This window comes from Lissotriton vulgaris, chromosome 6 (assembly GCF_964263255.1).
Source record: "Lissotriton vulgaris chromosome 6, aLisVul1.2, whole genome shotgun sequence".
NCBI classification, from domain to species: domain Eukaryota; kingdom Metazoa; phylum Chordata; class Amphibia; order Caudata; family Salamandridae; genus Lissotriton; species Lissotriton vulgaris.
This window is the reverse complement of record NC_141694.1, coordinates 1,507,176,976-1,507,321,154: the sequence shown is the minus strand read 5'-3', so window position 1 is coordinate 1,507,321,154 and position 144,179 is coordinate 1,507,176,976.

The window sequence follows — 144,179 nt, the reverse complement described above, 5'->3', positions numbered from 1 at the left end:
TGTATTCACTAATATACACTTAATAAGCCAGTTAACCAATCAATTTTTTTTTAAAACATCCATTTACACACTTATTTAACCATTTATTCTTCCATCGACCTTTACAAATACAAATAAAAAGCATATTTATTTTTCAGAAAGACACACTTTCACTGGATGGTGTCATCAGTGATGTCATGAGTGATGTCTCTGACCATGTCATGAGTGATGTAATATGTGATGTCAGCAGCAGTGCATTGCAGGCGCGCAAGTGGGAATTTCAATGGTTTTATGTCAGTAAAATTTCCAGCTAACTATAACTGGTGTGAAACCTATGGTTTCTTCAGTGAATTTAATAGGTTTTTTAAATGCTAATTCCTAACTATAACTGGTGTGAAACCTATGGTTTTTTCAGTGAATATATATATATATTTCCGCCACTCCACTTCGCAAGCAGGACGCAGGCGCTCTCTTCTCCCGAAGAGACACATGGAGCACAGACCCAAGTTAGTAGAAAAATCGTTGGTTTATTGAGCTGTTACTCAGTCGGCCATTACGCGTTTCGGTACTGACGTACCTTGATCACATGACACAGTAAATGGTCACCTGGTTTCTTATATACCAACATTTACGTTTTTTTCTCTTTTGTTGGTGATGCAATTTAAAGTGACAGTGCTCTAATTACAATAACAAATCTGTACATTCGCTATGAAAGCATTTTTGGCTCCATATTGCATTTTGGCATACATTTCATATCGGTATAAATACCATAAGACACATTTACATAGTAATATGTACATCTTCAATTTATCTATCTGTGCAAATTTCGCAATAAAGTGCATTGTATCTCGGTATAAATACCCTAGAGCAGATTTCTAAAAGAGTATAATAAATATATAAATAAATAAATATATATACATTTGATTAAAAAGACTCATTTCTTTTCTAGCTCTGTGCAAATTCGCATGTGCAAGATAATACCTCTACCGGTTTTTATATTACATATGTTTAGTATCCATGAAATTGATTTGTTTGGGCCACTTTGTATGTTCTGGACAGATTTTAATGCGGTTTAAAAAGTCCTATTCAGAAGCCTCTGATAAGGACGGTGTTACAAAAGAAAAGAAAAAGAAACGTGTTGTCGTGTAAACCCTGATGACAGAAAAAGAAAAGAAAACACCCTAGAAAAAGTGTGGCAACATACAATTCACGATTTTTTATCTATGAGTTGTTGTGATAAAAATCAGTTGCTAGTAAAAACCTTATATATATACATATATATATATATATATATTCCATATATAGTTAGTTGCACTAACTATATATCGCGGACCCGCAATCCACTGCTAATGATGTCACATATTACATCATTCATGACATGGTCAGTGACATCACTGATGACATCACTGATGACATCTCAAATGACATCACTGATGACATCACTGATGACATCTCAAATGACATCACTGATGACATCACTGACATCTCATTTGACATTACTGATTACATCACTGATGATATCATTTATGTGATAATACATCTTCAGACTCTAATATAACCTTTGATACACTCAGTGTAAACAGGCACTCACAGACTGTCACACATCCATGGAGTTACTCACACACCTATTCAGTCATGCAAAGAGTCAATCACATCTCCATTTCCTTAACTATACAGTTATACACACCTTACTTATTCAAACATATACTAACACATATTTACTCTCTTATACAATCCTTGATACAACTTCACAATGATTCATACAGCCACTCTCACATTCACTGACTCTTATGTTCAGTTATTTATATATGTCAACTCTCACATGGAGTGTGTTTTACATATGTACTTACTTTGACATGTAGAACTGAGATATCCATTCACTCACCAATATACTCATGCACACAGTCAACTGTCCATACAGCTGTTTCTACATGCACTTTGAACCCATACACCTAGGGAATCAACCGCTCACACATCTATGCACAGAGTTATACACCTCCCAGCCACCCACACACACACTCAGTCTCCCATACAAATACTTGGGCAACCATTCAATAACCCATATAGTTACTGATATAGCTACTGATTTAAACATGCAGCAGTTTACAGAAGAACATAAATATTGATTGCCAAATTAAGACACTTTAATCACTAACCCATGCACTCAGTGAGACACATTTAATCATTCTCTCATACAGTCATTCATGCACCTACTAAATCCTTCATCCAGACACTTATACATCCACTCATTCTTCAATATGTAAGACATATTTTAACTTTACAGAAACATACAGTCACTGGGTGTTGTCATCAGTGATGTCATCAGTGATGTCATTTGAGATGTCATCAGTGATGTCATCAGTGATGTCACTGACCATGTCATGAATGATGTAATATGTGACATCATTAGCAGTGGATTGCGGGTCCGCGATATATAGTTAGTGCAACTAACTATATATGGAATTTCAATGGTTTTGTGCAAATAAAATAAGGTTTTTTAAATGCTAATCCCTAACTATATATGGTCTATAACCTATGGTTTTTTCAGTGAATTTTCAAGGTTTTGTAAATGCAAATTCCTAACTATATATGGTCTATAACCTATGGTTTTTTCTGTGAATTTCATTGGTTTTTTAAAAGCTAATATCTATAGCTGTAAAATATATTCTTTATTAAGTGACGTATCACGTAGCCCGTGAGACGCCTCATGATGCATCGCATAACCGTGACGTATCGTCTCTGCAGCGCAAACCAAACCCAAAACGTAAGCGCGCCAGAACACGCTTAAAGATATATATATATTTTTTTAACCTTAATTAGACAAAATCCACACGTGCACATATCACAAACGTTCAAAAAACACAATATGTCGCACTACCGTTACGCTGCCGGTTAGCTGCCCGGTTAACGTACCAGGAAGCACCTTTACCGCGAAAATCGCAATTTTTTTTTTTTCACCCCCCAGGGAACTTTAATAGCCCCCTCATCAATCCTAGGGGTTCAGGAGGGGTCTGCCTTACCCCTTTCATTCATTTACACCTTTTTTTTTTCCACCTCTTGTCTCTCGATCCCACAGAGAGACAAGATGGCGGCCGCTCCAGACTGTTTACAATGATAACAGCCAATCAGCTTCTCCTCAGACTCCCGTTACACTGCCGATTAGCTTCCCGGTAGCTGCCCGGTTAGCTGCCCAGTTCGCGTACCAAGACGCGTCTCTACGGCGTTTGTTTTTTTTTGGCCCCACGTGGCTTTATAATATCCCCCTCATAAATCCTAGGGGGTCAGAAGGGGTCTACCTTGCCCTGTTTCCTTCATTTCCCCCTTTGTTTTGGCCTCCTCTTGTCTCTCGATCCTACCGAGAGACAAGATGGCGGCCGCTCCGGACTGTTTACAATATTGACAGCCAATCAGCTACTCCTCAGACTCCCGTTACACTGCCGGTTAGCTTCCCGGTTAGCTGCCCGGTTAGCTGCCCGGTTCGCGTACCAAGACGCGTCTCTACGGCGAAAAAATCTGATTTTTTTTTTTTTTTTTGGTTACACTGCCGGTTAGCTTCCCGGTTAGCTGCCCGGTTAGCTGCCCGGTTCGCGAACCAAGACGCGTCTCTACGGCGAAAAAATCGGATTTTTTTTTTTTTTTTTTTGGGCCCGGCGTGGCTCTATAATATCCCCCTCATCAATCCTAGGGGGTCAGGAGGGGTCTACCTTGCCCCCTTTCCTTCATTTCCCCCTTTGTTTTGGCCTCCTCTTGTCTCTCGATCCTACCGAGAGACAAGATGGCGGCCGCACCGGACTGTTTAGAATGTTGACAGACACCGGAGAGCCAATCAGCTTCGCTTTGCAAAGTTCCGATACGCGAAAAGTTCGCGAACCGGTTAGCTGCCCGGAGCGCTGTTACAGATATATATCTTGATTTAAACGTTAATTTCTCAAAATCCACTGAAGCACATATATTGAGACCTAGCAAAGGCACATCGGGGTACCAGTCCCTACAATTTTGCCAAGTTTCGTGGAAATCCATTCAGCCGTTCGGGCTAAAAGTGAGTCCAACCGCCCTATGGAAATTAACATGGGAAAAACGCGTTTTGGGACCCCCCTTTTTTCTCGGCCCCCCCTTGACGAACCCCCCCCAAATTTTCAGGAGCTGCTCAGAAACAAAATGTGCCATTTTCCTGAAAATTTCAGCCGATTCCGTCCACAAACGCCAAAGTTATTAGACATAGAATTTTCAAAAGTCCCATAGGAAAAAAATCCTAACTATATATACCTACTGGCTATCGCCAGTAGGTAATATATATATATATATATATATATATATATATATATATATATATATATATATATATATATATATATATATATATATATATATATTACCTACTGGCGGTCGCCAGTAGGTATATATAGTTAGGATTTTTTCTCTATGGGATTTTTGAAAATTCTATGTCTAATAACTTTGGCGTTTGTAGACGGAATTGGCTGAAATTCTCAGGAAAATTGAACAATTTGTTTCTGAGCAGCTCCTGAAAATTTGGGGGGGGTTTCGTCAAGGGGGGGCCGAGAAAAAAGGGGGGTCCCAAAACACGTTTTTTCCATGTTAATTTCCATAGGGCGGTTGGCCTCACTTTTAGCTCGAACGGCTGAATGGATTTGCACGAAACTTGGCAAAATTGTAGGGACTGTTAGCCCGATGTGCCTTTGCTAGGTCTCAATATATGTGCTTCAGTGGATTTTGATAAATTAACGTTTAAAAAAATATATATATCTGTGGCAGCGCTCCGGGTAGCGCTCCGGTTCGCGTACTTGACGCGTAACGGAACTTTGCGAAGCGAAGCTGATTGGCTCTCCGGTGTCTGTCAACATTCTAAACAGTCAGGAGCGGCCGCCATCTTGTCTCTCGGTAGGATCGAGAGACAAGAGGAGGCCAAAACAAAGGGGGAAATGACCATAAGGGGGCATAGTAGATCCTCCCTGACCCCCTAGGTTTGATGTGGAGGCTTTAAAAGGGCCCGCGGGGCAAAAAAAACCCCCCAAAAATATTGGGTTTTTTGCGTGGGGAGCGCCCGGTACGCTTATGTGCAATGGGTGGTGGTAATCTAAATGATGAGGAGGGGGGGGGGCAGCGTTTAAAGCACATCAGCATGCATAAACACGAAAATGTTTTTATCTACCACGTACTTGACTTATCTCTCTGAGATGCATTCCCTTGTGTTTCAGCAATGGTAGTCTGTTCATTACATAGATCTCCTGAGGGCGGTAGTACAGACCGCGCGTAGGAAAGGGTCAAAAGCCAGGGGTATAGGAGTATGTAACAAGCTAGCCATTTAATTGAAAAAACTAAACGTGACAAACGGTTGCAGGATCAGTGAAGGTTGATTTTATAATATATCTGTAACAGCGCTCCGGGTAGCGCTCCGGTTCGCGTACTTGACGCGCAACGGAACTTCGCGAAGCGAAGCTGATTGGCTCTCCGGTGTCTGTCAACATTCTAAACAGTCCGGAGCGGCCGCCATCTTGTCTCACGGTAGGATCGAGAGACAAGAGGAGGCCAAAACAAAGGGGGAAATGACCATAAGGGGGCATAGTAGATCCTCCCTGACCCCCTAGGTTTGATGTGGAGGCTTTAAAAGGGCCCCGCAGGGCAAAAAAAAATAAAAAATCAAAATCGTTTTTTTTTGCGTGAGGAGCGCCCGGTACGCTTTTGTGCAATGGGCGGTGGTAATCTAAATGATGAGGAGGGGGGGGCAGCGTTCAAAGCACATCAGCGTGCATAAACACGAAAATGTTTTTATCTACCACGTACTTGACTTATCTCTCTGAGATGCATTGCCTTGTGTTTCAGCAATGGTAGTCTGTTCATTACATAGATCGCCCGAGGGCGGTAGTACAGACCGCGCGTAGGAAAGGGTCAAAAGCCAGGGGTATAGGAGTATGTAACAAGCGAGCCATTTAATTGAAAAAACTAAACGTGACAAACGGTTGCAGGATCAGTGAAGGTTGATTGTTTAATTGAAAGTATAACAGGATCAGTTACAATAAAATCGTCAATACGCACACCATGGGCGAGTATCATGGGTAACATTACTTCGAAGCTTTATTAATACAATAATCAATAATGAAAAATCGACATCAATAGGGTTGTCCGTATTCCCAGTCAGTACCCTTCCCCGCCCGCCATGTGCACAAAGACCGCATACATCCCCCATAACGTCAAGGCTAAGTAACTAGAACGTCATAAGAAGTTGCAAGTCGCTCCCATACTGGCGCCATTTTGGTCGAGGCCAGGCAGGTCCAGAGTATAGTTCAATGTCTCCAATAAGTAGCGGCAGGACCAGAATCCCTTTCAGCAGTTCTGGCTTCGTCATTACGAGCACTAGAAAACAAGACATTCTGGGCAATACCACCCTTGACGCAGCCCTTTATGCTACAAGATGGTGTCTTCCATTCAGAAAATATTGTTGGCAGCATTTTGAAAGGAAAGATAAACGGCCGTTCTCCTAGTGAGTCTCACATTGTTACATTTATGAAGAATGTTGAAGAGTAGTATGTTGAAAATCTGAAGCCATCGTTCTACAAACTCTCAACCAGCCTTGGAATGGAAGAGTCACCAAAAGGCAAAAAGTTCCGCCGGACACCGGGAGCCGGCCGCCTATGTCGGGGGCGATCTCAGGCCACACCAGGGCAACAAGACTTGGGGAGGGGGCAGGAGCCAAGCACCCCCTCCCAGTCCGCGCTACCACACCGCCCCTCGGGGGCCTCCGTCAAGCGGTTCAGGGAGGCACCGCAGGCGGCGGTTCTTCAGATCAGTGGCTCTCACCGGCAAGGCTCCCCTCCGTTAGCAGCGATCGTTGGCGCTGTGGTTGCGGCCGGAGGCCCCGCCTAGTTAACGCCCCGGCCTCTCCATGTCGTAGGCCGCAAGAGTGGGCGCAACTCAGCTGGCCGAGCTAGGAATACCGTCCCCCTGCACACATTCAGGGACCAGGCCTCATTGCGAGGGCACCGCAGGACGTGTCTTCAGGTCAAACGGATTGTGGGACAAGGTCCAGAATGGAAGAGTCACCAAAAGGCAACAAGTTCCGCCTGACGCCGGGAGCCGGCCGCCTATGTCGGGGGCGATCTCAGGCCACACCAGGGCAACAAGACTTGGGGAGGGGGCAGGAGGCAAGCGCCCCCTCCGAGTCCGCGCCACCACACCGCCCCTCGGGGGCCTCCGTCAAGCGGCTCAGGGAGGCACCGCAGGCAGCTGTTCTTCAGATCAGTGTCTCTCACCGGCAAGGCTCCCCTCCGTCAGCAGCGATCGTTGGCGCTGTGGTTGTGGCCGGAGGCCCCGCCTAGTCAACGCCCCGGCCTCTCCATCTCGTAGGCCGCAGAGTAGTTGGGGAGAAATCCCGGGAACGGCGCCATGCATTTGGATCGATGTTGCAGCAGGCTGCCATGTAAATAGTTATTTAATAAAATGTTTTACCCTGTTACTTTGCTGGTGTGTTGTATCTATTTATAATATTTGCATAGGGTTTGTCGTTATTTTGGGTGGGGTGGGCGGCGGAGCCGAGCTGTCTTGCAGCCATCATGGCATCAAGCTCAGTTCCTCTCACTAGTTTCATATTTCTCATGAGGGGTTGTTCCTAATGTTTCTATTTTAGCGAGGTCAAAAAGAGATCCCATTAGTGGCCTACTGATTTTGCTTGATTTCTTTTTTTTTTTCTAACGATTTTTCACTATCTGTAAAGACTAAACAGAGTATTGCGACTCTGTGCTTATTTGTAAATAGAGAATGAACCAAAGAGAACCAATTCCAAAACAGTAAATGCTTGGATAACAATCAATCAAATGGAGAGGGAAGCAGGCACGGCAGATTACAACGGGGCAAAGGCCTGCGTTACCTACCCTTCACTATCCGCAAAGAGAGAATACTCCTAAAAGAAAAGAGGGGGGGCAGCGTTCAAAGCACATCAGCGTGCATAAACACGAAAATGTTTTTACCTACCACGTACTTGACATTTTAAAGCTTTTGATATTTGCTAATAAAAAAACATTGAAATTCACTGAAAAAACCATAGGTTTTAGACCATATATAGTTAGGAATTAGCATTTACAAAACCTTGAAAATTCACTGAAAAAAACCATGGGTAATAGACCATATATAGTTAGGAATTAGCATTTACAAAACCTAATTTTACGCACACAAAACCATTGACATTCCATATATAGTTAGTTGCACTAACTATATATCGCGCACCCGCAATCCACTGCTGATGATGTCACATATTACATCATTCATGACATGGTCAGTGACATCACTGATGACATCACTGATGACATCTCAAATGGCATCACTGATGACATCACTGATGACATCATCCAGTGACTGTGTGTTCCTGTAAAGTTTAAATATGTTTTACATATTGAAGAATGAGTAGATGTAGAAGTGTCTGGATGAAGGATTTAGTAGGTGCGTGACTGATGTATGAGTGAGTGATTAAATGTGTCTCACTGAGTGCATGGGTTAGTGACTAAACTGTCTTAATTTGTGCATCATTATGTCTGTTGTTCTGTAAACTGCTGCATGTGTTGATCAGGAGCTATATGAGTGGCTATATGTGTTATTGATCGGTTGCCCAAGAATTTCAAAGGTTTTTTAAAAGCTAATTCCTTACTATAACGAGTTTGTAACCTACGATTTTTAAAGTGTATTATTAAGTTTTTTTAATAGCTGTTTTTTATAACTATTAATTATTATATTTTTTATAAAATTATTTAAATAATGTATGTTTTTCTAAAATTAAATTTTCAATGTACTTTTCTGTGTTTTTTTTAATCATTTTACCTCTGAGTGCTCAGGTTACGTGCACTAGTAAACGCACCCGTAAACTTAGTGTAAGCACTATTGCCGCGCGCGAAAAAAAAATATAAGTATGTTTTTAAAGTAAATAATAATGCAAGACATTCAGTGGCATACTTATAAAAGTAGTATTTTTGATTGTAAATAACCGTATTTCAACTTTAAAAGCATTTCTGAAATTCTAGCAAAACGTCATTCAGACGCGCTGCGTAAGCGCACCCGGAAGCGCCTACGTGCGTGCCGCGTAAGCGCTCCGGAGCACGTAGCATAAGCGCGTCAAGTCATGTGACCTCAAAATAACACTTTTCATTGGTTGTTAACAGTTTATTTTTACAACTAATGAAAACCCCACACATTTCCTTCACTACCTCTTTCACTTTGGAGAGAGCAAGACCTGTTCCCTGTTTCTCCTCTTGAATTCTTTGAAAAGAATTGCTGGAAGAGCACCAAACAGCAGTGACTCTGATGAGTTTCAACATGAGGACCCTCCTCAGCCAAAAATTAAGGAGCACTTCATCTGGAAGTTTTTCACCATTCCAGAAGGTGAGAAAAAAGTCAATGCAGCAAAGATGGATTGCAAAATATGTCACACAATTCTATCACGTGGTGACCCAAGAAAGAAATATAGTTTTGGCAACGGCACTATGATTCGACATGTACAAAGAAGGCACCCCCAGAACTATGCCCGGGAGAGTGTCGGGGACCTGGCACGCAATCCCCCAAGAGATGGCAGCAGTACTTCGACTGGAGGACCAACACCTTCTGGAAGTCAAGGTGCAAGATTAATACCTGTTGCGCAGGCAGACTTGCAGACCTGAAAATTGTGTGCAAGTACTGCGATGAATTGCTTTGTTATGGGGAGCAAAGCATAGAATTAATTATTAGGAAGGAAAAGGATCACCGCTGCGCCCCTCATCCCTAATTTTTCCCTTTTTGTTTGCTCCTGTTGAGCAATTTTGCATTCCCTAGTTTTGTTTTTGTTCTGTAAAGAAAACTAAAAAATATAAAAACGTTCATTACATATTGTGTCGTTCTTTTTTTCAATTAATGTGTACTGCATAATTGTTTGGATGAAATGACTAAATGAAGGGGAGAAAGTGGCTCATGGAACAAATGATAGAAGGGGAGTAAGTAAAGGTGAGTTGATGACAGAGAGAAATGCAGGGTGAGTGAAGGGGGAGTGACAGAGTGAGGGGATGGAGAGAGTGAGGGTAAGACAGAGGGAGTGAGGGAAGGGGTGTGAGGAGGTGAAAGGACAGAGAGAGTGAGAGAAGGAGTGAGTGAGGTGGAGTAAGGTGAGTAAGGAAAGGGGAATTACTGAGGGAGCAAATGATAGAAAGAAGGGGAAGGGGACTGAAGTCGAGTGACTGAGAGCTGGTAAGTGGTGGGGGGGAGAGAGGGGAAGAGGAGTGAAGGAATGGGGAATGAGAGGTAGTGAGGGAAGTGGAGTAAAGAAACGGGGGTGAAGGAGAGTGAGAGAAGGGCAGAGAGGGTGAGTAAAGAGGGGTGATAGAGGGTGGATAAAGGCAAGTGTGCATGAGACAAGGGGAGTGAGGGAGTGAGGATACAGAGGCACTGAAGGCAAGAGTAAGAGAAGGGGACTGAGTGAGGGAGCATAGAAAGCTAAGTGAGGGAATGTAGGAGAGTTATAGGGGGTGAGTGTGACGGAAGAGGTGTGAGAGAGTGAGGGGACCGAGGTAGTAAAGCTAAGAGAGAGGGAGAGAGGAAAGGAGAATGAGGATGTGACAGGACACAGGGAGTGAGAGAAAGAGTGACTAAAGTGGAGTAAGGTGAGTGAGGGAAGGGGAATGAGTGAGTGAGCGAAGGAAGAGAATAGAGGGGAAGAGGACTGAAGCATAGGTACTGAGAGAAGGTGAGTGGGGGATGAAAGTAAAGGGAAAGGGAGAGAAAGATAGGGAATGAGGGGTAGTGAAGGAAACAGACTAAGGGAACGGGGTTGAAGGTGGTGAAAGAATGGCAGAGAGCATGAGTAAAGAGGGATGAAAGAGGGTGGATAAAAGTGAGTGAGGGTAAGACAAGGGGAGTGAGGAAGTGAGGGGATAGAGGTAGTGAAGGAAAGAGTGACAGAAAGGGACTGAGTGAGGGGGCAAAGAAATATAAGTGAGGGAGTGTGGCTGAGTTATAGGGAGTGAGCGTGACAGAAGAGGAGTGAGAGACTAAGAGGACGGAGAGAATGAGGCTAAGAGAGAGAGAGTGAGGAAAGGGGGGTGAGGAAGTAAGAGGACAGAGGGAGTGAGAGAAGGAGTTAGTGAAGTGGAGTAAGGAGAGTAAGGGAAGGGAAAATAGTGAAGGAGCGGAGGAAGGGAAGATAGAGGAAGGAAAGTAAAGCAGGAGGTCTGAAAGAAGGTGAGTGTGGGAGGGGGGTGAGGGAAAGGGAGTAAACATGCGGATTGAGAATAAGTGAGGGAAGCGCAGTAAGGGAACAGGGGTGTGGGTGGGTGAGAGAAGAGTTGTAAGGTTAAGGAAAAGAGTGATGAGAAAGTGCTTTTTGTATGTCAAACTTACCTTATAAGTAATGTAAACTTAATTACATATTTTTACTAAATGTATTATCTGTGGAAGGGGAGAAAAAGTAAGTTATAATATTTACAATATATATTTCACAATACAAGAGACAAGGCAGGAGATTAAAAGTCATAAAAGGGTAGTAAGAGATAAAGTAGGAGTGAAGGACACAGAAAGGAAAACAAAGGAATGGCGAAGGTTAGAAAGAGTGAAAAAGAAATAGAGGGAGAGCAAATTACTAAGAGTTTAATCAGATGGATACGTTCAGTGATAGAGAGGAAGAGAAGGAGAGAGAAATGAAGTGAAGGTGAGTAAGATACTATAAGAATGTGAGTTAGGAAAACTAAAGGAAGAAAGGGGACTAAGGAAAGGTGGGTAAGTGACAGGGAAGGGGGAGTGAGTGAGGGTGCATTCACAACAATGAGGGATGGAAGGTGAGTAAGGGTGAGTAAAGGGGCATGAGAGAGTGAGGGGATAGAGGGAGTGAGAGTAACAGAGAAGGAGTGAGGGAAGAGGAATGAAGAAGTGAGAGGACAGAGGGAGTGAGAGAAGGAGTGAGTAAAGTGGAGTAAGTTGGGTAAGGGAAGGAGAATGACTAAGGGAGCAAAGGAAGGAAAGAAGGGAAGGGGAGTGAAGCAGAGGGACTGTGAAAAGGTGACTGCGGGAGCAGAGTGAGAAGAAGGGCAGTTAAGGATGGGGAATGAGGATAAGTGAGGGAAGTGGAGTAAGGGAACAGGGGTGAGGGAGGGTGAGAGAAGGGCAGTGAGATTGAGGAATGAGGGGTGAAGGAGGGTGTATAAAAGTGAGTGAGGATAAGACAAGGGGAGTGAGGGAGTGAGGGGACAGAGGTAGTGAAGGAAAGAGTGAGAGAGAAGGGCTGAGTAAGAGAGCAAAGAAAGGTAAGTGAAGGAGTGGGTGAGTTATAGGGAGTGAGCGTGACGGAAGAGGAGTGAGAGACTGAGAGGACGGAGAGAGTGAAACTAAGAGTGACAGAATGAGGGAAGGGGAGTGAGGGTGTGAGAGGACAGAAGGAGTGAGAGAAGGAGTGAGTGAATTGGAATAAGGTGAGTAAGGGAAGGGGAATTACTGAGGGAGCAAAGGAAGGAAAGAAGGGGAAGGGGAGTGAAGTAGAGTGACTGACAGCTGGAAAGTGGTGGATGGGACAGAGGGAAAGGGCAGTGAGGGAATGGGGAATGAGGGGCAGTGAGGGAAGTGGAGAAAGGGAACAGGGGTGAGGGAGGGTGAGAGAAGGGCAGTGACGGTAAGTTAAGAGGGGTGATAGAGGGTGGAAAAAGGTGACTAGTGTGAGACAAGGGGAGTATAATATATATTTCATAATACAAAATATAAAATAACTTGTACAACATGTTATATGGTTTATTTTTGCTGTTCTCAGAATATATTGATTTCACTTAAAACAGTGAGTTCAATACTACTCATCATATGACAGCGGGCAAAAACAAAAACACAATCAAAAAGATTGTGTTTAAAAAACCCATACAACGTTTCAATAAATAATGTTAAACTTAGAAAAAACATATCTTAACGCATTTCTGATCCACTTACTTTTCCACAAGGCCAAATAGTATATGGAAAGTCCTTTTCTTTGGAAATTACTCAATAGTACTCTTAAACTTCAATTCCCTCGACTTTCTGAAAGAAAAGCTCAAACATCTTTTTCATCATGTAACAATGGTTATATTTCCACCTCTGGCTCACTCATGATCAACATATCCTATAATACTGATATCACTCACTATGGAATACACTTACACTACCGCTATGACAACTACACGTTTTTTATTATCTTCATCACTCTCACTCACAAAGTAATTTTGAGCAGCAGACTAAGTTTTATTAACTGCTCCAATCTTCATAGGCCAATTACCTTTCCTAAAATTTCGGTTGTAAGAACACTAGGTAAGAATTTTCTAAGTCAGAAGGCAAGCGTTGTTTGAAAGTCAATTGAGTATCATTACAATTAGTCCAGCCTTTTTGACATTTTAAATAAGCTGTGTAATGTCCTGATCTTGTTGAAGGACCAGCATGGTAAATAATTGCTGCAGTTGCAAAGGTTCTTCCTGAAATTTATAATTGAGAAGCCACAATTTTTTTTAATTAAAGTTGTCAATTTAGTTCCAACAGGTCTACATCGTTGGAATGTTAATATTACATACTGTCCATATCTTTGTATAAATAATGTTGATAGCATTGCAGATTTACATTGAGTACAGACCATGTTTTGATTTGCTTCTCTAACTAGATTATTAAAAAGACACTGATTTGCAGTCTGGTAAAGTCAAATATATAAATCTTTCAGTGTCTATTGTAGTAGTACTTGAAAAGGAACAATTGTCGCAGTTATGCTGCCATTTATAAGAAAGGCCAAAAAGATTGTCTACATCTACACCTTCATCTTGCAGTACAACAAGCATATACATTAGAAATTCCTGACAATCTTGCTGAATATTCTGTGAAAATTGATTTAGACCAGAACATATGTCTAAAACATTTCGAATTTCAGTAACACTTTGTATTTTTGTTCTATCACTGCTACATTTCTCAAACACAGAATTCAACAAACAACAAAATCTTTGATCACGATTTTCAATAATCTGTTCTTGTACAGTTTGGAGAAAAAAAAACATTTACCACTACATTAGCATAGCAGTTGACACCAGAACTGTTTTCAAACTGAAATCCAACATCTTTAACTGAATCCTTTTCCTTTTTACATACAATAACTGGTTCATCTACTTTTTTCTTTTTGCTCCAACTTCACTACAATTTTTCTCATTTCTTCTTTTTCGGCCTACCACACGCTTTTCAAATAGAGGATATTGAGGTAAATTTGGAGCATACTCTCTTCTTAACCTATTACATTCTTTTACACAATTTAGATCAGCATTAATCTTTGTTTCATCAAAATCAATCAAGTACAATTCAGATAAAGTTCTGACTCGAGATAAAGCAACATATGCCATACCCTCCTTGAACACAGAACTTCCAATATTCACCAAAGCACTATCTACACTTAAACCTTGAGATTTATGAATAGTCACCGCATATGCCAAAGAAACAGGAAACTGTTTTCGGCATGCATATAAATCTTTCACAAGCAAAAATCAAGCAGAACAACGACTGATTTGTTGTACTTCTTCAATTCCATCAAATTTAATTTTTTAAAATTCAATTCCATCTCTATTTCGGTAATTCACAAAATCAACAACATAACCCATTGCTCCACTTACTAAACCTCTTTCCATATGTAAATTCTGTCGTAAAATTATACGACAATTTAAACATGCATACAGAGTCTTTTCAAAACCAGCACTTTTAGATATTGTCTTCTCTAAAGAATCCAATTTTGATTTCAACTTTTCTGACAAAATAATAGTTGCAAATTCATGCTCTATTTTATCAATAGCTTCCAGTTTCACAATCTCTTGATTTTCGAACTGTAACATTTTGTTGTTGAAGATTGAACATTCTTGCAGAGTTGGCATCAAGCATAGCACATCACCTGTTTTGTTTGCAAATTCGCCATAAGTGCGCTGGGGATGCTCAGACGTGGGTCCCAGGCACTCCACACCACTGGAGTCAAGCTAGCCGGGCTGATGAGAGGTGTTACCTCGAAACCGGTCCGGTCCTCGGATGCTTGATTCCGTTCTGGGAAGGACATGGCTTTTGTAGTTCAGACTGGACTGTTCCCATGGGGCACAGGGTCAGAGCTGATTTGCATATCGCCATTGTCTAACCCAGGGTGGTGTGGAGTGCAGAAAAACGATGGATTTGGGCCCAGATCTTTGGACTGGGGTGAATGTGTGACATTGATCTACATTCGGTCCATCACCTGTTTTGTTTGCAAATTCGCCATAAGTGCGCTGGGGATGCTCAGACGTGGGTCCCAGGCACTCCACACCACTGGAGTCAAGCTAGCCGGGCTGATGAGAGGTGTTACCTCGAAACCGGTCCGGTCCTCGGATGCTTGATTCCGTTCTGGGAAGGACATGGCTTTTGTAGTTCGGACTGGACTGTTCCCATGGGGCACAGGGTCAGAGCTGATTTGCATATCGCCATTGTCTAACCCAGGGTGGTGTGGAGTGCAAAAAAACGATGGATTTGGGCCCAGATCTTTGGACGGGGGTGAATGTGTGACATTGATCTACATTCGGTCCATCACCTGTTTTGTTTGCAAATTCGCCATAAGTGCGCTGGGGATGCTCAGACGTGGGTCCCAGGCACTCCACACCACTGGAGTCAAGCTAGCCGGGCTGATGAGAGGTGTTACCTCGAAACCGGTCCGGTCCTCGGATGCTTGATTCCGTTCTGGGAAGGACATGGCTTTTGTAGTTTGGACTGGACTGTTCCCATGGGGCACAGGGTCAGAGCTGATTTGCATATCGCCATTGTCTAACCCAGGGTGGTGTGGAGTGCAAAAAAACGATGGATTTGGGCCCAGATCTTTGGACTGGGGTGAATGTGTGACATTGATCTACATTCGGTCCATCACCTGTTTTGTTTGCAAATTCGCCATAAGTGCGCTGGGGATGCTCAGACGTGGGTCCCAGTCACTCCACACCACTGGAGTCAAGCTAGCCGGGCTGATTAAAGGTGTTACCTCGAAACCGGTCCGGTCCTCGGATGCTTGATTCCGTTCTGGGAAGGACATGGCTTTTGTAGTTCGGACTGGACTGTTCCCATGGGGCACAGGGTCAGAGCTGATTTGCATATCGCCATTGTCTAACCCAGGGTAGTGTGGAGTGCAAAAAAACGATGGATTTGGGCCCAGATCTTTGGACTGGGGTGAATGTGTGACATTGATCTACATTCGGTCCATCACCTGTTTTGTTTGCAAATTCGCCATAAGTGCGCTGGGGATGCTCAGACGTGGGTCCCAGGCACTCCACACCACTGGAGTCAAGCTAGCCGGGCTGATGAGAGGTGTTACCTCGAAACCGGTCCGGTCCTCGGATGCTTGATTCTGTTCTGGGAAGGACATGGCTTGTGTAGTTCGGACTGGACTGTTCCCATGGGGCACAGGGTCAGAGCTGATTTGCATATCGCCATTGTCTAACCCAGGGTGGTGTGGAGTGCAAAAAAACGATGGATTTGGGCCCAGATCTTTGGACTGGGGTGAATGTGTGACATTGATCTACATTCGGTCCATCACCTGTTTTGTTTGCAAATTCGCCATAAGTGCGCTGGGGATGCTCAGACGTGGGTCCCAGGCACTCCACACCACTGGAGTCAAGCTAGCCGGGCTGATGAGAGGTGTTACCTCGAAACCGGTCCGGTCCTCGGATGCTTGATTCCGTTCTGGGAAGGACATGGCTTTTTTAGTTCGGACTGGACTGTTCCCATGGGGCACAGGGTCAGAGCTGATTTGCATATCGCCATTGTCTAACCCAGGGTGGTGTGGAGTGCAAAAAAACGATGGATTTGGGCCCAGATCTTTGGACTGGGGTGAATGTGTGACATTGATCTACATTCGGTCCATCACCTGTTTTGTTTGCAAATTCGCCATAAGTGCGCTGGGGATGCTCAGACGTGGGTCCCAGGCACGCCACACCACTGGAGTCAAGCTAGCCGGGCTGATGAGAGGTGTTACCTCGAAACCGGTCCGGTCCTCGGATGCTTGATTCCGTTCTGGGAAGGACATGGCTTTTGTAGTTCGGACTGGACTGTTCCCATGGGGCACAGGGTCAGAGCTGATTTGCATATCGCCATTGTCTAACCCAGGGTGGTGTGGAGTGCAAAAAAACGATGGATTTGGGCCCAGATCTTTGGACTGGGGTGAATGTGTGACATTGATCTACATTCGGTCCATCACCTGTTTTGTTATCACAGATTTGTGTTCAGGAATTTTCTTAAAAATATTCTCTGGGAGAAAATTTTTGTTTGGAAACAAATTTGAAATGAATCGTGCATGTAAAGCTTCTTTGCCATGCTCACTTACTTTTCCAATTCCTACATCTTGTAGAATCATTTTATAATCTTCATCCTTTTCCTGTCGCCTATTTTGAAGCAGTTCTGCATATTTGTTTCTTTCACTGTTTTACCCTCTGGTACGCTCTGGGTACGCGTACATGGAAACGCACCCAGCGCTTACCCCACAACATTTTTTTTTTAAATAGTTTTTTTGCCCTTCGTGGTACTTCTAGTCCCCCCTCAGAAAATCTAGGGGGTCAGGGAGTGTCTACCCTGCCCCCTTTTAATCATTTCCCCCTTTTGTATCACCTCTTGTGTCTCGAGACACAAGATGGCAGACTCTCCAGACTGTTTGGAATGTTGACAGACATCCGAGAGCCAATAAACTTTCCGCTTGTGCATCTCCGTGGCACGCCGGGTGCGCTCCCCGGTACGCATACCGGTAAGCGCTCGAAACACGTAAAGTGATATATATGTGTTTTTGAAGTTGCTTTTCATAAAAACCACTGGAGCTATTTTAAACAAATATGGAAAAGGCCCTACTACCTACCAGTCCCTACCATTTTGCCAAGTTTGGTATAATTCCGTTCAGCCGTTCGGGCTGTAGCAATGTCTAAATGTCCTATGGAAAATTGCATGGGGAAAACTCATTTGAAAGTGTTAAAATTTAGAACCAATTAAAATGTTACTTTGGTTTTGAATTTATGTGTGATGAAGTTTGATTGGTTATGTATATATCTTAAATGAGAGGAAAACACGGCCATTTTGTGATACTACTGTTTGAGGTACATTTGTGAGGAATTTTTGGTATTCAATTTCTGGTGTTTGATTTAGACAGTACTAACTCTTCTACTTTCAAAAAGGTGAGTTGTTAATTTGTAAGAGGAGCTATGTTATACAATTTAAGATAATTTGAAAAATGTTTTCACTTAGTAATTTACAGTCATTCTGTTATAATTATGGATTAGGATAGGCTTCATCACATGCAATGCTTTATATTTCTAGTTCCTGCCTGATACTATACAATGCCCAATTAATTTTAAAGAACTAAATACTTGATTAAGCTAGTTTTATATTATGCATCACTAAAAACGATAAATGAAAGTGATTACTTTTTTCAGTAATTCACAGCAAGAAATTTGAAAATAAAATGGATCAGAATGAGGAGACCAAAGAAATTTCCTTTGAATTTTCAACTACATTTATTGAAATTCTAAATGTCATGGATATTGACAGCACCAATAATGACATTTTTTCACAAGGAAGAGATGACATAAATGATTTTTTTGATCAATCACTTGACGAAGAATTTATCGAATGTTTGGATACCATAGAATTCCAACAATCATCATTGCAGACTTTTCATGAGGAGATGCCTGATGATATGATGGAAGAGGAAATTCCTGATGTGGACATGCTACAAGTTCTTTTAAATTATGAGCAATAAATTAATATTTTGAAATTAAAACTTGGTTGACATATTCATGTTTATTTCTAATTTATGAGGTAGTAGCGAAGTGATTGTAGTATACTGTGAGACTTATAGTATAGAGTGCAACATTTTTACATTACATAGTAAGTTTACTCATATTTACTTCCCTTCTCCCACTATATTTGTTCCAATGTGTATTTGATATCTCTTCTTCATCATCTGCCTCCTTTCTCTCACTGTCTGTCTCTGATGCACCCTATCGCCGCCCTTTTGTGTAGTTACAGAAGAGAGTGAAACATAATAGTTCAGAACATGAAAATGGGGCAGGGTAGAGTGCCCTCACCCCCTAGACCTTCTCAGGGGTCCCAAAAGGATCTGTTTCTGCTTTCCTGAGAGACTATGGTATGAGTTCCATATACCACAATAACTTGCATTACAACATGCAAGATATCTACAGAGGAGACGGTGTACATTTCGCAGATATGGGGAACAGAGTCTTTCACTTGAATTTTAGACTTTGCATCGGTACCTACTTGTAGGTACTTAAATCACCCACATAACACAACAGCTCTTTTTAGAGCTAATCTACCTCTAAACAATCCAAATTCTTATTTTACACTATTTTCTTTCACTGTTTTACCCTCTGGTACGCTCTGGGTACGCGTACATGGAAACACACCCATCGCTTACCCCGCGAATTGTTTTTAAAAAAAAAAAAGTTTTTTTGCCCTTCATGGTCCTTCTAGGCCCCCCTCAGAAAACCTAGGTGGTCAGGGAGTGTCTACCCTGCCCCCTTTTAATCATTTCCCCCTTTTTTTTCACTTCTTGTGTCTCGATTCTACCGAGACACAAGATGGCGGACTCCCCGGACTGTTTGGAATGTTGACCGACACCCGAGAGCCAATCAGCTTTCGCCTCGCGCACTTCCGTGTCGCGCCGGGTGCGCTCCCCGGTACACGTACCTGTAAACACTCGAAGCGCGCATATAGATATATATGTGATTTCGAAGTTAATTTTCGTAGAAACCACTGGAGCAATTTTCATCAAATATAGAAAAGGCACTTCTGCGTACCAGTCCCTACACTTTTGCCAAATTTGGTGTAATTCCGTTCAGCCGTTCGGGCTGTAGCCGTGTCTAATCGTCCTATGGAAATTAACATGGGGAAAACACGTTTTGGGACCCCCCTTTTTTCTTGGCCCCTGCATGACGAATCCCCCCAAAACTTCCAGGGAGGAGCGGAGCAGAACTGGCCTAAATTTTAGAAAATTACACACAAATTCCTCAACCGGCGCTAAAGTTATTGCCAATAGAATGTTGCGGATTTCCTATGGTAGCTAGGTCCTAACTATAACTACCTAATGGCGACCGCTAGTAGGTAATATATATATTAATATATATATTACCTACTGGCGGTCGCCAGTCAGGTCCTAACTATAACTACCTAATGGCGATCGCCAGTAGGTAATATATATATTCATATACATATTACCTACTGGCGGTCGCCAGTAGGTAGTTATAGTTAGGACCTAGCTACCATAGGAAATCCGCAACATTCTATTGGCAATTCTGTATTTTTACCGATTCTGTAATTACCGAATCGGTATTTGCCATTGATTCCTATGGGCTTCAAGGCCCATAGGAATCAATAAATACCGAATCCTACTGATTCGGTATTTGTTACCGAATAATTACCTTCATCAGATTAAACCGATTCATGAATACCGAATCGGTAAAATTCGGTATTTATGAATCGGTAAATCTGATTTACCTACATCTAGCCCTAGATCTGCTCACCTCAAATGTCTGTTTTTCTTTCAAAGTCTTTCAGGATAGGATTAGCACAGTGCTATCCACAACGAGATAGAAAAGGACAAAGTCTTTTGGCATTTCTGCAGCAAAGTCTTTAAGCATAGGACTAGCACAGTGCTGTCCTTGCCGAGCTGAAAATGACAAAAGCCATTTATCATTCCAGGCACAATATTACAGCTTTGAATTGGTAAAATACCAACTCAAGCCAACCTGAAATGAATGAAAGCAACCCCTGACACAGTGTTTCGCTCTGATTAGAGCTCTTCAGAGAGGTATAGCTTTGTCCAGACATAAGGGAGCACCCAGTATAAGTCAAAACAAAACCCTTTCAGGCATTGAGTGAAGGATAGGTTATGCAAAAAAGAAGGAGAAAACTCTGGGTAGTTCTCAAGTTTAGTTGGAAAGCAACTCCTGTTAGAGCACTCTCAACAACAGCGACACTCTTGATCTGCTCACCTCAAATGTCTGTTTTTCTATCAAAGTCTTTAAGCATAGGACTAGCACAGTGCTGTCCTTGCCGAGCTGCAAAATGACAAAAGCCATTCATCACTCCAGGCACAATATTACAGCTTCGAATTGGTAAAATACCAACTCAAGCCAACCTGAAATGAGTAAAAGCAACCCCTGACACAGTGTTTCGCTCTAGTTAGAGCTCTTCAGAGAGGTATAGCTTTGTTCAGACACAAGAGTGCACCCAGTATAAGTCGAAACAAAACCCTTTCAGGCATAGAGTGATGCATAAATTATGCAAAAAAGAAGGAGAGAACTCTGGGTAGTTCTCAAGTTTAGGTAGAAAGCAGCCCCTGTTAAAGCACTCTCAACACCAGTGACACTCTAGATCTGCTCACCTCAAATGTCTGTTTTTCTATCAAAGTCTTTAAGCATAGGATTAGCACAGTGCTATCCACGCCGAGATAGAAAAGGACAAAGTATTTTGCCATTTCTACAGCAAAGTCTTTAAGCATAGGACTAGCACAGTGCTGTCCTTGCCAAGCTGCAAAATGACAAAAGCCATTTATCACTCCAGGTACAATATTACAGCTTTGCATTGGTAAAATACCAACTCAAGCCAACCTGAAATGAATAAAAGCAACCACTGGAGTGATAAATGGCTTTTGTCATATTGCAGCTCGGCAAGGACAGCACTGTGCTAGTCCTGTGGCTATATGATTGTATGAAGGGATATGTCAGTGGCTGTATTAGTGAGTGAGTTGGTGTGTGAGTGGCTGTATGGGTGAGTGAGTAGATGTGTATGTTGATCTATGAATCATCCCCCAACCACATCTGCACCAGGAGGTGCGTTTTTAGAGTAGTGGTGGTGATGTCATTTGAGATATCTTCAGTGATGTCACTGACCATGTCATGAATGATGTAATATTTGACATCATCAGCAGTGGATTGCGTGCGCGCGAGATATAGTTAGTACAACTAACTATATCGGAGGAATTTCAATAGTTTTGTACGAGTGAAATGTCCAGCTAACTATAACACCCCTAAAACCTACAGTTTTTTCAGTGAATTTCTAAGGTTTTTTAAATGCTAATTCCTAACTATATCAGGCCTGAAACCTATGTTTTTTTCAGTGAATTACAAAGGTTTTTTAAATGCTAATTCCTAACTATATCAGGCCTGAAACCTATGGTTTTTTCAATGAATTTCAAAGGTTTTTTAAATGCTAATTCCTAACTATATCAGGCCTGAAACCTTTGGTTTTTTCAGTGCATTTCGAAGGTTTTGTAAATGACAATTTTTAAATGTATTAATTGATATTTTTTTTATACTGATTTACTACATTTTGTAAACTATTTATTTTTAGATATTTTATTTTTTAAATTACATTGTAATTACATTATACATTACATTACAACATATACTTTCTCAGAATGAATTACTTTAGTTTAAATACTTTGCAAATAGGCAATAGACTTTTAAGTACAGTAGTTACAACAGTTGTTGCAATGGGCAACACTATCTCAAACACAATGCAACATTGACCTCAATGTGTTTTTCTAGCTAAATGCAATTAGTTACTTTGTGGATTACTTTTCTAACCACAGGATTGGATCCTAGATTCAGTCCTTGGACATCTCCTGTAAACGGTTGAGTAAAAGTGTTTTAGTTACAGTAGTGATTTTTAAGGAATATTATTGAATTTTAAAAGTTGACAGAATTTTTTTCACATAGAATCACCAATGTTATCCTATGGGAGGAAATTCACTTAGCAGGTAAGTAGTGTTATCATTACTTTTTCTTACTCAGTGGTGGATCCTGGTTCCAGCCCTGGTGCATATCCTGTAAACAGTTGAAAGAATGTGTTTAAGTCATACAGGCAATTTTTAAGGTATAATTTTAGTTTGTGAAAATAGACACATACACTTTTCTGGTGAAAACCAGACAATGGATTCCTATGGAAGGAAATTCAAGTTACTGGTAAGTATGTTTAGAATTACTTTTCAGGATCAGTACTGGGCTCAAAGATGTAGCACTGAGGTTTCTCCTGATACCAGGTGAGTAAATCAGAATTCGTAGTTCAGCAGCTTTTAGAGGAATTTTTTTAGGTTCCTAAACTCCACACTTAGAAGAATTTCCAAGTGAAACCAGTCAATGTTAGCCTATGGAAGGAAATTCAAGTTACTGTAACTATGATTAGAATTACTTTTCAGGATCAGTAGTGTGCTGAAAGATGCAGCACTGAGGTCTCTCCTGATAACAGGTGAGTAAATCGGATTTCAGAGTTTGGCTAATTTTTGAGGAATTTTTAAAAGTTCCAAAACTGCATACTTAGAAAAATTTCCAAGTGAAATCAGTCAATCTTAGCCTATGGAAGGAAATTCAAGTTACTCTAACTACGATTAAAATTACTTTTCAGGATCAGTAGTGGGCTGAAAGATGCAGCACTGATGTCTCTCCTGATAACAGGTGAGTAAATTGGAATTCGTAGTTCGGCTGATTTTAGAGGAATATTTGTACATTTCAAAAATAGACACTTAGAAACAATAGATTCCTATGGAAGGAGATACAAGTTACTGGTAAGTACGCGTAGATTTACTTTTCAGGGTCCGTACTGGGCTCAAAGATGCAGCACTGACGTCTCTTGTGATAACAGGTGAGTAAATCGGAATTCATAGTTCCGCTGATTTTAGAGGAATATTGTGCTCAATAGTGAAGGAAGGGGCGGGGCCTGAGGTGACATGTGTACAAACACGCCCTGTGGCGTATTTTAGATTGGGGAATTAATTCCTCTTCAATCCTGAGGTCCCCTGTGAGCTAACTAGCCCACCAGGTACCTCCAGTATGCGCCAGTGAGCTGTGTTGCAGAGAGGTGTTCAGAGGGCACGCCCCCTTTTTACAACACTCCGCAACGCAGCTCTGTGGCGCTTAATGGAGGTACCTGTTGGACTAGTTGGCCCCTAGGGGACCTCTGGATGGAAGAGGAATTAATTCCCCAACTTAAAACGTGCCACAATGCATGTTTGCACACATATCACCTCAAGCCCCGCCCCCTACCTTCACCACTGTGCAAACGCACCCTGTAGCATGTTCTAAGTTGGGGGATTAAGTCCCCTTGCATACTGGGGGTCCCTGGAGGCCAACTAGCCCACCAGGAACCTCCAGTATGTGCCAGGGGCTGCGTTACAGAGAGGTGTAAAAAGGGGCGTGGCCTCATTACACCTCTCTGCAACGCAGCCCCTGGTGCGTTTGCAGAAGGGGATCTAATTCCCCTTGCATACTGGGGGTCCCTGGGGGCCAACTAGCCCACCAGGACCCTCCAGTATGCGCCAGGGGGCTGCGTTGCACAGAGGTGTAATCAGGCCCCGTCTCTTTTTACACCTCTCTGCAAGGCAGCCCCCTGGCGCATTTTCAGAGGGGGAACTAATTCCCCTTGCATACTGGGGTTCCCTGGGGGCCAACTAGCCCACCAGGAACCTCCAGTATGCACCAGGGGGCTGCGTTGCAGAGAGCTGTAATGAGGCCCACCCCTTTGTACACCTCTCTGTAAGGCAGCCCCCTGGTGCGTTTGCAGAGGGGGAACTAATTCCCCTTGCATACTGGTGGACCCTGGGGGCCAACTAGCTCAGCAGGAACCTCCAGTATGCACCAGGGGGCTGCATTGCAGAGAGGTGCAAAAAGGGGTGGGCCCCCAGTATTCAAGGGGTATTATTTCTCCCTCTGCAAATGCGCCAGGGGGCGCGTTTCCAGAGTGGTGACTTAAGTTTTTGGGGGGGATCGGCAGTGTAGGCGTACCATACGCGTATCCCTCGATTGTTTCAAAAAAACTTCCTGGTTCAGAGTGTTGACAGACAGTTGAAAGCCAATCAGCATGCAGCTCGTGCTCGTAATTGTACGTGTACGGTACTTCGTCTCTAGATATCACTGTGATTTCACTTTTGATTTTCTCAGGAATTACTGAATGGATTTACACCATTTAACTAAAAGCACAATCTGCAAGCCAAACTCTACCTTTTTGCCAAATTTGGTGTAATTCCATTCAGCCGTTCGGGCTGTAGCCCTGGCTAAAGGTCCCTATAGAAAATTGTATGGGGAAAACATGTTTTAGGACCCCTTTTTTCTCGGCCCCCACTTGACGAATCACCCCCAACATTTCAGGGAAGGAGCGGAGCAGAGCAAGCCATTTTCTTGGTGAATTTCGCTAAGATTTGTCCACCGGTGCCAAAGTTAATCCAAATAGAATGTTGTGGATTTCCTATGGAAACTAGGTCCTAACTATATCTACCTACTGGCGACCGCTAGTAGGTAAACAAAATTATATATATATAATATATATATATATATAGATAGATATATAGATATATATATATTCACTGAAAAAACCATTGGTTATAGACCATATATAGTTAGGGATTAGCCTTTTCAAAACCTTATTTTACTCACACAAAACCATTGAAATTTCATATATAGTTAGTTCCACTAACTATATATCGCGCACCCGCAATCCACTGCTGATGATGTCACATATTACATCATTCATGACATGGTTAGTGACATCACTGATGACATCACTGATGACATCTCAAATGACATCACTGATGACATCACTGATGTCAACATCCAGTGACTGTATGTTTCTGTAAAGTTAAAATATGTCTTACATATTGAAGAATGAGTGGATGTATAAGTGTCTGGATGAAGGATTTAGTAGGTGCATGACTGACTGTATGAGTGAGTGATTAAATGTGTCTCACTGAGTGCATGGGTTAGTGACTAAACTGTTTTAATTTGTGCATCATTATATCTGTTGTTCTACAAACTGCTGCATATGTTGATCAGTAGCTATATGAGTAACTGTATGGGTTATTCATTGGTTGTCCAAGTATTTGTATGGGAAACTGAGTGTGTGTGTATGGGTGGCTGGGAGGTGTGTGACTCTGTACATAGATGTGTGAGTAGTTGATTCACTATATGTATGGGTTCAAAAGTGCATGTGGAAACAGCTGTATGGGCGGTTGACTGTGCATGAGTGTATTAGTGAGTGAATGGATATCTCAGTGCTATATGTCAAAGTAAGTACATATGTAAAACACAGTACATGTGAGAGTTGACATATATAAATAACTGTGCATAAGAGCCAGTGAATGTGTGAGTGGCTGTATGGATCATTGTGAACATGTATCAGGGATTGTATAAGAGAGTAAAGTAAATATGTGTTAGTATATGTTTGAATAAGTAAGGTGTGTATAACTGTATAGTTGAGAAAATGGAGGTGTGATTGATTTTTTGCATAACTGACTAGGTGTGTCAGTAACTCCATGGATGAGTAACAGTCTGTGACTGTCTGTTTACACTGATTGTATCTAAGGTTATATTAGAGTCTGAAGAGGTTCATGGTATTATCACATGAATGATATCATCAGTGATGTGATCAGTCATGTCAAATGAGATGTTATCAGTGATTTTATCAGTGATGTCATTTGAGATGTCATCAGTGATGTCATTTGAGATGTCATCAGTGATGTCATCAGTGAGGTCACTAACCATGTCATGAATGATGTAATATGTGACATCATCAGCAGTGGATTGCGGGTGCGCGATATATAGTTAGTGGAACTAACTATATATGAAATTTCAATGGTTTTGTGTGAGTAAAATAAGGTTTTGAAAAGGCTAATCCCTAACTATATATGGTCTATAACCAATGGTTTTTTCAGTGAATTTTCAAGGTTTTGTAAATGCAAATTCCTAACTATATATGGCCTATAACCTATGGTTTTTTAAGTGAATTTCATTGGTTTTTTAATAGCAAATATCAAAAGCTGTAAAATGTCAAGTACGTGATAGGTAAAAACTTTTTCGTGTTTATGCACGCTGATGTGCTTTGAACGCTGCCCCCCGCCCCTCTTTTCTCTTAGTAGTACTCTCTCTTTGCAGATAGTGAAGAGTAGTTAACGCAGGCCTTTACCCCCGTTGTAATCCGTCGGGCCTGCTTGTCTCTCCATTTGATTGATTGTTATCCAAGCATTTACTGTTTTACAATTGATTCTCTTTGGTTCATTCTCTATTTACAAACACGCACAAAGTCGCAATACTCTGTTTAGTCTTTGCAGATAGTGAAAAATCGTGAAAAATCGTGTAAAAAAATAAAAGTAATCGAGCAAAATCAGTAGGCCACTAATTGGATCTCTTTTTGACCTTGCTAAAATAGAAACATTAGGAACAACCCTTCATGAGAAATACGAAAATAGTGAGATGAACTGAGCTCCACACCATGAGGGCTGCAAGACAGCTCGGCTCCGTCACCCACCCCGCCCAAAATAACGACAAACCCTATGCAAATATTAAAAATATAGACAACACACCAGCAAAGTAACAGGGTAAAACATTTTATTAAATAACTATTTACATTACGTTGGTTTATGAGATGATGTCAGTAGTGGACCGATGTGTGAATAGGTCGGAAGCAGCACAAGGCGCCAAGATCCGGATGGCAAGTCCTGGATGTTGGGTGCCATAGTTCAGAGTTCTGAGTTTGAGCCTTTTTCAATGCCTGTTTTTTGTTGTTTCCCCTCCATCAAAAACAAAAAAAAAATATAAAACTGTGCAAAAATACAAAAAAATCAAAAAATGTTTAGAAAAGCAGTGCTTGTAAGACTGTCTGAAGCTTATTTCCACCTACTGCAGCTTCACAATTCTCAAAGTAAGTGAGGGTCGTTTGTGGACCTGACTGCATTTGAAAACAATGTTATATGGTACCTCCCTAAACCGCTTGACGGAGGCCCCCGAGGGGCGGTGTGATGGCACGGACTCGGAGAAGACGCTTGGCTCCGACCCCCTCCCCAAGTCTTATAGCACTGGTGTAGCCTGAGATCGCCCCCAACATAGGCGGCCGGCTCCCGGGGTCCGGCGGAACTTTTTGCCTTTTGATGACTCTTCTATTCTGGACTTTGTCCCACAATCCGTTTGACCTGAAGACACGCTGTAGTGGGGCGCCCCTTTACCGTTTTAGTTGCCATTCCGCCCGCTTTTGCTACACTGTGCCTCTTCCGCCATTCAGCTGTTTACCGCCCGCTCTTGCGACTACAGCGTCTCGCTCACCATGTAGTTGAGTTGCTCCCGCTCTTGCGGTGCAGCGATAGGCGACTGCCACAGGACTCTCAAAATGGCGGCCGGCTCTTCGGTTTTGGGTCTGGTCCACTAAAATGGCCCTGGGACACCTTGGAACTCGGACGCTTCCCTGATAGGGCTTGGGTCCCATTCTCGAAAGCGTCCCCTCAGCCGTGAAGATTCTACAAAAGTCTTGGGGGCCCCCGACTCCCACAGGCTTCTGGTGGGGAGCGGCTGCCATGTCTGCTCGTGGAATGGCCACGACGGAGCTACGAGATGGTAGTGCTCTCATGCTGACGCCAGCTTTAGTCTGAAACATCCAGAAACACTGTAGACTACCAATTCGATCAGTTCCGGTAGCGCCCCAACATGACCCGGTAGAGAAGAACTTGCCCTCCCCTCTTTGACTGATGGTTCTTGTTGCCTGTCCCCTCTGTTGTCATTTAACAGAACTTTTTGGACTGCTGAAAGGGGTTGTGTTCCGAACGCTGGTTGGTGGAGACATTTTGACTATATTCTTGACCTACGTTGTCGCGTAATGCGTTATATGACACGCCGCTTTAGCGCACCCGGAAGTGATCCGGGCGCGGCGCGCGGCGCGTAACGTAAGCATAACAGGTCATGTGACTTGTTAATAAAACTTTTCATTGGTTCATTTTACTTTTGCTATTTTAATGATGAAAAGCTTGGTCATATGACCTAAAAATTACGCTTTTTATTGGTTTCGAACATTATTTTTTTTTAAACATATATGTTATAATATTCCAGGCTAATGTACTTTCCCGGAAAATTTACAACTGTCCTGCAAGTAAAATATATTCCTTTTTCGAGAAAAAGGGCGTTTCTTCGTTCCATGACGGAGCCGTTGAGTAAAAGAGACTCGGCCTGCTGTCTTAGTCGCCGATACGCCTGATTATCAGATTCTTATCGATCACTTTATGTTGCAGGAGTGGAAAACACAACTGCCCTTGACCATTTATCTTTACTGCGTTCCTACATATTATACCTTTTATCCGTCATGTAATTGGACTGCTTTATTTCACTTGCCTTTTACTGATTCGAAAACAGTGACTAAAAGTAAAAACTTTACCAATGTAAATACTACTACCATGTTTTGTTTTAAAAACCTTTATTGTGAAAATGTCAGTATACAAATACGGGCCTATAACCACGTGGGCCGGCCACGGAGCAAACTGAAATCGTATATGATGAGGAGACATTTACATTATAGAGGAACGTAACGAGCGAGCCATTAGGTTGCAAGAACTAAGATGTCTAACAGTTGCGGAATCGGTGGACGTACATTTTGTAATTAAAATACGACAGGGCCACTTACAAAACAGTTATATAGATATACATTTGCGTGCAAGTACCATGGGTGACGTTAATTCGAACTTTCAATAGTACAGTAATAAATAACACATCAGAACTTAATATCAATAGGGATGTAGAAATATTCAATCAATTCTCGTCCCCGCCCGCCCGCCATGAGCATCAAAACTGCATTCATATCTCGTGATATCAAGGTTGTTCAACCAGTACACAACAAGGAGTTACGAGTCCCATTTATACCGGCGCCATTTTGGGCGAGGCCGGGCAGGTCCAAGATATAGTCAAAATGTCTCCACCAACAATCGGCCAGACCAGAACCCCTTTCGGCCCTTTATGCTACAAGATGGTGTCTTCCATTCAGAAAATATTGTTGGCAGCATTTTGAAAGGAAAGATAAACAGCCGTTCTCCTAGTGAGTCTCACATTGTTACATTTAGGAAGAATGTTGAAGAGTAATATGTGGAAAATCTGAAGCCATTTTTCTACAAACTCTCAATCAGCCTTGGATGGAAAAAAAAATCCTGAAGAAGGTACAAACTGAAAACCAATTTTTGTCTGTATAGCATCAACAGCAACGCTTGATTCAGGTTTGTGTCAAGCCGCCATTTTCATTCAATCAATAGCGTCCCCCTGCACACATTCAGGAACCTGGTCGTGTCTTCAGGTGAAACGGATTGTGGGACAAGAAGCAGAAAGGAAAAGGAAAAAAGTTCCGCCGGACCTCGGGAGCCGGCCGCCTATGTCATGGGCGATCTTTGGCCACACCAGGGCAATAGTGAAGCTGCAGCAGGTGCAAATAAGCTTCAGACAGTCTTACAAGCACTGCTTTTCTAAACATTTTTTGATTTTTTTGTATTTTTGCACAGTTTTATATATTTTTTTTGTTTTTGATGGAGGGGAAACAACAAAAAACAGGCATTGAAAAAGGCTCAACAGTGCAGGGCGCCTTGTGCTGGTTCCGACCTATTCACACATCGGTCCACTACTGACATCACCTCATAAGCCAACGGGGCACCCCACGCCGACTTTCGGCGCAGCATTGTAGGATGGCCACACCAGTGCGGCAACTTGCTGGACACCACCTCGGTGCCATCCGGATCTCGGCGCGTTCGAGTCACTGTACCGCAAGAGTGACCGGAACTCAGCTGGACACGCCGTCTTTCGGCACAGCATTGTAGGATAGCCACACCAGTGCAGCAACTTGCTGGACACTAACTCGGTGCCATCCGGATCTCGGCGCGTTGTGCTGCCTTCGGCCTATTCGCACACCGGTCCGCTACTGACGCCGCCTCACGTGCCAACGGATTTTCTACGCTTTTTGTAGCCCTATGCCGCATAACAGGTCATGTGACTTGTTTATAAAACTTTTCATTGGTTCATTTTACTTTTGGTTTCCTAAAGATGGAAGGCTTGGTCATATGACCTAAAAATAACACTTTTCATTGGTTTAGAACATTTTTTTTTCCCAAACGATGAAAGCCCCACCTTGTTTCTGGATGATTCAGACTGAAGCTGGCGTCACCATGAGAGCACCACCATCTCGTGGCTCCGTCGTGGTCATTCCGCGAGCAATCATGGCAGCCGCTACCCACCGGAAGCCTGCAGGAGTCGAGGGCCCCCAAGACTTTTGTAGAATCTTCACGGCTGAGGGGACGCTTTCGAGAATGGAGCCCAAGCCCTAGCAGGCAAGCGTCCGAGTTCGAAGGTGTCCCAGGGCCATTTTAGTGGACCAGGCCCAAAACCGAAGAGCCGGCCGCCATTTTAAGAGTCCTGTGGCAGCCGCCTATCGCTGCACTGCAAGAGTGGGAGAAACTCAACTACATGGTGAGCGAGACGCTGTAGCCGCAAGAGCGGGCGCAACTCAGCTGGATGGCCGCCACCTGGGGAGGCCCGTTCACGCCGCCTCCCCCACGCCCTCCCCCGGGCCGCCCACGCCAATTTTCGGAGCAGCATTGTAGGATACCAAAACCAGTGCGGCAGTTTACTGGACATCACCTGGGTGCCATCCACATCTCAGCGCGTTCTGCTGCCTTGGGACTATTCGCACAACAGACCGCTAGTGACGAGGCCTCCCCCGCACCACCCGGGACGCCCCACGCTGTTTTTCTGAGCTGCATTGTAGGATCCCAAAAACCAGTGCGGCACCCAGGTGACATCACCTGGGTGCCGTCCAGAACTCAGCACGTTGTGCTGCCTTGGGACTATTCGCACAAAAGACAGCTTCTGACCATTGTTGCTTTTTTTTGTCAAAAATGTTTAAATGTTTGTTACAGTTTTTGTTCCGTTCGTTATATTTAAAAGTTAATAAAGTTTTATAATCCTACTTTGTTGGAGTGCTATATATTTTTAAAAAATCGGGTGAATGGGGCCTTGAATCGGGTTATTGTCATGTGTGGGCTTTGCAAGTGTACTGCTACAGGATCGGACATTTCAAACTCAAATGCACGTTCTTTTTCTTACCTTTCCGAAGCATGGAGCGCAATAGCAGGCAGAGAAAGGGTGATGCAAGTGTTGAACACTGCCTGGCCTGGCAAGTTGCTGGCAGTGCCCCCCGCCCGCTCCTGAAAGAGGACACACACACACCGCCGCCCCGAGTACTTCACAGATCTTTAAAAGACCATGCGCTTGTTCATGAGGCTTAAATGGTTTATCACCCCTTCTAGAACCCCTGCATCGACCCTCTGACGTTTCCTGGAAGAATTACCACGTAACACAATACCAAGCCTTGTCAGCTGAAACCCCCGAGGAATCGTGGGGCATATTATCAAGGGGGTTTATCTCCGCTTTTTTGGCTTTAAAAGCCAAGAAAGCGGAGATAAAATTATCTCCCTATTACCAAGCTGTCGCTAACACCAGTTAGTGACAGCTAAAAGGAGATAGCGACCATCTTGGGCCCCGCTTTGCATGTCAGTGATATTTATCACTAATGACATGCAAAGTGGGCGTGCCAAGATGTTAGCGACTGGAAACAGTCCCTAACATCGCTATCTCCTATTACCAACTTTTGGAGATATTCGCGCTAAGCGCGAATATCTCAAAAAGCTAACACCTGCCCTGAGCAGTTCTTAGCCATGTTATCCAATGGGAGGTGGATAACATGGCTAAGAGCATTTGCTCGATAATGCATGAATATCGCTGACTTTTCAGCGATATTCATGCATTGCGGCCGTTTTTTATCGCATTTGCGATAAACCTTGCTAATAGCAAGGTTTATCTGCGATAAAAATCGCCGATGTGCGGCGATAATTTTTGTCTCTAAACAAGTTAGAGACAAAAATTATCGCTAGTTGTTGGTAATATGCCCCCGGGTTTTTGCTTGCAGAAATCGGGAGGCGGGAGACTAGCACTGAAATCAGTAGTCTCACGCCTGAATCGGGAGGGTTGGCATGTCTGGATTCTCTACAGCTGGGGCCATAAACTACATCCGCAGGGCTAGGTGATAGCCTGGGACCGGCCTGGCATCTAAAATGGCTGCCGTGCACAACAAAAAGGCAAGATGGCGCAGACAATGTTTATCAATAAGGATTCATTTATAACAAAATATTTTATCGCACTGACAAATTGGCGATCAACACTTCCTGATTTCCATCGAATCGAACGTTAACAGACGTCACGCAGCAAAAAAAAAAAAAGCTCACGCACAGCCGCTGGAAGACATGTATCAACATATATGAGCCTCCTCAGCCACCCTCAGAAAACATAAGGGATTAGGATACGTCTCCCGCACCCCCTTATACCTAGTAATTTAATTAAAACGAAGCACAAAATGGCGAATTCCCGTTTCGCTACCAGTTTGCGGCCCAGTTCGCGGCCCGTGAAGCGCTTCTACCGTGAAAAATAATTTTTTTTTATTTTCCCCACGGGACCCTTTAATAACCCCAACAACATTCCTAGGGGGTCAAGAGGGGTATACCTTGCCCCCTTTCATTAAACTCCCCCTTCGTTTTTCACCTCTTCTTCTCTCTCGATCCTACCGAGAGATAAGATGGCGGCCGCTCCGGACTGTTTAGAATGTTGACAGACACAGGGGAGCCAATCAGCTTCGCATCGCAAAGTTCCGTTTCGCGAAAAGTAAGCGGACCGGAGCGCAGCCCGGAGCGCTGTTACAGATATATATCTTGTTTTAAACGTTAATTTCTCAAAATCCACTGGAGCACATATATTGAGACCTAGCAAAGGCACATCGGGCTAACAGTCCCTACAATTGTGCCAAGTTTCGTGCAAATCCATTCAGCCGTTCGAGCTAAAAGTGAGGCCAAAGGCCCTATGGAAATTAACATGGGAAAAACGCGTTTTGGGACCCCCCTTTTTTCTCGGCCCCCCCTTGACGAACCCCCCCCAAATTTTCAGAGGCTGCTCAGAAACAAAATGTGCCATTTTTCTGAAAATTTCAGCCGATTCCGTCCACAAACGCCAAAGTTATTAGACATAGAATTTTCAAAAGTCCCATAGACAAAAAATCCTAACTATATATACCTACTGGCGAGACGCCAGTAGGTAATATATATATATATATATATATATATATATATATATATATAGATATATAGATATATATAGATATATATATATATATATATATATATATATATATATAGTAGAATTTTTTAAACCATTGACACACCAATAAAACTTTCTAAAAACCCACTCAGTGATTCATAGATCTACATACACATCTAAACACTAACCTATAGATTCACTCATACATGCTGACAAAGATCAATAAAACACTATCAAATATACTTATACACCTATATCAACATTACACACCAGCACATATCCTATTTACTTATGCAGCCATCCTACTCACTTATGCAAACAATTGATCATACTTACATTTACTCAGCTACACAGTTATACAAACACCACTTCATTTATTCATATAGATAATAACTCATACTTAGTGTCTTATAAAATCACTATTACAAGTATACAGTTATCCATACAGTCACTTATGCAATCACTAGCTGTTATGCATACTTATTTTTATACAACAACTGTCGCATACATTGCCTTTTATTTTTCTACTTTGTTGGACATGTATCATTGAGAGATTTATTTGCTCATCACCACACTCATAAAGACATTCACTCACTCAAACAACTGTTTCCACATGCAGTCGTAACCTCATATACCTACTACAAGGCGACCGGGGCGGAAAAGCGGCGGACGGTCTTTCCGTTCGCCGAGGTCCCCCCGCCATACTAATATGGCGAGGGGAAAACAAGTGTGGATGTCGGTGGGATTGCCCCCGCCAGGCTGACGGTGGCTACCGCCAGCCTGGCAGGGGCAATCCGCCCGACATCATAATGGGCCCCTATTTTCCTAAAAATTTGGCTTTAAAGGTATTAGGTAGGAGTTTGGTAATTTGTGAGGCAAACGTTGTTTAAACACCAATTGTTACAAAAGGGGGGTACCTTACAATATGTCCATCCTTTATCACATTTTAAATAGGCAGTGTAATGTCCAGATGTTGTAGAAGGACCATCATGGAAAATTATTGCTACTGCTACAAAAGTTCTTCCTGATATTGATAGTTGACTTGCTACAAAATGTTTTATTAAAGTTTCCAATTTTCTTCCCTCATCTGTACAACGTTGTTTCATTAAAATGATATATTGTCCATATCTTTGTATAAATAATTTTGATAACATTTCTGATTTGCATTGGCTACACTCCATGTTTTGATTTGCTACTTTAACTAGTTTGTTGAAAGACACTGATTTACAGTCTGGTAATGTCAAATGTATAAATCTTTCAGTGTCTATGTTAGTGCTAGAAGTAAACATACAATTTTCACATTGATATTCCCATTTATATTGAAGGCCAAAAAGTTTTTCAATTTCTATTCCTTCATTTTCCAATACTGCAAGCATATACATTAGAAATTCCTGAGCATCTTGTTGGATATTCTGAGTAAACTGTGTAGAACCGGAACATATATCCAAAGATTACGAATATCAGAAACTCTTTACATTTTACTTTCATCAGTTCTCAATTTTTCATAAATAAAACGCAACAAGGAACAAAATCTTTTTTCCCGATTCTCCATAATTTGCTGTTGTAAACTTTTGAGAAAAAAACGAAATTGACCACTACATTAGCACAGCAGTTGATATCTGAACTATTTTCAAACTGATAACCAACAATCTCTTCAACAGTGTCCTTTTTCTTTTTGCTTCCAATCACATTATCTTGATGTTTTTCCTTCTCTATAACTTTACTACAGATATTCTCATATCTTCTTTTTTGACCTACCTCATGCTTTTCAAATACAGGATATTGACCTAAATTGGGAGCATACGGTCTTCTTAACCTATTATACTCTTTTACACAGTTTGAATCAGCAGTAATCTTTGTCTCATCAAAATCAATCAAAAACAAACCAGATAAAGTTCAGACTTGGGACAAAGCAACATATGCCATACCCTCTTTAAACACGGTACTACCAATGTTCACCAAAGCACTGTCTACACTTAAACCTTGAGATTTATGAATATTCACTGCATATGCCAGAGAAGGTGGAAACTCTTTCTGTTTTCTACGGACATATAAATCTTTAACAAGCAATAAACAAACTGAACAACAATCAATTTGTTTTACTTCTTCAATCTGATCAAATTTAATTTTTAAAAATTCAGTTCCATCTCTATTCTGATAATTAACAAAATCCACAACTTTACCCAATGCTCCATTAACTAAACCTATTTCTACATCCAAATTACACCTTAAAATTACTCGACAGATTATACATGCATATAGATTCTTTTCTAAACCAGCAGTTTTAGATATCGATTTTTCTAAAGAATACAATTTTGTTTTCAATTTTTCTGTCAAAATAATAGTGATTCCTTCATGCTATATTTTATCAATGGCTTCCGTTTTTATTATTTCTTCATTTCCTAGCTTCAAAAGTTGTTCATTGAATATAGAACACTGGTGCTGTGTTGACATTAAGCAGATTATAGATTTATTTTCTGCAATTTTCATATATATTTTCTCAGGAACTATATTTTCATTTGGAAACAAATCAGAAATTCGACTTTGCAAAGCTTGTTTGCCATGTTCTGTCAGTACTCCAATTCTTATATCTTGAAGAATAGTTCCATACATCACTTGCCTGTCGCATATTTGTAATGAGTTCTTTGTATTCAAAATATGACCAAATATTAACGTTTCCAACACTACCCAAAGATTTTCTGGTGTCTTCATGCACAACTGTTTTAAATACTGGTTGTCCTTTTACGGGAGTAAGTTGCAGTAGATCTCCAAAAACTATGACATGTTTTCCTCCAATCCAAGACATCATACTCTGTTTTAAGAATTTGTTTCATTCTTAAATTCACAAAAGCAAGCATTAAGTTTGAGACCATGCTTACCTCACCAATAATCAGAAGTTTCATTTTCTTTAGCACTCTTGAAAATTCATAACAAGCTTCTCCAGATAGCTTGTGATATTCCATTTTCTTTTCATGCTCCACAGGTAGCATAAGTAAACAATGCAATGTAATTCCTTTAATGTTGTGTGCTGCCAACCCAGTTGGAGCAGTTACAACACAAGACAAATGTGAGTCAGTTGTTTTCTGTAGATAACTGGTCATTACTTTATTTAAGAAACGTTTTCCTGATCCAGCTTGGCCACTCACATACATTCGGATAGGTTGAAATGATGTGCATGTGCAGTTTTTTCTTTTCATGAAGAAATCCATGGTCAATCTGTTGTCTCGCTTGCTGATATATTTCTTTCTGTTCAACATTTAGTTGTTCTACCAAATTTCCTAAGTTCATAATATCTTCTTGAGCTTGATGCGTTGCTGTTTCCACTTCATTCATGGCCATTGCCGCTTCATTTTCAAGAATTGGTTCTCCAAGTGGATATTGACTCAGTGGATCAGAACTTTGACTGTCTTGAGTACTGTCTCCAGCAATCTCAGCTGCAATAGTAGCTTCTTGATTAATTTCATCATTCAACATTTTCACATAATTTGCAAAAACAGTACATTCTATGTAAGGGTAGGAGTAGTTCGCGAAGTAGCGCTACGCGAAGTACACTTCGCACTACGCAAATTTCACGTAGCACTACGCGAGCTGCGTAGTAGCATGTTCGCACTGTGCAAGATGCGTTTGTCAATGTGCAATCATTGAAAACGGCATCTTGCACAGTGCGAGCTATTCTTTTTCTGCTGCTCGAGTAGATTTTTACTCGAGCGGCAGCTTTCTCAACGCGAACTGGTAGTTTCTCATTGCGAGTGGTCACGAGCATGCGTAACCACTGACAATGAGAAACCTGACCTCCCCGCGTTGAGAATCTCGCCGGGATGTCATTTTGCTTGCTCGCGGTCGCGAACGTGACGTTGAGGACCGCGAACAAGCAAAAAATGACCGCTGCACTACGCTGCGCTGCACAACGCGTGTTCACACTGTGCTACGTGCAGCTCGCGTAGTGCGAAGTTGCGCAAACTTCGCAAACTACGCGAGCATAGCGTAGTGCTTTGCCCAGGGTTAATTCTATGGTATTCTTACTAGCATTGAAGGAATCTGAAAATCTCCAAGTAATTACAATTCTGAAATCCACGGTTTGAAAAATGCTAAATAGTGAAATTCCCTTTTATCAGGAGTGTCACAACTCAGTTTTCTGTGAATAATCAAATTTCCTTTCCTTTGTTTCACCAAACATCCTTCAGAACCAATCACTGCATATTTCCATCATTGATGTTTTCTGTAGAATTCTGGTTAAAAGTGTAGTTTTGCAGCACTTCATAGAGACATATGTTCTCAAGATGATGACTTCTATTTGGATAATATGTGTATAAAAAATGTTTGTTTTCACAATATCTGTACTTTACGGATCTTTTTCTGCTAAATATTTGATTACTTGAACAGATTTAAGCACTCGATTTCGAGTTGCAGCAAGACCTAGCCTCACCCAAATATTTCTTCTAGATTGTGAGTATAAGCTTGCAGATGATAACCGATCTGAGCAATCATATGCTCCAATTTCTCGATGGGATAACATCTTCAAACTGAAACTGTATAATTTCTTGGGGGGCGTGGCCGAGAGCCGAGCATGGCGGACGCTTGCTGAGTTAGCTCCGTCCTCTGCCCGGTAAAACAAGCATACTATCCTGATACCCTGACGGCCCTGACGACTCGCCCGGGTCCGAAAAACTTCGGAGGCACTGCTGAGCGGACCGGTCGGAGTCTGGTGACCGAGGTGACACTTCGCACGTCGCCGACACATCCGACGCGGGGGAGGTCTGCTGGGAAGACCGGAGCTGCGGCCTCCAGTGGTGAGTGTGCCCGTACGGAGTGCGACCAGCCTGGGGGCGCCGAGCTGGAGGAAAGTGGAGTGGGCAAGGGACCGCCTACGGAGGACATGCAGTGCCAACACCGCCCCCCCGGGACCCCGTTGACACACTTGATGAGCCCCCCTGGTGCAACTTGCCGGAGTGACGCCGGGAGCTCTTCTGCCGCTTAGGGCCCACTGGAGGAAGGGAAACCGCGGACCTGCCAGACACACAGCGGAGGGAGGTGGCCTGGCCGGGGACGAAGTGCAGCGGGACGGCGGAGAGGCCCGGCGGCCACAACTGAGGCCCGGCGGCCCCAACTGAGGTCCGCGCCATACTCGACTTGCGACGGCCCGGACGAAGAAGGCTGGGGCATCCTGCAGTACAGCTGTCACACGCTGTGGTCCCCGAGGTGCAGGAGACGGCCCGGTGCTGTGCACGGCCCACACTGGTGGAATAGGGACACCGCCGCAGACGAGCAGAGCCTCGGACTTGCTGGGAACGTCACACTGTCGGAGAGGGGGCCCAGCCACTGCGGAGGCATCCGGCGGTAAGGCGGCCATATTGCCTACCGGCGGGGGACCTTCACTGCGACGCAGCACCTGGAGCACTACCCTGGTGACTCTGGCGGCAGCGCAGCTCACACCACTGACGCCGGGAGTGCTGCACATTGCAGGGGTCACTGGAACAAGGGAGCCGATCGTTACGGCTGTGGGGAGCTGCAGGATCTGCGGGCGGAGGACCCACACACACTGGCGTAAGTTCCCCTGAGCGCCTAACGGAGAGACTCTGGCAGGGGGTGGACACCGCAGGGGTGCAGCCAGTCTGTACGGACACGCCTGAGGAAGCGCTAACGAGGACACACTGGGCCCGCCGACCCTCCTCTGAGCAGTACCCTGATAAGGGAACGGACCTTGCTTAGCACACCTTCCTGGACGCCGAGCAGCTGAATAACAGTGGCCTGGGGTGCACCCCCCCCCGAGCAGGGAAGGGCGATACCTTCGGGGGGCCAGGTGCGACAAGGAGGGAATACGCCGACTGTACGCAGGGAAGGGGACCCCCTGAGGTCACAACCACCGCCGCACTGTCGTCCAGAAACATGGGCAGGAACAGGACCAAGATGCCTGAGAGGGGCGCCGACCGGACTCTGCAGTCTACAGGCTCGGAAGACCCACTGGCCTCCTCAAACATCGAGATGGTGCCTCCGACGGGCAAGACTTCACAGGAGGCCAAACTGGACCTTATTCTGTCTGAGATAAGGGCTTCGAGAGAAGCGCTTGAAACGCGCATGGACAGTATGGCGACGGGTATGTCTCTACTACGCGCCGACCATAACAAGCTGGCGGAGAAAGTCACGGAACACAAACTGGCTCTGGACGACCTGATACCGCAGCAAACGGAGCAATCCACGAAAATGGAAAACATGGAGAAGCAGATGAAGCTGGTATGGGAGAGGATGGACGAAGCGGAAGGGCGGGCTCGCCGCAACAACGTGCGCATCCTAGGAATTCCGGAGCGCAGCGAGGGGAGGAACCCAACCCAGTTTGTTGAGGATTGGCTGAAGAAACTCGCGGGGCCACAGGAACTTACGCCACTCTACAGTGTGGAGAGGGCGCATAGGATACCGTCTAGACCACCAAAGCCGGGAGCACCACCTCGCCCCTTAATAGCCCGCCTGCTTAACTACAAAGACAGGGACATAGTCTTGAGAGTGGCACGAGAGAACGCGCCGATACGCTTTGAGGACAAAACTATCTCGATCTACCCAGACTTCACCCCGACGGTGCAAAGGGCCAGGTCAACGTTTATGGGTCTGAAGAGACGCCTGCGCGACAGGAATCTTAAATATGCCCTGCTGTTTCCAGCCCGCTTGAAAATAATTCATAACAACAAATCACTCTTCTTTGACACGGCTGAGGAGGCGACGGAATGGATGGAAGTGACGCTGACGCCGCCCAACTCGCAAGATCCATTTGAGGAGGGTAGACAGAGGGAAGGACGCTCGAAGGGCGAGGAGCGGCAGCCTGGAGCGAGTGCCACACACGAGGAGGAGGCGGGCACGAGTGGTCCGGATCCCTTGGCTGGGATGCGGGTATCACAGGAGAGGTCCCTGCTGACAGAGGCCGCTTTGGCTGCACACAACGCGGATGGTGAGACGGTGCTGGATAGCGCCTCCGATTCCCGGACAGAGGTGTCTGGTTCTGCGGACAGCCTGCAACTGTTTCCGAAAATAACCGCACAAGAAGCTAACGATCTTTAAAGGGACTTCGGAAGACTCCGACTGGTAATGTACAGACTGCATGTGAGACTCTGGGCGGGTCGACTGGGGCCGGGGGTACGAACACCTGTCAGGGCGTGCCGCAGGGATTCCAGCAGGGCCCAGACAAGGGAGAGCGGGCCCACACCCCCCAGGGCGCAGCAATGGTTCTGTTCAATTGGCACCCCAGTTGGGTGCAAATGTTTGGACCTCACAGTTCTTTGAATGGGGACCTTGGTGTTTTGGGACTGTTTGTAATTAGGGCACTCATGGAAACCTTCGCAAGACTAATTGGAATAGGGTGGGACACGCTGAATATAATTGTCGCTAACAGTCATGGGGTCCCTTAGTGAATACAAAATGTGCACCTGGAATGTAAGAGGCATGGGCTCAATTCAAAAAAGGCATAGGGTGCTGGCACAGCTCAATAGGAGGCGTGTTGCTGTGGCATACTTACAGGAGACGCATTTGAATAGAGATGAAGGTGTGAAACTGCTAAAGAAATGGAAGGGGCAGCTGTTTGCTACTACTTACTCAGTGTTCTCCCGGGGGGCGGCGATATGGATCAGGAACTCTGTCCCTTTTAAGATACTGGAAGAAAGGATCGACCCAGAGGGAAGGTATGTGCTTATAAGGGGGTTGTTGGATGGTTCCCCTGTTGTGCTTGGTAGCGTGTATGCGCCAAATACGGGTCAGCCGGTTTTCTTGACCGCACTTAACAGAGTATTAACTGAATGGTCGGAGAGTGTGTGGATTATTGGAGGGGACTTTAATGCAGTTCTAGACGTATCACTGGACAGATCGCACCCACCACTGCAGGCTACTGAAAGTAGAAGGCAGGCTGAAGCACTCTCGCAGTGGGCAATGGGCTGGGGGCTGGCGGATACTTGGCGATGCACGCACTTGACGGATAGAGAGTACACCTACTTCTCCCCTCCCCATGGTCTACACACGAGAATAGATCACATGTTCTGTAGCACAACATTGTTGGGGGGGGTAGTGGCCTTAGAACACATGGGCAAGACCCTTTCGGACCACAACCCAGTGGAAGTCACGCTGAGATGGGGCACGATACCCACACCGATACCGACATGGCGTATGTCCCCGGAACTGCTTGAAGACACTGTTTTTAAGGCAACTATAGCAGAGGCAATCACGCAACATTTCCATTTTAATGGCGGCACGGCTAGTACGCGTCAGATCGAATGGGATGCCTTTAAGGTGACCATAAGGGGGGATGCAATGAACACACGCTCGGGCATGAGACGCCTGGTCTTAGAGAAGCTTAATAAAGTGGAGGGCAGCCTGGCCATGCTGGAGAGGGAGGCTGCGGGCACGAACTTACCTTTTACACCTTTGCAGGAGGCGCACATTCAACACGCCGAGCTGTTGGAGGAACTGCGTGTCCTGGACTACAAGGATTATACATGTAGGCAACATGCCCACGCTGACAAATCTGGGCCCTTGCTGGCCCGATTGCTGCGGGATAGCCCTGCCCCCACTCCAATACTGGAGGTTCTGGACCAAACTGGGAGGCTGGCTGTGACACAGATCGGTATAAATACCGCCTTTCGTTACTATTACGAGTCACTGTATGGTCCACATCGACACATGTCGGACGAGGCATTCGAAGAGTTCATGACGGGACTGGAACTACCGCAACTGGAACAGGCCCAGAGTGAGGACTTAGCGCGGCCCATAACGGTTGCGGAAATCAGGCAGGCAATACGGGCACTCCCGAGAAACAAAACCCCGGGTACCGATGGCCTACCGGCAGAATTTTACGGGGCGTTTATTGACCTGTTGGCCCCGCGGCTTTATGAGGTGTTTAACGAAGCAAAGAAAAGCAAAGGGTTACCGCAGTCCGCACTGCAGGCCCTGATTGTCTCGTTGCCTAAGCCGGGCAGGGACTGTTTACGGCCAGCTAATTATAGACCGCTATCCCTATTAAACACCGATCACAAGGTGCTGAGCAAGGTGTTGGCACTGAGACTGGCACAACATATTCCGAGCCTGGTCCACCCGGACCAGTGCGGTTTCGTGCCCGGTCGAAGCACTGCAATGAATCTGAGGAGGCTCAGTCAGCTCATGTTAGACGAGCGTTTACCTACGTCAGCTGAGGGCTGTATCTCATTGGACTTGCGTCAGGCATTTGACTCACTCCGGTGGGATTATATGTTTGCAGCACTGGCACGGTTTGGGCTCCCGGCTGGCTTTATTGATTGGATCCGATTACTGTACACTCATCCCACTGCTAGGGTCCGCACGAACAGATGCATATCGCCACAGTTGGACATAGCGAGGGGTACGAGGCAGGGTTGCCCTCTATCCCCGCTATTGTTTATACTGGCGCTAGAGCCACTGCTGTGCAAGCTTCAGCTTCGAGCGCAACACAGGGGCATCACGAGGGGAGGCGTAACTCATGTGGTGTCGGCCTACGCCAACGACATCATCCTTTATTTAAGAGACCTGCACGGTGATCTGGACCCCATTCCTGGGCTCTTTGAAGACTTCAGTGCACTCTCCGGCCTCACGATAAGCGAATCTAAGTCGTATGGGTACTGCTTTAATGCCCTCGACACGAGCGCCCCCTTACCATTTCCGCCCCACAGTTTTGAAATGGCGGAAACAACCTTTCGCTACCTGGGGATACAGATCTATAGGACGGCGGCAGATATGCTTGACGGTAATCTGGGCCGCGCTGTGGCAGCTCTGAGGTCGCAGGTACAATTCTGGACCACGCTGCCATTATCGGTGGCGGGCAGGGTGGCCATCTCTAAGATGGTAGTGCTCCCAAGACTTCTTTACTACTTTACGAACTTGCCCTTCTTGGCGACAGCTGCTGTATTCCGAACCTTGAACACCATGCTAACGGAGCTGGTCTGGGGACGGGGCAGATGGCGCATAAGCCTGGCGAAACTACAGCTGCCTACAACGGCTGGCGGGATGGGAGTCCCGGACTTCCTGGCATATTACTACGCATGCCAATTACAATGGCTGGCCTATTGGCTAGCGGGTCGCAACCTGCACGAAATAGGCATGTCCGAAGCGGATAGGGAGAGAGGAGTCATACACACCCTGTTGCTGCCTAACGCTGCGATCCCTGGGCAATCTCCCCCCCTGCTCAAGTTGGCCATTACCTGCTGGAGGCGGGCCGTACGATACTCGTCCCCGGCCTCTTCCTATGCCCCAACGATACCACTGCTGGGGATCCCGCTGGGTACAAGCGTATTGTCTACCAGGGCACTCGCTACATGGACTGATGCCGGGGTAGCACAGGTGGGCGACCTATTTAGTGAGGGACATATGATGTCCTGTGAGGACTTTTGCACGGTGCACCATACGCCTGGGGGAATGTTCTTACTACATGCAGGGGTGCGCGACTACATCACACAGCACTGGGCACCGGACGGCATAGAACCAAATACAAATCCACTACACACAATGCAATACCTGATGGGTACAGGGAGCCATTTAACAAAATGGATTACAAGTGGTATACGTGAAGGGAGGGCGGTGTCGCTGCAGCCACTGCGCGAGGCGTGGGAGAGGGATGCAGGTCGAGTGTTTCGAGATAAAGAGTGGGAGCGGGCCCTTGCATTCCCCAGGAAAGTCTCGCGGAACCCAAAATTTAAATTCATCCAACTCATGATCCTACACCGCGCATACCTCACACCCCACCGATTGCACGTAATGTTCCCCAACACACTGGATTCATGCCCCCGGTGCGGCATGGAAGATGCGAGGATAATACACATGTTATGGGAGTGCCCGAAATTAGGTTATTTTTGGGCAACGGTACACACAGCCTTACACAGGGTGTCCCCCAACAGACAACACAACACTATATCCTCTAGCTTACTGGGACTGGGACCTGCAGAACGCAAGAAAAGTGTGGCCACAAGGTTTGTTGACCTAGCAATGCTACTGGCAAAACGTACCATTACTATGAGGTGGAAGTCGAGCAGGCCCCCTGACCCGGAGATGTGGAAGGCGGAGGTGGTGAGGTGGGGCAAGGCGGAGGGAATGGCAATACAGACCGAGGAGCGTAAAGGCTTGAGAAGGATTCCTATATCCCTCGAATGGAACACTATTATGTTATCTTTTGAACTGTTGGATGAGGATGCTACCTCTGTGGGGTCGTCCTTGAGTGATTGAAAGGAGCTGATGCTTTGGGGGTCACCGCTTCATTGGATTCCCCTGAGTACCCGAATGTCAAGTGACAGTGACCCACACAAAGACACAGGTGCACTGCACAGGAAGAACTCAAATTGGGCTGTGATGCCCTTTATATGGACCTTCATGGCATAGCGACAAAGGGGTGGATTAACAAGGGATAGGGTACATACTGTACCGTCATCTCTGAACCCATACTATGCCTGAATAGGAGTGCCGGGGGAGGGATATTGGGAGGGGGGAGTTGGGGGGTTGAGTTGGGAATAGTGTAACAGGTTGAAAATAGGAAAAGGCAATATGAGCGAGTACGGTACAACTGATGTATTTCAATGGGATGTAAGACAAGTGACTGCATGTACTGTAACGATTGTGCAATTTTACTATCCTGCAAATAAACAGTTTTAAAAAAAAAAAAAAAAACTGTATAATTTCTTACTAAGACTCTTCTCGTGAGAAATTTCTTCCCACATTTCTTTCAATTCAGTCTTTTCTGATTTTTTAATGTAGGATGTTACATACCGAGCGACAGCAATGGAATTAGCTGCAACGTACTGAAAATCCATATTAGCATTCCACATTGAGAGAATAACCGGATTATAATCATTTATGTATTTTGATTCTTCACTTCTCAAATCGTACATATTTTTGGGAGACTTTCTAGTGATGGTATTTCTCATAGCTGACATAAAACTGTTTACTCTTCCTTTGGATATTACAGGATGTGGAAATCCAAAACGACATTTGGTATAAAACTTTTCCTTAGACTTGTACTTTCATCGACAGTATTTTCCACATCGATGACTTTGGAATCGTAAGACTTGTTGTCTTAAGTTGTTTTCTTCTGTTCTTTTTGGTATAGCACATGTGGCATATTCTTCAATACAAAACAATATCATCAGAATCAGTTCCGAATATGGGGGGGCATCCTTGATCCATAGCAGCATATGTATATGAAGAGCACCTCTAGCTTGATATTCCTTTCAGATAAAAGACATCATAGCTTTAAATCTATGATTGAAATATCTGTATACATTAACAGGATCCAAAGAGCACAATACTCCAGGTGTCTTGTATTCAATATTTTTTACATTTGAATTTGCCTCTCGAAGAAATTCAAGTACATCCTCCCAAGCGTATTCAGCACAGCTTAGGGTAAGGAACCACGTAGGAGTTCCTAAGTTCCTTAGCATACATTTAAGTTCTCCATGACAATGGTCCCAATACTCATTAGTACCACGCTGACATGCCATCAAATTAATTAGCTGAGATTCTAAATGCTCATCACTCTGATGTACTTTATCCATGAATACCTTTGCCAAAACATTTTGAAGATGTTCTCCTGTTTTCAATATGTGGTTGAATGCATATGGAAGTCCAGACAAGTCACTCTCAAACAAAAGATGAAATATATATGGGATACATTGTCAAAATCTTATATCTTCTGCATACAATCTTGTTGTACAATATTCTGATGCAGGAATCTGCACTGATCGTTCATCATATAGTCCACCTTTTCCTGCTGGGAACAACTGCGGAAAACAACGAGCTTCCAAACTTTTTTCCCATACACTCATGGGACTTCCCGTTGCTTTTTTCATTTGAAATAATTCAATAGTAATCCCCATCACTTCTTTCGAATGAAGTGGATGTACACTGCAATGTTCATAGATTTGTTCACTTTTGGACATGTCCACTTTTTCAATTTGACCAGTTGACGTTTCAGTATCATCATGTAGCAACCAGATGAAATGACACAACCCTGAGAAACTCCCATCAGCCCACCCTTATGGCGGAATATCATCATGTGGGATACAGATAGTGAATCCAAACCTCGCCCAACCCATCAATCGATGGTGCAGAGATGGATTTCTGAGGTGGAACTCTAGCCACAGTGTTTTTCAGATGGTGCTAAAGATTGCAGTGCTGTGCACGTGTGTGAAAGATGTTAAAATTGCCTACTGGGTCAAAAAATGAGTTTAATAGAGATTGTCCCCGGGTCAAAAATAAAATTACGCCCGATAGTCTGAAAGTATAACTATGTTTTGGCGCTATGCAGTGAGGTCAACATGTCAGCCGAGCAGAACAACTGTCCGGCTTTCTTCAGGACCTAGGATGGATAGCTACTGCAAAAAGTGCAAGTGAGACTAAATATGAAAACCATTAGTGTGCAACGAATATTCAATTACTCCTACCAGGAACTTGGGTCCCCAATGTAGCTGGTGGGATTGATTTAGTTGTCCTTTCCTAAAGGAGAAAAAGTAGAACAGTGCACAGAGTACATAGTAAGATTGTATACATATATCCTAAAATGACATAAGGGGAAATAGTACAGACAACACACAAAAATCGAAGAGAGACGTCCCTTCGTTGAACAGACGGCTATAGTCCTTCTATTTAGCAAAGTCTATTGACAGTAACTTAATTTGATGTATTACTCACCCGGCATTATGTGGGAGATCACCTCACCTCACCCTCGCCTCGCCAACCTATATGTCCATCAATTTGAACAGGACCATGTTCTCAACCATAGCAACCCTTATTTCCATCAGGTGTTACTATGGAAGAGATACATAGATGATATCCTGTTGGTTTGGCGAGGCTCTCCCTCAGAGATTCAATCATTCCACAAATGGCTGAATGAACGGAACCAATATTTAAGGTTCACTGTCGAATTCAGCCGTGAGCGTCTCCCCTTTCTGGATATTTCAATCTTTCCAGAAGGAGGTAGACTACAATCTGAACTGTATACCAAACCAATGACAAGAAACTCTCTACTTGTGGTCAATAGTCACCATCCACAAGCATTACGTGAAAACCTTCCCGTTGGACAGTTTCTCCGGCTCAGAAGAAATTGTTCCTCCAGAGGACTGTTTGACAAACATGCTAAAGCCCTCTCTCTACAATTACAGGAACGACAATACCCTTAACACCTGGTCAAGAGAGCATGGAAACGTGCATCGAATAACAACCGGGAGACTCTTTTGGATAAACGGCCTGAGAAACCTCCTTTGGAGAGACTCACATTTGTAAGTACATTCAGTGTGCTCTCTGACAGAATCCAAAGAACAGTACGGAAACACTGGGGAATTTTAAACATGGGGAACACAATGTACCACTTCCCCTCTTCTCCTTTAAGAGAGCTTCCAGTCTACGTGACAGCCTGGTCCATACAAGACCAAGAGCACAAACTATGGATAGTACCACCACACTTTGGAATCTACCACCGGTCCAGGGCCACTACCCTTGTGGCTCTTGTAGTGTCTGTCCACAAAAGTACAAAACTGACAGAGTAGATTTAGGTTTGGGAAAACCTTGCCTTCTGAAAAAGCCTACTAATTGTAATTCAGAGAGAGTTATCTACATTGTAACCTGCCCCTGTTCACTTAGATACATAGGACATACCACCCATAAAATCAAATTGAGAATCAGTGAACATAAGAGCACGATCCGTTGCCATAAACAATCCACAAGGTTGACCAATCATTTTCTATCCCTTAAACACACGGCAGAAGATATGAGGTGGGTGATCCCTTGAACACCCATTCATTCCACCACACATCAGTGATGTGTCGAGATTCCTGTTTGTCAAGGAGCAGAAATGGATTTTTAAGTTGATGAGTGACAGCAAAGGCCTGAATGATGACATACCGTGGATATCATTGTAATTACATTCTAGTTTTAGGTTTGTCTTTACACCATATCATAAACAATGTAGGGTCATGCAACTAGATTTTCCTGTTGAACTTTGGCATCCCCTTTCTAAATCCTCATGTATTCAATCATGCACTTGTACATCAGTGCATAAGTGATGCATAAACAACAGATCTTTTACAGTCCCACATCAATATGCCTTCGATTTATGTTCCCTTTGGCCCTTTGTATGTATGATTAACTACCTATACCACCATTACTTCTAGAAAAAAGCAGTGTCCACCAGACTTTAGATCTGTCTGTACTTTTTTTCTAATGTTTTTCTTCAGAAAATACTGAAGACTATTTTTACTATCCAATAAGGGACCATGCCAGAACTGTCAAGTGACTGTACATCGTTTATTACTAGTGAAACTACAGCTGCCTACAACGGCTGGCGGGATGGGAGTCCCGGACTCCCTGGCATATTACTACGCATGCCAATTACAATGGCTGGCCTATTGGCTAGCGGGTCGCAACCTGCACGAAATAGGCATGTCCGAAGCGGATAGGGAGAGAGGAGTCATACACACCCTGTTGCTGCCTAACGCTGCGATCCCTGGGCAATCTCCCCCCCTGCTCAAGTTGGCCATTACCTGCTGGAGGCGGGCCGTACGATACTCGTCCCCGGCCTCTTCCTATGCCCCAACGATACCACTGCTGGGGATCCCGCTGGGTACAAGCGTATTGTCTACCAGGGCACTCGCTACGTGGACTGATGCCGGGGTAGCACAGGTGGGCGACCTATTTAGTGAGGGACATATGATGTCCTGTGAGGACTTTTGCACGGTGCACCATACGCCTGGGGGAATGTTCTTACTACATGCAGGGGTGCGCGACTACATCACACGGCACTGGGCACCGGACGGCATAGAACCAAATACAAATCCACTACACACGATGCAATACCTGATGGGTACAGGGAGCCATTTAACAAAATGGATTACAAGTGGTATACGTGAAGGGAGGGCGGTGTCGCTGCAGCCACTGCGCGAGGCGTGGGAGAGGGATGCAGGTCGAGTGTTTCGAGATAAAGAGTGGGAGCGGGCCCTTGCATTCCCCAGGAAAGTCTCGCGGAACCCAAAATTTAAATTCATCCAACTCATGATCCTACACCGCGCATACCTCACACCCCACCGATTGCACGTAATGTTCCCCAACACACTGGATTCATGCCCCCGGTGCGGCATGGAACATGCGAGGATAATACACATGTTATGGGAGTGCCCGAAATTAGGTTATTTTTGGGCAACGGTACACACCGCCTTACACAGGGTGTCCCCCAACAGACAACACAACACTATATCCTCTAGCTTACTGGGACTGGGACCTGCAGAACGCAAGAAAAGTGTGGCCACAAGGTTTGTTGACCTAGCAATGCTACTGGCAAAACGTACCATTACTATGAGGTGGAAGTCGAGCAGGCCCCCTGACCCGGAGATGTGGAAGGCGGAGGTGGTGAGGTGGGGCAAGGCGGAGGGAATGGCAATACAGACCGAGGAGAGTAAAGGCTTGAGAAGGATTCCTATATCCCTCGAATGGAACACTATTATGTTATCTTTTGAACTGTTGGATGAGGATGCTACCTCTGTGGGGTCGTCCTTGAGTGATTGAAAGGAGCTGATTGCTTTGGGGGTCACCGCTTCATTGGATTCCCCTGAGTACCCGAATGTCAAGTGACAGTGACCCACACAAAGACACAGGTGCACTGCACAGGAAGAACTCAAATTGGGCTGTGATGCCCTTTATATGGACCTTCATGGCATAGCGACAAAGGGGTGGATTAACAAGGGATAGGGTACATACTGTACCGTCATGTCTGAACCCATACTATGCCTGAATAGGAGTGCCGGGGGAGGGATATTGGGAGGGGGGAGTTGGGGGGTTGAGTTGGGAATAGTGTAACAGGTTGAAAATAGGAAAAGGCAATGTGAGCGAGTACGGTACAACTGATGTATTTCAATGGGATGTAAGACAAGTGACTGCATGTACTGTAACGATTGTGCAATTTTACTATCCTGCAAATAAACAGTTTAAAAAAAAAAAAAAAACTGTATAATTTCTTACTAAGACTCTTCTCGTGAGAAATTTCTTCCCACATTTCTTTCAATTCAGTCTTTTCTGATTTTTTAATGTAGGATGTTACATACCGAGCGACAGCAATGGAATTAGCTGCAACGTACTGAAAATCCATATTAGCATTCCACATTGAGAGAATAACCGGATTATAATCATTTATGTATTTTGATTCTTCACTTCTCAAATTGTACATATTTTTGGGAGACTTTCTAGTGATGGTATTTCTCATAGCTGACATAAAACTGTTTACTCTTCCTTTGGATATTACAGGATGTGGAAATCCAAAACGACATTTGGTATAAAACTTTTCCTTAGACTTGTACTTTCATCGACAGTATTTTCCACATCGATGACTTTGGAATCGTAAGACTTGTTGTCTTAAGTTGTTTTCTTCTGTTCTTTTTGGTATAGCACATGTGGCATATTCTTCAATACAAAACAATATCATCAGAATCAGTTCCGAATATGGGGGGGCATCCTTGATCCATAGCAGCATATGTATATGAAGAGCACCTCTAGCTTGATATTCCTTTCAGATAAAAGACATCATAGCTTTAAATCTATGATTGAAATATCTGTATACATTAACAGGATCCAAAGAGCACAATACTCCAGGTGTCTTGTATTCAATATTTTTTACATTTGAATTTGCCTCTCGAAGAAATTCAAGTACATCCTCCCAAGCGTATTCAGCACAGCTTAGGGTAAGGAACCACGTAGGAGTTCCTAAGTTCCTTAGCATACATTTAAGTTCTCCATGACAACGGTCCCAATACTCATTAGTACCACGCTGACATGCCATCAAATTAATTAGCTGAGATTCTAAATGCTCATCACTCTGATGTACTTTATCCATGAATACCTTTGCCAAAACATTTTGAAGATGTTCTCCTGTTTTCAATATGTGGTTGAATGCATATGGAAGTCCAGACAAGTCACTCTCAAACAAAAGATGAAATATATATGGGATACATTGTCAAAATCTTATATCTTCTGCATACAATCTTGTTGTACAATATTCTGATGCAGGAATCTGCACTGATCGTTCATCATATAGTCCACCTTTTCCTGCTGGGAACAACTGCGGAAAACAACGAGCTTCCAAACTTTTTTCCCATACACTCATGGGACTTCCCGTTGCTTTTTTCATTTGAAATAATTCAATAGTAATCCCCATCACTTCTTTCGAACGAAGTGGATGTACACTGCAATGTTCATAGATTTGTTCACTTTTGGACATGTCCACTTTTTCAATTTGACCAGTTGACGTTTCAGTATCATCATGTAGCAACCAGATGAAATGACACAACCCTGAGAAACTCCCATCAGCCCACCCTTATGGCGGAATATCATCATGTGGGATACAGATAGTGAATCCAAACCTCGCCCAACCCATCAATCGATGGTGCAGAGATGGATTTCTGAGGTGGAACTCTAGCCACAGTGTTTTTCAGATGGTGCTAAAGATTGCAGTGCTGTGCACGTGTGTGAAAGATGTTAAAATTGCCTACTGGGTCAAAAAATGAGTTTAATAGAGATTGTCCCCGGGTCAAAAATAAAATTACGCCTGATAGTCTGAAAGTATAACTATGTTTTGGCGCTATGCAGTGAGGTCAACATGTCAGCCGAGCAGAACAACTGTCCGGCTTTCTTCAGGACCTAGGATGGATAGCTACTGCAAAAAGTGCAAGTGAGACTAAATATGAAAACCATTAGTGTGCAACGAATATTCAATTACTCCTACCAGGAACTTGGGTCCCCAATGTAGCTGGTGGGATTGATTTAGTTGTCCTTTCCTAAAGGAGAAAAAGTAGAACAGTGCACAGAGTACATAGTAAGATTGTATACATATATCCTAAAATGACATAAGGGGAAATAGTACAGACAACACACAAAAATCGAAGAGAGACGTCCCTTCGTTGAACAGACGGCTATAGTCCTTCTATTTAGCAAAGTCTATTGACAGTAACTTAATTTGATGTATTACTCACCCGGCATTATGTGGGAGATCACCTCACCTCACCCTCGCCTCGCCAACCTATATGTCCATCAATTTGAACAGGACCATGTTCTCAACCATAGCAACCCTTATTTCCATCAGGTGTTACTATGGAAGAGATACATAGATGATATCCTGTTGGTTTGGCGAGGCTCTCCCTCAGAGATTCAATCATTCCACAAATGGCTGAATGAACGGAACCAATATTTAAGGTTCACTGTCGAATTCAGCCGTGAGCGTCTCCCCTTTCTGGATATTTCAATCTTTCCAGAAGGAGGTAGACTACAATCTGAACTGTATACCAAACCAATGACAAGAAACTCTCTACTTGTGGTCAATAGTCACCATCCACAAGCATTACGTGAAAACCTTCCCGTTGGACAGTTTCTCCGGCTCAGAAGAAATTGTTCCTCCAGAGGACTGTTTGACAAACATGCTAAAGCCCTCTCTCTACAATTACAGGAACGACAATACCCTTAACACCTGGTCAAGAGAGCATGGAAACGTGCATCGAATAACAACCGGGAGACTCTTTTGGATAAACGGCCTGAGAAACCTCCTTTGGAGAGACTCACATTTGTAAGTACATTCAGTGTGCTCTCTGACAGAATCCAAAGAACAGTACGGAAACACTGGGGAATTTTAAACATGGGGAACACAATGTACCACTTCCCCTCTTCTCCTTTAAGAGAGCTTCCAGTCTACGTGACAGCCTGGTCCATACAAGACCAAGAGCACAAACTATGGATAGTACCACCACACTTTGGAATCTACCACCGGTCCAGGGCCACTACCCTTGTGGCTCTTGTAGTGTCTGTCCACAAAAGTACAAAACTGACAGAGTAGATTTAGGTTTGGGAAAACCTTGCCTTCTGAAAAAGCCTACTAATTGTAATTCAGAGAGAGTTATCTACATGATAACCTGCCCCTGTTCACTTAGATACATAGGACATACCACCCATAAAATCAAATTGAGAATCAGTGAACATAAGAGCACGATCCGTTGCCATAAACAATCCACAAGGTTGACCAATCATTTTCTATCCCTTAAACACACGGCAGAAGATATGAGGTGGGTGATCCCTTGAACACCCATTCATTCCACCACACATCAGTGATGTGTCGAGATTCCTGTTTGTCAAGGAGCAGAAATGGATTTTTAAGTTGATGAGTGACAGCAAAGGCCTGAATGATGACATACCGTGGATATCATTGTAATTACATTCTAGTTTTAGGTTTGTCTTTACACCATATCATAAACAATGTAGGGTCATGCAACTAGATTTTCCTGTTGAACTTTGGCATCCCCTTTCTAAATCCTCATGTATTCAATCATGCACTTGTACATCAGTGCATAAGTGATGCATAAACAACAGATCTTTTACAGTCCCACATCAATATGCCTTCGATTTATGTTCCCTTTGGCCCTTTGTATGTATGATTAACTACCTATACCACCATTACTTCTAGAAAAAAGCAGTGTCCACCAGACTTTAGATCTGTCTGTACTTTTTTTCTAATGTTTTTCTTCCGAAAATACTGAAGACTATTTTTACTATCCAATAAGGGACCATGCCAGAACTGTCAAGTGACTGTACATCGTTTATTACTATCGTGCGATTTAAACCAGTACCAAGTATCACACATCTACTGGTTATGTTAAAATAACATAATAAGATTTGCTGTGCCTTTGCAGTTCCCCGGCTTTAGGAATACAAAATAAAGGTTTTTTCTTTCAACAGAGTTGTAAATACATTTTAGTGACTAACAAATATAAGGCATGGGTATTTGAAATAAGCTGTACTGTATGCTTTACTAATGTCGTGCAGCAATGATTTCAACGCTCAGGCGCTTTTGCGCGAGCCGAGTCTATCAATTATTGAAGCTCTGCGCATGGGTTAACATACTCCGCTACAATGCACCGGCGCAAGATGAGTCCACACCAGCACGCATGCGCTTTTGGCTTCAATTTCAGCGCATGCCTGAGGAGAATAGTGGCTCGCTCTTCGCGCAACTACAGCGTGAACTATTCTACAATTGACTAACTGATTGGGGCCAATTTTCCAATTAAGCACGCAATAAAGAGCGCAATGACGCCCGTTTCAGTACCTCAACTTCCTCTCGGACGCCAGAGAGGGGTACCGACGGTTAGGTAGGTCCTGGTCTCTTCTTGAGGGAATTGATCTACACTAAGAGGATTCCTTAAACCAGCTACGCCTTGCATAATCCTCCTCTTATTTTGGTAAGATGAAGTCGTGGGGATTTTTTATCATCTCTAACCTATCCCAACTATGTTTTCACCTATGCCTTCGCCGTAAAGTGAATCCTTAAACTATTCAAGGGATAGACCATCTCATACCAAATACTGCTAAGTTTCAGTCGTTCTTGTTTATAGAGGGAATGTCGTAAACCAACAATTGGGTTCCTTTTTAGAGTAAAAATCATATAGCAAACTAGCTGGACACAACAAATATGACATTGACTGTGCCCTTATTTCCATTCATTTTTACATAACAGAGTGGGGCCTCATTTTCCTGAGCTGTTACATGGTGAGGTGCGGTGATCTCCCACATAATGCTGGGTGAGTAATACATCAAATTAAGTTACTGTCAATAGACTTTGCTAAATAGAAGGACTATAGCCTTCTGTTCAACAAAGGGACGTGTCTCTTCGATTTTTGTGTGTTGTCTGCACTATTTCTTTATGTCATTTTGGGATATATGGACACAATCTTACTATGTGCTCTGTGCACTGTTCTCCTTTTTCTCCTTTAGGAAAGGACAACTAAATCAATCCCACCAGCTTACATTGGGGACCCAAGTTCCTGGTAGGAGTAATTGAATATTCGTTGCACACTAATGGTTTTCATATTTAGTCTCACTTGCACTTTTTGCAGTAGCTATCCATCCTAGGTCCTGAAGAAAGCCGGACAGTTGTTCCACTCGGCTGAAACATGTTGACCTCACTGCATAGCGCCAAAACATAGTTATACTTTCAGACTATCGGGCGTAATTTTATTTTTGACACTCGGACAATCTCTATTAAACTCATTTTTTGCCCCAGTAGTCAATTTTAATATCTTTCACACACGTATTTCACAGCACTGCACATCATCAGCACCATCTGAAAAACACTGTGGCTAGAGTTCCACCTCAGAAATCCATCTCTGCACCATCGATTGATGGGTTGGGCGAGGTTTGGATTCACTATCTGTATCCCACATGATGATATTACGCCATAAGGGTGGGCTGATGGGAGTTTCTCAGCCCTGTGTCATTTTATCTGGTTGCTACATGATCTCACCTTGCCTTTAGCTTTTAGTGCAGCACACACATTCCCTAGACCGGACATCTCTTTTTTTTGTTATTATATCTAAGTTGGGGTTTGAGATGTCAGGGTCAGTAAATTGACCCCTTTAGACCGCTCCTCATCTCCTTTTTTTCAGTTTCAGTATCATCTCCTAAAAGTTTTTCTTCTTCTCCCACATACACATTTTTATAGTACTCATTGTTTCTTATCTGATACAATGTTGTCTTTTGCACTTTCCTAAAATCCACTAATTCTTGCCAGATTTTCTTACTCTTAGTCGGAACACCACTAACTACAATAACTAATGGTTTTTTACTTTCTACATTCTCTACACCAATAGTTTCAATATTTTTCTTTAAATCTAGAGGTAAATATACAACTCTTCCTTTTAATCCTCTCTGTAAATCTGTAGGAGGCAATTTATCTATTTTAGGCTCCATACGAACAATAACCTGAAATGGGTGCACACATTGAATCAGAATAGACTCATACATATTTAAATCTATCAGTTCTGGTGGAATAGTTACCAACTCTAGATTATTATGGACAGCTCTAGCGGGCATCTTATTCTCGTATAATTTGTTATAACAATATTTACAAATACGCTGATCAGAACCCAACTCAAAACAATTCTCTACCAACAAATACGTTGCAAATTTCTTCCACTTGTCATTATTTTCTCTTTCACTTTTTAAATATAGATCAACAGTCCTAGTCTGATTTTTATAGTGAGTTCGCCGACAAAAAATACAAGAATAATTTGGTCTTTCACCTGAAATCACCTTAAACTTTGTAATTTGTTCTTCAAAATGTTTTGTAGTAGTATGTTGCACAATCTCTTCAACATTTTCTTCTATTAATATGTCAGTTTCTGCACTCTCTTGTTCAGGACCAAAGTAACAAAACTCATCTTCATCACAAACCTTCTTCACATCTGATACTGACCCACACAAAAGAGCACTGTTCAACTCATTTAATTTTTAGTGCTGGACTTTTTGCATAACTTCCGCATTTGAGAATGATGTACTGGTAACATCCTGAAATGATGAAAAACACTTTGACATACTTTTCTAGTAAGGCAAGCCAGAGAATGACCTTGCAACCAGTGTTTTGTCCTTACTCTGCAAGGGTATAGTCCTTGCACCATTTAAATCATTTGTTTAACACTTTTTTTTACTATTTTGTCATAAGAAATTGCATAGAATATCAATAGATTCTTGTCGTACACTACAAATACTACTGCAATCCCAAGTGTACACTGGGGCTTTAGGACGTCTTCCTAGAACTTAATCAGCTATCACTTCTTCTGCATTTCTGGGAACCATCTTCTTTTTCTCAATTGGACAACCATTGCTAACCTCATAAGCTCGACCACTGGTATCAACTGCATGCAATAAATTATTGGTCTGAAAATAACTCTCTTCATTAACCCCTTTCATGCGGCCGCGATTCCCCTGGTGTGCTGTAAACAACACGAGCAGGGGCGGGCCGTGACGAACCCCAGCCGTCATCAGCACACGAGCACCGTAGTGCATGACGGCTGGGGTTCGTCATCAGCATGGAAGGGGTTAAAGAAAGGCTCTGAACTTGAACTGTGTTTTCATTCTCCCAAAAAATATCAGAAAAATTAGTTCTGTTAATTACTCTTTTCCTCTTACTTTTGGCCTTCATAAAATGGATTGGTTTATCTAGTGATCGAATTCTATTTGAAACTAAAATAAATAATTTTCTTTTTAATTCAAAATCTTTTTGAACAATGGATTCAATATGCTTCTTCTTTTTATAAAATAGTGCTCTTTTTTATATTTTTTCACATCTTTCAGTAAGTTAAAAACAACTCTATTATATAAAATATTTTTCCTGATGTCTTTATACTGGTTTTGCCTTCTTTTACCATTCATTGTGTCTTTTGAATATAATTTTTCATTTACTCCTTTCGTTTTACTCATATTCTTTTTTCTGGTCGAAGCATTGTTTGTGCTTTGTACAATCTGCACACTATTTCTAGGTTTTGAAAGTTTTTTAATGAATTATTTTGTTGTCTTACCGGAAGACTTTCTTTTTAGCCACATGATGTTGGTCATCCAATACTTGTCCTGCAATTTTCTTCAAATAATTGTTCCTTTGCTGTTGTTTTCTCTTTCTTGATTTTTCAGGCATGATAACTTTATTTTAATTATGATAAACAATATCTGTAAAAAATAATTATAAATAAATGTATTTTAATAAATGTATAAATTATACCTTTCTGTTACTGTACAAGCACGTTGCATGTGTTAAGGCCTAGTTTACTGTATGAGTAGTTGGGTAGCAAAACAATCATTAGAGTACTACATGGAGAGTGCCTGGGTGAATTTATAAGTGGTTCAGTTTTGGCACAGTGAATGTATTAGTACATAGTGCTGAATGGGTCACTAGAACAGTGCAAGGAAACTTACAGGATGCTTGCTGGAGTGTAAAGATACTGCCTGGGTAAATAAAGGAGTGTAAGATAAGTGTGTATGCGATTAAAGTACTGCATGCATATTCAATAAAGATTTGTAGCAGTCCATGTGCTAAAGCCTGAATCACTGCATGAGGACTTGCGTACTGATTAAATGATTAGAGTACTGCAAGTAGAAAGCCTGAGTGAATTTATAAGCGGTTGGGTTTTGGCACAGTGAATAGATTACTACATGGTGCTGAATGGGTCACTAGAGGAGTGCAAGGGGAATAACAGGGTGTTTGCAGGAGTGTATGGATACTGACTGGGTAATTAAAGGTGTGAAAGACAAGTGTGTAGGTGTTTATGGTTTAACTGTTTTTTATTGAATTCAGGAGGAAAAACAAGGAGAACACACCATGTACATGCTATGCTTAAGTTCACAATAGTAAGATATACAAGCAGACAAAGGCCAAGAAATGCGAGCATTCAATACAAGTAGTGCAGTCCTGTAAATGCTGGTACATGGTATGAGAGAATAAAGGTAGGAACAAAACCTAGAACCCCCGCTGCCGTCCCATCCAGCCCCCCTCCCCCCTGCCTGTCCAGTGCTCCCCTTCTGCCCTCACTCTCTCCCGGTCCTCCCTCCGTCCTTGTCCCAACAACTATGCCTGCCTTAAGAATCTGCCGCCTTGTGATCCGTACGCCTCAGCAACCAGGTACCGTGGGCATGCGATTTCTCTAAATTCGGTGGATAGCAGTGATAGAAATGGTTGCCAAAGATCCTCATACTTGTCTCCCTCTCCTGCCATATGGAGTGACAGTTTCTCCATCCCGAGTACATGCCATAACCTGTGCAACCAACCTGTAAAGGAGGGTATGGTGGAGGTACGCCAATGTGTAAGTATGTTTTGCACCACAGAGCCAAGTGCTAAAGCGATTTGTCTACCTCTGCGGGAGTGTAGTGGATAGGTCAGTGGGTTGGAGAGCCCTAATAAAATGTACGCTGGAAAGCGCAGGTGATCTGTTTTGAAATGTTTGTCCACTTCAGCTAACACTTGTCCCCAGTAAGGTTGTATTTGGTCACTTTCCCACAACAGATGTACTAGGGTGCCAACTCAGCCACATGCCCGCCAACAGTGTGCGTCCCGGCTGCGGTCCATCTCATGTATCCTTTCTGGAGTGTAATACCAGTATGTTGCCACTTTCGTGAACGTCTCCGTAAGCCCCATGTGATATGCGAAGTGGCGTGCCCTATAGTAAATCCTCTTCCACTCCTCATGGCTAAGGGTCCTACCTAATTCCTTCTCCCATCGCTCCCTGCCTGGGTTGTGCATGTGCGTCTGTGTGACCTGCAGCATCTTATAGAGATCGTATATGAGTTTTGCCTCGGGCGTGCGAGAGATGAGCCATCGCTCATATGGTAGGAGCCGTCTATCCGCACTTGTACTGACTTGTGGGTGCAGAGCCCAGTGCCGCACTTTCAGATATCGGAACTGTTCTGTTTCTGGGAGGTTATAGTCCTGTTTAAATTGAAGGAAGGGAATGACCCCTTCGGCTCCGTAAACGTGGTAGAGGAATCGGCATCCCACAGGTCTCCAATGGGCAAAAGTCGTCCCGGCTGCCCCAGGGGCAAAGTCAGGGTTATCCACCAGCGGGGTGAGTGGGGAAGGGAATGTCGTAAGTTCGTGCTCAAGGTTAGTGGAGTCCCACACTTCCAGGGGGACTCGCATTATATACGAAGCATACAGGTTGGGAGGTCTGTGGGGTTTGCGGAGGAAAGGGATTTCGTGTAGTGGGCAGCCAGCCACCGCCTGGTCTTGAAAGAGCCAATGATTCTCTGACTCCCATTTGCTCCATTTGACCAAGTATCTCAGTTGCGACGCTTGGTAATATTTGGCTAGATCGGGAATCCCCAAACCACCCATCTCCGGGCAAGCAGGACCAACGCCCTCCGCATTCTGGGCTTCCTGCCCTGCCATATAAATTGGGCCAATTCGGATTGTGTCTGTCGGATCCACCCGGCGGGTGGCCGAAGCAGCAGAGCACGGAATAGGTAGCGGATCTAAGGTAAGATAGTCATTTTGACTGCTGCAATCCTGCCTAACCAAGAGATTGGGTAGTGTCTCCACCGGTTTATCTCACCCCGGATTTTCCCCTGGAGTGTGTTATAATTGGCCGTGACCATAGTGGGGAGTGAAGAGGCCAGTTGGATCCCTAGATATGGAATGGTGTCTGTTGCCCACTAGATGGGAAAGAGGCCCTGCAGGTAGGCTCTTGTGGATGGAGACAGTGACAAATCCAAGGCTATCGACTTATCCACATTCATTTTGAACCCGCCAACTTTAGCGAAGGCATCCAGAACGGCCAAACACGCCGGCAAGGCCGTCCTCGGGGCATCTAGGGAGATCAATATATCGTCTGCGTAGAGACTGATTGTGTGGATATAGCCACCAAATTTAATTCCGTTGACTGCCCGATTTTCCCGTAGTTTCTGTGTGAGCGGTTCCATATATAAGGCGAATAACAGGGGTGAAAGTGGGCACCCCTGCCTCGTACCTCTCTTGATGGTAAAACTGGCAGAGCTATAGCCATTTACCCTGACGACCGCTTTGGGAAGTTTATAGCAGTTAAAAACAAGGGTGCAGAATTTTTCCCCAATCCCCACTCTCTCTCATGACTTGCTCCAGATAGGGCCAGTGAACGCGGTCAAGAGCCTTCTCGGCGTCTATCGCCAGCATCATACACTCACCCGGCGCCCGGGTAGCTTTCTCGATTAAGTGAATAATTTGTTTGGTATTATCCACTGTCTGACGTTGGGGGATAAACCCCGCCTGGTCCGGATCTATGAGACCGGGCAGGTAGGGAGCCAGTCGGGCAGCCAGGATCCCACTATACAATTTAAGATCCACATTCAATAGAGAGATCGGTCGGTAAGCCCCACACTTAGACCTGTCTTTCCCAGGTTTCGGGATGACTGCAATCGAGGCTCGGAGAAGGTCCTGCGGTATAGCTCCCCGTTCCGCAAATGTATTAAACAGCCGGGTAAGGATCGGGGCGAGCAAAGTGCAAAATTTCTTGTGGAAGAAAGCGGGGAAGCCATCCGGCCCCAGTGCTTTCCCCATCCCTCCGCACAATCTCCTTAATCCTTTGTTGCTGACGCGCCTACCGCAACCTATTGGCCAAGAGAGGACTACACCTGCCTCCTCTGGTATAGTAGGCATGTCACAATCTTAGGGCCGCAAATTCTGCACGGTCCTGATCCAGCGCTGTCAGTCGATGTCGTACGGTTTTAAGTTGTCTCCACACTCTCGGAGCTTCAGTTCTCTGGTACATTTGTTCTAATTCACGGACACGGTGCGTTAGTTCATCCCGTTTCTGCTGGTGCTCACTATTAACCGCCGTAGAGAGGGCTATAAACTCCCCCTTCAAGGCCGCCCACTGAGTCGCTGGGGTCGTGTCCGAGTTGGTGTTATGGGAGAGGTAGTCCTTAACTGTGTCCTGAATGCGCTTCACAACGTCCGCCCTATGCAACAGCGTGTCTCTAAGGCGCCAAACTCTAGGAGGGTATGATGCAGGCGGGGGGGTGAGTGTGGCAGTGACTGGAGCGTGATCTGAAAGCGACGCGACTCCTATTTCGGCTGTGGTCGTGAGTGCGCACACTGGGCCCGAGACCAGGAGATGGTCTAATCTAGCGTACGTCTTATGTGCATTTGAGTAGTAGGAATATTCTTTGTCTTGGGGATCAAGCCTGCGCCAAAGGTCATGCAAGTCTAAGTCAAGCAAGCGCTCTAGACCGTCCGCTGAAAGCGTGCCTGTTTTGTGTGTACGCTGACTAGATCTATCTAGAAGATTGTCTAACACTAGGTTTAAGTCACCTCCCAGGATAATGTGTCGGTCAGACGTAGCCGTGGCCTCAGTAAGGGCAGACTGTAGGAACCTTTCTTGACCTTCGTTCGGGGCGTAGAGGGACCCAATGGTAAGCATGAGACCACCCAGGGCAAAGCGGTATATCAGAAGCCTCCCCTTAAGTTCTGCAATTTTATTCAGTACTTCCCCTCTAAACCTCTGCGCCACTAGAATCGCTACTCCTGCCGTCTTGGTATGGCTGGAGGAGAATAGCTGCGTGGGAAATTTAAGAGAGTGCAGCCGATAGCAATCACACACCAATAGGTGAGTCTCCTAAAGTATGCATATGTCAGCTTGGGTATTTTCAAGACAGGACAAGATAGCTCATCACTTAACAGGATTATTGAGACCCCTCACATTGAGGGTCAAGATCTTAAGAGTGGTAGGAGGCATTACTGTGTAGAAACCAGGGCAAGCTAGTGTCAGGAGTCCGGGGGGCAGTACCCTCGGCGTGAATCAGATGCAAGGCACCAAGGGGCATTGTGGTCGCGTGTGTGTGCTATGGTCGTGGGCTAAAGTCAGACATGGAGCACTGGACACCCTCCCCCTTATTTCCCCAACATCCCCGAGTCCACCGTCCCTCCTCCCTGACCCCAACTGTAACCCCCCCTCCCGACACCCATCTTCCCTCCTCCCTAACCCTAACTCCCGCCATCCCACCATGCCCCCAACCCCCTCCCCAACCCCAACGTAAAGTCCCCAACTCTGCATCGGTCGTTTCATAGTCCCAGGCCGGTTAACAACAATTTCTGGTCTGTGGTGACGTTATGTGAAGGATCAAGTGGCTGTGGCGACCCGTTCGGCCCGCCCCCCCATTGGACCTGCTTGATCAGAATGCAAAGAAAGCCCCCATCTCTAATAGGTCAGTTCAATGCCGCTGTGTCCTCAGACACCTCCTGAACAGCCTATGCTTGCTCCTGTGCCACAGTGGCCGGGTCTGGTTTTAGGTTGACCCTGGGCGAACGTCCGCGTCCCACTCGTTGCCATCTATCTCGCGAGGGCCGTGGTAACTTCTCTCATGAAGATCGCGGAGAAGCGTCCTGTGACTGGGATTCCTCATGGAGGTCAATGCCCAGGAGGGCGCAGGTGTTGTGCAGGGATCTGAGTTGGCGCAGGGTCCCCTTACATTTAAAGATCAGTCTAAAGGGGTGGCCCCACGAGTAGGGGACGCCTTTGTCCTGCAGGAACGTTGTGGCCACCTTAAAGGCCTTACTCTTGTGCAGGGTGATGGCCGACAGGTCCTGATACAATGCCCCCTGGTATTGGAGAGGTTGTTTCTGTTGCGTCTCTCGAAGGATCCTCTCCTTCAAGGGAAAGTCAGGCAGGAAGGCCAGGATGTCGGGAGGGGGGCAGGCACGCACCGCGCCAGGCCCATCCGGTGTTCCCTGTCTATGCAAATTGCAAAGTCATCAGTTTCCCCCAGAATCTCCTGGAACATCCCCTGCAAGAAGCTTGTGACACTGTTCCCTTCTGCTTTGGATGGAACGCCTCAGACCCTAATGTTGTTCCTCCTAGAGCGATTCTCGAGGTCTTCTGTGTGCGCCTGAAGGTCAACTTGCTGTTCTTTGAGGCGGATAACTTTGTGCTGAAGCTGCTCCACTTCTTCGCTTCTGGACTGTTCTGCCTCTTCCACCACCACCACTCGTTCCCCCAATCCATCCACATCTCGGCGCAGCTCACGGTGCTCTCCAGCCATTTCCTGTTTCAGCACCTGAAAGTCCTCATGCAGGGAATTAAATAATGTTTCAAGAAACGATTTAGTGATGGGCATCTCCTCAACCCCCTGACCCGTGGTCCCCTTCGCCACTGTCGAGGGTAGGGATGGGGGACTCTTCTTGCCCTTAGGGGTGCCCTTGACCAGCATGTCCATTATGGTGCAGTTGCCTCTGCGCCCTGTATTTGCCATGTTTCGCCGTCGGCTCCCACCTCGGTGTCGCTCCGACCGTCTGCTCTGATGGGGAAATGCGTACTGGTGCGGGCATGGGCGGTCCACCCAAGAGTCTCAGCAGTGCTTAGGCTGTTGTGCAGCCCCTCTCCTCCTCCGCACGCTGTCCTCCCGCACTCCCCGCACCTCTATGGCTGTGTCTTCAAGGGCTAACCGCTTTAAAGTGTCACCCCGTACCCCAGGAGCCGCATATCTCCAGGAACTCTCCACCCTGCCAGGAGGCCCTCGTAGCCAAGATGGGGGGGGCCCAGGCAAGCTTTTCCCGGTAATGGCGCCGGCTAGGCCGTGTAGCTACAGAGGCAGCGTAAGCCCAGTCAGTAAGTGGTGGCAACCGGCATTCTCACAGGCCCCAGGTGGGACTTAATTGCTCCCGGTGGTTCCGACGGCCCCCTTCACTCTTCACCTCACAGGCCGCAGAGCCCGTTTACTGGCCAGTGGCAGGCAACAGGCGGCCTCTCAGCTCAGGCCCCGCCGTCCCGGTCACAGGTGCGCGTTGTCTCAATGTCCTGCTCTATCGCACTGGGCCTCGCGTTCCAACTCCGCCTCACCTTCACCAGGCCCAGTAGGCGGGCCCCTGTTTGCGGCCCTACAGTCCGTGTTGGGCGGGTCACCACCAGGCCCTGCGCGTCTCTTTGTATCGGCCCGGCAAGGCCGATAGGTGCCGCTTCGCTGTAGGCCTCAAAGTCTGAGTTTAATTGGTGGCAGTTGACAGTCTCAAAAGCCGCATGTGGGTCCTGGTGGGCTCCCGGTGGCTTGCGTTCACAGGGCAGGGGCAGGCAGGCTCAGGGCAGGCACCCCCGCTCCCACCGTTCTGCACCGCACTCTCCAGCCCCCGGCCCCTCCTCGCTGGGCAAGAGCCTGCAGCCAGCAGGTCCATCACCCTGACATCGCCATGTAAATGTAAATGTATTGCGATTTATATAGCGCACGTATCACCCGAAGGCATCAAGGCGCTTGCCTTGGGAACCCGTCCTGGTATTCCCCTGTGGGATAACCCCAGCAGGGTATCCACAAGGTGAAAGCCAGGCATCCCGCCGCGAGGGGCCATAGTGGAGATTAAGCAAGCTATTGCCCAGAGTCACAGAGTGTGAACCCGTGAGTCGAGTAGGCACTGGAACGAGAATTATCGAGTCCGTGGAACTTTTGAGCCCAAGACCCGCCGAGGCGGGGAATTGAACCCTGGTCCAGGACCGATCTCAGCTTCCGGGTCTGCCACCTCTAACCCCTGAGCCACACTTCTCCACATCTCGGGGACGCTTCGCTGTGTCGCAATGGGCCCTGTCTGCAGCGCAGGCCTCTCACCTCCTCTTCTCTCAGGCCTCAGCCGTGCAAGCAATCCAGCCCTCTTCTCCCCCGCATCGGTAGCCCACGAGGGGTGTGTTGCTGCACGCGTCTCCTAATGGGGGTCCGGGAGAGCCGACGCGCGCTGTCTATCTGCAGGCCCCAAAGCAGGGGCCTCAATTTGCGCGTTGCCCCAGTCCTGGCGCTGTCGCCGCAGCCGACAGTTCACTCCGCCGCTCACCTCTTCAGCAGCGCTCGGTGGCATCGCCTCGCTCCAGGGGCGATCCCCGGTAGCCGTCCTCTGAGCAGGAAGCACCTCAGGTGGTTCACAGGGGACGGGAGGTGCTGCAACCAAAATAGTGCGCCCAGCCACCATTTTTATTTTCTTTCGCTCAGAGGACCGGCACCCATTGCTCCTGCCTCCCCGGCCTCGATTTACGCCAGAGTGGGGGCCGGATGATAGGAAAACGGCCACACTGGGGAGCTTGGAGCGGGGAGCCTCACAAACCTGTGTCCACTCAGGTCGCCACCTTGGTCACGCCCCCTGGTGTGTGGGTGTTTAGAGGACTGCATGCATAGTGGATAGGCATTTGCAGCACTGCATGTTGTAAGGCATGAGTCTCTCACAATAGTTGCCTAAATGCAGACAGACTCACAGAGTGATTCTAGACAACCAACACTATTCCTTGGACTTTAGCAAAACAGACTCACTAGTCTGGAAGAAGTAACTTGACTGCTCACATTCTACATATTTCAGTACTGCACTCTAGTATGAAAGCCTGACTCATTTTGCGAATTCATAAGCAATGACTGGCTTCTAATACTACTAAAACTTGAGAACAGGATAGGTTTTAAAGCAATTATCTGTATGCAAAGGCATGAAGTAACCAAATGCTTCTCTCACAATGGTTGCCCAAATGCACACAGACTCACAGTGTGATTCTAGACAAGCAACACTATTCCTTGGACTTTACCAAAACACATTCACTAGTGTGGAAGTAGTAAGGTGACTGCACACATTCTACATATTTCAGAACTACACTCTAGTGTGAAAGCCGGACTCATTTTGCGAATGCATAAGCAATGCCTGGTTTCTAATACTACTACAACTTGACAACATGACAGGTTTTAAAGCAGTTATCTGTCTGCAAAGGCATGGAGTAACCAAATGCTTCTCTGACAATGGTTGCCCAAATGCACACAGACGGACTGTATGATTCTGTACAAGCAACACTATTCCTTGGACTTTACCACAACACATTCACTAGTCGGAAGGGGTAAGGTGATTGCACACATTGTACATATTTCAGAACTACACTCTAGTGTGAAAGCCTGACTCATTTTGTGAATGCATAAGCAATGACTGGCTTCAAATACTACTAAAACTTGACAACATGACAGGTTTTAAAGCAGTTATCTGTATGCAAAGGCATGAAGTAACCAAATGCTTCTCTCACAATGGTTGCCCAAATGCACACAGACTCACAGTGTGAATCTAGACAAGCAACTCTATTACTTGGACTTTACAAAAACACATTTACTAGTCTGGATGGGGTAAGGTGACTGCACAAATTGTACATATTTCAGTACTGCACTCTAGTGTGAAAGCCTGACTCATTTTACAAATGCATAAGCAATGACTGGCTTCTAATCCTACTAAAACTTGAGAACAGGATAGGTTTTTAAGAATTTATGTGTCACAAAAGACATGAATGAAGCAAATACTTCTCTCACAATGGTTGCCCAAATACACACAGATTGACAGTATGATTCTAGACAAGCAAGACTACTCCCTGACTTTAGCAGGAGAAACACATTAGTCTTATTAAAAACTAAGGCACCACATACAACCCCTCACAAATTAATAACTCAGCTTTCAAATTAATTTGTAGATTAAGAAGTATGTCAATCACACACCACATATTCTTGTACAGAATTTCTGTATTGCACTGCTCTTAGCAAAACCGAAAAATTGCAAACTTTCCCTCTCATTCTGCACACATATATATGTAAATATCATATCACATTGCTTCCCACATTAATTCAAAAGCTAACACACATTTCTATTGGTTACACATTTCAACCCTTTCCAATTGACATAACTGTGAACCCTATCCCCAATCTGCTTACTGCCTGTTACCATTCATAACAGTTCATGGAACACTCAACTGAACACACAGGCCACAAGTTCAGCACACAATGTTGCTAATCCAAACAGCAAGTGTGTTTAACTTTTCAAAATATCAGCTTATCCTATGTAATGTTCCTTTCAAACAGTTTTTGTTAACTAATAAGAAACATGCACCCTACTTTTCAGTCTATAATGTTCTCAAACAGCCACTCATTTCTTTTCTTTTTTCAAAACTGCATCTTATCCAGCATTTTAGAAAAATCTTAGTTGTCAAACTGCCATTTCACATGCAGACACCTTCTGGGTGCATCCAGACTCCCTTCAAGATGTTTAGAGTGTGGATTGTGGGACACAGCTATATTTTCTGGAGCCAAATGTGTGCAGAAAATAGAGGCATTGACAAAGACCTAGGTTTGCCGAATGTAGACATTAAATGGATTGGACAGAGAGGATTAAAGTGGCACCAATTGATGCCATTGGTTACATCCTATTTGCATCTCCAACACCCTGACCTCATAATAGTGTACTGTGGTAGCAATGACCTAGGCACTTTTACTGGGGTAGGTCTGTTAATGCTTATGAAGGGCACCTTTGAAGAATTGGTGTAACTTTCCCCCAAACTGCCTTTGTCTATTCTAACATATGCCAAAGACAGAAATGGAACTGGTCTAATCAATTTTATCCACAGATTGAGAAAGCTAGGAAACATGTCAATAAAGCTGTTTCTGCTTATCTCAGAGATTATAGAATGGGGTCCATTTACAACAACAATCTGCGTTTTAATATGGAAGTCATCTATAGGAGAGATGCTGTATATTTTACAGATGAGGGTAACAGAGTCTTCCTCAACAACTTTAGATTCTGCATCGGTACTTACTTGTAGGTACCAAAACCTCCCAATAAACACAACGGCTCTTTTTAGAGCCACCCAAGATCTAAACACATAAGCTTGATATATATCTGAAAAATATTACTTTTTTTTGCTTGGAGTCACGCATCCAACGCGTTAGATAACAGCGAACGCTGTTTATTCGGCAAGCTGTACGGTAAACAAACGCGTTTCGAAATTAATCAATCATTATCTTTGCACATTCCTTCATGTTTTGCAAAATTGCTTCCATGTTGCACATACCAGAAATGTATTTCATTATGAATTCATTCTGTGATATTTTATACGTTAGTAATTTTTTTTAAAGGATTGCCTTAATTATGCTCTTCTTTTAAATGACGTATTTTTTAGTGCATTGTTTACTGATAATTCTGTGGTGTTTAACATTTGTTATATCCCACTAGTATTTTTTCCATGCCCATTCAGCTGGTAATCATGTTAACCAATCAAGTAACAGATTTGTTTGCACCTTGCACTTTAAAAATTGCCTGCTTCTCTAATGGCGTTTTGTGATCAAGGCCTCTGGGCAGGCCGAAACGTCATGCTGGCAGGCTGCTGAAAATTACAATAAAATAAATCTCACCTGCGTATCCTGAGTCGGCTCTTATCTCTTGTTCCGGTCGTATCCTTGAGTAGTAAGGATTGCTGGTGATTTTGATTTGAGTTTCTGTGGCATATATATATGTATACTAGCTTACCCGTCACGCGTTGCTGCGATCTCAGAAGAAAGGAAATGTAACTTGTTATTGAAACGTATTCATTTTATTATGGAAAACATTTTAAAGTGTTGTTTTAACTCTGCCTATTTATTCCAGTGCTTGTGGATACACAGCATTTTTTGTTTTTCCATCTGGTGCGTACACGAATATATCAGAAGGTTTTCCGACGAGTGAGCTGGCCACATACAGTTGTTCATATGAGAAGCACGGATTCTCCAAATCTAGTCCACACACTTGCAGCGATTGTCCTTGTGCTTTGTTGATGGTCATTGCAAAAGCAAGTTGCACCAGAAACTGTAAACGTTCAGTATTGGAAAGATTACGAGGGCCCTGGGGGCCGATATTTAACACATTTCTATTTATTGTTTTATTTTTATTTTTTACCAGAAACCTTCGTGGTAGTGTACTCAACAACTTTTAACAATTTTCTAAAAAGTTTTTTTTTGCCAGAAACCTTCGTGGGAGTGTACTCAACAACTTCCCAAAGTTTCATGCCGATCGGATGAATGGTGTAGTAATGCATAAAGGTCAAACAGACAGACATACATTCATTTTCATATATATAGATATATATATCAATGCTACAAAATTCCGTCATTTAAACAGAAGGTAACAGTGAACGCTGTTTCTTCGGCAAGCTGTAGGGTAAACAAATGCATTTCGGAACTAATCCTTCATCAAACACTGATGAAGGATTAATTCCGAAACATGTTTGTTTCACTGTTACCTCCTGTGTGCCCGAATTTTTGTTTAAATGACGCAATTGGTAGCATTGAGAATTTTCGTGGAGCACAACCGCGATCGGGCACCCACCTGAGAGTGCCCCGGCTGTGAGGTGTATTTTGGAGTGGAATATATATATATATATATATATTACCTACTGGCGGTCGCCAGTAGGTATATATAGTTAGGATTTTTTCTCTATGGGATTTTTGAAAATTCTATGTCTAATAACTTTGGCGTTTGTGGACGGAATTGGCTGAAATTTTCAGGAAAATGGAACATTTTGTTTCTGAGCAGCCCCTGACAATTTGGGGGGGTTTCATCAAGGGGGGGCCGAGAAAAAAGGGGGGTCCCAAAACGCGTTTTTCCCATGTTAATTTCCATAGGGCGGTTGGCCTCACTTTTAGCTCGAACGGCTGAATGGATTTGCACGAAACTTGGCAAAATTGTAGGGACTGTTAGCCCGATGTGCCTTTGCTAGGTCTCAATATATGTGCTCCAGTGGATTTTGAGTAATTTAGGTTCAAAAAAAGATATATATCTGGGCGGAGCCTAACCACACATCTGATCTGATTGGCTGTCAGCACTTCATCCAAGAAGTGCTGGCAGCCATCCTGGGACCAATCTACATGATAGCACCTCATTAAAAAGCATTGTAGTTAATAGAGGGTTTTAGGACTTTAGTTACATTATAAATCATTTGTTGATGGTACCATACTCGTTTTAGGAATTGTGGTGGGTTCTAAGGTGATTTTACCATGTGAAAAAACCTTCTGCTGTGATATCATGAATATTGTTTGAAAGAAAACTAATATCTCATGATTTTCCCACAGTGGTTTGGAAGGGGATCTATAAGCTAAACTGAAAGCATATTTTCTGTAAATTCACATTATCTTTCTCAGTCATGTGAAAATGAAGTCTGACATTCTCAGTAAAACATGTACATCCAACAAGGACAGAGACTGTCAGTTGATTCGTTTGTGTTCTACTGCAGCCTCCTAGAGTGTTCTAAAGAACAACTAGAGCGCTAACAGTCCTACTTATTACAAAGGTATGGCACACCTGAAGCCATCTTGATTGGAATAAAGTGGTAACTCTTAAAACATTTAATTTAAAAAGAAACAACATGAGGGGGTATATTTTGCCATAGAAAGTATGATTAGTGCTGCAGAATGAAAAATTAGGGCACATTTTGAGTGAATTCTCAAATCCTTTTCTATTTCATTAAAACATTCTGACATGCAGTCTCCCAAAATGGCCACCAGAGACAAAAGAGCCCAAATGTAGCCCAAATATCACCCAGATGTAGCCCAAGTATAGCCCAATGACAGAATGTCCCAGAGTGTTCTAAAGAACAACTAGAGTGCTAACAGTCCTACTTATTACAAAGGTATGGCACACCTGAAGCCATCTTGATTGGAATAAAGTAGGTAACTCTTAAAACATTTAATTTAAAAAGAAACAACATGAGGGGGTATATTTTGCCATAGAAAGTATGATTAGTGCTGCAGAATGAAAAATTAGGGCACATTTTGAGTGACTTCTCAAATCCTTTTCTATTTCATTAAAACATTCTGACATGCAGTCTCCCAAAATGGCCACCAGAGACAAAAGAGCCCAAATGTAGCCCAAATATCACCCAGATGTAGCCCAAGTATAGCCCAATGACAGAATGTCCCAGAGTGTTCTAAAGAACAACTAGAGCGCTAACAGTCCTACTTATTACAAAGGTATAGCACACCTGGAGCCATCGTGACGGGAATAAAGTGGTAACTCTTAAAACATTTAATTTAAAAAGGAACAAAATGAGGGGGTATATTATGCAATAGAAGGTATTATTAGTGCTGCAGAAAGAAAAATTAGGGCACATTTTAAGTGACTTTTCAAATCCTCTTCTATTTCATTAAAAAATTCTGACATGCAGTCTCCCAAAATGGCCACCAGAGACAAAAGAGCCCAAATGTAGCCCAAATATCACCCAGATGTAGCCCAAGTATAGCCCAATGACAGAATGTCCCAGAGTGTTCTAAAGAACAACTAGAGCGCTAACAGTCCTACTTATTACAAAGGTATGGCACACCTGAAGCCATCTTGATTGGAATAAAGTGGTAACTCTTAAAACATTTAATTTAAAAAGGAACAAAATGAGGGGGTATATTTTGCCATATGAATTATGATTAGTGCTGCAGAAAGAAAAATTAGGGCTCATTTTGAGTGACTTCTCAAACCCTCTTCAATTTAATTAAAAAATTCTGACATACAGTCTCCCAAGATGCCCACCAGAGACAAAAGAGCCTAAATGTAGCCCAAATATCACCCAGATGTACCCCAAGTATAGCCCAATGACAGAATGTCCCAGAGTGTTCTAAAGAACAACTAGAGCGCTAACAGTCTTACTTATGACAAAAGTATGGCACACCAGAAGCCATATTGATTGGAATGAAGTGGTAAGTCTGAAAACACTCAATTTAAAAAGGAACAACATGAGGGGGTTAATTTTGCCATAGAAAGTATGATTAGTGCTTCAGAAAGAAAAATTAGTGATCATTTTGAGTGACTTCTCAAATCCTCTTCTATTTCATTAAAAAAATTCTGACATGCAGACTGAAACATGCACTTTGAATACCAGCAGCAGACGTCCCGGGTGAGCAGTAGCTTTACTACAGTGATCTAATGTGCAACTAGAGTGCTAACGTTCTGAATTTATGGCAAATGTGTGACACATCTGAATGCCTTCTTGATGGAACCAAAGTAAACAAGCATTGAAAATGCAATAGATCTCGCCCTCGTTTAATTTAAAGCCATTCTGTTTGTAATGAGGTGGCTTTTCAGCTTTGCTTTTATTAGTGTTTTTTCAACTTTCATGTAAATAACATGCATCTGTATGGATATAAGTATATGTATGCATGCATTTATGTTTGTATTTATATAGATATACAGATGATATATGTTTATATATGTATGTATATATATATATATTCACTGAAAAAACCATAGGCTATAGACCATATATAGTTAGGAATTAGCATTTACAAAACCTTGAAAATTCACTGAAAAAACCATAGGTTATAGACCATATATAGTTAGGAATTAGCATTTACAAAACCTTGAAAATTCACTGAAAAAACCATAGGTTATAGACCATATATAGTTAGGAATTTGCATTTACAAAACCTTATTTTACTCACACAAAACCATTGAAATTCCATATATAGTTAGTTGCACTAACTATATATCGCGCACCCGCAATCCACTGCTGATGATGTCACATATTACATCATTCATGACATGGTCAGTGACATCACTGATGACATCACTGATGACATCTCAAATGACATCACTGATGACATCACTGATGACAACATCCAGTGACTGTATGTTTCTGTAAAGTTAAAATATGTCTTACATATTAAAGAATGAGTGGATGTATAAGTGTCTGGATGAAGGATTTAGTAGGTGCATGACTGACTGTATGAGTGAGTGATTAAATGTGTCTCACTGAGTGCATGGGTTAGTGACTAAACTGTCTTAATTTGTGCATCATTATGTCTGTTGTTCTGTAAACTGTTGCATGTGTTGATAAGTAGCTATATGAGTAACTATATGGGTTATTGATTGGTTGCCCAAGTATTTGTATGGGAGACTGAGTGTGTGTGTGGGTGGCTGGGAGGTGTATGACTCTGTGCATAGATGTGTGAGCAGTTGATTCACTAGATGTATGGTTTCAAAAGTGCATGTGGAAACAGCTGTATGGGCGGTTGACTGTGTGCATGAGTGTATTGGTGAGTGAATGGATATCTCAGTGCTACATGTCAAAGTAAGTACATATGTAAAACACAGTACATGTGAGAGTTGACATATATAAATAACTGTGCATAAGAGCCAGTGAATGTGTGAGTGGCTGTATGGATCATTGTGAACTTGTATCAGGGATTGTATAAGAGAGTAAATATGTGTTAGTATATGTTTGAATAAGTAAAGTTTGTATAACTGTATAGTTGAGGAAATGGAGGTGTGATTGATTCTTTGCATGACTGACTAGGTGTGTGAGTAACTCCATGGATGAGTGACAGTCTGTGAGTGTCTGTTTACACTGATTGTATCTAAGGTTATATTAGAGTCTGAAGAGGTTCATCGTATTATCACATGAATGATATCATCAGTGATGTGATCAGTAATGTCAAATGAGATGTCATCAGTGATGTCATCAGTGATGTCATTTGAGATGTCATCAGTGATGTCATTTGAGATGTCATCAGTGATATCATCAGTGATGTCACTGACCATGTCATGAATGATGTAATATGTGACATCATCAGTAGTGGATTGCGGGTGCGCGATATATAGTTAGTGCAACTAACGATATATGGAATTTCAATGGTTTTGTGTGAGTAAAATAAGGTTTTGTAAATGCAAATTCCTAACTATATATGGTCTATAACCTATGGTTTTTTCAGTGAATATATATATATATATATATATATATATATATATATATATATATATATATATATATATATATATATATATATATATATATATATATATATATATATATACATATACATATAGTTAAAATGGAAGGGGGGGCACAGCGTCCCTCCTGAGTGGTTGCTGGCCCCAGGGACCTCATACCCTGGGGCCAAGCTTTTTTTATTTTTTATTTTAATGAGAGAAGCCGAGCAGGCCCCATTAAGGACAATTTTGGCCCCAGGGACTCCATACCCCAGGGCCTACCCCTTTCTATTAAAAAAACAAAAATGAGAGTGGGGCGCCCTCCTTTCACCCCAATGTTGGCCCCAGGGACCCCTTTCCCTGGGGCCTGGCCCTTAGCGTAGGTGGCCGAAGGAACCCACATTTTACAGTTGGGGACCGCGGGGGAGTCTAAAGGCCCCTGTGGTCCCAGCCAGCTCCCCACCTTCTGCGGACACTTATTGCTTTTTACCCTCAGGGAGCTGCTGACATGCAGCTCACTGTGTCTAAAAAGCAAAAAGAAAAGTGTGCTTTGCTTTGAGCAAGCCAGAGCAAAATGCTCTCGCTTTCTCAAAGCGGACCATTGTTTGCTATGGCATGATGAGACCGGTGCTCTCACCATTCCATAACAAACTGCAATATCATGGGGGTGGCCTCCCCGGGACATTGCTGGAGCCGGCCCTGGGGAGTGGCATTCCCCAGGGACATGCACGGCTCCAGGAGTGGGGACCTGTGGTCCCCTTTTTCCTTGAGAAGGGGCCTGTCCTGGGGAGGTGGCAGTTCCCAGGGCCAAGGCACCCCAGGACGGGTGTCACATGGCCCAACTCTCATTTCTTTAAAATTCTCTTTGGCCCAGGAGAAGTGGTGTTCCCATAGGCTAGGGAGTCCATGAGGTCCCCCACATGAATATTCAAAAGCGGTGGTGGTTCCTGGGGCAGGAGGAGTCCTTGAGGTCCCCCATTACATTAGCTCCGGGGAGGTAGCGGTCCGCCTGGCTGTGGGGCACCATGCAGACCCCCTGCACCTGTTTAATTCAGCAGTTCCGGCATATAGCTGTGTCTACAATTAACATGGAGAAAAAGTGTTTTGGGCCCCCCCTTTTTATCGGATCCTGCTTTACGAAACACCCCAAATATTTCAAGACAGCAGCTGTAGTGAGCATCAAACTAGTTTTGAACATTTTGCGATGATTTGTCAAACAACGAGTTATTGGCAAATGAAAAAACACACTTCCTATGGAACGTAGGCCAGGAGGTAATATATATACCTATATACATATATATATATTCACAAAACAAAAGTTACAGGTAAGATAGAATTAGGAAATTGTTATTTAGGATTGGTATACAAACCCAAATTAAGCTCCACAAGCATTAGAAATTCTACAGTTATAGTTATCTTTTAATTTTATGATTGATACACCACTTCTGCGCTTCTATCTTATTTCTGCCGAACACATGTAAAACTATACAACATAACAAATTCATAACTTATACTTATCTGTTGAAATTTTCATTTATGCACCACTTTCATATTACTGTAAGTCATACTTATGACTCACATGTATACTTATGCACCACCTTTCGATTATTATCACTCGGGCACTTCAGTACACATCTTTGTCACATCATTTGTCGCACTGCATTAACTAACTTGTCACTGTACCATGCACTGTGTTCTGGTTAATAATATCATTTCAGATGCCATAGGTGTTTTATTTACTCCAATAATTTCACATGCTACAACTTAGGTAATATCCAAGAGTATAGGCTGTGCATGGAGGAGGGGTGTGAGTTATAGATGCTATAGTGGAATAGCGTATAGTGGAATAGAGTAAATTGCAGTACGGTACAGTGGAATAGCACTGATTTGCAAGCAGTACAGTTAAGGGAATCCTGGCATACACAAAAGTGTAATATATTACAGTGGGGAACGGTACAATTGCGTACAGTATAGTGGTGTACATTGCAATAGTGTACAGTCTAGTTGGTTGAGTAGAGTGGAGTTACATACGGTGGATTAGTGTAGAATGTAGTGGCATATATTGTAGTGTTATAAAAGTGGAGAGGTGCAAACTAAACAGTTGGACAGTGAAGTGACGTAAATTGGAGTGTGTAAATCAAAAGAAATGGAGTGTTAAAGTGTCTCCAAAGATTTAAATGTTTTCTTGCCAACATATATGCTATGTAAATGTTGTGGGATTTTGTTAAAACTTGGCTGAATTAGGTATTATGGTGCGCAGATGCTTATTTTGAGTAGTGCAGATATGTAGTGTAACTCTTTTATACGTTTTTTTTAACTTTGTGAGATCTGTTTGCGCGGTATGTTTGCAAAATATAGGTACATTTAGCTGTACTACTACAGTACATAGTGATGACAAATCATTAGCTTATTGGCTAATGACTGCCTTTACAAAAGTTCAAGACAGGCATGTTGATTTTGGTTAAACTTTGCCTGTGTTATGTATTACACCTTTGGATATAGGTAACTGTTTTGGTACTTTTGTTCTATCTATCAACACTTTACTAAAGTGGTGATAGGTTTTGCATAATATTTATACATTTATTTTGATTTCTTTGTATAAATAGGAAGTTGCACCATATTACCTCATTATTTTGTAAGGTTACCATTGTTATATCAAAATGTCTCTATATTTTTGTAGCACTCTAAGGGAAATGGCATTCTATTTTAAGTAGCGCAGCAATTTCTAGTAATTAACATGATGGTCTGTACCCTTTTTTATGCATACTTAAATATGTAAAAATTGGAAGATACACTTTAGCACACTACATTAAAAAATAAATTAAAGTGTTCCTCAGTGCTACATGTCCAAGTAAGTACATATGTAAAACACAGTGCATGTGGAGTGGTGTGGCTCACTGGTTAGAGGCGGCAGATCCAAAATCAGAGATCGGCCCGGGACCAGGGTTCGATTCCCGACGCGGCAGGGTGTTGGGCCAATGTCAGCAGGCTCGATAATTCTCGCCTCAGTGCCTACTCTAACCATGGGTCCCAATCAGCAACTCTGGGCAATAGCTTGCTTAATCTCTACTAACGGCCCCATCAGCGCCGGGGATGCTTGTCTTCACCTTGGAGATGCCCATGAGGGACCATCTCACAGGGAAAGCCAGGATGGGTTCCCCAGTGGTATACAGCGCCGGGACACCCCTTTGCTGGGGCAGCGGTGCGCTTTACAAGTATACAACATTTAACATGTGAGAGTTGGCAAATATATAAATGACTATACATGAGAGCCAGTGAATGTGCGAGTGGCTGTATGGATCATTGTGTACTTGTATCAGTGATTGTATAAGAGAGTAAGTATGTGTTAGTATATGCTTGAATAAGTAAGGTGTTATGTGTATAACTGTATAGTTGAGGAAATGGAAGTGTGATTGATTCTTTGCATGACTGACTAGGTGTGTGAGTAACTCCATGGATGAGTGGCAGTGTGTGAGTGTCTGTATAGGTGTATGAGTGCATATGATAGTGTTGTATTGATGAGTGACTGTATGAATGAGTGATTCTATGGGTGAATGAGTGAATGTGTGTGTAGACCTAGGAATCAGTGAGTGCGTATGTAGTAACTGGTATTGGTGTGTCAATGGTTTCTAGAATGGTAGTCAGTATTTAACACTGGGTGTATCAAAGGTTATATTTGAGTGTGAGGAGGTGCATCGTATTATCACATGAATTATATCATCAGTGATGTGATCAGTGATGTCAAATGAGATGTCATCAGTGATGTCATCAGTGATGTCATTTGAGATGTCATCAGTGATATCATCAATGATGTCACTGACCATGTCATGAATGATGTAATATGTGACATCATCAGCAGTGGATTGCGGGTGCGCGAAATATAGTTAGTACAACTATATAGGAACAATTTCAATGGTTTTTTAAATGCTAATTCCTAACTATATAAGGCCAGAAACCTATGGTTTTTTAAGTGAATTTTCAAGGTTTTTAAAATGCTAATTCTTAACTATATAAGGCCTGAAACCTATGGTTTTTTAAGTGAATTTGCAAGGTTTTTTAAATGCTAATTCCTAGCTATATAAGGCTTGAAACCTATGTTTTTTTCAGCGAATTTGCAAGGTTTTTTACATGCTAATTCCTAACTATATCAGGCGTGAAACCTATATTTTTTTTCAATAAATTTCAAAGGTTTTGTAAATGCTAATTCTATTAGCGGATAACGTTTATATATGTTATTATCCTTCTGGGACCACCTGAGCAGCCATCTTGTTTCTCAGGAGAAGTGAGGCACAAGAGAGCACAAAAAAATAGTGGAAAATACGAAAAGGGGGCAAGGTTGAGACCCCCTGATCCCCTAGCCCTTCTCAGGGGGTCCCAGAAGGACCACCAAGTGCAGCGATTTTTTTGAAATTGTTTTGCCCTTGGGGGTCCTTTTGGGACCCCCCTGAGAAGGGCTAGAGGGTTGGGGGGTCTCTACCCTGGCCCCTTTTCATGTTTTCCACTCTTGTTTTGGGCTCTCTTGTGCCTCAGTTCTCCTGAAAAACAAGATGGTGGCCAACACTTCCTGGTTTGGACAGTTTGGAAATGTTGACAGTCGACTGCCAGCCAATCAGAAACTCGCTCACGCACGTAAGGGTACGCGCACGAACGCGTACGGTACGCGTACCGTACATGTACAGTGCGCATACGGTGAGCGCATGTAGATATATAATTTGCTCAAATTCAATTTTCTCAACAACTACTGGAGGGATTTTCACCAAATATAGAAAAGGCACTATTGCATACCTGTTCCTACCATTTTGCCAAGTTTGGTGTAATTCCGTTCAGCCGTTCGGGCTGTAGCCGTGTCTAAAGGTCCCATAGAAAATGCCATTTGAAAAATTTCAAATTCAATTTTCTGAAAAACCACTGGAGGGATTTTCACCAAACATAGCAAAGGCACATCTGCATACCAGGTCCTACCATTTTACCAAGTTTGGTGTAATTCCATTCAGCCGTTCGGGCTGTAGCCGTGTCTAAAGGTCCCTATGGAAATTAACATGGGGATAACACATTTTGGGACCCCCTTTCGGCCCCAGCTTGACGAATCCCCCCGAAACCTTTAGGGAAGGAGCGGAGCGGAGCTGGCCAAAATTCTGGAAAATTACACACAGATTCCTCAATCGGCGCCAAAGTTATTCCCAATAGAATGTTGAGCGCATGTAGATATATAATTTGCTCAAATTCAATTTTCTCAACAACTACTGGAGGAATTTTCACCAAATATAGAAAAGGCACTACTGCATACCCGTCCATACCATTTTGCCAAGTTTGATGTAATTCCGTTCAGCCGTTCGGGAAATTAACATGGGGAAAACACGTTTTGGGACCCCCCTTTTTTCTAAAGGCACCATAGAAAATGCCATTTGAAACATTTCTAATTCAATTTTCTCAAGAACTACTGGAGGGATTTTCACCAAACATAGCAAAGGCACATCTGCATACCAGGCCCTACCATTTTGCCAAGTTTGGTGTAATTCCATTCAGCCGTTCGGGAAATTAACATGGGGAAAACACGTTTTGGGACCCCCCTTTTTTCTAGGCCCCCGCTTGAAGAATCCACCCGAAACTTTCAGGGAAGGAGCGGAGCGGAGCAGAGCGAAACAATTTTAAGGAAAATTACACGCAGATTCCTCAATCGGTGCCAAAGTTATTCCCAATAGAATGTTGGGGATTTCCTATGGTAACTAGGTCCTAACTATATATACATACTGGCGACCGCCAGTAGGTAATATATATTATAATATGTATATATATTTATATATAATTCAAACGGTTCCTTCTGAGCAATAAAGGAGCTCTCAGCACTCTGGTGCAGTTGTCATATATTTTATTTTGTACTATTGCAGAAGCACAAACTTCAACGCATCCATTCCTGGTACTTCTGATCCTTGGTATTTTAAACAGATGGGCATCCAGTGACCTCGAAAAGCAACGTTTTAAAAAAAACGTTTTTATACAAGCCGCCAATGAAGTTGTTTACTTGTTATAGATCACATGATATCGACACAAAGCAAGATATTTTACATATACAGATACAATGGGATTACTTTTAATTTATTCCGTCTCTATGAAGACGCCTCCAAACCCCAAATCTATGCATAGCCTATACAACAAATAGTGCATTTGCATTTGAAATACAAATTTAATAGCCCTACCATTTTACCACATAGTGAAATAGCTAGGAACTATGATTTACTGCTTGATTCATATTTCTACAAAAACAGCAAAGCTCAATGACATCCATTTGTAAACTAATTTGAAGATACTTGGCTGGGTTGAATGCATGAACAGGTCTAGACACAGACACCGACACAGGTTCCTCAAACCCTTGGTGGAATATCTATGATAGTACACTACTCCAGGAGGTGAAAATAAATAATACAGTGGAATAGTACACATAGAAGGAGCAGCCCTAAACTGTAGCAATTAATAAAGATTCATAAAAAAGAACTGCTTCGAAGATCTACTTCAAAATTATGAAATGGAACTTTAAATCAGATTGACTAACCTTTGATTCCCTGGCCCAGCAGGAGCCATACAAGCAGCTTGACATCAGATGTGCAACCACACTATCACGGAGGAGTGACTATATTACTCAGTCCCTAAAGCACTGAGGAGAAGGGGAGAAATGGGGTTTTGTAGAAGACAAAGATTATCTGGTCTTTTAATGTTCCTTCACACGGACTCAGTCTATCACTTCTTGCATGGACATTTCTCAAGATTACTGTGAACACAGAATGCACATTATTCAGCAAAGATTATTATTTATGTGCCAATTACATATGATCTTGTCCCCACCTTCTCACCTTGTTCACATACCTTTTCTTTCCTGATGTTTAAACCAAGGCTTAAACACTGTGTCATCCAAAATACCTTGATTAACTCCGTAAGGGCAACAAGGCTCTTCTTCAGTTTTCAGAATAGCTCCAATATTGGTTCAGTGTCAAACTACAGAACAATATTCCACTCTGGATCACGTTAATATTCTTCAATGTTCATATCTTAGCTTGGTTTTGAATCGCTGTACAATGTCTGTTTAACCAGAAAACCAAGCATATCCATAGATTGATCTTTCAGTCTCTGCACACACTTCCCACTCGACAACTTGACTATGGAGAATATTTACAAGAAGTTAACTCCAAAAGAATGTCACTTTTTCTGACGTTCTCATGGCGCTAAGACCTTCACCATATTTACAAGGTGGTGTTAAGCCACTTAATGTGGCTAAACGTCTCCTTGGAAATAATGCCCCATTCATGCAGCACTTAACATGAAAGGGGCGTGCAATGGGTGTTGTAGTGGGCGTTCTGCCGCAACATCCATTGCTTTTTGACGCTGCCCCATATTTACAAGGTATGGGGCAGTACCAAAAATATCACAAGAGAATACCTGGTCTTAAGCAAGTGATATGAGGAGAAAAGTTTAATTTCACATGAATTTTGGTCTTTCCATGTGTACTGCATTCTAGATAACACATAGAAACAGCAAATCGCCTGTAAACCTTGTTTATGTGTAGGGAGGTGCCCCTTCCTGCACATAAACAATTACCCCTGCAGCACAGGCGCCCTTGCAACATAGCACAAGTGTGCCTGAGCTGGCGCTAGGCAGCTTCTTTAGCTCCAGTGCTAGGGGAAATGTAGGGGTGTGCTGCATTCTTGTAAATACGGCGCATCCCTGCACCACCAGTTTTGGCATTACACTGTGTTCTGCCAGTTTCTAGTAAATATGCCCCTATGTCTTTCACTCTAAGAGTGCAAGTTGCTCTAGGTCTCTTTATCTCGGGGTAACTGTTAGTCAGATTGTGTCAGAAGAAAGCGCTGATTAAGATCAGTGTACTAACACTTGACAATCGACTTCGGCGGTCTCACCCCCCATCTTATAATAGGACAGTTGGGTGACTGCCTCCACAGCGCCCCTGCAACTCTGGCAGTATGTGGACCACCAGACTCATAATCAGCTCCTTAGAGTCTAACACTTGTTTGACTTTGTATTCTAGTTCTCTTTCCACTTTGATTCATTCTCGAGGTTGTACAAATCGAGTTTCTGGATGGCACAATGTGAATAAGGAAATGTGGAACACAGGATGAATCTGCAGCCTTGTGGCCAATTTCCGTTTTCCTGCAACTGGGTTTATAATGTCAATGATTCAGAATGGTCACACATATTTTGGTTTTAGATTCCAATTTCCTAAGATGGACATCTGTTTAGTAGCTAACCAAACCATGCCTAACATTTTACATTCTGGCTTTTCAGGATGCTTTTTATTAGCATATCTTTTAGTTTAAACTTTAGCTTCCTTAAGTTTTCTTTGAATTTCACTAAGAAGTTTGTATTTTTGAATAGAATCTTTAATTTTGCCAGTCGGTTGGGGTGGAAGTCAGTCAAAGAACTATGGCAACGAGTTGTGCAGTTGCACTATATGGGGCAGGGTTCTGGGTCATTGGTGGTCTAGGGGGACTGGACATTGTAGAGAACAGCTTTCATAAACAGCTGTTGTCAGTTTCCACTAGTATAAGTTATTTTATTTGCAACCTAGAGGTGGAGATGGGTTACATAGTAGATATCATCAAAATGCAACCCCTGCTACTGTGGCTGCGTTTATGGAAACGGGGGCATGCAACCTCTAACTGGCGCATCCACACAGACTGTTTGCAACTGGAGCACTGATTGAACATCCCCTGGTTGGCATATATTCACCAAACTTCCCTGAGTCTGGGGCTAGATTAATTTGTCATGACCTCCAGTAGCCTCAAATTTTGCCACCACATTGAAGACCAAATTCCTTAAACACTTTGGGGGCCACATGTTGCAGAGAGAGGCCAATAGGCGAAGTATCCAGGCATATGTAGTCTGGCCCCATATTTAATGTGAGTGAGGAATCAACGTCACATCTTTTTATTGGTCAGACTCAGGCCTGCCGCTGTCCATTTCTTGGTGGCCTTTCCCATGCAGGGATTTTATTTTTAAAATGTATCTGGGTGTCCTTGTGTTAGCTGCTCAAGGCAAAGAATGTTGCACTTTGTTTTTTATAAATGTTATGCTACTTTGAGAAAGTTGTACCTTGTACAAAATATTTGCCTCACCAGCCCGGGTTTTATCTATCTACAGTCATTGCCAAATTTGCAGATGTCATATTTAACTGCAACCTACATCCAAAAGGCTATTAGGCAGAGGATTGCTAAGACTGTATAAGGAACATGAACCTGTGTTCTGATTGGTTTTAATGTCTTGTTATCACAAATCTATTTGTGTAATTTTATGATGTGGTGAAATGTTTTTAATCCTTTGTTTGCCATGCATTTTTATTGTCTCTTTTATGATCATTCATGTTATCAAATAAAAATAAATGGATTGAATTGATGGTAAGGGTGACTGCTTAGGCCAATAAAAGGAAAACTATTTTGATGGAAGCCATTAAGGCAGTAAAGGGATGAGCAAAACAGGGTAGAATGTTCCAAACTATTGTATACAAATTCGTCCATCCAGAGGCTCTCACTCCAATCCCTGCTGGATAGCAAGGCATTGTAGATTCTTTCCTAAGGTTTGGTTAAGACGTTTGATCATCCCATTTGTCTCTGACTGATAGATTTTTTAATTCTTGCATATGTTTTGCCACAATGGGAAATACATTGTGTTCCTCCCTCAGTTATGATTGCTCTTGGAATGCCATGTAATGTAATGATGTGCCCCAATTTGGTAAGATGATCTATGACCAATAATCCCCGTAATTCTATTTCTGAGTGGCCCTTCATCTCAAAGTCCATTGAAGTGGTATGGCAATGAGTTGGTGGTATAAGAATGGAGTGAAGTAAACTTTGTAGCAATGATATTTTATCTGGGCACATATAGCACTTGTATTGATGTCTTTCCATGCCAATCTTTAATCCAGGACACCAAAAATGATGGTGAATATAAGCTTCTTCTTTATCCGACATTCCCAGCTAACCCTGAATCATGTGGCCAATGAATTGCCAATAGCTGTAAGTGCTGTGTTGGGATGTTCAAAGCATTTCCTTGGTAACATAACCACCCCTTTTTCAGATCTATTAGTTTCCTAACTCAGCCAGTTCTTAACTTCGATAGGGTGAACTTTAATTCTAAGTTCAGCTAATAAATCCTTAGGGTTCTTTATGACTGCTATCTCCTCAGATATTTTTATTTAATAGGATCAATAGTGGTTCAGTTTTATCAGCATCTGCATTTTCTTCCCCTGGAGCTAGAGGTCTGGATATGGCATTCACCTTTCCAATGTGTAAAAAATCTCCTCTCTTTCTTTGTGAAGAATAATTCATAACTTCAAGAGATGTATTTTGGAAATGGGCCTCTCCATCTGTCCCAATACTCATTTTAACTATATGCAGGAAAGGATTGGTCTATGTTTCCTGTGTTGCAAACTAAAATTCAGTTGCGTAAATTGCCCAAACCAATTGCAGATGAAGACACTCCATATGATTGGGAATTATTGCAATATAAATGACATTTAAGACTTAATTTCCTTATATTATCTTGATGTTGATAAAGTATATACACATGCATGCAATAACTATGAGTCCCAACATACCTTGGGACATGGAGGTGAATGCTAGAACAGTATATGATCTAATATTGATGGGGAACTCTCCTCCAGGGACATTCTCATAGAAATGAGATTCCATATTTGAGTATTGTGATTTGTTAACAGAACGGTAGGCCAGAGACTTTATTGATGATGATGATGAGTATTGTTTTCTTAGGGTTGGCAACTCCAGAAGACCAACTATTTCTTTCTACCGAAGGTACACAAACACCCCACCAGACTACCTGAGAGGCAGATAGTTTTGGCCAATGGTGGTTTACTTGAACGCACAGCAATATACTTAAACCCTGCCCTTCATCAATTGTGCCAGTAATTGGTTATCCACACAGTTTCAGTAACTTCTTAACTTCTTTTATGGGGGTTTTAGAGCTGGTTTGCTGGCAGGTCACAACCTATATTCAGTCACTTGCACTTAACTTATGTCTTAAACTGCCAAATGAATGACATGCTACCTGGAAAAGTAGATTCCACATCACACAGTGGCTTTAAGCCCAAGAGCTAGTTCCACCCCAATACCCTACATGATGCAATTGATTCATTCTATGATATGATGGTTATAGAAATGCAGAAATTAAGCAATCAAATGCAGCAGTTCACACAAACTTTGACCATAAAACAGAAAAAGGCATTAAATACATTGGCAAATAATTCATACATTATCATCAAGCTCACTGGCAAAAGAGAGGATATTCTTCTCATGAACACCGCCCAACATTGTGAGGAAGCCTATAGACAACTGTGGGATGAGAGGTGTTATATGATCATTAGTCAATCTGAATATAGAGAGTCCATATTTGAGTATCATCATTTGTTAATGGAATGGAAGGCCAGAGACTTTATTTATGATGATGAGTATTGTTTCCCTTGGGTTGACTACCCTAAAACACAAATCCATATACTATCAACCAAAGGTAACCAAACTTACCTCACCTGGGAGGCTGATTGGCCAATGACAGTTTACTTGAATCCACAGCCATATACTTAAAAAATGCCCTTGCTCCATGGCACCATTAATTAGTTGTGCCATGCAACTTTATTCAGTAACCTGCTTTATGGGGGGTTTCAGAGCTGGTTTGCTGGATGGCCATGACACATAAACAGTTACTTGCCCTTAACCTGTTACCTAACCTGCCAAAGCAAGCAAAATAAATAGGTTACATGCTATATGAAAAAGTAAGGCTATCTGAAAAAAGACAAGGGTTAGACTACTTAGAGACTATTCCATACACATTAATCTAACTTCCTCTCCCAAAAACATAATACCTTCCAACTTTCAAAAGAAAAACAATCTAAAAATAGAACTATTAGTATTAAATATGAAGTGAAAATTAAGTAAACTGTTATTTATTTTATTATATTCTGTGTATTTTATCTTGTAAGCTACATAACCCAGAATGCAATAGAGTAAATTATGCTACCCACAAAAATGTTAAACGTTTTATTTTTTAAACTTTGCAATAGATCATACACTACAAAACAGAATCCTTTAAACAACAAGAAGGCAGAGAAATATATAATTTCATAATCCCAGTGTTCCTAATTAATTATCCAATAAAACAAAAATAACCATATTACATTTCTTAAAAATAACATTACATCTTAATACAAAAGCTCATATCTATACTTTTTAATTATATGCAGCATTTTAAAATAATCAAGCAAAATATATAACAATACTCCATCCAACATCATCACCAAATAAAATAAAAAACGACAAATATACTCCCAGTTTTGCAAGGAAAGCTATTCAGGGTAGAAATCTCTGTCTACAGTTAGATATCCCTAAAACATATCCCTTAGAAAAGCTAAAATATAATGGTACAATATAATTGGCTTCAAATTATACTATTTCTATTAAAAAACATACCCCATCCACTGAAATCCTCAAAAACCTTATAAATTAGTTTACTAAAAGAAACACTCTGAAAACCAAAAAAAGCAAAAGAAAATGGTTAAATATATTTGGAAATTAAAACATTTCAAACCATTTTCTTTAAAAAAAAATGAGAAGCCAATATCAATGAAAAACTCAGTTTTGAAAGACAATCTATATATATAAAAACAAATGTATGTCTGTCTGTTTGTCCTTTATGCATTACTACACCATTCATCCGATCGCCATTAAACTTTGGGAAGTTGTTGAGTACACTCCTGCGAAGGTTTCTGGCAAAAAATAAAAAATAAAATAAATAAGTAAATAAAAAAATTCTTAAAAGTTGGTTAAATATCGCCCCCCCACCGGCCCTCAAAGGGCCCACATAATCTTTCCAATACTGAACGTTTACAGTTTCCGAAGCGACTCGCTTTTGCAATGACCATCAACAAAGCACAAGGACAATCGCTGCAATGTGTGGACTAGATTTGGAGAATCCGTGCTTCTCACATGGACAACTGTATGTGGCCAGCTCACGTGTCGGAAAACCTTCTGATTTATTCGTGTACGCACCAGACGGAAAAACTAAAAATACAGTTTTCAATAGTAAAATGAATAAGTTTCAATAAAAATGACACAATGTAAATTGATTGTTATCATAGCAAGTTTCGTTAAATTTCTTTTCTTCTGAGATCGCAGCAACGCGCGACGGGTAAGCTGTATATATAAAAGCAAATGTATGTCTGTCCGTCTGTTTGTCCTTTATGCATTACTACACCATTCATCAAACTCCCGCGAAGGTTTCTGGCATAACATTTTTTTTAATATCGGCCCCCCAGGGCCCTCATAATCTTTTGAATACTAAAATTGTCAGCGAATTTGCGAGCACCGTCAACAGTGTTGCCCCCCAAATGGAAATCGATTGGTTGATCTACATCTGAAGCACGAAAGAAAAAGGCATTACAAGCTTTAGAAACAGACGAGCAACGGGAAGCAAGATTAGAAGCTGTTCGAACACAAACTGCTCAAGCATGTTCTTCTCAAACGAACGAGCAACGACAATCAAGATTGGAAGCCGATCGAGTACGCACTGCTCAAGCCGGTTCTTCTCAAACGAACGAGAAACGAGAATCAAGATTGGAAACCGATCGATTGCGCACTGCTCAAGCCCCCTCGAATGAAACAGGAGAGCAACGAGAATCAAGATTGGAAGCCGATCGAGTACGCACTGCTCAAGCGACACTTTCAAATGTTTTCAATTTTAAAATGAATACATTTCAATAAAAATGACACAATGTAAATTGGATGTTATCATAACGAGTTTCCTTGAATTTCCTTTCTCCTGAGATTGCAGCAACGCGCGACGGGTAAGCCAGTCCTGTATAAAAGAAATGTTCTCACCCACAAGAGAAAGTAATTGAAAAATACAGCTTATGAATGCCCGAATCACAACTAATCTCTTAACATACCATTAATATGTTAACATAAAAATAACAAACCTACGAAAGTAGGCCTACACATAAAAAAGTGAAATACACACTAACAATCTACTCACTCTAGCATACTACAAAACCAATCACCTAAACTAAGAATATAGGACAACTACTTGACCTTTGATAATAGATGATATTTAAAAATGAATGGGCTGATTACGATTGCGGAAGGACCGCCAGCCATGCGGTGGCCGTCCTTCCGCAATCAGACCGCGATTTTCGCCCGCCACATTACGATGGTGGAGGGAATTGCGTTTGGACTGCGGCAAACACATTGACTGACCCCCACGGAACGCCACAGGCAATCGTTGCGATTGCCTGGCAGAGCAGTCTGCATCCATAAAATGATGGCGGTGCCTAGTAGGCACTGTCCGCCAAATTACGATGCTGACTCCAGCCAGCCTTTCCGTGGCGGGTAAATCGCCATTGAAAGGCTGGTAGAGATTGCTTTTTGGGGGCCCATTGCAGGCCCCCCTTGGGTTGGGGGAGGAGTGGGTGCACTGGAGGGTACCCATGGTACCTCTCTACATTTCACTGCACCAAATGGAGGCACACTGTGGTGCCAACCACGTCGGGCAGTGAAATGCACAACATGCTATTTTAACATTGCCATGAGTGCTTCTCCGCAATGTTTCAATGCAAAATACAAAAAACAGAACCGTTCCCTATGTTTCCAAAAGTGAAGATATTATATGTATACCTCGACAACTCAAGAACCTCCTAGAGTTGCAACCACATTTCAAATGAAACAAATATAAAAATTAAACATATGATCAAGTCAATATTTTAAAAAACTGTACAATGTATTCCATACAATACATTGTTTAATATACAATTACAGTGCCACAATATAAAGTTTAAAAATGTGTCAATTCACATAAAGTACAATAAAATACAGTTTTTGTAATAACACCTTCATCAGGACAAAGTTCTTTTTTTATAAAAACCTTGGAGTTATTTTCACCTCTATTCTCAATTTTGAGGGTCTTCTCTTAACACTCCAAGTCACCTCCTTATATCTAGGTGCTTCTGTTGGTTTAATATGATTCAGGATTCATCTTCATACACAGATACCTTCAATTTTGCTGTAATCTGTGTTCTATTTGAGGTCAAGGGAGCCACTGTATTATGTTGATTTGTGCCTTAAGGTCAGGGTTTTGGCCTATAGGACTGCGCGTGACTGGATTATTTTGATAATCGCGATGTCCTCCTGGTTTCTCTTATTCAAGCGGTCTCTTTTAATTAGCCAGCTCTTCCTGTCTGTAATCGGCCTCCCTGCTCCACTTGTGCCTCGTATAATCGTGGAGGTATACATATAATATCTTCCACTTTGGGAACATAGGGAACGGTTCGGTTTTTTGCTTATCACTTCTTGTCCCTGATTGGACCTGTAAGGAGACCTCCTTTCTTTTTTAATCAATGCGTTTGTAAATTAACCTATTTCTACAAAATATATTTGTATTTAAATATAACAATAATAAAAATATCTTTATTATTAGTTAACCTTTTCTTTGACACTGAAGGCTTACGATGCTGGTTAAATGAGCGTCCAACCGGCATCGTTGTGGTAAAGGGACCGGTTGACAGGTAGTAGGCAGTCCCAAACATCAAATTAGGATCCAACCAGCGTTGAGGCGGTTAGAAACATGGCTCTTTGCATTGAGGCTTGTGCTACAGCCCAGAGAAAGACTGCAGCACAAACCACAATTCCAAAAGCCCTGTTTTTAAACATCCCTGCACCCTGTGGCACACACAAGGCAGGGATGTTCCCCCCAGGGTCCATAGCATAGGACCACGGGGGACAGGTGCCCTGCTAAGTGCCCCAACAAAGCCTTTTCGCCAGCCTTTTCACGTTGGAAGAACCAGCATGAAATGGCTGGTGGAAAGGTGGATTGTAATCCCAAAGGCAGTGCCTGAGAAGGCACCACCTCCTTTTAGAGAATGCGATCCGACCATTCACTTTTCTGAATTCAAATTCTCCCAGGACCCCTGTCCTTTATCCACTTCCTAAGGTGCATAAAGATCTGGTTAATTCCCCAGGCCGACCCATAGTCGGTGGGTCTATCCTGGAACCACTTTGCAAATATATTGATGTATTCATAAAAGATCTAGCCGTTAACACCCGGAGTTACGTACGTAAAAGTATGGATAATATTCCCAACTTGCAATTTTCCCCTGAAACTGAATATTTGGTGTGTTTGGACACTGAGTCCTTATACACCAATATTCCCCAACTAAAGGGCATTGAAGTCATCAGAAGAGCCTTGAAGAAACGTCCTGGTCCTCTTGCTGATTTGATTGTGGAACTGCTAACATTTCTCTTACTCGAAACTATTTTGAGTTTGATGGACATTATTATTTACAAATCAAGGGCACTTCAATGGGCGCTTCTTATGCCCCCAATTTTGCTATTCTGTTTGTTGATGACTTTGAATGCACATTTAGTTATGACTCTGAAAACAATCCTTATTTTGATAACGTCTGCCATTGGCAAAGTTATATTGATGATATTTTCTTTGTTTGGACTGGCACTATTCTTGATTTAACTTCTTTTTTGAGTTGGCTTAATTTGAGGTCTTCTTACCAAAAATTCACCTCTCGTGTCAGCAACATGATGATAAATTGACTACAAAACTGTTCACAAACCTATAGCTCGGAATACCCTGTTGGATTATTCCAGCCACCACCCCAGGGGTTTGAAGGATGGCCTGCCTTTTGGGCACTTTCTGCGTATACGCCGGAATTGCTATTTTAAGGAGGATTACTTTAGGGAAGCAGAAATCACTTCCCAAAAAATTGGAACATAGGGGGTACCCAAGGAGACTTATAAAAAGATCATTAAAGAGAGCATGTTACAATCATTGCAAATTTCTACTTTCCCTGAAGCACTCTAAAACAATGAACCACCTACCCTGTATGGCAACTTTCAGTACACAAAGTAACAAAATTACAACCATCATCAAAAAACATTGGCCACTCATTTTATCAACGGGCATTACGAGCGAACAGTCCCCATTTTCTTTCAAAAGGGGCAGAAATATTGGAGACAATTTGATTCGGTCTGCTTTACCAAGTACAAAAAAACCTGATTTTACCACACTAAGGGGTTTGAATAAGATTGTGGGTCATTATGGAGGAGCTTATTGTTTGATGTGCGATTGGAGCCTCAGCACCAAACAACTCATCAACGGAACTATTTGTCATGATCTTCGAGATCATACAAATCGCAATACACAAAATGCTGTGTATGCTATTTGGTGTCCGTGCGATCTCATTTATGTGGGCCAAACAACACAGAAAGTTGAGGCACGTCTAGCTCAACACAAAAGCCGAATCAGATGCAAAATTGGACATGCTCCCTTAGTGTCTCATTTTTTGGAACATAATCATGCACCATCTGACCTGCGATGGCAGGTCATTGAAATGATGAAAAAAACGCCATGGGGAGTAAGTATTAAGAGTATCCTGAATAAAACCAAATGTTCCGGGATCCTTCGATGCAAAAGCATCCACAAGGGTCTCAACACTTTGGAGGAATGTAATTCTACTATATTTTGTTGACAAAATATTTTAAGTCTGTGGCGTTCTGTTGGCTATATGCTTGTTCTCATATGTGGATGTAGCAGACAACGATGGTCCATGCAATTATACTATATTGTGTTTGTTGTGATTGCTTTATTATCTTTGTATATATTTGCACGACGCCTTGATGTTTGTTTTTCTGTGTAAGTTATGCATGCAATGTCGGTCTATGATCTAATATTTGTTTATCATGTATTTAAGACTACATTGTGGCAATAGATGATAGCCTTATTGTTTCTGAGTACAATGATTTGTAATAAGCTACAATATATGTAAATTTAAGATTGCTATACATGTGTTTTATATTATGTACAATAAGTGGTTTTCCAACATCAGTTTAATTATACTTTCAGACCTTTCTCACTTTACTTACTTTTTCTTTTATAAATCTTTGGGACTACAGTTTACATGTACTTTCTAGTACTCACTCTATTTTTCACTTCACTGAACTTCATTGTCCCTAGGGTGATAGTAATTCCTTATCCCAATATGGCTGCCATGGTTCTCTAGACTTTTCTTTCTCTCTCCCTTTTTTTAGTTTTTCCTTGATGGTTTGTATTGGCCACTATTTCTATTTCTTATTTGTTCTTAGGCGTCGTAATTTCGTTACTGCCAATATGGTTATACTGTATCCCTAACTTTCTCAACACTGGATTTTTCAGATTTCCATTTTCAACATTGCCGTCTCCATTACCTCATGAGGTGTAGTCATCCTTCACGTTCCTTTATTTTTTCTGTAGGCTTCGATGGCCTCTGTATATTTATTTGTCACCTCCTTTTTTTAAATTTCTATTCAATTTTTTTACGGCGTTGTACTTTCAATGTTGTGAGTATGGGTACATTGTTTCTCATTCCATACTCATACAACATTGAATCTTAATAATATCCTTCTCTAACATGGCCGCCTCCATTTTATCAGGGGTTTTAGTCCTACCTCTCTCTTTCTGGATGCTGCGACGTGAACGGAATTGGCACTCGTGTTTGCTATTTAAATAGCTACCTTGCGCATTGGGAGGTTCCTCTGGTTCTGTGATGCAAATCGAAACTTAAGGTGAGTCAGCATATAGGTTGCAGTTCTGGTGGTGTGTAGGGTCGAGTTAGGTGTTATCTTTATTTATTTATTTTATTTATTTATTGAAGTTTTGTATAGCGCTAGCTGGACCCGAGGGTATCAGAGCGCTTCACAGCAAATACAAATAAGCATCAAAAAGACAGTGTGGAAGGTAAATAAGGGCAGGGAGCATAGGAGGGGAAGTACAAGTCTGCACAGTAACAACATGAGCGCAATTAAGTAAGAGTCTGCATAGTGACCACATGCGCGCAACTACAGGGCAGAGATCGGATATGTATGTATATAAAACATATGGAGCTATTACTTCAGTGATTATATCTTACCCTTGGTTATCAGGTACAACTTGATAGGTATTAATACCCCATCTAGGAGGACTTACAAAACCTTGCTACTGATTCCGCATTGCCCTTAATGTTTCTTTGTGTTTCATGTTTCCTTTAAACTCGCTATTACTTTCCTTTTGTCCCAGAGGCTGACCCTTCTAGTCCTAGAGGTTTTTGTTTTTTATTTCTTTTTCATTTTTGTTTCTTTAGGGACATGCACACAATTTTAGACCTCGTTATGGTTTTTGAGGTTCTTTGACTACCTATTTTTGTGTTTGGGCCCATTGTGATAGCCTTGAATCTTTAACTAAACATACACCATATCAGGATGCCCTGCCATTGCGAGTGCCCAGAAATTATGGCTCTGGTCTAGAGGGTTGGTAATTGTTTAGCTAGTAATCATGAGCATTGCTTGCCATTCCTAATGTATTTATGTCTTCTGGTCTAAATATGATAGATGATTTTTTGTAGAGCCCGGTGGGCATGCATGAACTTTATGAGCATGGCCCACATGAATTACCCTGACTGTGCTTAACGAATTGAATGTGCTACACAGGTAATATGATTGACCTTGTGCCAGTAGTTTTGTTCTTTTTATTACATTGGATTGATTCTAACAACACTTTATTATTTTCTTTAGTCATAAGTAAAAGGTCGGCAATTTGAGGTGATCACCAGTTGCAGGATTTGCTCATTGCCAATTATATTGGCTGCAAGTATTTTTAGACTAATACAATTGTTTTCCAGGTTAGAATAGTGCTAGCTGACTTACCTTTTAACATGACTTTTCAGTCGTTCAATCTCTTGATTTCTTTGCAAGTCCCTCCAATCTTTTCATGTGGGTCAATTTAACCTATGACCCATTAAATCACAACGATATCCTCCGTATTTTGTTTCTGAATGTGAGTATGGCAATTAACACTCTCACTTTCATTTTTGCCTTGTAATAAGAGTTGGCTAGGGACATTAATTATTAAAAATTTTATAATTGTTCTTACAGTATTTTATTCTTCAGCCAATTTCTTGGCGGATCAAAAATTATTGTGGAAATTCTGGACGGACCTTCACCTCCTCTTGAATATATGAATTATTTAATATATAACACAAACCGTTAGGGAAAGGTCCTAGGGAATATTTAAAGACCTTGCATGGACCCAGCCCCCAAATTCTGACTATACTACACAAAAATGTCTATGGGTCTAGAGAAAAGCAACAAATCTACCTCAAAGATACACTAATCAAAAACCTAAAAGATTCTGTGCATATGTTAAAAAGAATCTCCTCGGGAGTAAGGATACCCATCAGTCACCACTCGGTGCTGCACCTAGTCATCATCTGGGCCTCTACTTAGCACTTCCATCATAAGGCATAAATGGTGAACTGAGGGACCTGGTGGGTATGTCCCACACCAAGTTATGAGTCACTGGATAGCCCCTAGATGTCAACTAGTAATATTTTGTGATGGGAGAGTAATTATATTGCAGTGCAGAAATCAATTGATCATAAAGTGACTTAAAATTGGGGAAATGAGAGAAACATTGTGTTTATTGGTATCACTCAGTGCCCAAGATTGAAAGCAGTGTAATCAAGGCAGTTTTGCCAAATACCTGCCAGAATGGTTAATAGGTCGACATGTTTCGGCAGTACGGACGTAAAATTATGTCCTTTGCCTTCCTCAGGACCTCAAATGGGATTGCTACTGCAATGTGCACAACAAATATTAAAAAGTGTAAGAAAAGAAGAAACAACCATGTCACCTGAAATCTTAGGTGTACAATAAAATCCTCTGCATGTGGACTGATTGGCCACTGTAATAAACACAAAATACCATTATTCAGGCTAAATGGTTGCATATCTAAAAAGGTAGAAGAACATCAGGTGTCCAAAACTATCGACATCCTAAAATGGGAATGAAAAAACGGTCTGTGACCATATATTGTAATGAATTCAATTCAAACATAAAAAATGTGTGCTATGTAAGGTAACTACAGCACTGATGTTTGCTAACTACACAGAGCCAAACATTCAATGAATATATTCGGATGCATGTATTAATGACTTTGTATGCATGCATATGATAACAACACACAAGGAAAATGCGCCACAATGTAAGATAAATTTACAACAGTAGTATTTATTAGATCAAGGGTTATTTTTACAATACTCCTAGGTTGCCGCGAAAAAAGGAAAAGGGAAAATAGTAAGGAGGTGGTGGTGGGTAGGGGAAAGTGTAAATCATAGAATTGGATGTAAAGGCATTCAGATATTTTATATTCGCTGGTAACTAAAACCAGACTCTATAAACCTGTCCTGGTTAGTACTTTCATTTACACGTAATCTGTAAATTGGGGTATGTAATCAATACATTTTGACATGATACAACAGGGGGGGAATGCAGGTACAGGTTTGTTTCAGGTGGGGCAGCGTTGACGTTTCGACTCGGCTGATGCGAGGAGGGAGCTTTGGGACCTCAGCTGAGAGTCTTCATCAGGACAGAAGGTGGCAACCTAAACCTGGTGCCAAGCCTGGCTACTCAGGTTTCTCAGGTTTATGATTCCAATACTGGTTCCAGGGCTAGTTGTCACCAGGAATACCAATGTTCCAGTGGTAGAGTAGGGCATCTGTTCCCTTCAGCATTCAGATATGCTCAGTGCGCTCACCCTTCTGACTAGGAGATGGCCATTATAATTAATTGAAGGGAACAGATGCCCTACCCTACCACTGGAACATTGGTATCCCTCCCGTACTGTGCCCAGGTCCGGTCCGTTTGGGTTAGCCCATTATTATAGAATGGACATCCTAATATGGCTAAACAGCCATCTATTTCAACACTTAATAAATCATAACATCAAGTATGACTATATTCATTGATGTATTTTTACTCCCAGCTTATCTAGTCAGCAGGAAGATTGAACCCCATATCACCTGGCTGTGGCTCAGGGAGACGAACCACTGCTCTATAAAAATCTGAGAAAACATACACAGAACCATAGTTAAATGCCCTGTTTACTCCAATATGCCTGTTCATGTCCAAATGTAAATGCCTTGCCACGTGTTACTGATATCATCCTCATTTGCTCGTGGTCAGACTTGTTGTCTTAGTCATCATGATCTCTACAATATACAAAATCTTACAGTTTTCTGCCCCATGGTGCATTTGCAGATATTACGCCAACCCCCATAGCTCTCATTCCACTCTCTTTTTCTAAGACACTCTTATGCGACAATCAGGCTGTGATCTAGAAAAAGCCCAATTCTGTGTTATTGGCGGGGAGAGCTCTTACTTATTAAATAACGCTCTATCTGAAAACCCACAAGTATTTATTTATGCGGCTGATCGACAAAAAACACACCTATCCGCCTTCAAATAATAGAGTGCAACATGCACCGCGGTGGCCTATCAATCTCACCTATCCGTCGGTACTCCAGACAGTCTTCCAAGCCATCTCGGGGAGGTACCGTAAAGCGTGTCTCCACCATGTTTATCACCGAGCTCCTGACTCGTTTGCAAAAAACTGAGCATGTGAACAAGTCATGTGATCGCATCATGTGATCAGAGAAACTGGGTAATGTAGTTCGTCATTATACCACAGACCCGTTTTTGTGTCCAGTTCTACAACAAAATGCGCATTGACAACAAATCTCTCGTCCGAGCGATTTTTAAACCAGAACTAATCTAAAGCGCATACTGTCTGACGAACTCGCCAAACATTCACCTTCTTAGACTAAACAAATTCTCGTTTCTTTAGCCCTGAATGAGGGAAATACCCTGTTGACATATGTTTGTTATTACCATGATCACCCATTTATTTTAGGCAGCATAAACAAGAGTTCTGCATTTATTTATTTATTTGTGTATTTTGTAAAGCGCAACAGCTGCCCCAACGGGGCGTCCCGGCGCTGATAAATCATGGAACATTATACCTTACATAGAAAGGACGAACAGGCCAAATATTGGATCTCCCATGTGGCTTGGCCGAATCCTCAATTAACGCAAGCAGACTTCCTCAACAAAACTTTATTGACAACAATGTATGTGTTTAGAAAAGTAAATTGAGAATAGGGCTTAATCTAGGATCTTCTGTTGGCAAGTAACAAGACCCAGCTCTTATTAACACAGAGACCTTGTAAGCATCCTATTCTGATGCTCATGTGCCATATTAATATAGACATTCAGATAGTTGCAAAAGCAGACCATTAGAGTACCACCCAGGAAATTTCATCTTTCAGACCAGTTTTATCACATCCTAGTTTGAAAACCCATTTCTGCTCTTTAATCAGCAAAGATTTTGAGATATCAGTGACATGGTCCGGAATGAAGGGTTGCTCTAATACTGCCCATTGAAAGTCGCTTGTCATTCTTGTTGCTTGTTTTTTACACCTCACGGTGCTTTTATGCTCCGAAATTCTCAATTTTACTTTCCGGGTTGTCATGCCCACATATCTAAACTTCCATGGACAGGTAATCATATATATTAATCTGTCACTGTTGCAATTCGTGAACTTTTTTTGTTGCCACAGGCGACTAGTGCCAATGTCAATGGTCAATGATTTTTTGCACATGTGCCGCATGGATAATGGCCCTGTACTGCAGGCAAATCCCATATGGTGCCTACTGAGTGTGGCGTCTTACTTTTAGGTGTTGTGTAGACCAACTGGTCGTTCAGATTTGGTCCTCTTTTAAATAAAAAAAGCGGGGGCAGACTGAAATCTTGACCCGTATTCAGTATGGACCAGTGTTTCCTGACAATCTTCCAGATGCCATTCGACATTGTACTATATGTATTGACAAAAGTCAACCTAGGCAGATTTTGCTTTGGCATTGGAGGTTCCAAAAGAGCTTCAAGGTTGTTGTTCGCTGCACATTTCAAAGAGTGGCGTACCAGCTTCTTTGGCTACTTCCTCATACCCAGTTGTGTTGAGAGTAAAGCAGCATGTTCTTTAAATTCTTCTTTAGTAGAACATTTCCATTGGACCCTTAGGAACTGTCCATATGGGAGATTATCCCTCAATGACTTGGGATGATGGCTGTCATAACATGACAGAGAGTTTTGTGACATAGGTAAATCCTATATAGCTCAGATTGGAGGCCTAAAAGAGTTGCTAGAATTAACATATCCAAAAAGGCTAGTTTATTTTTATCATACTCAACCGTGAACCGCAGGAAGTAATTTCTACTGTTAAGCTAAGTCAAGAAAAGATGTAAATCGTCAATGGTTCCTCGCTAAATGACGAGGATATCGTCTATATAACGCTTCCACAATCACTCAGAGTCACAGAAGGGATTGACTGATGTTAAAACATGTTCCTGCTCGAAGCCATGGACCTACAAATTCGCCAGGCTTGGAGCAAATACGCTCCCCATGCTTGTGCCCAAGATCTGCAAAGAGACCGTATCCTCAAACTTGAAGAAATTCTCCTTCATAGCAAGGTTCGCACATGCCATGATAAACTGGACCGGAGTTATTGAGTCCAGGTTCCTTTCCATCAATAAAGTATCCTGAGGAATAGATCTATATAACGAATCTACATCAAATGATACTAAAAAGTCTGTTGTCATGTCGAATTCGATCTCTGGTAGTAACCGATGGGCATCTTTAGTATCCTGCAAGAAGGTTGGCATCTAATTCACCATAGGCAGTAAGAAATAGTTCACAATAATGGACAAGGGTTCTAAAATAGAACCCTGTCCTGAGATGATCTCAGGACAGGGAGGTGGTCTCTGGAGATGGTCTCTGTGTCTTATGCACCTTAAGCAAGACATAGAAGTAGGGCAAGACTGGATGTTCTTTTCGTAAGAAGCCAGCCTCTTGTGCAGGAGCCCATCCTTCTGTCACGGCTTCTTCCACCATATGAGCAATGGTTGTTTTTATTCTTGCTGTAGAGTCCACTTTCAAGTAGCGGTATGCTCTTCTATCATTCAGTTGCCTCAGACATTCTGCACGATAGGTGATAGTGTCTAGCAGGACGATCGCACCACCCTTGTCGGCTGGTTTGATTGTCAAACCCTCGTCTGATGTGAGACTGCAGAGAGCTTGTTGTTCAATTTTCGGTAGGTTGCAATAAGATTCTTTTCTTGACACAGAGTCATGATATCTTTTTCCACCGCCTGTTCATATGTCAATACTTTTGCAGGTATTTCATGCATAGGTGGATTAAAAGTAGATTGCCTTTTTAAACCTGTATTAACGTCAACTGGTTCGTTCGTATCTATCGTGTTTTTGGAAAAGAAAAAGTGCAACCTGATTTTCCAAAAGAACTTAGTCATTTCCACATGTGTTTGAAAGGGGTCACCTTTAAAGGTAGACACAAACCCCAAACCTCTATTCAAAACAGTTTCTTCAATGGCTTTCAGTGACCTTGAGCTCAGATTCATTATGAGCCTGTCTCTGTGCTGGTCCCCCGTTGGCCTAGGGTCTTCTTCTTGTTGCTCCTCAGGCTCCTGGGCGATGGGGGAGGGCTCCAATGTACTTCGGCCTGTTGGTTCCGTCCCATCACAAATTATTACTAGTTGACATCTAGGGGCTATCCAGTGACTCATAATTTGGTGTGGGACATAACCATCAGGTCCCTCAGTTCACCATTTATGCTTCACTATACAAATGCTAAGAGGAGGCCCAGATGATGACTAAGGGCGGCACCGAGTGGTGACTGATGGGTATCCTTACTCCCAAGGAGAATCTTTTTCACATGTGCACAGAATCTTTTAGGTTTTTTATTAGTGTATCTTTGAGGTCGATTTGTTGCTTTTCTCTAGACCCGTGGACATTTTTGTGCAGTATAGAACTATTTAATATATCTTGGTCTGAGGTGAAGGTTACTATCTCACATTGGGATTTATTTGTCTACACATTCTGTGTGGTGTCATTGATTATATTTGTCTCCATACTTCTCTTATTTACTTTTCGCTTTCTTCCCCCCTTTTTTCTCTTTCCTTTCTGTCATTTTTTATTCACTCTACACAGAGAACTATTCTGGTTTTATGCATGTTGTAATACAATATTCACTTCCATATGTTTTGATGCTCATGTACATATATATTTAGCTTTTAGATTACTTATTCAATTATTTTGGACGCTCAGATAACTACTGTTCTGTCCTGATGATGACCGTGAATGTCAACAATGGTCTCAACGTCATCGACGCATATATGTGGCCGCAATTGAAGGACACAGTGTTATGCTTTGTGTTGTTTTAGTTGTGTCCTGAACTCCCTATCTATGTATAATTCCTTCCCTCAGCCACTTGTTTGATTACACATTGTATTGTTGATCATTTTTGTGGTTTGCATACTGTGTTGAGCACCATTGTCCTACATGTTTTAGTATTTAAAGAAGTTTGTTAATACATTTTCTATGAGCTGTATTCACTTGTACATGGGTTCCGTCTCTCTTTTTCTCTTTCCTTTTTCCTCACCCATTTCCTTTTTTTCTTTATTGATCTTTTTAACTGACACTTTCTTTGAGGTTTAGTGTGTAGTCTGATGTTTGATGTGTGTATTGTCACCTTGAACTCTGGTTAAGATTCTAGCACTCTTTTATGTGGCACAATAACTAACTTTTGGAATTTTAAGCAAAAACGACAGCTGGTCACAATTTATAAAGGAAGCATTAAATGCACATATGATTCATTCTCACTAATCACTGGCGAATGCAGGCTTTAGATGCATTTTAGTGCACCACCTTAAATCTAAACCTATACAAAATTAATAGAAGCAATCCAGATGTTTCTGAAAGAAAAAAGTTAATATGCACACACACACAAATATGTGCCAAAACACACAATGGATGCACTTTCTATACATTTGGTGTACCATATCTCATGATTAATATTGTGTCACACGAGTACATATGGCCAAATGTAAATATATATGTTGCCTAACCAAATGAAAAAGGATGGAGCCGCTCTACAGTTTCTCTCCCAGCATATTGGAAAAGGACCCCCCGCTGCTCTCATTTTAGTCAGCAGCAGGTCTGGGATGATTTCTCAGTCAGTGGAGTTCCTCATAAAATCTGATGGGAGCTCCTCTCACCCGTTCTGCCTCCTACATCTCACAGGTTCCCAGTCTCTGGACCTCTAACTGTGTCACACACAATAACTTCCCTTTCTGTCAGCAGGCTCAAGACAGTAAGACATCCGGTTCACATCAGTGGTCAAAGTGGGCAAGATCGGCAGGGTACGGTGTGCCCCTACTTCTTTGATTCCATAGATTCCGTTCCCCTACTTTTTTTATTTTGAACATGCATCCCAGGACGGCAGAAATAGCCAAGGCCTCTACATAAGGCTTGGCGTTCGGGGCTATTTGGGGACGGACAGGCGGGCAGAGAAGGAATAGGACTCTGTCTTTTCCTTCTTGCCCAGAGAATACAATGACAGTGTGCACTTCTGCTCTGCCGCTTCAGCTGGCCCTCCCTCTTTATTTCTTCCTCTTATTCCCTTTCTTTATGTCTAGCAGCCAGGGCCGGACTAGCCATAGCGGGTACCAGCCGTTTTCCCGGTAGGCCGCTAGGTTTGGGGCTAGTTTTGGGCCCCTGGGGGGCCTCTTTTGTTACCGGGGGTCGGCAATATCGGCCCAATGCAACAAAATCGGCCAAAACCGGTGCTCGCAAACTGCTCAGCTGCACTCCCCCTCACCCCGGGGCACCAGCTGAGCAGTTTGCATGGACCTGTTTCTGTTCTCAGTCCGGCCCTGCTAGCAGCAAATCCTCACTTACTGAAAATCATGACCTCAAGAAAGGGTTCTCACCCTCCCTTTCCTCCTTTCATTTATTTGTTCCTGTATGAAATGGATCCAAAACCGAAAAACACTTTTTCTGGAAATTTCGTCTTTTTCTGTAATTTTTCTATTCCAAAGTGCAGCTATGGGAATAAAAGGTTAAAAATATAAAAAATAAATAAATAACTAAATAAAGCAGGACAAAGTGGTAGCAAAGTGGCCAGATTAATTTTATTCACACCCAAACACATTAGCGCCACTTTACAGAGTGTGCCAGTGAAGAGCTGCTTTTGTTTTCTTGTCTTTCGTTGAACAGCATTGTTTTCCCCGGGCGGGGAATTAGCGCACCAATCCTGGAGGTGCTGCAATGAATGGATTGGAAAACAAAATGTGTACTGCGGCTCTGTGTTCAGGGATGTGGTCTTTTTGCCATACTGCTTACGTTTTGAATGGATATAAGCAATAGACATTGAAATAGGTCCCTTACGGGCCCTGTAGTCATGTCCTTAACTTTTCAGGCAAAAGCACTCAATGATTTCCAAATATGAGTGTCAAAATACTAACATGGAACAGTGGGCTATTAACTGTCATCTAAGAGCTGCATACAAACTGCAAGGTATAAATTAGAGCATTAAGTGTTCCCCCATTATCCTAATGCTGCAAAAAGTGTTCTTTTGGATTGAAATCGATTCTGGTTATTAAAGAGAACCCCCAACCTAGTATTACGTTTTAAATTCTGAGTTTTTGTTTCTCTAGAAGAATCTCTATTAAACTATACTGCCTACCAGTATGGTTAACAAAGCGGTACAAAAGGGGTGGTGATGGACGGAGCATCAGAACCAATCAAACACTCACACCCAGTCAAGAGATCTGGGTTTAATACATTACCGTTCTTTAGCCAACTCTGCCACCCCAGTTCAGATGCTCCGTCCATCACCACCCCCTTTTGTACAACTTTGTTCACCATAAGTTGGCAGGGTATGCTCAGACGTGAGTCCCTTGCTCACTTTGCCACTGGATTCAAGCAAGCCGGGCTGAAGACGGCTGAAATGACAGAAACCGGTCCTCGGAAGCTTGTTTCCGGTCCAGGGAAGGCATGGCTTGGCAGTTCGGGCTGGACTGTTCCCATGAGGCACAGGGTGAGACTGATTTGCATATGGCCATGTCTGAACTGGGGTGGCAGAGTGGGCTAAACAACGGTGATGGATTAAACTTAGATCTGTTGACTGGGTGTGAGTGTTTGATTGGTTCAGATGCTCCGTCCATCACCACTCCCTTTTGTACTACTAGTATGGTTGTCATGTGGCTCCTACACCTTGCAGTCCTTAGTCTTATGTAACATTTTCTATACAGTGATTTACAAGCGTATATATATATTTTTTAAAGATTTTTATATAGCGAAAACTAGACCCGAGACATCAGTTATCAGAGCGCTTTCCATAGCACAAGTTTCGTTACACAAGGTCACATTCATTTTTTTTGTTAGGTACAGGGAGAAAAAGTGATCTGCCCAGGATCACAGGATGTTGAGCGTCATTGCCGAGACTTGAACCCGTTCCCCAGCTACGACATCAACCACTCTAGAAGTAAGGCTGTCTCTGTGTGATATAAAGTGCTCTGACACCCTGCAGCGGTATGAGTGGTGCTGTAAATTAAATTAAATGCATCTAAGAGTGAGTGTGGTTATGGAGACTTGATGGGCACTGTTAAAGGGTGGTAGTGAGGGAATCCATGGCAGAGGTGGTCATTGGGGGTGATGGAGCGGACTTTTAGAATAAATTTTGAATGAAAGCACGCTAAATTAAAACTCCCATAATTTTTAATTTACTAATGAGTGTTGCATGTTTTTGTACTGACACAACCTAGAATAATGTGCACCTACAACACAAGCAGGTTTAATTATTTGTGCTCTTGTCATGTTTGTCATTCTGTTTTAAATAATACATTTACATTGTCTTTCGTTTTGTCGAACATTAACTGCGGCTGTTTCAAATATTAGCATGTGCATTCTTTTGAATGTGCTTTTGTTTATGTTGTGTCTTTTCATGTGATTGTGTTATGTTTATCTTTTGTATGCAAAGCTAGGTAACGTAGGCTAATGGGTTAATATTAGCAAAGGGGGTGGCTAACAGAATAATTATCATTTCCTGAATTAATTATTGTCTTGTGTTTCCTTGCATACTAGAGTAATGCTAAAGAGGCCTGTGACCTATTTCTAAAATGAATGTCCGAAATCCTGTCAAAGTTGGGCCTTGCACAGCAGCGTATAAAAAGGAAAATATTTTCTTCAATAATTCTTTGAAATTCACTCCTAAAAGCAAGGCTGTGTGGAAGTAGTGAATGTTCTTTTTTACGAAACTTTCATGGTCAAGGACAGGATGTGCAGCGGCGGAAAAGCTTGGAAGGAGGAAGCATTAGTTAACTTTACCTAATGTCGCGAGTCACGGAAGAGCCTGTGACACTCTTAGTCTATGAACAATGCCGCTCTTGAAGAAACGTGATTTTTGCTATGCGAAAGGCAAATTACTTCATCGGACGACATTTCTTGTCCAATCATACTTCGTGTTGCTTGAACGCTTGTATTCTTTTAGTTAGTTTAAGATAGGAAAAAGGTATAAAAATTGCCCCCTTGCAAAGAGCACTGCTGGCTCGTTCCTGTGCTCCAGAGATGCTGACGAACTTTCGCTTCACGTAAGATCCATTAAGACTTTACTTTTTCCCTTTAGGTTTTCTTTAGTTGAAGTTAGGGAAATAGGGTTTAGGGAATTTTCCTAAATGTTTGAGCACTTCTCATGCTGATTTTGGTTTGAGCTGACAGTCAAATGTGCCTTTCTAATAAATAATTTTGCTTAATAAAATTGCTAATAAAAGAATTTATGCTTCAAAATAAATTTTGCTCTATAATAAAGTTAATAAAATAGTTTTTGAAATGATAAGCTGGTCTTGTTGGTTTCCTTGAGTTACCATTAGTTAATGCATTGCCTATGATACTGACTTTATTAAATGTATTGTAAAGGGTTTCTGATTAATTAGGTCATATGATTCAGTTGGTCAATTCATGTCGCAGTCATTATGGGCCTAGTGATAGATTTATGAATTATGGTGAGTATCGTGGTGTAGAGTTGTTCATATGAAACTGAATTTCCTTTGGCCCGCTGGATCAGAGGGCACTAACAAGAATTGCTACACAGAACACCAACAGCGTTAATGATGGCCCTGCCATTGAGGCCCGCCTGCCTCACCCATTGGTATCTCCATTGGCTTTGTTTCAGCAGTAGTAGCTGTAACTCACAAGGGATCGGCAATGCAGGATTTGCACACACACCAAACTAATGGGCCGATTAGGATTTCGGGTTGATTGCCCCTGCCAGGCTGGCGGTAGTCACCGCCAGCATGGCGGGGGCAATCCGCCCGACATCCTCACTCGTTTTCCCCCCGCCATATTAGTATGGCGGGGGGACCTCGGTGGACGGAAAGACCGTCCGCCGCTTTTCCACCCCGGTCGCCTTGCGGCCGGGGCGGAAAAGGAATAATATGGTGGCAGTGTCTATCAGACACCGCCAGCCATATTAGGATGGGCATTTTACAATGCCTTTCCACAGAAAGGCATGCGGTCTTCACTTTGGGGGCCTCCTGCGGGCCCCCAAAGTGAAGAAGGGGTGGGGGGTGCACACGGGGGGTACCTGTGGTACCCGCCTGCATTTGCATATACAATGCGGTAGGCACCACGCGGTGCCTGCCGCATTGTGTATGCAATTCCATACATTCATTTATGGCATTGTGGCGGGCGGTGCAGAGAGCACCGCCTGCCAAAATGTTATAAATGCAGGATGCGGCCGCCACTGTGGCGGCCGAACCCTAATACCACCCAGAGGACCCCTGCCCTTATGGCGGGCGGTGACAATCCCCGACAGGATGGTGGGCGGGCAAAGTCCGCCCGCCATCCTAATGGCCCCTTAAGTTTGCAAACTTCACAGTCTCTCTGCTTCATTCACAAGCACTTTTAACATGTGCTTCCTGCTTTGGGGGCACTGGAATTACGCAGCAAAGGAAGACAAAATTATACTCTAGAGTTATCTAAATGATGCAGCAAATAAAAAGGCTGCAGCGTAATGCAGTATATTTCTGATATTTTATTATTTGGACGTTTGTACACATGCTAACAGACTCTAGAAAGATTTTGCCTTATTAGTATTGGTGTAACATATAAATGCAGCTGTGAGAAAGGTGATCAGTCAACCTTCGCAAAGAGTCGTCCACTTTGCAGAAACACAAGTCACACTTTTTAGTAACTTTTGATCTGTTTGAGCTACAAACAATTTATTAAGTTAAAATTGTTAGATTATTCAGCAGATCTTGTATTATGTGACAAATATGGCAGAGCCATAATTATGTAGAAAACATTCGCAAACTAGGATATTTTGCCATTCATATTTGAACTTGTATTGTGGAAAAAGGAAGGAGGAGTACTGATGACAAAAACTCCATGGCTCGGAGACAAATGGTTTGTGCTTCCACTTTTAAGTGTATTTGCAACATTCTGTGATTGGAAACGAATCCCACTTTATGAATGTATTTTAATGTCAATAACTCATATTAAACCTTCAATAATCATGTGTATCCATAGGTTGAATTAAATAACATAATTAGTGGCATAACACAGGCCCCCGCAGCCTCTGTGGTGCGGGGGGCCCCGAGTTGCAGGGGTCCCCCTTAGCACAGTAATCATGCCTGAGAGCTCCGGATTAAATCCGGAGGGGGGCCCTCTTTGCCCCTTGCAGGGGTGCCCCCTCAATTTTCGTTATGCCACTGAACATAATAAGCCGTAACTGGTCAGTGAAATGCCAAACAAATACTAAATATTGGGATGTTTTTTCACATTCTGGCCACACCTCTGACTCCGCCCACTGATCCAATCCTTGGGTTATTCCAATCCTCTGATTCTCCGCCCACAGTTACATTACTTTTTTTCCCTACTCCAACCACTGGTTCACATGCTAATAATTGCATAGGCCTCCCGGCGTCTTTCAAACTGCAACCAGCCTATCAATCAAAAATCGAACTCTGTCAATATTTTAAACAAGTTACTTGTTAATTTTATCTGCCTAATGCTGAATCCAAAATCAGCGCAGTTTTCACAAGAGGTTTCGCATTTATTTTTATTACAGGAGCTCATGAAGTGAAGAAGAGAGACCCATTGCCCTCAAATGAATTATACATTTTCTTTACACGATTAAAATCTGGATGCTAGCCATCTGATCCCAGGCAAGAAGAAAGGCCCTCGGAATTGAGGGATGTTGAATCAGAAGGATATTAAAAAAGCTGTTGTCATCGATACTTCTCAAAAAGTGCACGATAAAAATATATCATTTCCAGATATAATTAAAACACGTCTCGCGCAATCCGATGTTATAGGACAGTATTAATGTCCATAAATGGATTCTGCGGGTCTAGTATCTAGAGATGAAGGGGGGAATGTCTCTGACACAGCAACTGCTTCATGTGAATAAGCTTCATTGAACAACATAAGAAGACGTGGAGAGTTCCCAGCAGAGACCGAGGAAGAAGAACTGACGAAGAGAAATTCGTGATAGAGTAAGACAAGACAATTAAAGGGAGAAATAGAGCCTTCCTGTTAGCAACTGATAGTGACATGACACTGGAATACTGCACATACCATACCATAAGCAATATACCACTAAACAGGAACCTTTTACCTGAGTGACAGAACTCATCTTGGGCATACAGGAGTATTCAGTCAGTTAAATAGTTTATTTTGAGTGTAAATCTTAAAAACGCATCATATAAAAAAAAAATATTTAGCGTCAGCACATGTAAGTTTCAAGCAAGCACAGGTTAGAAAGAAATTAGTATATAATACCAATCCCTATATTTAGTCATATATTGTACCAAAACGCACAGAACAGGAAAGGCTCCAAAATTCAACGTGAAAACAGCTGCAGTATTTGGGCTCAGGATGGCCGGACTCTCAGAAACCTACCTTCCTCAGACATTTCTGAAAACTGGGTACCTGAAGGAGTACATGGCGATGTGATTTATGTGGCTCCCACTCGTTTTTATAATGGCGATGTGATTTATGTGGCTCCCACTCGTTTTTATAACTTAGAATACCCTGCACACATCATCCTTTGGTCAAAATCGGCGATTTTCCTCACATTTCTGTGAGTGAAAGTTCTGGAATCTGTGAGCATCCACAAAGTCCTACCGTTCAACATTCTTACTGTTCTCCTGATAAAAAAAAAGTACTCCTCTTGTGTAGTTGGGTCTATCACATAGATCAAAAAATGCAACATGCAGTCATCAAGATTTTTCAGTTGAATTTCCATTATGTTAGGATTGAAGGTACCTAGGGTATTTAGGTATGAGAATGGTCGGTACTCTGGGAAACCTGCCAATCCCAGTCATTTCTACAATCAAAACACATAGGAGAATCCAGGGTGTTTTTATTTGCATGGATCATACTACATTTCATACGCAGAATACTAGGAAAACTCCAAACTTTGTCCACATCAGAGATGTTCTATGAACTTTTTTGAGTGAAAGTACCCAAATCTGTAAGGAATGGTCAAAATACTACCACTCAACATTCCCACACCTCTGATATTTACTTGTGTGGGTGTGCCTATCGTCCAGGTCAGAAGAGGCACCAAATGTAATGTAGAAACATCAAGATTTCGCCTTTCGAGTTTCAATCATTCTGTGGATGTGTATAGTTGAGGGGTTTACCAGAATTGGCCAGCACTAAGTAAACCTACTAACTTCAAACATTTCTTAAATATAGATACCGTGAACTGGCCAGCATGGTGTTGCTTGTGTTGGCCCCACTACACCTTCTTATCCAAAATGCCAAGCAAATCTCACCCCTTTGCTAGGGCAACATAATTTCCTCACAGTTCTGGGCAGAACAGATCCAGAATCAGTGGGAATTGAAAAAAGTAATACACCCCAGCTCTCCTACAATTCTCTCAATGCAAACCGTAGCCCACTTATGCCAGAAGGCCTACCGGCCCCAGGAATGGCCCCAAAATGCAAGTCCAGGTTGGTGTAATTTGCATGAATCCTACTATCCTACTACGTTTTCTTACCTTTCTTACCTAGAACGAATGCAAATGTCAAATGTTGCCTTAAAATGACAGATTTTTGTCATATTTCTGTGTGTGAAAGTTTGGAATGTGTGAGAATTAAGAGAGTCTTCCTACCCAACATACCCATACTTAAAATAAAAACAGTGCCCAATTTGTGTGGAAGAACCTATTTCCCAGGTTAAGGAAGGTCTAAGGGGCATATCACCAACAACTGGCGATAATTATTGCTAAGCGCACTTAGCGCTAGGATAATAAATCGCCAGCTATCGCTTGTTTTTATCGTGGAGATAGCGCGCTATCACTGACGCTTATCTCCAGAGTGATAAAAACAACCGAGTTAGCTGCCAAATGTGCAATTATCGATGGGATTCCAGCGATAATCGCACAACGTTTCGCTCTACGTTGGTGATGGGACAGGGCATACTTAGCTATGATATCCACCTTCCATTGGATATCATGGCTAAATCAGATTAAAAGCAGGTGTAAGTAATGTAGCCCTGACCTAGGTTAGCGCTACTTTTCTCATTGCTCTGCAGGTTAGCGTGAGGCTTGATAATAGGAGAAATGTAGCGACATTTCTCTCATTATTCTGGGGAGGAATGCCCACTTTGCGTCTCATTAGAGATGCAAAGCTGGGCATTAAGGGAAAGGGGACTGAGGCAAGGATTCACGCGATAGCGTGACCTCGCAAATAGAGCGATACAATTATCGCCGCTTTCTGGCCAAAAACGGCCGCTAAAGGGGCGATAATTGTCTTGCTGATATGCCCCTAGATTTTTCCCTTGAATTCCACTTTTTCTGAGGTGTGCATATTGCAGTATTTTGTCCTGCGGTTGGAAGCCACACTGGAAAACCTAACAACTCCAGACATTTCTGTAAACTTAACATCAGTGCTGGTTCACAGTCTAAGGTAGCATGGCTTGAGAAATCCCACTGCCTTTCTTTAGCAGAATTATCTGCAAACATCAAACTTTGGCTAAACTCACAGAATCTCCTCACTTTCCTGTGGAGGACATTTCTGGATTCTGTGGACATTGGCAAAAGTCACCCTACTCACTATTCTACACTTGTCTGCGATAAAAGGGGACCCCAACTTATTTGTCTGGTTTTGTTGCCTATGACAGTAAAGGCCCAAACATTCATTGTATAGATATTTCCTTTGATTTTCAGTCATTCTGGGGATGTAGGTAGAAGCTGTATTTGGGGCTGTAGTTAGCCAGGAACTAAGGATATCTACTAAACCCAAATATTTCTAAAATATATTCTTTTGGAAAATTGCCTTTCTGCAAAATCACCCTTGATTTTTGCCTTTTTATTGAACCGTGATTTTGTTTGCGACAGAACTCTGTACACTTTACCCCTGCTCTGTACACTTTACCCCTGCCAACCAGTTGTACGGAGCTCGTGCTCTTCCTGTTAACATGTTAAAATTGGTTACACCTGATTGACACATTTCATTTGCTTACAAGTCCCTAGTATATTGTACCATATGTACCCAGACCATGTAAATTAAATGCTACTAGTAGGCTGCAGAGCACATCACACACCTAATAATGTAGCACTGTGAAACATGCCCATTCCTGCCACTACAGCCTGGGTGTGCAGTTGCAAAATTGCTATTTGAAATTGGCAAAATAAACCTTTTGCCGGGCCTAAACGCTCCTTTTTGTTAATATACATAAATCATTCCTTAGAAAGGCTCTAAATGCCCATAGGGCAGTGTATTTAACAAGCATTTACAATGCAATAGGTTTCGCAGCATTAAAGTTTGAGTTTTTGGCATTGGGATCTTGTTTGCGCTATATAAAACTTTATAAATAAAAAATAAATAAATAAATAAAATGGACAGAAGCAAGGTGAAAGGAAGGATGAAAGCGTGAAAGAATGGATGGATGTGTGAAAGGTTTTAAAGTTTGAAGGGTGAAATGTGGGATGGAAGAGTAAAAGGATTGGCTGGTAAAAGTGAATTGAAGGACAGAAGAATGGACAGATGGGGAAGAGTGGATCTTCAAAAGACAGATGGATACTTGAACATATTGATGGGGGACTAGATGGATGGACGGATGAATGGGGCAATGGTAGGATAGTTAGAAGGGTGAAGAACGGACAGGAGGAGGAGTGGTTGAAAGGGTAAATAGATGGATAAACGGTAGGAGCGTGAGAAGGGTCAAAGGTGCTCGTTTCACACCGTCTTATTACGTGCAATAAAACACGAAGTATGATTACATGTGAACCAAGTTGTAAAAAAAAATTAAGACGCTGAATGGGAAAGGAGTGAGGGGGGGGGGTCAAGGGATTCCTGTGCTGCATTTCTCGGATGCCTTTTTGTTCCAGGACGACTACCGAGGCACGACCATGACGATCCGGACTCTGGATCGTTCGGCCAATCTTTGAAGTGACAATGGTTTCAGCAGCAAGACAGCAGAACGTGCTTTGATAATAACGAAAGGTTATTTAGCAGCCGGATGTGACGAGATGTGCTGTTCCAATGAGACTAGGCGCCCAGTTACAGAACTTGGCTATAACCCTGCCAGGTTAGGCGGCGCAGGGGTGCATCTTGAAAAGTCTGCACACGCAAACTGAGCCCCGCCTAACGTACGCACGCACATCAACTGTTCACAGCAAAGCCAATGTGAAACAGTGACAGTCGAGGACAGACCAAGGACGTCTCTTGTCTGACAGCTGCGAGGGCTCGTGCAGTAAAACGATCGTCCCTAACTTTGAAGTACACATGTATTGACTTAAATATTATACAAGAGTTAGCCGCTTGCTCTGAGCAACACCTCCAGGGTCCTTAACCATCCTTTCTAGAGCCATCACTGAAAATTAGAAACGTCCTATGGCAGGGCCTATTTGTTTCAGGAGTGTGTAGACTAAAGCACTTGGAACTGGCGAGAAGCAGGTGTATTTGGTTGGGATAGAAAAGAAAAAGAATCCTTCCACATCCCTTAAATCATTAGCACTGCTCCCACTCAAGGTACAGCTAAACCGTGCACCCTTATACCCCCTCCCTGCAGCCACTTTAATGCCCTCACCCTGCTGAGGCCTCATACCTCCTTCAGTCACCAAGGACAACTCTCTGGCCTGCTTGCCATTGTAGCTCTAACCCTATCACCTAATTATTCTCCTAGTTGAAGTTCTCTACCCACGCCCACTATCACCAGAACTCACCCACCGGCATAAGCCCAAGGCACCGTTACTGTGCCACTGTCCTCGAGGACTCTAGGACCTCTGGACTCACCTTGCCCGCATGGGGACGCAGAACTGGCTGTGCCCCAGCCCCCGGCTGCACGCTCGCAGTGCTGCTGCCATGTTGCTGTTGTCGGTGCTAAGCGGAGAGAAGAGAGACACAGGTTCCAAGGAGATCACAGAGGTTAAGACGGAGCAGCGAGACGTGCAGAACAGCAAGAGCGTCACCTGCGGAGGCGTGGTCGCAAACAGGCCGGGTCAGCGATAGGCATAGAGACTAGACCAGGAACGGGTGGACTGTTGTATCTACAGCGCCATCTGCAGAGCACGCCTTCAAGACTAATGGTATCGAAGTATCGTGTGCGTTGGGCGCTCTCTGCTGGCTAAAGGAAGTAGACACTGTCCGTGCCCTGGAAAATTTTATATGGAAAAACATATCTGCTGCACGTATCAACTTTACTTTATGTAAATGTGCACGATTCTATAATTGGACAAGTGCCTATGTGTGACGTTTGCATTTCTCACGTGTGATACTTTGAGTGGCACTTTACAGACAGAGAATAATTGCTGCAATATTAAAATCTCTAGTCCTGCAATTTTTTTACAGTTGGGGGCAAAAGTTTTATAAGCATAAGGAAACATCAAAACTACGAGCCACACAGCAATGGAAGTATACATGACTGTGTCAATAATTCACACCAAACATGGGACAACTGGACAAGTCAATTTGTAATCTCTGAAGTTGCCTATGTCTGATATATCATACTTTTTTGTGTTGACACTTTGGTTCCAGTACATTATCTTCTTTGTGACTTAGACGCTATTTCTTTTAAATAGTTAAAATTCTGTGTTTCAAACAAAAGTCGGCCGGAAAACAAGTCAGGTCCCGGGCCGCGCTGTGATTGGCTGACGTCACGGGGGTGTCCCGGCCGGCAGCCAATCACAGCGCGGCCCGGGAATGACGTCATGGGGGTGTCCCGGGCCGGCAGCCAATCGCAGCCCGGCCCGGGACAAAGGGGCGGGGCTTAAAAAAAGCACCAGAAACGCCCCCGAATCGCGTTTTCAAGAGAAAGCGCGATTGACAGCCTCTGTCTCCCAATGGCTAGCCTCCATTTATGGAGCTAACCAATGAGAGGCAGAGGCGGGGCCGACGTCCCTACTGAAAACAAAAGTTTTCAAACTGGGAGGGGCTGTGCCCCTCGCCAGGTTCGAAACCTAAAAAGAGCATTCACCTAGTTGCATCATTTTGTAGGCACCCGCATGCTGCATTACACATGCTAGAATATACAATGTCATGGGTGCCACTTTCTTTATTTACCGATCCAAGATGGATAGTTTGGAAAACTAAAAGCAGCAAAAAAGTGTTTTTAAGGTGCACCAGCAGTAATTTACTGCCTCTTCCTCAACAAAGAAAATAAATGCATTGTTTTTAAAAAGACCACAAATGAGGGGGGGCAGCAACAGGGAGCTAGTGGGAAGGAAGAACCATATGGGTGAGAGCAGGCGCGCAACACCCATAGGGCTTAAATGTCTTCGCCCTGCGCCCACCCCCCCCCAATCCCCCCCCCCCAACCCCCGCGTCATGTGTGTCTGTCCGGGTTGAGACAGCTTACCGGACACAAACAGACAGGTCTTGAGCTTATCGCAGCTGCTCCCGAGTGAATGGTCTTTAAAAGACCATTCACTTGTTAACAAAGCTTTGTTGTTTTTTCACCCCTACATCTCCACTCTGCCTATTGGCCCCCCCGCCCGAAATTTGTATTAGCCCCAATGGCCCCCCTCCCCGGAATTTGACTCTAATTGCGCATCTGGGTCAGGTTTAGTTTGAGGTTTCAGAAGGGCTGGCTGTTCCTTTCATCCTTCTGGGGAGGGTTTAACTCCGCACCATTTTTGAGTTGCATTAGTAAGTGTGCCTGCTTGATTTTTCTCGTAACAAAGCCACTCAGTCATAAAAATGTCTCTCATAATTTCACTGACATGAAAATGTCACACATGTCAATCTGAAACCTTGGCAGCCATAGGTTAGTTCACTACGCTTCCAGTAAAAACAATTGGGCTTACTTAAAACCATGTTAGAGCTAACGTTTAGCATGGGGCTCGCTCTGTCACCACCAGGATTTATGTCCTACAGCCTCCTTACTGGGTTGGGGGCGCATGCATTATGTAGTTTATTTCACTTGGGCCCAGGTTCTGGCGCTGGCAAAAGAAAATATAAATCATTATTGGCAGCCTAGTCAGCCCGTGCCTTATCAGCGCTTGTGGCTGCCTAATTGGTGATAAGATTATTGCCATCTCCTGCAGACAGTGCTTGTACTACAAAGGTAAAGTTTTCAGATGAATGTATAATGTTGACCAATAACAACCAGGCGCATGCATGCATTGTCAATTCAAGTAAATGTGGAAAAATACTAGCTGCAGCGTCGTCTTCTGCTTGTCGTAAAAATAAATGTGGATAAATACAGATAAATTGGCCAAAAAATAAATATGGATAAATACAGACGGAAATAGCAAAAAAATAAATACCATAAAACCGGGAGCCCTAGTCATGATTATAGAATGCACAGCCTCAACCTAGCTAAGACTGCATAAGTACATTACACATGTACTACTGGCTACCTCCATGCGGGCAGGGCCAAAGCACCTCTGTAGTACTCATAAACCTATTTTTCAGGTTTACATTCTATCTGGCGACAGATATCATGGCAAACAAAAAATTATTTGGGCAGGGTGTTTATGATGGCCACGAGATCTCTGAAGCGGCCTCAATAATGTTTAATTCACAGCTCTCAACAAAGTTCAGAACTGAAACATTTTCAATATTTATTTGCTGTCATTCGTTTATCTTAAATATCTAACAACTAATGACAATGGTCCTTGTAGATGTATGCCAGTTGCTGTGTTATTTATCTGAATACAATCACGGAAAGCTTAGAGAGGGAAAACAATACAGGTTAGGTGGAACACTATGGGAATTAGAGAAATGTAGTTTACGTGTTTAAGTAACGGTCTTAATTTCATTGGCCGCTACCCTTTTAGTGAGCCCCCATTTCAATCTCACTCAAAGTCATGGATGTGCGATTGTACAAACATAACAATGGTGCTAAACAGAGACACATCCTAGCCAAACTGACGATTTATAAATAATGCAAACATTGAAGTGTGTACCAGGACTGTTTGACTCCAAGGTGATCAGCGGCCACAAAACGTTGTTGATAATGATTTGAAAGCCGTACAGTTAGGTAGATGAAGGGTAAACCGTATTCTTAAGAGGAGGGTTATGGGCGAAAGAAAGCAAAGGTAAGTCTCATACAAACACGCAAAATGTTTCTCGTCAAACATGCCTGTTTCCCATGAGACTTTCTTGTCGCTTCAACATCTCCCGCAACTCATCGCAGCTCTTCCCTCGCAGCCCGCGATCCCTCAGGCTTTTCGCCATGAGGCTTACGTCGCCGGGCATATATCGCCGGCTATTTCCCTCGCTCAAAGATGACCAAGCACCTTTCCACTGAATACCCGGACTGTCAGCGACTCCGACTTATGGGCAACTATTCGTCCCAAATTGCATGTGAACGAAATTGTATTGCTTCCGGGTCGTGTAAAAGCCAGTTCGATGGCGGAACCCATTCTGGTGTGGGAGGTACTCGTCATATGTAAGTGGGCCATGGATTGGATCAGGCCAGCACCATAGCCTTGCATACTACGCTTAAAAACATCCGTAGTGCTCATTGGCTGAGAATTCCCCACGTGCTTGTACTGTGTACATACAATAGTACTGTTCGAGGCGCGCTTTCAACTGTGATTGGTGTGTCTGATAGGTTAGAGTGGTCTGAAGGGGAGGGAGAATACTCCGGCTGCTGATTTGTGACTTAGACGCTATTTCTTTTAAATAGTTAAAATTCTGTGTTTCAAACAAAAGTCGGCCGGAAAACAAGTCAGGTCCCGGGCCGCGCTGTGATTGGCTGACGTCACGGGGGGTGTCCCGGCCGGCAGCCAATCACAGCGCGGCCCGGGAATGACGTCACGGGGGTGTCCCGGGCCGGCAGCCAATCGCAGCGCGGCCCGGGACAAAGGGGCGGGGCTTAAAAAAAGCACCAGAAACGCCCCCGAATCGCGTTTTCGAGAGAAAGCGCAATTGACAGCCTCTGCCTCCCAATGGCTATCCTCCATTTATGGAGCTAGCCAATGAGAGGCAGAGGCGGGGCCGACGTCCATACTGAAGACAATAGTTTTCAAACTGGGAGGGGCACTCCGTGCCCCTCGCCAGGTTCGAAACCTAAAAAGTAGTGTATGCATATTTAATGCTTTACGTGTCCCAGTAGTGAAAAACTCCTAAAGTCGTTTTTCACTGTGGCAAGGTTGGTTCTCCCATAGGTTAACACTGGTTTATACTATTATATATTATAAAAGTGATAAAATAAGTTTGGTAGTAGTTAGAAAAAAGGCTAAAGGGCTCATTTTAATAGTAAATTAAAATTCAACTTAATGGTCAAGTCAGATTTTATATTACTATTTAAAAAATGATACTTTCTGAAAGTTAGCATTTTCCTGCCTTAAACCAAAAGGCTTTCCTACCATGTCTTCATCTGTCACCTGACCCCTGATGGCTACCACATGGTGAGATATGTATTGCTCCCAGACAGTGAACAAAGGGACCTGGGAGTGGGGAGGGGGACTCCTCCTTTGACAGAATGGGCTGGGGTGGTTATGCCCAGCCCCTCCCTGAGTTTCAAAGAAAACCTACTAATGTCACTGGCAGATGAAGGTCATATCTAACCCAGTTAGGTTTAAAGTATTTTATTGCAGCAGGGTGAGGAAGGAAACAACAAAAACAAACATAGAACCACAGGTGCCCCTCAGAATCAGTGCGCATGGTACAATAGATACATAAAGGCAGTCCTTTCAGCACGGTGGCCACAGTTGTGCCTGGATCTCACAGCTCGCGCACCTGTGGGTGAAAACAAAAGGGGGAAAAAAAAGGGGGAAAGGAAAAAAAGGGGGAACAACCCCGCCCCTCCCCCCACCCAGCCAACTACCCCCCCCAACCCCCAAACCCCCTCCCCCACCCCCTGTACTGTGCCGTCAACCACTCGCTCTTCCCCTGTGGCAACCTATTGTCTACCCCCACCACCAGTTGCCAGCTTGGGCCGATTAAACAGGCGGATCTGGCGGCGGTGTCAGCCGCAACAGTCTAAGATATCTAGGGCAAGTGATTTCTTCGAATTCTGAGCATAACAAATTATGGAAGGGTGCCCACAGCTCCTCAAAAGTGTCTACGTCCCCCGCCACCACTAGGGACAGCTTCTCCATACCAAGGACATGCCACAATCTGTGCAGCCAGCCGACAACAGTGGGGAGCGTGGTGGAGCGCCAGTGAATGAGTACGTTCTGTACTGCCGACCCCAAAGCTATCGCTGTCTGTCTACCCCTTTTAGATCTGAGAGCCCGATTCACAGAATGAACTTAAGACTCAATCCTAAACTTACTACTATGTTGGTATTCACAGAATGCACTTACTACTTTTGGTATTCACAGAATGAACTTACTCCTTTTGGTATTCACAGAAGTTAGGATTTTGTCTTAAGTCTGTCTTAAGTCTGTCTTAAGTTTGTCTTAAGTCTGTCTTAAGTCTGTCTTAAGACAAAATCCTAACTTCTGTGAATACCAAAAGTAGTAAGTTCATTCTGTGAATGCCAAAAGTAGTAAGTGCATTCTATGAATACCAAAATAGTAGTAAGTTTAGGATTGAGTCTTAAGTTAATTCTGTGAATCGGGCCCTGAGAGGGTACATCAATCCATTCGGCAAACCCAGTAGGACATAGGCAGGCAGGCTGGGCAGTTCTATTCCAAAGCATTTGTCAACCTCATTAAGGACCTCCTCCCAGTAAGGAGCCAGAAGGGGACAGTCCCACAGTATATAAGTGAGTGTGCCAGTCTGACCACAGTTGCGCCAGCATGTCCCAGGTATTGAGCGGTCCATTTCATGTAATTTCTCAGGAGTGTGATACCAATAGGTGGTGATTTTGGTGAAGGTCTCTGTGAGCCCGGTGTGATAGGTGGAGTGGCGCGGTAGGAGATGTGGTCCCATTCAGTATGGCTCAGCACTCGACCAAGCTCCCGTTCCCACCGCTCCCTACCCGGGTTGTAAATGTGAAAGGGGGTGGGGGGGGTTGCAGCATCTTATATAAGTCAGAGATGAGCTTGGCGTCCGACGAGCGAGTCACTAGCCAGCGCTCATACGCCGTGATCGTCCGGTCTGCCGGCGCGCGCACTTGAGGCTGTAACGCCCAGTGACGTGCCTGCATATACCGCATGCGTTCCGTCTCGGGGAGGCCATAATCCCAACGCAAGTCCTGGAAGGGAACGACACCCTCTGGGCCATATAGATGATATAAAGTGAAACATCGGGCCGCCCGCCAGTGATCATAGGCTCCAGGCTCCATACCGGGCCAAAGTCCGGGTTACAAATCAGTGGCGTGAAGGGAGAGGGAAAGGTAGTGAGTTCGTGCTTGGTGGCCACAGAGTCCCACACACGAAGCGGGACCCGTGTCACAAAGGAGGCATAAAGGTTAGGGGGCCGATGGGCCCTCCTCAGGAAAGGCACCTCTTGTAGCGTTCTGCCTGCTACCGCCTGGTCCTGAAACAGCCAGTGTTTATCCGATTCCCATCGGCTCCACTCCACCAAGTAGCGCAATTGGGCGGCCTGAAAATACTTCTGCAGGTCTGGTATCCCAAGTCCACCAGACTCCGGCGCCAGTGTAGCTATGGTCCGTTTGATCCGAGGCCTACGGCCCTGCCACACAAAACGTGCGATGGCCGACTGAGTCTCCGTGAGCCAACCTTTGGGGGGCTGTAGCAGGAGCGCCCTGAACAGGTACAGGACCTGTGGTAGGAGGGTCATCTTCACTGCGGCCACCCTGCCCAACAGCGACAACGTGCCCCTGTCCCAGCGGGCTAATTCCTCCTTGATCTTTACACTCAAAGCTGTGTAATTAGCTGTGACCATCGCGGGGAGTGAGGGTGCCAAAAGGATCCCCAAATATGGAATCCGGTCCCCAGACCAGCTCAAGGGGAAAAGCCTCTACAGGTCAGCTCTGGTGGCGCTAGTCAGCGAGATATCAAGGGCCGCAGACTTCCCAAGGTTCACCTTGAAGCCCGCCACCGTAGCAAAGAGGTTCAGTTCCGCGATACATGCGGGCAGGGACCTCCGTGGGTCGTCGAGTGTCAGTATTACATCGTCCGCATAGAGGCTGAGAGCATGATGGAACTCTCCCATCCGGACTCCTATGATGTCGGGGTTCTGGCGGACCCTTTGAGCAAACGGCTCCATATAGAGAGCGAAGAGCAGAGGGGACAGTGGGCACCCCTGTCTTGTGCCACGCTCTATTGGAAAGTGCCAAGAGCTGCCCCCGTTCACCCGGACTACCGCAGAAGGGAAACGGTAGCAGTTGAAAACCAGGTGCCGGAACTTCTCGCCGACCCCAAACTTGCTCAGGACCTTCTCCAAATAAGGCCAGTGCACCCTGTCAAACGCCTTTTCCGCGTCAATGGAGAGGAGCATGCGTTCCCCGGGAATCCTCGAGGCCTTCTCAAGGATATGAGTCACTCTCTTAGTGTTGTCCACAGTCTGCCTGCCTGGTACAAAGCCTGCTTGATCCGAGTCGACCATGCCCGGGAGATGAAGCGCCAGACGTGCCGCCAGAATGCTAGTGAAAACCTTCAGGTCTGTGTTCAAAAGTGAGATTGGGCGGTAGGACCCGCAAGCAGTCCGATCCTTGCCCGGTTTTGGGATCACAGAGACCGTAGCCTGAAGAAATTCAGGGGGAATGGCACCCGGCTCCGAGAATGTATTAAAAAGACGCGTCAAAAGAGGCGCGAGCTCCTGGCAGAAGGTCTTGTAGAAGAGAGGGATAAAACCATCTGGTCCCGGGGCCTTACCAGTCTTGAGCCGGGAGATCGCCGTAACCACCTCCTCAATCCGGATCTCCCGCTCCAGATATTGGGCCTGATCCGGCGTCCGCGACGGGAGCTACACCGAGTCTAGATAGTCCGTTTCAGCCCATGCGGAGGGGGCCTCGCCAGCGTAGAGGTCAGCGTAGTAGTTGCGGAAAACTTCCGCGATCTGCCCGTCCTCCGTGACCGACCCCCCGGCAGGGGTAACTAACTCCTTCACCCGGTGCTGTTGGTGTTGCACCCTGAGCTTGTGCGCCAGGAGCCGGCCGCACCTGTCCCCACCGGTGTAATACTTGTGCTTCAGGCAAAGCACCGCGTACTCCGCTCTGTCTGTGTCAAGAGCGGACAGGAGTTTCCTGGCGGCCTTCAATTGCCTCCAGACTCGGGGGGCGCCCGTTCTGTGATGTACCTGTTCCAGCTCCCGCACCTGTCGAGTAAGCTCGTCCTTTTTGAGCTGGCGATCTTTGTTCTCCGCCGAGGAGATAGCGATAAATTCGCCACGAAGCACAGCCTTCAGGGCAACCCATTGCGTCGCGCGGGTAGTGTCGCCGTTGTCGTTTACACGTTGAAAGTCCGCTATGGCCGCACGGATCTGTTGCACCGTCGATCGCCTGTGCAGTAACGTATCCCTAAGACGCCAGGCCCCCCTCGGACGAGCCACTGGAGGTAGACGGAAGGTGCCCTCCACCGGCGCATGGTCGGAGAGAGAGAGGACCCCCATGTCGGCAGTCGAGGCCAGTTCGAACATCGGGCCCGTCACTAGAAGATGATCCAGCCTCGCGTAGGACTTGTGGGCATGGGAGAAATAGGAGTATGCGCGAGTCGCGGGGTGGAGGCGGCGCCACATGTCGTGCATATCAAGCTCCTCCAGGCGGGTACGAACCGAGCCCGAAAGCTCCCCCAACTGGTGGCGCCGCTGCACAGACCTGTCTAGAGTCGCATCAAAAACCACATTTAGGTCCCCCCCCCAGTACAATGTGCTTGTCAGGAGTGGATGCCACGTCTTCCAGCGCCCTGTGCAGAAATTGGTCCTGACGGTCATTGGGGCCGTATATGGAGCCTACAGTAAACACCAAGCCCCCTACCTTGATCCTTTATGCCAGGAGTCTCCTCTTCTGCTCCGCTACCTTCTGCAAAACCTCCCCCTTGAACCCTCTTGAGAATAGAAGCGCCACACCTGCTGTTTTAGAGGCACTGGAAGAAAAGAGTTGCGTGGGGAACTTAGGGGTGCGCATTCTGGAACGGTCCTTGGCCAGTAGGTGGGTCTCCTGCAGTAGGCAGATGTCGGCCTGGGAGTTCTCTAACAGGGACAGGACAGCCCGCCGTTTAACCGGATTATTCAGCCCCTTCACATTCAGAGTAACTACTTTAAGGGCCATCACGGAGGGGAACACCAGAAACGCACATGAAGGCGGGCAAGGCCCACCGGGCAAAACTCAAAGGCCACAGCAAGAAACATCATCTCACAGCGAAAGCAAACCTCCCATCAGCACAGTACAGTCCCCGAACCCCAAAACACCCCAACTGTGTGGACCCCCCCTCCCCCCAGAACCCCGCACACTCAGCCCCACACTCCCCCCAACCCCCCTCCCCCCAGCGAACCCCCAAACTCGAAACTTCCCCCAGCAACTCCCCTTCCTCCCCCCCGCTCCCCAAGCCATTCAGAAGCGTCATTGTCCCAGTCCGGTCCTTATCGGACAAGGCCGTGGAAAGTCGATCAAGTGGACGTCCAGCCACCACCACCAGCAACCCCGTCCCCCCCTACCCCTAGAACCCCCGCACCTGCAATGATGAAAGGCTAATGTAGACTCCCCCCGGAGTAAGTTCAGGCCGTCAAGGCCACATCGCCGTTCGTCGTCACCCTGGAGGCCTCCTGGATGGCGCTCGACATGTCCGCTCGAATCGTGGGCGAGTCAGGCCTCGCAGGTGGCGGGGATCGCCTCTCTCCGACCTGTTGCCAGCCGTCTCAAGTGCTTCGCCTGCGGCGAGGCGCCGGGGTGTCCGTGTCCGAAGCCGTGATCCCCAATACTCCGCAGACATTCTGGAGGGACCGAAGCTGATGCAATGTTCCATTCCACCGGAAAATCAATCGGAAGGGGTGCCCCCATGAATATTGCGTTTCGTGCTCCCTACGGAAGTCCGTGGCAATCTTAAATGTTTTCCTCTTCTGTAACGTGATCGTGGATAAGTCCTGATATAGAGCCACCGGGTGATCTCTGAAGCGGAAAGGCTGCTGCCGCCGCGCCTCGCGGAGGATCCGTTCCTTCAAGGGGAAGTCCGGCAAAAAAGCCAATATGTCCGGGGGGGGGCGCCGAGGCCCTGCGAGGACGGCCAACCCTGTGTGCCCTGTCGATATGTATTTGGAAGTCCTCCGACTCCCCCAGGATTTCGCGGAATAGGGCTCCCAGGTAGGCGGCCACGTCCTCACCCTCTTCGTTGGACGGAACACCCCGGACCCTGATGTTGTTCCGCCTGGACCGGTTTTCAATGTCCTCGGCGTGGGCCTGTAACTCGATCTGTTGTTCCCGCAGCCGTAGGACCTCTTGCTGCAAGTGGGTGATCTCCTCATCCCTAGAATGACCAGCCGCCTCAACAGTGTTAACTCGCTCCCCAGGGAGTCCACTTCTCTTCAGACTTCCCGGACCTCTCCAGCCACCTCCTGCTTCAAAGTCTGAAAATCCTCCCTCAAGGAGCTAAACAGGGACTCCAGGAACGACCGGGTCACTGGGGGCTCTCCGCCGTCAGCGCCCCTGGAAGTGGCCGGGGGGCTCGGGGCCGGTGGGGCCCCACCGTTGCGCAGGGCACCTCGTCCCAACATGTCCGGCAAAGTCCGATCGCCTCTCCTCTGCCCCCTGGCATTCGACATCTTAGAGAGGTGGGAATCGCCGACATCCACAGCTCGGCGAGTAGGCGCCACAGGCCGGGCCAATTGAGCAGCAGAAGCTGGCTGGTCCCACAGTCGCTAGTAAGGGAGCACTGCAGTCCAGAGGCCCCGTTCGAGGCCGGACGGCTGCTCCGAGTTCTTCAAAATGGCCGACCGTTACAGGCAATGGGGCCAACGCCCAGGAATCGAGGGCGACCCCCGTCACGGGTCCACATGCAGGGCGTTCAGTCAAAGGGCAGGCTCGCAGGGCGCAAGGCAACCAGGGCCGGCTCGCCGGGATGTGCAAGCACGCTGGAAGCACGACCTCACTCCGTTGCGGCCAGGGGGGGAACCGGAGCAGCCACGTGGGGTAGGCCTTCTCGGCCCCGGTCTTGCGTAGTTGCCGTAGGTCGGCTACGCCTCCGCGGCCACCGTCTATTCAGCTCCGCTCCGTCGACGAAGGCCGTTTCGGCAACCACCCAGGCGCCGTGTCACGGGCACGCCGGCGGGCCACTCGCAGTCGCTGGATCACCTCGCCAGAACACAAAGCCTGAAGGTCTCACGGCTCTCGGGCCACCCGTAGGTCTCTCAGCGGGCACCGCCTCGGTCGGTGTCCAAGCGGAACCACCGCCGCGGCGGGACAACTGGGGCTCACCGACTGCTCTGCACCACCACGGGGGTCATCAGGTGTGGCAGACGCCCGATCTGGGGGAGATCAGCGGCTGTGAGCGGTGCAGGGTTTCCAGGGGCTCGGGAGCTCTCGGCAAGTGCGTCCTCTCAGCCCGCCATCTTGGCCACGCCCCCTAACCCAGTTAGAGGAACTGACCAGAACTGGTATAGGCGGTGCACAAAGGTATGCTCTCAAACCACAGGCTGACAATGGACATACACGAGGACCATCAGACTTCTCCTGAGAACACTCGGGGCACATGTGGAGAGACAGAAGAAAGACTACCCTGCTGACCTGAAGAACCTGACCTTGAATCCAGGACCGTGACCTACTATTTGAGTTACAGGGTCACATCAAGCTTCCAGAGGCCTCTCTTCCTGCCGCTGCCTAGTTGACCAGTACCAACTTGGCGTGTCCTGAATCTTGCTGCTGGTCTCTGTTGGAGTGAGTACTAACCCCCAGGTGGTTGTCCCCAGGTCCTAGACCCTTTGCTGGTGTTAGTGTACACTGTTATTGTCCATACTGCAAAAGCTGGGTTTGAGAAGCTTTTCGTCAACTTTCTGCCTGGAGAACTGGAAAAGACCGGGATCACCATTAAAGCCACAGCCCTCAACGTCGAATCGCCATTTGGACTCAGTTTGCTGGTTTCCAGAAAAGTTTAGAAGTCCAAATGTGGAGTGCTTCATCAGGACTGACGCCAAGCAGCTTCCTATCAACATCAAGGCCTTCACGGGCATGAACGTCAGAATTCACCTGTTCCGACCTTTCACACCTTCATCGACAAAGGCACTGGGTCTCTGTCTTCCGCAACCCGCCGTTGTCGAGCCCCGCCTTGGAACTAGTTTGCAGTTTGCCCTGCTACGATTCGCCGATGACCACTTTTTCTCCATAAAAGTTTCTAAGTCACATGGTAATCTTTCCATTCTCTATAAGTCCGATGGAATCATCTGTACTACAATGCCAATTACGAGTGAGTTGACCCTATTCCTAGAGTGGGGCAGTCAGTGCTAAGTATTGCCATTTTTTAGTTGCTGCGCAATATTGCGTTTTATATGTTCCTGGTGCATTTACCAGTGTGATAGTCCTATATGTTTCCCCTTACCCTTACCCTTGTCTTTTATGTCCTTATTTGCAGGTACTTTTAGACCTCATATGGAGCAACAAAATGCTATGTTCCATTGAATCTTATTATTTTTCACTGATAGAGACGTGAGAGGTCTCTATTTCACATCACGGTCCTGAAGAAAGCCCATATGACCCATGAGGCATTATGAAGGGCTGAAACATGTCGACCTTTTTCACTTAGTGTGAACGAGTCATAATAGCTCACGTTCACCTACTCAGTTTTTAATTTGTTGCCTCCAAATACAGAATAAATAAATAATTTTTCTGATTAAGAGAGACATTTTTAAGCCATCACTTTTCACATCACAAATCACTAATCACTACTGTTTTAACAATGGGTAATACCTCCTGGATGGAGGTTGCATGACAAAAACAACCCAATGATTATGCACACACGTGCGAGGGACAGCGGATAAAAAGATATACCGCTCTTTACCACACCATTTACCAGCACGTGCATGAGGGTTAATATTGGGACTTTTCGGAACAGTTACAGCATACCCAGAGTTATGCAGGACAAGTGATCCTTCCCCCCCCCTGATAAGTATATATAATCCAAGGAAATTGGTCGGATCACAAATTCCTTCTTCCCTCTACATTGATTAAAGAAAAAAATCTTTCCATTAGGACAAAGATGGCCCCTGTTCCTGAACTGCACTACTGCGGTTGGCCTTAACCTTTGACTGTGACCTGATCTATCGTGACCAGATAACCTTTGTTGGCAGTTTTGTACTTTCCGTTGCTATTTTTAACGTAAACCATAAAATTCATATCTCCAGCTCTTCTTTATGGGATTGTTGGCACTTTGGTGTCATTTTATTTGTTAACATGTATGTTTTATTTAAAAAATACGTTTGGGTTTTTTCTTCTGTTGTGTTTTCCCTTTATTACTGTTCGAATAGTGTATAAATACTTTACACATTACCTCTAAGTGCAGACTGACTGTTGTCTCCCAAGCTATTCGAGGTTTAAGAACAAGTTCAAATAGTTAGTTTAGTGGTTCAGCCTGACATGGATTACAATTATCCTTTGAGGGTCTAATCCCCCTCAACCAATACTCCAACTTTCGTGTCTGTGTCTTGCTTTAGGCTACATAACATGCAGCTATAGAACAAACCACCAAAGATCACTGAACTTCCAGGCTGTCATAAAAATGTTCAAGCTATAGAAATGCTTGAAAAACTCTAGATTTCATGCTTTTCATGAGCCCAGAAACGTAGGGTCAAGTTTCAAATTGCTTTCGGAGGGAGGTTACTACACTCCCTGCATCACCTCATTACTTACAAATCACGTTGGTGGTGCCCATGCCAACCTGGACCAACAAAAGCAGAGAAAACAATAGGCAAATGAAACCCCTCAGGGCATTATGGGGTGTCCTTTCCGGAGGAGAAGTGAATATTTTATGAGTGGCTCTCCTGCTGAGTTCGGGAGAGCCAAATCTTTTTCTTTTTTTTTTTATGGGAGTGCCTGGTCCCAACCAGGACACCCACATGCTGGAGGCTCCTTGAGAGCTATGGGGGAAGCCTCATCCTGCTCCTCACGTTGCTGCACAGTAGCTGGCAACCAATTCTGCTCAATCCTGCCCGTGCGGTCCTCCATCAAGTGGGGAGGGTGCGAAAGTCGTCTTCCCCAAGCCTAAGAGTGGCACAGGCAGGGTGATGGCGTGGTGCCTCCTGGCCCCCTGTCTTGTTGGTTCTCTGTCCCAAGGAAATGGGGTCCCCAGGCCTCCTAAATTGCACTAGGCCCAAGGGGATGGGGTCCCTGGGGCTGAAAGAACCTGTGGGAAGGGGGCACAAGTGTGTCCTTTACCTCTCCAAAATACACAACTGAAGTTGCACCAACCGCCGGGCACTGGCCCACCCCAAAGGTAATTTAAGAAAATACAGCAAAGCCGCTAGAGGCTAATAAATCGGGCCCCGTTGGGATAATTGTGATGAATGTGGGCTTGTTTTACTTCTAGCGGTGAGCTCTAGCCACTAGGAATTGTCTGCTTTGAAGAGCTGGCTTAACTGGCTCCCTGTGCCAGCATTCCTGTGTGCTGTGTCTTCCACAGACCTCAATGTTTTCTGCAGGACATCTGGGAGCAGTGGAGTTCAAGTCTTTACCCAACTGGTCCTCTGTGGGTTTTAGGGGGCAAGTATCACTGGCCCTCAGAGAGACCCATTAGTTTTGGGGTTAGGTGTAGACAGAGTCCTCATTCCATTAGGGCATCAGTGGGCTTGTCCTTACAGTTTTCTATGGTGTTTCAGCTGTTGCAGTCTGGGTCCAGGGTCTTGTTCTCCTTCATGTTCTGTCGGCCACTGTTATGCCCAGTTCAGCTTGTGGGTGGGGGATTCCCCCTTTGTTTAGCCATCCCCCTTTCCTCATTTCCCAGTGAGAGAGCCATCACCAGCCCAGGCATTTGGTAACTCTCAGAAACTTGAGGCAGAGCAATTCCACCTTTCTAAAAGTTTTTAGAAAGGAAGGGGTTTGGCCCTAAGGATTAGAGGGTAGGTAGGGCCATAAAATCAAAAAATAGAAAAATTAACCTAAGCCTCAAATCGCTTCAAACATATTACTGATATGAAGTCAGATAAACAAAAATTAATACGCTTATCTTGGAAATACTTTTTGCCTTTTATTTCTTTTATTTTTTAGATTTATGATTTTAATCACAAAAAGAATGCATCATCTACTAAACAGGATGCCACATTAATACAAAACATTGCACAAAAGTCACAACTATCACCAACATGCTTATTGACACTAACCCTTTAGGATAATGATTGGTACTGGAGATGTATTAAAATATCTGGGGGATAGCCAGGTTTTCAAACTGAGATATTCAGTAATATTTCTTATCCTAGCTGATAATGTATTCCAGCGTTTAACAGCAGCTACAGAACAAAATCTTTTACCAAAAGTTGTATTTTTTAATTGGAAATCACAACACGTATGCAAAAACCATAATATCCGTCTAGACTTATATAGCTGAAATTTCTGCGCCAGAGCAGATGACCAGTCACTGAACAGTGCCTTATGGGCCAGGCAAAGAGATTTAAAAATAATACATAGAAATCAAGAAAGGTGAAAGAGAGGATGCCATTACCTCTCGCCCTTGACATATATTATCCCTTTATATCACCTATAGAATTGCCCACCGTAAATACGAACTGAGCAATGGCTTGGGCTTCATTTTTAAGCCAGGACACTGATACCTCATTCTATATCAAGGCATTGGTAAAATTCAACAATCTTTCATTCCATTATTCCATGTGTCACCCTTGCACATATTGTATATACTGTACCAGACTGGAACCAGTTATATTTAAGCTTTTGCTAAAACCTAGAAGGGGGTGACACCTCCATGGTGATTTGAAGAAGCAGAGCTATTTACTAATGTGTTGAGCAGGCTTTTAAGTGGAACAAACTAATGCAAAGCATTGATTCGATTAACTTATGAAAGGGGCGGGCCCATAAATTCTGGACCTGTTCTAGAATCACAAATCAATGGTTCCTTTTCACAACATAAAAGTGTAAAGAGGAGAAAAGTTGTGAGGCAGCCAATCATTTAATCAATAATTCTCCTAGGCACATAGTAACCACAGACAACTTCTGAAGGTTAGTTTTTTCATTACAGAGACAAAAATAATTGAACATTAAGACACCTCAATACGAGGGTGTAGAAATACATCAGAATTAGCCTGAAGCCAAATCCCCGTATCCAATTAAGACAATGTAGCATAGGCAATACAATTAGTTCAATAAGTAGAATGCAGAGGATCAAAAAGCATGAGTCCAAATTTCCCTGCATCGAGTGTTGATGAGTAAAAAGTACTACATCTATCCCTACACTAATACTAAGATTACATCGCTACTTAAGCATTTTCAGGAAAAATGGTGAACTGTGTCAGTATGTGGAGTCTTCCTAAGAAGTCTCTCAACCATCAATAAGTCATGTAGCAAAAAGGTACCAAGACAGAGCTTGCTCTCAGATGCTCTCTCTACAAAAGCACACAAGTGAACGCAATACCTATACCCAACACCTCATTATTCGTAGGTAACTTTTCGAAGATCCATTCCGGGCCACGCCATCTGCTCTGGGTACCATACTAAAGGTGTTTTTCTATGAGACATTAGTGTTCTTTCCTTGCAACATTTTGTCCTTGGTTCCCAGGCCTTCTCCTGTGTGAAGCACAATGACCTTCCTTTATCAACTCAAACCACAGGATTGTAACTTCTTCTCTTCTTGCCTGACTAGTAAAACAAAGACATTATTCTAGCTAACAGGAATGCTTCTTTCACCTGCAACACAAAATGTGAGAATGCACAAATTCCACAACACACATGAAATTCGACTTGTTAATTCTAAAGCGAGAGTTTCCATGGAACTGCATTTCAGGCCTTACAAAATTCAGCTAACATAAGAAAACAGCATACAAATGTTAAGGAAAATAAGGCACATTCAGTTAATGCATTTACCTACATATAAAACGACAAAATTAATAAACACATTTAGTACATGCATAATTGTCAATTTCACAACACAAATTCTTCACGTTAACGTATTCTGCTAGGTACATTCACTTTCTACATTAATCCTCAATCTTACCTTTCAATGGCCTAAACACATCATGTTTTGGATTGATACATTTCAATTCTAGCACTTCATGTTAATACAATAAAGTAGAATATGCAGGTGCGCTCTACTTGTCTGATTATAATACACCCTACAAATAAAATACAATTTCCTCTACATCACTTACATTATAAAAGTCTGTGGGTCAAGTTCAAAACGGCAAAGCAACATATTAACACGACTGCAAGTAAATCTAGGCCAGAGAGTGATCGTCAGTTCAGTGAATCCGCCAAGTCCACGGTCTCCCAGAGATGGGGCGCCACCATTTCTTTCCTTTACAGAGTAAAATTATTTTGCAGTTTGGGACTCAAATGAAAGCATCATTTATAACCTTCCAAATTAATAAATTGGTTGGTGTATCTCAGAGCAGCAATGACGTCTTCATGAAGGTGGCTCTATATTGCACAAGCACTACAAAAACGAGGATTTGTTTTGTGAAGGAGAACGGATCTGGATCAAAATAGCAACTGCTTTACCAACTGAAGATCAATTTGGCTATTTAAATAACATAAAATATTTTATTTATCTGATCTAAAAAACATTTTAGAGACCCGTTCATCATGCCTTGATGCTCTGGCAAACAATATAAAGAAAAATGCAACATTGATTATAATTTCAGCTCGCATACAGTCTTTTCTTCACAGAAGATTACATTTCTGATCATTTTTCCCAGAACAACTATGTTTATGATTGCAATGGCGAACCTTGGCCCTAATTAATGAATGCCTTTAAAATAGTTTCAATTTATTTTTTTCATTGACATGCACTCTTGAGGACACAGTATCTATCAAACATCATGAAAATAGAATCTGAAAAACATGAACATTAATAATATTCCAGTTGGTTGTTGGCACATGTGCCCAACGACCTTTTGCTCTGTGTCTTCTTAAGCCTGCTTTTGTAAATTGAATATATGCTAACTCCAATGTCATAAAATTATTCTGGTACCAGCCAGGTACGTGCAAAATTGCAAAGCTGAATTCCATACCTTCACATAATTTTTTTAAAAGTATGCCGGATTTGCTACGTGAGAAACTGGAAAACGTTTTTAGAATAATTAAAAACAAAATGAGTACCTGTGGTCACTTACAGCCAGATTCATGAAGGTGAATTGCGCTCGCAAGGGGCCAGATTCTCAGAATCTGGCCTTTTGCAAGCGCAATTTTTGCATTTGGGATTCATCATCCCAAATGCAAAAATCAGTAATAGCGAATTCGCAAATTTGCGAGGAATTACATTTAAGGAATCTCTATTTGAGATTCCTTAAATGCAATTCATCATCCATTTTCAAATTGAGAAATCGCAATTTTGGGCCGCTATTTACCGGGAGGTCAAACCTCGTGGTAAATAGCGAAAACTTAGGAAAATGCTTTTAAAAGCATTTTTCTAAGTTGCATGTTGCACACACACACACGTCCACACCCCTAGCACCCTTGAAATCGCATCCTTATTTGCGATTAGCAAATTGCTAATCACAAATAAGAAATGTGTAGGAATCGCAATTTATTTAGCGATTCCTACATGAATCCAGTTTTGCGAGTCTGTAATAGCGATTCCTTATGAATCGCTATTACAGACTCGCAAAACGGGTCTTTGATGAATCTGGCAGTTAGAGTCAAAAACTTGCTTCTTGGTAGCTGTTTACTACTGACCCAACTCCCTTGTGTACGGCTGATTCCCTGCTATAGGAGGTTGTATATGAATGAATGTTACTTTCTGGTAATCTTCATTACATCAAATCTAGATATTCTTGTCCCAATACTCCCATTTATGTGAGCGTCCTCACTTAAAATCTTACAAATCTGCTCCCTCAAAAGCTTTTCTTCTTGTTCACACTTCTTTGGTTTTAACCATACACTTAACCCCATACACATCCGGCACACAGGGAGCCTCAAGCCAAGGGAGAGAGGGCTTTTAGGACAAGGATGAGAAAGTGTAGATTTGATATAATGGAGATCACCGGTTAGTAATTGAAACGTTGCCATCTTCCCTACCTTCCTTGTCCCATTTCCTTACATTTGAATAGTTATCAAGCCACATTCTTGAATATTTCACCCTTGAGAAGAATAATTTTGTACACCATTGTGATCATGTATTCATAGTATATAAACCTGTTAATTGTGAACTGCATTTAATAACCTAAGTCCAAATTTAGCACAAGGAGGTCCTCCCTCCGCGAATTAATAAAGTTTCACAAATGTCTGAAAGCCCGCCCAAGTTGCTTCACAAGAAATGCAATAGAAGGAAACTTCTTTGTTCTCTACCTGAGAAATGGAAACTCCCTAAGGGGACCCAACTGCCACTTCTAATACTAGAGGAAACTTTGCTACTGCATACGCTTTAACAATAGCTATTCAAGGGTCGTGGACAAGATGGTAGGCAGTGCAGGCATGTTTGGCTGAGGCTCCACACTGGGCCCGGAATAATCGTGCTTCACCTGGCCCTCAGAAGCCGGCATAGTATGTTGTGGAGCATTAACAAACACAGTGGCAGAGATGGAGAGGCATACCCAGGGGGCTGATAGTGAACCAGGGCGCTCTGCTGCATGTCGAGACCTGGAGTGCATCGAGCATCCCTGGTGAGGGAGCCTCTGGCTCTGACCTGTGTGGGGAGCGTGATCTCAGTGAGCGAAGGTGGTGGGGGAGATATCTACCTTCTGCCTCAGGAGAAAGTGCACCAAAGAACTGGACCACAAGCTGGCTTGGGGCGGTACTGGAGCTCGAGGCACACCCAGGCTTTGTTCAGGGATCATGGCCTACTGTGACAGAGAAATGAACGAAGTTATTGCACAGCCTAAAGTTTGATTGAGTTCAACACAAGTTAGATCTTTTGTGGGTGCTGCCTGAGTGACGTCTCTTGTCTCGGCCGTCTTGTAAATAGCCCAACAGTGCTTCCAATTGAGAATTAGTTGCATCCCCTGGTGCACACCTTCTCTCCTTGATGACAAGTCAGGGATTCCTTCAATAAGTTAAATCATAGAGCTCGAGAACTTTCTTTTGGAGAATTCTTTATTCACAAATTAGTTCTTTGACTTTGTTCTTTTGATGAAATTGTTTTTCATTTCATTCACTGTGTTTATTAGACCTCAATGCCTCTTATTGAGTCCAATGCATTTTGGGCTATACATAGCCCTTCATCAGGGAGCATTACTAGAAAAGATGAATTATAGGAAAACATATAACGTATAGCACTCACATCCTATACATTTCAAACCCACAAACATACCTCATATAATGCGAAATATGCTAAATTCTATAAAATGTGCTTCATGTGGCGTTTGTTACTCTGAACTTGTTATGGACTAAGGCATCATTATGATTCGAGTTACTTATGCTCTTATGTCTTGCAAATGCTTTGGCTGAAGTTTGTGGGGTGACAACCTGGGGAAAAGAATCTACCTCGCCATCATCCTGTACAGGCTTTGATGAGTTACTCGAGGGGTTAATGGGGCATACACCATGGCCTATTCTTAATGAGCCCTCAATAGCCGTTACTCTGGCCAGCAGATCCTCTAAGGGGGCTGTCACTATTTTATGAAGGGCGTCTAGTCCCAATCCCTCCCCTGCAATAGCAACAATCTGGGACAACTCTTGTTGACCATTCATTTTGTTCATTGCCATGTTCAAGTGTTGTAAGAAACCCCAAAGTAAAGCAAAATTATTATATATCGATTCTTTAATCAGTGCGAGGGCCATACCCAAGGCAGTCTCCTCAGCAGTATGAGAAGCAGCATCCCCACAAGGACTATATGTTGGTGAAGGAGAAGCAACGTCGGTCTGAGTACTGATAGAACAGGTTTGTATCACTTCATAGTTAACACACGCAGACCCCTTTGGTTGTCTTTGTTTTTGGGTGCCCACACCCTTCTATTCGCTTCACTGGTAGGTCTCTCGTCTTGTCCTTACTATAAGGTTTAATGGTCCGTGTCCTTGTGGCTCTGCTTGACCCAGGTAAGATGTATTTAGAGGAAGCTTCCGAATCGTGTACGGGGGAGGACTCGGATGTGCCCTGCGCTGTAGGGGGTGCACAGGTTTGGAGGACACCTCTCCGTCAGTTCAATCTCATGACTAAGCATAGATTCGTCTCTGACAATATATGCGTCCAAAGTTCCCGCTACTCCCTTTCATTTGCTCATTGTGATAGCAGATGATTGATGAGCACCTCCCTGAACATAGGTATTAATGAACAACGAGAAGTAGAACACCACAATACCTGGCAATTGTAGAACCAGAGTCCGCAATCCCGATGTCAGAGGGGGGGCCCAGCCCAGCCTCCTCCTGGCTCAGATGAGCGTGGACGGGCCCACCCTTGGCGTGCGTCTGCGTTGCAGGAGCCGCGATGCGAATTTAAGCACCTCTGGGCACAGAAAACAAGCGTCGGCGACTCCTGCCGCAGAGTGGTCTCGGACCTGGAGTCCCTTGCTGGCAGTCGTGTCGCTGAAGCATCTTCCCACACTGCGGGAGCGCGCTGCAAAATTAGGCATCTCCGGGCACGGAAAACAAGCATCAGTGCCTCCTGGTGCAGAGTGGTCTCGGACCTGGAGTCCCTTGCTGGCAGACATGTGGCGTGTGGCTGAAGTGGCTTCCCACGCTGCGGGAGGCACACTGCGAACTTAGGGGTATATTATCAAGGGATTTATCTCTGCTTTTTTTGCTTTATAGCCAAGAAAGCGGAGATAAAATGATCTCCCTATCAGCAACAGGGTGCTAACACGCAAATTCGCATGGTCGTACCCTTTTTCTCTACGCTTCCCCTTGTATCTCTAATGAGATACAAAGGGGGCGTTCCAGAGAAAAATAATAGGAGAAATGTTGTTAAGCGTCATTTCTCCTATTATCAAGGACACAGCTAACCCTCTTAGTGATAAAAAAAGCAGCGCTAACCACGGTTAGCGCTGCTTTTTTTACACCTTGTATTTTCCTGACTTAGCCATGATATCCTATGGAAGGTGGATATCATGGCTAAGTTTGTGAGCCCCTATCATCAAGCTAACGCCAAACTTCGAGAGATTATCGTTGGTTTTCCAGCGATAATCTCTCATTTGGCAGTTAGCGTGAGGATTTTTATCACTTCTGAGATAAACGTTGCTAATAGCAAGTTATCTCAGCGATAATTTTCGGCGATGCGTAGCGATAAAAAAATCGTTGCAAAGCCTAGTTAGCGATAAATATCGCTACTAGTTGGTAATATGCCCCTTCGACACTCCGGGTGCAGAAAACAAGAGTCAATGCCTCCTGGCTCAAAGTGGTCTGGGACCTGGAGTCCCTTGCTGGCAGGCGTGTGGTGTGTGGCTGAAGTGTGCATTTCTTTTTGCAAACAGCAACAAATGACAATGCAGGCAGACTGATGCATAGTCAGGCTAACTTAAAAACAGGATTAATAAGTTTTATTTTTAATTAATAAAAACACATCTACAATCTAATCAAATCGGGAGCATGGAAGTGAAACAATCAAGAAAGCCATCTAGTTATGGTCTAGGGCAGACCTAAAAAGCATTCTAGGTATTTGTTAAATATTGGTTACTACGCTGTCTTCGATAAATTGCTTCATTTATCTGTAGCAAGGCATCAAATATAATCCAAATTAAAAGATAAAAATTTGGCAATTAAAAATTGTAGATCACTATGTGCTAAGAACCTTTTATGTAGTCACAGCTAAGGTTATTTCATAGTTGCTTGACACACACAAGTCATGATCCACACAGATGGACATCAATGTCAAAAAAAAGATTTTTTGAGATAGAGCGGCAGTAAAACTGTAATGCTGAATGCTGGGGCTAGGCTCCCACAAAGTCAAATAATCTAATTCTTTATAGGTACATTGGCTTCTCATCAAGAGGAGTTCTCAGAAGTACTCCATCAGTGCATTCTTTGCCCTATCTCACTGCAGATAATTACCATGGTGTTAGATTTAGATATATTGTACGTGAGCCCAGCACGTTCACCCTGCAACTTGTTGAGTACCTGTTTAGATAGAGTATCATTAGGATAAAGGTAGAATCATGTGAACAAAAAACAGGGAGCGACCCCACTGGCCAAGAGACAGGGTACCACTGGTAAGTATAAAGAAAGGGTTCTCTTGGAAGTACACCAGAAACAACTTGTAACCAAGTATACAATCAACCACACTCAGCACCCAATATACACTATCGTCTCACACATATAGACGCATCTGCATAAATAGAGCCACACCTCTGGAACCAAAAAGCAACTATATATTACACAAAGATAGAGAGCTCAAAGATATAACACAATCAGCTTTTATTAAAAATAATTTAAGATAATAACAAAGTAATTCTTTGCATAACTGTACACATTAAAAAGCATTAAAACATCATGAGAGACAAAGAAAAATGTGTGAAATGTTTAAATTCATCAATCAAAGGTTACTCCCAACAGGAATCGAGTGTATGAACACCATCGGTCTATTCACTCATTGGTTATATTAGACGTGAGGCTTTTCCTGGATATAACCAAATGTAAAAGTACAGGCGTCAACGTATTTCGGTGGTAATGAATTATTGAAGTACCACCTTCCTCAGGACATGTATAATACTTGTCTCTCATTCAACAATTTAAGATTAAAATATACCGCTAATTGTGTATGAAAAGGGGTGATGGTTATGCAACCAATCCTTCCAAGATCCTAAATATATATATATATATATGATCTATTTAGATCCACCGTTTCTTCACCCAATCGGTGAGTATGATCCTATATCGGTTCATATATGCACATATATATTGCTGGAGATCAGACCTGCAAATGGAAATCCAAATTAACCCTGGGCGCAGTGCTACGCTCCGCCCACGGAGTGTACATAGTGTTGCCTACTTCGCACTTTGCAAAGTAGGCGTAGTAGGCAACACTACTCACACTCCGTGGACAGAGTGAAGTTGCCCGCCACCCGCCTCCCTCCGGCCCTCTTCTAGATGCTTCTATTAACTTAAAATACATTTAAAGTACATTAAAACCACTTACCGTATATGCGGCGTCCCGGGGCTCCCTCTTCTGATGACGCCTGCGAGTTCTTCCAGCCAAATGCGCATGCGCGGGTGCCCGCGCATGTGCATTTAGCTAGAAGAACTTGCTGCATCATCAGAAGAGGGAGCCCCGGGACGCCGCATATAAGGTAAGTGCTAGTTTCAATTTACTTTAACTGTATTTTAAATTAAAAGAAGCATGTAGAAGAGAAAGGGAGGGAGGCAGGTGGCGCGTAGTGGGGCTACGCGAAGTGTGTGGGTGTGCGTAGCGCCCTCCCCACTTCACAAAGCTTCGCGTAGCCTCACTGCGCTCACTATGCCCACCCTTAATCCAAATAAGGAACTGAATAGATAATATCCAATATTTTGTTCCAAAAAAGGGCACACAGGATTCAGCTTTATTTGTGGTGAAAACTGATAACTGCATGTCTGTTGGTCGTCTCCTGGTGTTGGGGTGGTGGAATTGGGGGTGTTGGTGGTTGTAGTATTAGTGGTGGTATTGGTGAAGTTGATATTGGTGGTGATATTTGTATTGGTGGAATTGGTGGTGGTGGTTTTGGTGGTATTTGTGGTGGTGGTATTGGTGGGTGGTGGTGGTATTGGTGCTGGTGGTATTGACATTATTTGCATTGGTGATGGTGATATTGGTGCTGGTGGTACCCATGGTGTTGGTGGTGGTGGTGGTGGTGGTGGTGGTATCGGCAGTGGTGGTGGTATTGGTGGTGCTAGTATTGATATTGGTGGTGGTGGTATTGGTGGTGCTGGTATGGGGATTGGTGGGTATGGTATTGGTGGTGGTAGTATTGGTTTTGGTGGTGGTGGTATTGGTTGTGGTGGAGTTGGTATTATAGATGGTGGTGGAATTGGTGATGGTGGTATTGGTGATATTGGTGGTTATGGTGGTATTGGGGGTATTTGGGATGGTGTTGGCGGTGGTGGTATTGGGGTGTTGGTGGTTGTGGTATTGCTGGTGGTATTGGTGGAGTTGGTATTGGTGGTGGTGCTGTTGGTGGCATTGGTATTGGTGGTGGTGATATTGGTATTGGTGGTATTGGTGGTGGTGGTTTTGGTGGTGGTATTGGTGGTGGTAGTATTGGCAGTGGTATTGGTATAGGTGGTGGTGGCATTGGTGGTGGTGGTGGTGGTATTGGTGGTGGTGGTATTGGTATTGGTGATATTGGTGGTGGTGGTATTGGTGGTATTTGTGTTGGTGGTCTAGGTGGTGGTGGTGGCATTGGTGGTGGTGGTGGTATTGGTATTGGTGGTGGTGGTGGTATTGGAGGTGGTGGTGGTATTGGTATTGGTGATATTGGTGGTGGTGGTATTGGTGTTAAAGATGGTGGTGGAATTGGTGATGGTGGTATTGATGGTGGTGTTATTGGTGGTGGTGGTGGTATTGGTGGTGGTATTGGTGGTATTTGGGATGGTGTTGGCGGTGGTGGTCCTTCCACACCGCCACCTTCCCGGAGAGTTGGAAGCACGCCAAGCTTACCGCCCACCTGAAGAAACCAACGGCGGACCCCACCGACCTCAAGAACTACCGTCCCATCTCGCTCCTTCCTTTTCCTGCCAAAGTCATCGAGAAGGCCGTCAACAGACAGCTTGCCACCTTCCTCGAGACGAACGGATCCCTTGACCCCTCGCAGTCCGGGTTTCGGGACAACCACAGCACAGAGACCGCCCTGATCGCAGCCACCGACGACATCAGAGCCCTGATTGACAACGGGGGAACAGCGGCCCTCATCCTCCTGGACCTCTCTGTGGCGTTCGACACTGTCTACCACTGCACCCTAGTGCAGCGCCTCAGCAACATCGGAATCCAAGAGAAAGCACTGGAGTGGATCATCTCGTTCCTCGCCGGAAAAACCCAGAGAGTCCGCCTCCCCCCATTCAGATCCGAGGCCACCGAAGTCATCTGCGGCGTACCACAGGGATCCTCACTCAGCCCAACCCTCTTCAATGTCTACATGAGCCCCCTCGCAGCCATCGCACACCAACACAACCTCAACATCATCTCCTACGCCGACGACACCCAACAGATCCTCTCCCTCACCAACGACCCCGCCACCGCCAGAGCCAGCCTACACAAAGTGATGAAAGACGTCGCCAACTGGATGAAAAACAGCCGCCTGAAACTGAACTCAGACAAGACGGAAGTCCTCATCCTGGGATCATCACCCTCTGCCTGGGACGTCTCCTGGTGGCCCCCTGCCCTGGGCACCGCTCCCAAGCCAACGGACTACGCACGCAACCTGGGCTTCATCCTGGACTCCTCCCTCTCGATGACTAGACAAGTCAACGCCGTTTCCTCATCATGCTTCAACACCCTGCGCATGCTCCGCAAGATCTTCAGATGGATCCCCACAGTAACCTGGAAGACCGTGACCCAGGCACTCGTCACCAGCCGACTGGACTACGGGAGCATCCTCTACGCCGAAACCACAGCCAAACTTCAAAAAAGACTCCAACGCATCCAGAACGCCTCCGCACGACTCATCCTGGACATCCCTCGACAAAGCCACATCACCGGACACCTGAGAGACCTGCACTGGCTCACCGTCAGCAAGAGAATCACGTTAAGACTCCTCACCCATGCACACAAGGCTCTCCACGACCTGGGCCCAAAGTACCTCAACGGCCGCATGACCTTCTACACACCCACCCGCCAGCTACTATCGACCAGCCTCGCCCTCGCCGCCATACCACGCATCGCCAGAGCCACCACCGGAGGAATATCCTTCTCCTACCTGGCAGCCAAGACTTGGAACTCCCTCCCCACCCACCTTCGGCGAACCCAAGACCATCTCACCTTCAGGAAGCAGCTCAAGACCTGGCTGTTCAAGCAGTAACATACCCCTCTCCCCCAGCGCCTTGAGACCCTCCCGGGTGAGTAGCACGCTTTACAAATGATGTGATTGATTGATTGATTGATTGATTGATTGGTTGTGGTATTGGTGGTTTTATAGGTGGAGTTGGTATTGGTGGTGGTAGTATTGGTGACATTGGTATTGGTTGTGGTGATATTGGTATTGGTGGTGGTGGTATTGATGGTGGTGGTTTTGGTGGTGGTATTGGTGGTGGTGGTATTGGCAGTGGTATTGGTATAGGTGGTGGTGATGGTGGTTGTGGTGGTGGTTTTGGTATTGGTGGTGGTATTGGTATTGGTGATATTGGTGGTGGTGGTATTGTTGGTATTGGTGGTGGTGGTGATATTGGTGGTGGTGGTGGTGGTATTGGTGGTATTTGGGATAGTGTTGGCAGTGGTGGTGTTGGTGGTTGTGGTATTGGTGGTGGTATTGGTGGAGTTGGTATTGGTAGTGGTGGTATTGTTGGCATTGGTATTGGTGGTGGTGATATTGGTATTGGTGGTATTGGTGGTGGTGGTGGTGTTATTGGTGGTGGTGCTGTTGGTGGTGGTATTGGTGGTGGTGGTAATGGCAGTGGTATTGGTATAGGTGGTGGTGGTGGTATTGGTACTGGTGGTGGTGGTGGTATTTGTATTGGTGATATTGGTGGTGGTGGTATTGGTGGTATTTGTGTTGGTGGTATTGGTGGGTGGTGGTGGTATTGGTGCTGGTGGTATTGGCGTTATTTGCACTGGTGATGTGGTATTGGTGCTGGTGGTACCCATGGTATTGGTGGTGGTATTGATGGTGGTGGTGGTATTGGCAGTGGTGGTGGTATTGATGGCGATGGTGGTATTGGTGGTATTTGGGATGGTGGTGGTGGTGGTGGTATTGGTGGTGTAAGTGGTTGTGGTGGTATTGGTGGAGTTGGTATTGGTGGTTGTGGTATTGGTGGCATTGGTATTGGTGGTGGTGTTATTGGTATTGGTGGTATTGGTGGTGGTGGTGGTATTGGTGGTGGTGGTTTTGGTGGTGGTATTGGTGGTGGTATTGGCAGTGGTATTGATATAGGTGGTGGCATTGATGGTGGTGGTGGTATTGGTATTGGTGGTGGTGGTGGTATTGGTGGTAATTTTGGTGGTGGTATTGGTGGTGGTGGTATTGGTGCTGTTGATATTGGTGTTATTTGCATTGTGATGGGGGTATTGGTGCTCGTGGTACCCATGGAATTGGTGGCGGTATTGGGGGTGGTGGTGATATTGATGGTGGTGGTGGTATTGGTAGTGGTGGTGGTATTGGTATTGGTGGTGGTGGTATTGGTGGTGGTGGTATGGGTATTGATGGCATGGGTATTGGTGGTGATGGTATTGGTGGTGGTAGTATTGGTTTTGGTGGTGGTGGATTGGTGGTGGTGGAATTGGTGGTATTGGTGATGGTGGTATTGGTGGTGGTGGCATTGGTGGTTGTGGTGGTATTGGTGGTGATGGTATTAGTGGTGGTGGTATTGGTATTGGTGGTGGTGGTGGTACTGGTGGTGGTATTGGTGGTATTGATGGCGGTGGTGGTATTGTGATGGTGGTATTTTTATTGGCAATGGTTTTGGTGGTGGTGATATTGATGGTGGTGGTGGTATTGGTGGTGATGATATTGGTAGTGGTGGTGGTATTGATGGTATTAGTGGTGGTATTGGTGGTGGTGGTATTGGTGGTGGTGGTATGGGTGGTGGTATTGGTGGTGGTGGAATTGGTGTTGGTGGAATTGGTGGTATTGATGGTGGTATTGGTATTGGTGGTTGTGGTGATAGTGATGTTTGTGGTATTGGTGGTGGTGGTATTGGTGGTTGTGGTGGTTTTGGTGGTGGTGGTGGTATTGGTATTCGTGGCGGTGGTGGTACTTGTAGTGGTGTTATTGGTATTGGTGGTATTTGTGGTGGGGGTATTGATGGCAGTGGTGGTATTGGTGGTGGTGGTATTGGTATTGACAGTGGTATGGGTATTGGTGGTGGTGATATTGATGGTGGTGGTGGCATTGGTCGTGGTGAGATTGGTGGTGGTGGTATTGATGGTATTTGTGGTGGTGTTGGTGATGGTGGGGGTATTGGTGGTATTTGTGGTGGTGGTATTGGTGCTGGTGGTATTGGTTTTATTTGCATTGTTGATGGTGGTATTGGTGCTGGTGGTACCTATGGTGTTGGTGGTGGTATTGGTGGTGGTGGTGATATTGGTGGTGGTGGTGGTGGTATTGGTGGTGTTGGTGATATTGGTATTGGTGGTGGTGGTATTGGTGGTGGTGGTGGTATGGGTATTGGTGGCATGGGTATTGGTGGTGATGGTATTGGTGGTGGTAGTATTGGTTTTGGTGGTGGTGGTATTGGTGGTGGTGGAATTGGTGGTATAGATGATGGTGGTATTGGTGGTAGTGGTATTGGTGATGGTGGTGGTATTGGTGATGGTAGTATTGGTGGTTGTGGTGGTATTGGTGGTGGTGGTATTGGTATTGGTGGTGGTGGTGGTACTGGTGGTGGTGGTCGTATTGGTGGTATTGATGGTGGTGGTGGTATTGGTGATGGTGGTATTTTTATTGGCAATGGTTTTGGTGGTGATATTGATGGTGGTATTGGTGGTGGTTGTAGGAGAGTAGGGTCTGCAATCCTATGGTCACCCCCGATTTTTTGCTTTTTGCTTCACTGGTTTACGACTTTCCCTGGCTGTGGGCCTGCTAATCAGACCCACAGCCTAGCTGTTCTCTCTCTAAATTGACAAGCATGTACCTTAGGTGCATTTACCAATTGGTACTGGGCCACCTTATCAGTCCCTGTACAGCATACCTTAGGAATCCAGGGCATAGGTGTACCCAGGGCCTACCAGGGGCTGAAGCATGTATTATGCCACCACTGGCTGGCCATCTAAACAGACACAACTGGCTGCACGACAGCTGGGGCAAGGTGGTGTAAACACCCTTTGCTTTAGATATAGTATTCCTATATCTAACCCTAAAATTGACACATATATTCCTATCAGTCACTCCTATGGTAGGCCTCATCAATCCTGAAGGCAGAGTGCTTGGAATTATGTGAGATGGTGCTCTGGCATGAGCTGAGGCCGTTTGCAGCTTGCGGAACCAAGTCCTAATAGCTGTTCCATGATAGCGCTATACCATATACTCTTAAGTGCATTATGAACCTCGCGGTCAAATGCTAACTTTGGTATAGCATTATCAAAACATGTCGGGTAAGGTGTCATACGAATTGGAATACTACCCCCTCGCCAATTCTGGCGACGGGGGTAGCATTCCACCCTTCTAAAGGGACACGACATGTATGTAACTGTGAACCCCGGTTAAAGTTAACTCGAGCCTCAGCATCACAAAATGGATGCTGCCACCACAGACCTGCTGCTGGGAGTCCTTCCAGTGAGGGAGGCTTGGACAAAGGGTTTCCTGCCTTGGGAGGTGCTAGCACCACCCCAGACAGGATTCTGTGTATTAGGTAGGCCAGGGCTGAAAGGAATGAGACATGCCTGGGGCACACAAGGTGTCCCTGTGCATATGCCGGTCTAAACCAGTTCCTGAGGCACTCCAGCCCCAGAGCTAGCGCAAGACCAGACAAAGACCTTCCTGGTCCCACCCAGGGGAGGGACCTAGTAGTAGTGCAGCCCCCTTTAGGAGAATAAAGGTAGGAGCTGGTCCCATTCCAAATTAGATTACTCTTGACAACTTCTACGAAGAACTCTTGACCTTCTTTCTCCTGATTGCCAGAAGACTGAAGAATCTCCCCTATGGTCAGGGAGTGACCATCCTGCTTCGCAGGCATCATCAAGCTCCTGTGCGGTTTGCTGCAAAGTCCTTCCAGCCCGGAATCCGACGACCCAGCTCGACAAGACCCGGATCTCAAGACCTCTCTGACCTCTACCCACATCCACAGCACAGCCGGGATCCGTGGGTGCGACGAGCAACGTGGAGACGGCCATCTTGAGAAACCTGCACAGCGCTTCCAGCACGACCGCCGAGGGATCCTCGAGTGAGTGCATTGGGGTCTGAGAAGCCCCACACCGACGCAGCTCCTGCACCAAAGACCAGCCCCCCAGCATCCACGAGATCTGCGTGGGGCCTTTTTGCCTGGTTGCTGCTTGTCCTGTTGTCTGGTCACTTGCCGGGTGGCTCGTGACCTCTGAGACGACGATCCGAAGAATCCAACACTGCTTGTCTGGTCCCCCAGACTGGCCCTTGCTTCCTTGTAAAGGAGAAGCACCCCGGACCATCCTGGTCCGCACCAGACGCCATCTTTGTTCCACCGCGTGGCTTGCATTAGCCAAGGCCTGTTGTCCAGATCGACGATCCGACACCGCCAACAGCAGCAGACTACGTGGGACAGCTCGTGCCTCCAGGCTGGTCGTGAAAAGCAGCTCCTGGTCCACGCAGCTACAGAGAGAAGTGACCCTTCCTTCACCTGACTGCGGCGACAGCATCTGG